The sequence below is a fragment of the Trichomycterus rosablanca genome, chromosome 17 (genome assembly GCF_030014385.1).
Source record: "Trichomycterus rosablanca isolate fTriRos1 chromosome 17, fTriRos1.hap1, whole genome shotgun sequence".
NCBI classification, from domain to species: domain Eukaryota; kingdom Metazoa; phylum Chordata; class Actinopteri; order Siluriformes; family Trichomycteridae; genus Trichomycterus; species Trichomycterus rosablanca.
Window position 1 is genome coordinate 27,692,842 of NC_086004.1, and position 118,262 is coordinate 27,811,103.

At 39.8% G+C, this 118,262-nt stretch overlaps 8 protein-coding genes across 13 annotated transcripts; 5 read left to right on the forward strand and 3 right to left on the reverse strand.

Annotated features, from left to right (window-relative positions):
- Positions 1 to 504: 504 nt before the first annotated feature.
- tomm20b (translocase of outer mitochondrial membrane 20b) lies at positions 505 to 5,184 on the forward strand. Its single transcript, XM_063012702.1, has 5 exons — positions 505 to 742; positions 3,422 to 3,468; positions 3,902 to 3,983; positions 4,159 to 4,301; positions 4,463 to 5,184. The coding sequence occupies exons 1-5, from the start codon at positions 619 to 621 to the stop codon at positions 4,505 to 4,507; spliced, it is 441 nt and encodes a 146-aa protein (XP_062868772.1). The 5' UTR covers positions 505 to 618; the 3' UTR covers positions 4,508 to 5,184.
- Positions 5,185 to 5,775: 591 nt separating this feature from the next.
- Positions 5,776 to 9,918, reverse strand: rbm34 (RNA binding motif protein 34). The gene is made up of 11 exons (XM_063012701.1): positions 9,710 to 9,918; positions 8,782 to 8,944; positions 8,559 to 8,677; positions 8,269 to 8,479; positions 7,745 to 7,804; positions 7,624 to 7,667; positions 7,440 to 7,523; positions 7,078 to 7,141; positions 6,957 to 6,999; positions 6,669 to 6,787; positions 5,776 to 6,198 (listed from the first exon to the last, which is right to left on the reverse strand). The coding sequence occupies exons 1-11, from the start codon at positions 9,733 to 9,735 to the stop codon at positions 5,842 to 5,844; spliced, it is 1,290 nt and encodes a 429-aa protein (XP_062868771.1). The 5' UTR covers positions 9,736 to 9,918; the 3' UTR covers positions 5,776 to 5,841.
- Positions 9,919 to 10,401: 483 nt separating this feature from the next.
- On the forward strand, positions 10,402 to 18,583 carry tbce (tubulin folding cofactor E). 2 transcript variants are annotated; one of them, XM_063013190.1, is made up of 17 exons: positions 10,402 to 10,479; positions 12,092 to 12,227; positions 12,314 to 12,398; positions 12,492 to 12,668; positions 13,520 to 13,605; positions 13,712 to 13,811; positions 13,980 to 14,082; positions 14,688 to 14,764; positions 14,871 to 14,963; positions 15,084 to 15,148; positions 15,783 to 15,847; positions 15,942 to 16,094; positions 16,668 to 16,821; positions 17,075 to 17,143; positions 17,249 to 17,308; positions 17,403 to 17,494; positions 18,231 to 18,583. In XM_063013190.1, the coding sequence occupies exons 2-17, from the start codon at positions 12,128 to 12,130 to the stop codon at positions 18,324 to 18,326; spliced, it is 1,575 nt and encodes a 524-aa protein (XP_062869260.1). In that variant the 5' UTR covers positions 10,402 to 10,479; positions 12,092 to 12,127; the 3' UTR covers positions 18,327 to 18,583. The 2 variants fall into 2 exon arrangements, with proteins under 2 accessions (XP_062869260.1, XP_062869261.1); XM_063013191.1 differs by lacking the exon at positions 10,402 to 10,479 and having other exon boundaries at positions 12,143 to 12,227; positions 12,503 to 12,668.
- A 2,100-nt stretch (positions 18,584 to 20,683) lies between these two features.
- Positions 20,684 to 50,868, reverse strand: nid1a (nidogen 1a). 2 transcript variants are annotated; one of them, XM_063012584.1, is made up of 20 exons: positions 50,584 to 50,868; positions 41,189 to 41,491; positions 40,173 to 40,399; positions 39,438 to 39,856; positions 38,024 to 38,161; positions 37,629 to 37,880; positions 35,956 to 36,156; positions 35,642 to 35,872; positions 34,975 to 35,112; positions 34,734 to 34,862; positions 34,434 to 34,577; positions 31,863 to 31,988; positions 28,813 to 29,049; positions 28,433 to 28,605; positions 27,177 to 27,303; positions 26,629 to 26,800; positions 24,363 to 24,520; positions 24,123 to 24,246; positions 23,314 to 23,426; positions 20,684 to 22,201 (listed from the first exon to the last, which is right to left on the reverse strand). In XM_063012584.1, exons 1-20 carry the CDS (start codon positions 50,797 to 50,799, stop codon positions 22,074 to 22,076), a joined length of 3,756 nt encoding a protein of 1,251 aa, XP_062868654.1. In that variant the 5' UTR covers positions 50,800 to 50,868; the 3' UTR covers positions 20,684 to 22,073. The 2 variants fall into 2 exon arrangements, with proteins under 2 accessions (XP_062868654.1, XP_062868655.1); XM_063012585.1 differs by lacking the exons at positions 20,684 to 22,201; positions 23,314 to 23,426; positions 24,123 to 24,246; ... (1 more) ...; positions 26,629 to 26,800; positions 27,177 to 27,303 and adding an exon at positions 27,310 to 28,345.
- Positions 50,869 to 54,279: 3,411 nt separating this feature from the next.
- Positions 54,280 to 63,655, forward strand: LOC134331815 (G protein-coupled receptor 137Ba-like). The gene is made up of 7 exons (XM_063013348.1): positions 54,280 to 54,900; positions 57,308 to 57,357; positions 59,322 to 59,544; positions 59,781 to 59,930; positions 60,042 to 60,170; positions 60,820 to 60,941; positions 61,361 to 63,655. Exons 1-7 carry the CDS (start codon positions 54,517 to 54,519, stop codon positions 61,467 to 61,469), a joined length of 1,167 nt encoding a protein of 388 aa, XP_062869418.1. The 5' UTR covers positions 54,280 to 54,516; the 3' UTR covers positions 61,470 to 63,655.
- A 465-nt stretch (positions 63,656 to 64,120) lies between these two features.
- ero1b (endoplasmic reticulum oxidoreductase 1 beta) lies at positions 64,121 to 84,266 on the reverse strand. Of its 2 annotated transcripts, none has more exons than XM_063013346.1 (16): positions 83,858 to 84,266; positions 79,160 to 79,279; positions 77,535 to 77,618; positions 76,434 to 76,475; positions 75,464 to 75,543; positions 74,698 to 74,771; positions 74,464 to 74,584; positions 73,381 to 73,427; positions 73,270 to 73,281; positions 73,040 to 73,066; positions 72,400 to 72,492; positions 71,485 to 71,731; positions 70,624 to 70,693; positions 69,342 to 69,428; positions 68,451 to 68,584; positions 64,121 to 67,919 (listed from the first exon to the last, which is right to left on the reverse strand). In XM_063013346.1, exons 1-16 carry the CDS (start codon positions 84,044 to 84,046, stop codon positions 67,859 to 67,861), a joined length of 1,488 nt encoding a protein of 495 aa, XP_062869416.1. In that variant the 5' UTR covers positions 84,047 to 84,266; the 3' UTR covers positions 64,121 to 67,858. The 2 variants fall into 2 exon arrangements, with proteins under 2 accessions (XP_062869416.1, XP_062869417.1); XM_063013347.1 differs by lacking the exon at positions 83,858 to 84,266 and adding an exon at positions 81,418 to 81,546.
- A 2,133-nt stretch (positions 84,267 to 86,399) lies between these two features.
- On the forward strand, positions 86,400 to 93,569 carry lrrc28 (leucine rich repeat containing 28). Of its 2 annotated transcripts, none has more exons than XM_063013055.1 (10): positions 86,400 to 86,471; positions 88,518 to 88,740; positions 88,821 to 88,861; positions 89,195 to 89,232; positions 89,327 to 89,464; positions 89,790 to 89,996; positions 90,217 to 90,319; positions 91,206 to 91,378; positions 91,650 to 91,809; positions 93,300 to 93,569. In XM_063013055.1, exons 2-10 carry the CDS (start codon positions 88,573 to 88,575, stop codon positions 93,367 to 93,369), a joined length of 1,098 nt encoding a protein of 365 aa, XP_062869125.1. In that variant the 5' UTR covers positions 86,400 to 86,471; positions 88,518 to 88,572; the 3' UTR covers positions 93,370 to 93,569. The 2 variants fall into 2 exon arrangements, with proteins under 2 accessions (XP_062869125.1, XP_062869124.1); XM_063013054.1 differs by lacking the exon at positions 86,400 to 86,471 and adding an exon at positions 87,638 to 87,738.
- A 7,713-nt stretch (positions 93,570 to 101,282) lies between these two features.
- LOC134331426 (myocyte-specific enhancer factor 2A-like) lies at positions 101,283 to 115,755 on the forward strand. 2 transcript variants are annotated; one of them, XM_063012835.1, is made up of 10 exons: positions 101,283 to 101,519; positions 102,952 to 103,116; positions 105,247 to 105,450; positions 109,448 to 109,585; positions 110,609 to 110,750; positions 111,238 to 111,285; positions 111,719 to 111,861; positions 113,368 to 113,485; positions 114,294 to 114,411; positions 115,409 to 115,755. In XM_063012835.1, the coding sequence occupies exons 2-10, from the start codon at positions 103,036 to 103,038 to the stop codon at positions 115,704 to 115,706; spliced, it is 1,290 nt and encodes a 429-aa protein (XP_062868905.1). In that variant the 5' UTR covers positions 101,283 to 101,519; positions 102,952 to 103,035; the 3' UTR covers positions 115,707 to 115,755. The 2 variants fall into 2 exon arrangements, with proteins under 2 accessions (XP_062868905.1, XP_062868906.1); XM_063012836.1 differs by having other exon boundaries at positions 110,612 to 110,750.
- Positions 115,756 to 118,262: the final 2,507 nt, after the last annotated feature.

The window sequence follows — 118,262 nt, forward strand, 5'->3', positions numbered from 1 at the left end:
AGACAGACAGACAGACAGACAGACAGACAGACAGACACTTTATTTATCCTGAAGGAAATTATTGGTCTCCAGTAGTTTAACAAGCAAAAGAAGAGAAACTAATACAAATACAAATTAAGTAAGTAAATAAGGTAAATAAGGTGCATTTATACAGCATATGGTAAGCAGCAGAAAAACAGTATGTGTAAACAATGTATACAGATATATAAGAATAAATATAGAAATAAGTATATTGTTATAGTTATAAATATATACAATGTATATATAAGAATATGACTATAGACTGTATATCAGATATACTGTAGAATATATCAGACATAGGTATGGATGAGTATAAAATGTATAAAAGGTACAAATGTAATAATGATTCTTTACTGTGTATATTACTGCTATAACAATATAATTTTTGTCACGCACTTTCACACACGTTGTGCAGCAGCTACGTTTAACGAACAGGCAGTACTCTGGACAGCTAGTGAGGTCATATGGAGCGCCTGCTGCACTGGGTCCTTCCTCTCTCCTCGCCTGGCTGAGGGTCATGTTCAGAGCCGCATAGCCGCGCTGAATCCTCACACACAGCTTCATTTGATCCGGATCCATTCTAATTTATTTCCAGACATGATGGGCGGTAGGACGAGTGCCATTGCGGCCGGGCTCGGAGCAGCTGTTTTCGTAGGTTACTGCATTTATTTCGACAGGAAACGAAGGAGCGACCCAAATTTCAAGAACAAGCTAAGAGAGCGTGAGTGCTGTGGGCTGTAATACAAATTACTGTGATGGGTACACGTAGTGCACTAGATCCAGTGCGGAAAGCGTTTCTTTATACCCTACGTAGTGCACTTGTGTACGGGAGATGGAGGATTTTTGAGATTCGGCCATGTTTCTACAAAACAGAGTCCGTAAACGTTATGAGCTAATACTGTTAATGCCAAATGGCATCACATTACCTGTTATATAATTACATTTTATTTTCTAAAATTAATGTACATAATTGAAAGAGAATCTGTAAGTAATAAAGAGCCGAAATAACCCGCTTTAACAAGCTAGCTAGTCTTTGTTTTTCCACCCATGGTTCATTTGTCAGGTAGATTAGGTACCCACCATACATGTGCAGTGTTTATTATTATTATTATTATTATTATCATAATTAATTTGATTATTAACTTAGATTATTATTAGTCAGTCCAATCTTTGCTATTTATCAGAGGAAAGGAACATCCGAAGTAACACTTATTATTTAGGAATGTGACCTCACACCCTGGTTGACCTCCATCCAGCCTAGGGCTGGGCGGTATGACCCAAAATCTGTATCACGGTATTTTGACGGTTTCACGGTATATTTCACGGTATATTTTTGTATGACTGGGACTTATTCTACTCTCATAAGTACATAGAATATAATTAATATAATTTTTACCATGTGTATAAGGAAGGGTTAGTAGGGCTGCAACTAACGATTATTTTAGTAGTTGACTAATCTGACGATTATTTTTTTTCGATTAGTCGACTAGTCAACGGTTATTTATGTCATACCCTCCATCTCTGCCTTAACATAACAAAACTCTGTTATTTAAGTTCCAATATCAAATTAAAATAATGACCCATGAAACATGAATATGAAACTTAAGCTTGATAGTTTAATTAAATATATTTGAAACATTAATACACAATCACAATAAAAAAATTCAATGAAATAAGAAAGCTTTGGACAGCATTAGAAACTATTATGTTTCAGAAGTTATCACTCTGGAAGTCAGAAACATTTATAACATGTGGTTGAGAAACATGTGAATGCTGTCTGTGAGGACCTCAGCCATCTGATGGGTGCATGAACCTCTTCTCTTCTCATCCACACTCCATTGCTTAGTGCTATTAATAGAAAGAGCAAAAGAGAAAGCTGTATTAATTATCACAAACTGAAGGCTGTGTATCATAGTTTATTACAAATAGTTTACTGGCTATGCCAACTAAATCATAACAGGTTAAATATCTTAACTGAATTATCTGCTGAGCTAACTAGCTATCATTAAGTGGAGGAGGCTTATTATTTAGAATGAATGCTCTCATTAACGAGAGCAAAAAATATGGCGAACTCTTAGATAGTTTTCCGACAAGTACTCTAGCATTAACAAACATTAACTACGTTGGTTAAAGCACAAAGCGGTGTAAAAACTTACCTGAATAACGCTGGTCATCACAGCTGCAAGGCGTTTCACCGGAGTGCTGACGTGAAACCACAACTCTGCTCTGTAGTTTCTGCGTTCAGCTCGTTTCTTTGGGTTATTTTGGCTGAAATGCTCCTGAAATACTCCTGAAAGTTTTGGTCTCTCTATCTTTGCCTCTCTGTGTTCATAAACTCCTCGCTGTGCCATGGAAGCGATGCTGCGCCCCCTGCAGTCCCTTTAGTGCGTTGCAATAATAACGACGCGTCGACAATGAAATTCCACGTCGACAAATTTTTATAGTCGACGTTATCGATTATGTCGACGTTATCGATTATGTCGACTAATCGTTGCAGCCCTAGTTTTGAGTACTATAAGCTTTGCTTGGTCCCACAAAATGGCACAATATATGATGGAATTGGTACGTGTGAAACATGTGAAACAGTTGCAATAACCCTCTAACATCACAGCCGTGCATCTAAATGTGTGTTTAATTGAACAGACTATATGAGGTTGGCACCAGTACAGATCATCAGTGAACTTTAAAACACTTACATTACATGATCTGCCTAATACTTTATCATTGTCAGCAGATAATGTAAACATTTGTTTAATAACAGATCAAGAGATTAATATTTTTTTCTGGGTGTATTCTTTTTTTTTTTTAATGCCAGGATGCTCCCTAGACAATGTGGTACTGGTAGGACTGGACTTCTTGATGTAATAATTACTTAACTAAACAGATGTAATATAAACTTAATAGTTTAAACATAAAACAAACCAGTTTCGACCATATTCGATATTTTCCATGGGTAATCTGCACTAATTTGCAGTTGTTGTTTAATTATTTAATTTAAAAAATGTTATTTGGTCCAGCTCTAGTTCTACACTCAAGTCTCTCTAGATTTTAGTAGAAGGAAAACAAAACAAGAGGCTTTTGAATAGAAGATTTTTATTTTTCTTGCGTATTGTACGTTGTGTTACAGAATAAACAGTAAGTTTTGTGGTGCTTTCTACTGTGCTACTGACGATAGAACACCATTCTGTCAAATGAAGTTAAATGACTTTTTGTGATGACTATGAAAATGTAAATATATATTTTAGGGTATAACTGAGGTTAATCACTGTGTATGTAATCATTTAGATGTAGGACTGTAGTGTATGTCATGGATGCTTTTATAATGGACGTTCAGGGGCTATTAAAACAATTTTTAAATAGACAACATTCATGCTGAATTAACAAAGATTGTTTCTTGCAGGAAGGAGGAAGCAGAAGGTGTCACAGGAAAAAGCTGGCTTATCAAGAGTAAGGACTGACTAGTAGAGCTTTTTATAAATGTGTTTATATTTATTTTTTAATGTATGCATTTGCCCCCTTTTCTCCTGATCTATGTATCCAGTTACCAGTTGTATCTGTTCTACTGCTGCAGACCTTAGTTGTGAATGAGAAGGGTCGTATCTAACACACCCCCACACAGTTGCAGCAGCAGTTAGGAAGCCCTTTGGCTGCCCTTCCTCAGACACAGCCAGTCATGTCTGTATAGATGCGTGGCTGGCCAATAGCAAACCCAAGATTCGAACTCGAGAGTTTAAGTTCTCAGCAGTGTTGGTGTAGCACGTTTTAAGGCTGCAACACCTGAGCACCTCTAGTTAAAGAGCTTCTAAAATCTGACTCAGTGTAATGGATAATAGAACATTTGATTAAACATCAGCTCTAAAGTGTGTGTGTTTCTCAATAGCTACCAGACTTAAAGGATGCAGAAGCTGTGCAGAAATTTTTCCTGGAAGAGATTCAGCTGGGAGAAGAGCTGTTGGCACAGGGTACGAGACTCTTTGATTTGTCTGTGCACACCTCTTATTAATGTAAATTGAAATAATAATATAAAATAGAGTTTATAAAAGGTTGGTGCGCAGTTCAGACACTGCAAGCTCTCTGTCTGTCTTTTGTTCAGTCTCTTTATTAGTTCTATGTTTAAAATCCTCTGTCGTCATTCAGGAGATTATGAGAAAGGTGTGGACCACCTGACCAATGCCATAGCGGTGTGTGGTCAGCCTCAGCAGCTCCTCCAGGTTCTGCAGCAGACGCTGCCTCCACCCGTCTTCCAGATGCTCCTCACTAAACTGCCCACCATCAGTCAGGTGAGAAAATTATTCCATTTCTGATTTTTCCTAATTTTTTTTATGAGCAGGTCGACAACAATCCAGTAAAAGTGGAGAGCTGAGCAGCGTATATCAACTATATCAATCTGACACGCTGAATTAAATGTCATAAATGTTTTTTTTTTGTTTTTTTTTTGCAGCGCATCGTCAGTGCACAGAGCATGAGTGATGACGACATCGAATAAGAAGAGTTCCTTTCAAACACGTCGATTCTACTCGGTGGAAATGTCTCCTGTCTGGTTCACCCCTCGATCGTTAAATGACCTCCTGTTTTCCATCTACTGTGTACAAAGACTTCCCAAACCCATAGAAACATTTTATAATAATTAAAAAAATAATTTGCCTTTAGGCCAGATGATGTTAGTTGTTCTGTGTTTGGTAATGTTGAACTATCTGATGATGTTGATGATGATGAGGTTTGTGCTGTTAGACGACTCGGCAGTTGCTGTGTGTAAATGAACGAGATACAGAAACATGATCAGGACTCTTTATTTCTCTCACTAATATGCAACAAAGTGCTGCACACCCACAACTCGTCCTGAACCCTCACAACTCCTCCTGCATCGCAGACTGAACGTTTACATCGTCCAGCTTACTTCAGATTGAGTGATTTTTAGTAAGACTGTGTTTGTAGGTTTTCTCTTACGTTCCAGAGGATCTTTGTGTGTTGCTTATTATTCTAAAAATAAAATAGTGGCCCGGCTTGATCACATGCAGCTTTGCAGGGTAAACAGAAGAAAAAGGATGAATTTGCTGGATTAAATGTTTTAAATTAAACTAAATGCCTCCCTCATCACAACCTGTAAGGTAAAGCTGCACACATGATTTTTATCCATTTAAATAAATTGACTGACCCACTAAACTGGACTTTCTCTGATGATGTTACGGCTGCAAATGTTAGACTACACTGCATGGTCTTCACCCGCCCGAAAATACAAACTTTGTACCAAAAAAAGTTGGAACAGTGGATGAAGTTTGAACAAAGACAGCACTTATTGTTCAGTTTTTATTAAAAATGGGTCAAAATTTCCCAAACATTAACTATTAATTAATTGTACTTTTGTACATTTAAGCTCATTTGTGTTTTGAATGCTGCAACAATCCAAAAATTAGAGATGGGCGTAAGTCTTTCATACAGATGAACTTCCAAAAATCTAAGTCTTTTATACAGACTTATAGAGGCAACAGACTTAAGTTTAATTTCATTTTAATCAACCACTTTTTTTTTTTTTTGCCAGGGTCACAGAGGATCCAGTCTGATCTAAAAACACTGGGTGCTGGCTAAAATACCCAGTCTATCACAGGGCTTTGGGTATCCTTCCCCTTAGATACAGCCAAACATGTCAATAAGTGTCAGTAAACAGTGACAATTTCTAATCTTACGGGGCAATTTTAATCTGAAGACTTTTGTAACAGCAATACAAACACTTTCAAAAGAACAACACAGTGTAGATAAACTCACAAAAGTCTTTTATTCCAAATAAAAGCTAGAAGAAACATTCAGGTACCAAGAACACGATTAAATATGAACCGTTTTGCTCTTCCTGGGTTTGAATTTCTTTTTCAGTCCTTTGCTCTTCTTGGAATTGGGATCGCTCATCTTCCCTTTAAAGTCGCTGGAAGTTTTGTTGCCCACACCAGGACGCTTTTGAAACGACTTCCCCGTCGATTTGCTCCCTTCAGCAGCTCTGAAGTTTCCAGATTTTGGTCCTCTCCTGTTCCCTGCGTCTCTCCCACCTCGGCCTTGACCTCCTCTCCCTGCTGAACGTCTGTCGTCCTTCACTTTCTCCTTCTTCACCGAGCGTTTCACTCTGATCTTCCTACCGAGCAGCTCCGAGTTGTTTAGTTTCAGCGCCAACATCACCGCATCCGTGCTCTGAAAGAGAAACGTGCATTTACTAAATAGACACAACGTTTACAAAATAGATAGTAATTACATGCGGCTTGCACACCCTTGCTTTTCTTTTGCATTTCCCCCCAATTTTCCTCACAATGTGGTCGTTTCCAATTACTTGATTGCATTATGCTTGCTCTCTACTAATGAGCCGTGACTAACACATGCCCCTCCGACACGTGTGCAGTAGTTGACTGCATTTTTTTCACCTGCACGAGGCGAGTTCATATGCGGATCAGCTTTGTGTACGAGAAGAAACACCCTGATCAAAGCATTATCCTTTGTCTCTGTGCAGCGCCATCAATCAGCCAGCCCCCCCCCCCCCTCCCTTAGTTTTAACTATTATTTATTAATACAACGTTTTATATAATATATACTGTTTCCTAAATTGAAAATTCCACATATGAATTGCATCGTTCTGTTCTACCATTAAGATAATATAAACTACTCACCTCAAAAAGAACATAACCGAAGCCCTTTCCCACTCCGGTGTTTCGGTCCCTCACTAATCGCACAGCCTCAACATTTCCACACTCCTCAAAGTGCTGGCGGAACTGCAGCTCCGTCACATCTGTGGAGTTTAATCCTATATAGTTAGTACCTCATAATATAAGTAATCATGCAGATGTGAAGATGTGTTAAAGTTTATAATACTTACTTTGTTGGACCTCACCAACTCAATGCAACAATAATCACGGCTATTCCAAAGATCAAGAAAGGCTAACGTATGAAACACTCACCGTATGAAAGGTTGCCGATGAACACAGACCTCTTGTGGTCATGCTAGAAGTTGAGAAATAAAAGAAAATATAACAGATGATAAATGCCAGACAGGTTCCACATTACTGTGCTGATACTCACTGAGCCGTGCTGTGAAACTCGATCCACTCTGATGATAACATCTTTCTGAATTTCCATCCTGTTCCTGCAATAAAAATGTTATTTTTGTAAAACCTGTAAATCTGAATAAGTTGGTTTTGTATTAAAGTCTTGATTTCTTAACATTCTATTAAGTCTGCAGTCTAACAACCTTTTAAATGAATAGCTTTACCCCCCATGCTGTACTTTACATCCTAATCTAAAAATACCTCAAATACCCTCCAACACCTGTGCAGTAACCTTCACAGTGGGGTTCACGTACTGATCTCCATTATCCTCCCGTCTCTGTGCAGCATAACTGCAGCAGTATTATGATACAGACGTGACGGACAGAGTTTGTTTACCTTTGCAGGGCGTTCTTTGCTCCTTCCTGGTCGTTAAACACCACATAAGCATTAATGCTGGGCTTCTTGGGATCAATCTGGCGTCTAGAAAGAGATGTTAATGGAATCAGATGACAAATACAGATGTGACAGAAATGAAACCAAGTTGAGAGAACACAAAATCAAAATGAATGAGATCACAGACCGAATGGTGGCGAGTCTGCGGGACATCGTTGGATCTTCTCGTAGCTGCAGGAAACAAAAATGTACAATCAAGAGAAGGACGATTTCAATCTGGATTATAGCTGAACTGATATAGAACTTACAACTGAGCGGAATCGCACCGACTCAATCTCTCCCAAATCCTTGAAAATCTTCTTCAGATCCTGTCAATCAGACAACATCAAATTAGACAGAGATATATCAGCTATATAAAATAAAAAATCTTAGAGATTTAGATTTAAACTGTGCAAATGTTCTTTTGCATAACTGAATGAATGCAACATGTATTTTTCTTGTCCAAAAGGCAAAACATGTATTTCTTTGTTTATGAGTTTGTATCACTGCATCATAAATATACATTCATCACATCTAATATTTGCTTATATGCCCCTTTGCTCTTTTTGTTAGACAGGAGTGGGTTTTAGAATCCCTGTAATCCCCTTGATTTCAGCACAATTTATAAAATACTTTAGCTAAAACCTTGCCCAGACTTCTAATCTTGTTAAAAATCATGATTTGTGAGATTTTGTTAGTTACATCACCCTTGTAGTTCCAGAAAAAACACCACAAGTGCATTAACAAAAATGAAAAATCACATCAACTTGTCCTAAGCTTTAAACTTACACACCTTCTTTTTGCAACTGACAGGTAAGTTTCCAACAAACACGGTTCTTTTCAGTTTAATTCTCTCTTCTGCTTTGTTCCAGGTGGTCTTTTGTCTTTTTGCAGCTCGCTCCTCTTCAAGCAAATCCTCGTCGTCAGTCTTCAGAGCTTTGCGCTTGACTTTCTTTTTACTTTTTTGGACATCTTCATCATCTGCATTTTGTAAAGCTCCTTCTCTGTAAATTAAAAAAACAATTGAATTATGTAATAATGAACAATCTACATTATTACTTGAATATATAAAATATTAGAAACCTGTCCTCCAGCTTCTTTTCAGCTAATGATTTTTCTTTTTTAGACTTTATGTCTTTAAGGCTTCCTCCACTGCTCAGCACACCTGATGTCTCTTTTTTGCAGCTGGTCTTCTGTTCAACCTGTAGATACATTTTTGTGTATTACTAGCAAACAACTACTTTCCTGAATCTCCTGATCTCAGAAACACATTTTTACTGAATAATAATCAGTTCTGCAGACTTACTTTTGGTGCAGGAACAAAGGCAGCTTTGCTGTATGGGGATGTAAGTGAGAACAGGGAGGACAGAGCACTGTTTGCTGTTGAGGTCTGACTAGAACACAGGCTGTCCGACACCAGACCGACAACATAATCTTTTGGCTGTACAGCCTCAGGATTTGGCGCATCACTGAGGAAGAAAGAAAGGACAGTGAGAAATCTATTTAAAACTCATAAGTAGGTGCAGAACTGTGCAGTTATTGTATTTCTATGCCAAACGTTAAATTTAATCAACTCACAATTATTGACACCCATTCCAGATAAACCATTCCTTCTTTTATTGACTAAATAATCAGAATACTTTGCCCAAAATAAATGCTCACACAGTTTGAGTTTGTTAGTTTTCTGTATGTATGACAACATCTGCTGGGTCAAACATATTGTTCATTTTTAATCTGATGGTGTAGAAAGTTTAATAATGCCATGTAATGTCTTCCGAATTATTCATTAGTGATTATAATTGACTACAGCTTGTGATTTCTGTGCCAGTTTGACTAAACCTCAGGCATAACAAAGGAACAGTGTAGGAAGCTGTTTTTAGAAAGAAAGCAGACCATAGAATTTCAATCAGGATCAGTAATGTGACTTGGAGCCATCAGAGGTTCTGCCTAATTAGAAAAGCCAAAAATCACGTAGGAGGTTTAAATGTAGTTTGAACTACATGTCACAATTTTACAAGCTGTGTGCAGGCAATTATTCTTTATTCTACATCTGAAACATTTATCTCACTATTAATATACAATCAGAGTATTCATTACTTGAGACATTTGGATACTATAACAGGTTTGGCTTCGGGTAATGGACATTTGTCCTGCATTATAAGCTAAAAAAGCCGCACAGCTTTAAAAAAACACATTTCCCATCATGTATACATTACATATAAAATAATCACAACCTGTTAGCTGTGTGCTTCTTCTTCATGATTGCTTTGATCCAGTCGGTAACCGAGTTAAATTAATTAACTTTACCTACTTGCTCAACTTTTACACACGTATGTTAAGACGTCAATATATTTATAGACTTATTTAATTTGAAATTACAGCTAATTACATAAAAAAACAAATGTTGTGCACTAGTGCTCTACCAAAACACGTTATATGTGCTTCATGATCATGAGTGCATTGACTATTCCTTCCGGAAAACAACGAGATAAATCTGACGTTCCTAGCCCCTTTTCAGATTATTTAAGATTTTTGATTAGGAATTTTCTCGCAAAATTATTTTATTTAAGGATGTGTTGGTTGACTAAAATTATTTCAGAATTTAAAGTTCACACGTTTATTCACATATTTAGAAATGTATACTGGTGTTATAGTTCCTTGGCCGGACTGTTTAGCGGACCAGCTGTGTGTCCTAATCCACAAAATATTCACTACGTAGTGCCCTACGCAAGAAAGTTTAGAATTTGTCTAAGTAATTTTCGTAAGCCTAAGCAAAACATTCAGTTTATTATTAAAATTCTGTAATTTAGGCAAAATAAATGTGACACTTATTGTGAAAAATTTGACAACACTGGGCATCTTTCGACACTTTATCTTTGTAGTCTACAAAGGAAGCAGCGTTTGATTTGGGACACAGCGCAGGATTCACTATTCATGCTCCTAGCAGTACTACTGACAGAACAGACGTAAATACAGACTTCCATGCAGTATAGATTTCTCCCAGGTATACATTTATGTTATTTATATGTATTTCTGTGTAACACAACTTTATATAAACCTTGTTTGCAGCGGTTTATGTCAGTTTGATGAAGAAAAATATGTTAAAGCAGTTAAAATAAGCTAACGGAGCTGGCTAACTAGCCTCCCATCCAACTAACTGCTTGTAATGTTTATGTAATTCATGACAGTGTTGGAATTGTAACGATTTCTTCAGCTTTTCTTCATGTTTCTGTCACTAAATGATTGGAACACACGTATTTGTCTATGCAAAGCATATATTCATTTCATTTTTGAAAAAATGACAGCAGTTTTATCATTTAACTCTGTGCCATTGCCCTGTAATTCATTATTAGTGATCATGTTTGACTACAGCTGGTGACTTGACTGGTAAATGGAACAGTGGTCTCTTTCCAAGGTCAGAAACAAACCCCAAACAAAACTAAAATGTCTGAATTGATGGGCGCAATCCAGGCACCACAAAACAACCCTGTCATGATTTATTTATTTATTAGGATTTCAACGTCATGTTTTACACACTTAATGACAGGTCAGGTAGCTGCTTACACAGGATTCATCAGTTCACATCACATGCAGGTCTTTGGACTGTGGGAGGAAACCGGAGCTCCTGGAGGAAACCCACGCAGAACCTTCTTGCTGTGAGGCGACAGTGCTACCCACTGAGTCACTGTGCTGCCCCAAACCTGCCATTAATGAAAGCATGTTGGAACATGAGTGACACTGTCCAAAGTCAAGCAAGCTTTACACTACCACAAGTTTCAAAGCTGCAGAGCTAAAAAGAAGTAGATCTAAAATAGGAACTGTAAAACTTGACTGCTGTCACATGAACAGAGAGACTTTAAAAATACTCCTCTATTCATGAGGTTACAATTTGGATTTTGGCATGTCGTCAAACTGGCCATAAATTTATGGGCACAGAGAAATCACCAGGAGCAGTCAGTCGTACCAACTAATGTAGCATTAGGACACACATTCCACAAAGTTAAATGATGTTAGAACTTTTATACACCATTTATACAATTAATACCTTTAAGTTGTTATTCTTATCATTGTTGTTGTTTTCTGACAGAGCAGTTTATGACTTTATTCAGAAAACACATCAAATGTATAACCTTGCTTCATGAAGTTGGGTCAGAGCATGCAAAACCTAGTTAGATAAATAATTATTTATCTTCAGTAATTGCATTCATTTCTCCGACTGTACTTTAAGTAATTATGGTCAAATAGTTATTTTATGTTTTATTATGTTCCATTCAAATGTAAAATGTTTCTATATTTTTTATTTTCCTTGCACAATTGTTCCTGAGCATCACAACACACGGTTAATGTACTCCTGCTGCTGACATTTGTACAAATGATTTGAAACTTGAACTTGATAATATTAACAACTGTGCATTACAATTTAATGTTATATTTTTTAAATGGTTAGTTGCAGAGATTGTGTTTAGCATATAACTGTACAGTGTTTGTCTCTGGTCAAATCATGAGTTTTACTTTCAGATGTTGTAGATTTTAATTGAATTGTAGTAGAGTTATGTGTGTATTATTTATTAAATATACTAACCTCTGTATTAAACTGACTACATGTCACTGTTTAGTGTGAGATGAGGATCCAGCAGTAGGAGCAGCGCTTAATGGATCAGCAGGTTTCTGAAGACGATCTGGGTCGACGGGTATCCTGTGATGGAGAAGTGGGCACGGTGCGATACGTAGGTCCGGTTCCTCCCACAGCAGGTGTGTGTCCAGGGTCCAGCTCTGTGAATGGTTTAAACAGCAGGTGTAATGTTTTGTTTAGGATCCTTACTTTTATATAATTGAAGGTTTGTGGCTTGGTGTTGAGTGGGACAATCCAGAAAGAGGCAAACATGATGGAAGCCATGAAGAAGTCCGCTATTTCACCAGCAGGTAATGATCACGACAGGAACAGTCGTCTCTCATCATGGCCCGTTTTATTGATGATGTGTTGTGTAAACTTTGTGTGTGTTTCTGTCTCCTGAGACACCCAACAGGTGGATCGTTTGTGCGACCGAAAAAAGCCAGTTTTGGTGTGGATTACCTGACCGCAGTGAAACAGCGCTATGAGATGGAGCTGGATCAAGCGATTGGGGAGGAAGTCACCATTTCTACCAAAACTGTGAAGATGGTTGGGTTTGAATCCATTTTAAAAAAGCAGAGGTGATTCTGAAAGTCACATGACTCATTATACATTATAACGACTCGTATATTTAATACAATACAGACCAGTGCAGGACAAAGATTCTGCATCAATTACTAAACAAATAAGTGTTCACAACAACAATCATTTACAGTCCAGGCTGTATATAATATGTATGAAATATTTAAGTTCATGAGATCTGAAGAGGGGGTTGTAGATGTGTCCCACCACTGTTTCACAAAGCCTAAACTGCTTTTATTTAACTTTATTATAAAATCGTGGCATTGTCAGTAAAAAAAAATGTCATGATGACTACTGAGCTTTGAAACCGTGATTGTGTTTTGGATTGGACTGCTTATATACCAGACCTGGGCGGCACTGTCGCCTCACAGCAAGAAGGCCCTGGGTTTGATACCCTTGTTTGTTGAGTTTGCATGTTCTCCCCATGTCTGTGTGGGTTTCCTCCGGGGACGTGCAAGTGAGGTGAACTGGAGATAGAAAATTGTCCATGACTGTGTTTGAGATTATAAACTTGAATTGATGAATCTTGTGCAACCAGTAATTATCTGTCCTGTCATGAATGTAACCAAAGTGTGTAAAACATGACGCTAAAATCCTAATAAATTAATAAATAATAAATAAATAAATATACCAGACCTTAACCCAGTGAAGATGCTGTGACCTTAAAAGGATGTTCATTCAGCAAATCGCAAAATGTTTTAAATGTATTTTGTTTATAAAATTTAATGTGGTGCTGATACAGATTAAGTCTTTAATGTCCGGTCTCTGACATCTCAAACGGTTATTCTTCAAGATGTTCTGTTAATCCCCTTCCAGTGTTATATTGTTGAATGTGCTGCTGTTTTTGCAGAATGGAGAATCTTACAGAGATCGTCCTGATGAATTGTGAAGTGTCCAGTCCCGGTCCTGAAAATGAAATCAGAAAATACACACCCAGTATCCTTTTAGCCTAGAATAAACGTAAAACTGAACTGTTCTCTGTTTGTTGTTTGTATTACGTTTGTATTACAGAGAGTCGAGTGTTTCTTTAACAGTTTTTTAGATGCTGTTTCTTTAGATCTGTCAGGAAATCTTCTGAGCTCCTGGGAGGTCGTTGCTGCTATTACAGAGCAGCTAGATTATCTGCAAGTACTCGGCCTTAGGTACGAATTTATTTGGCCATCTATTCATCATACACATTTACTCATCAATCTATCCATCCATCAAGCATCTATATATAATTTATCTGTTTGCACTTTATTCTAGATTTTTTTGTTTATAGAATCAAGCAAAACTAAACTTCCTGGATTTATTTTCTTTTTCCACACCAGTAATAATCGACTGCAGATCAGCCCAAACGTGTCAAACCTCAGTCATGTCTTCTCTCGACTAAGGGTCCTTACACTTAACAGCTGTGCTATCAACTGGTCTCAGGTACTGGACAACACACACTCACACATTTTATCCCTTTATACACACTCTCATGTAACGGGGACAAATCAGATCTTTCAGATTCCACTTTATTTTAGGTAAATTTTATGAACTGTGATGAAAGCATAAACTACAGCAAAACTCTTACATTAGGGACCGTGGTAGGAATCCTGGTTCTGCCATGCAACCATTGTAGAGCCCTTGAGCAAGGCCATTAACTCTCTCGAATTCAAGGGCAATGTACAATAGCTGCCCCTGTGCTCTGACCTCAGCGTCTAAAGATGCTGGGATACGTGGAAAAAGAATTTATTTGTACTGTACATGTGTATATGTATATATGACAGATATGTATATATGACAAATAATAATAAGCTGTTCCAGCTTTGCTAAATTATCCTTATCTATAACTAGGATGCAGAAGACATTATCTAATCCTTCTGTAGAGCACAGCGAGTGGGAAGCCAGTTGGGTTATGGCTTGGAAAATGTTAATATCTTGCTTGGTTGCTGAAATGTATTTAGTAATAAAACATCAGTGTCCTTGTTTGCAAAAATGGCTTCCTAGTAAACAGGAATCGTGATCCATAGTGCTTCTTTTTTCATTGTCAGGTGCTCCAGTGCGCCTCCATGTGGCCACAATTAGAAGAGCTTTATCTTAACAACAACGATATAACGGAATTGCAAAGGTAACGAATTAACGTGATTAATCAAGGAATTAAGTCAAGTGTTGCTAAAGTCAGATTTATATACATACGTTTAGGTGTAATGATTATGTCATTGTTTCATTTTCAGGCCAGTCGATGTGCTACAAGGTTTAAAAGTTCTTAATCTATCCAACAACAGTTTAATCCAGGAAAGTTTACTAGAAATATCACATCTGTCCAGGTATTATATACTTATATTTTTAACTAATCTAAGACTGTAACATATATATATATTAGCAATTAGTACAGTGACATGATGGCTGATGTTTTATGATTATTATTATTTGGTCTGAAATTGCAGGTTGGAGACACTTATTCTTTCAAGCACTGGAATATCTGTGATTTACTTCACTGACACAGTACCAGGTAACAGAGAGCCTAAAACCATTTAACTGTTTTCTTTTCAATTATAAAATAATAATAGTAATAATAATTAGGCAAATATGATCTGGATTTATCAAAACTCCACAACTCTACATAAAAATAATGCTGTAGTTCTACTGGCCAATAGATTGCAGGTTTCTACTACATACAAATTTATTAATTTAATTAAATGTGTCCCTACAAAACTGTATAAGGTGCAGTAAAAAAAAAGAAGCAGTGCCAACCTGACCAGGCGCCTATCAGACACAATTTGCTGGGCCTGAGGAAGAGAAGATCCACTAGGGTTTCTCTATATTGCTGCCTGGTCTTTCAAAATCCACTGCTGGCTGGTGTAAAGAAGTGGCCAATGACTTCACACGTGTCGTAGGAGTGCGTGTGCTAGTCTGCAGCCCTCCTTGGTTGGTGTGTGGGTGTTGCAAGAGGCTGAGGAGTTGTTGTGGGGAGTATGTTGGCTAAAAATGATCATTGATCATTAATGTAGTCTGGAAAATGAGCACTGCCTAAATAAAAAAATATATGAGATGGTACAAAGTGCTTCTTGGCTTTAAATAAATAATGTTTGTGTTAAATTTCCTGTAGAGTTTGCGTTAAATAATGCATATTTATAATTAACAAGGTGCCAAGACATCAGCGTTCCCTGCACTGAAGATTCTTTTACTAGATGACAATAAAGTTGCTCAGGTAAGAACTATAAAATGATGTATTACACCAAACGTGATCCATCCAACACTCTGTAATAATAATCGAACATGATGTTTCGCTCATTCTTCATCAGTGGGATGTAATTAACGAGCTGGATAAGCTGAGGAGTTTGGTGCAGTTGTCCTGTAAGAGAAATCCTGTGCTGGACTTGGAGAAGAACCATGAGACGACTCGGCAGCAGTTGATCGCACGCATCAGCCAGCTGGAGATCCTCGACAGGAGTCAGGTGTGCTCGATACATCAGTGATAGCCTAAATAACTAATATGTTAATGATTTCATGAATAATTGCATTTGATGTCAGTATATGTGGACATTAAGTGGAGCTGCTCTCAACACTTGTGACGATAACAGCCTCCACTCTTCTGGGAAGGCTTTTGATGATATGTCTGTCTGCAGGAATTTGTGCTTATCAGTTTAAAAAGCATTTGTAAAGTCATGCACTGATGTTGGATTAAAAAGGCCTGACTGACGATCAACCGACCAGTTCATCGCAATGGTGTCCAGTGTGGTTGAGGTCAGGGCTCTGGGACCTGTTAGGAATGTATGTTGGTAAATGGCTGAGCACAGGGTCAGCCATTGTATGAAGCCCCTGGAGCAGAGAGGTTTAAAGACCTTGCTCAAAGGGCCCAACGGTGGATGCATGGCAGAGCTGGGATTTGAACTCTCAACCTTTTAACTGATAGCCCAAAGCTCTCTGTACTAGGCTACCACTCTCCCTAATGGACACAGTACATTTTAATATTATCTGCTTCCATTATTTGATAGAGATAACATGACAGTTCGTGTGCCCTCTTTCAGGTCCTGCCGGAAGAGAGGAGAGGTGCTGAGCTGGATTACTGCAAGAAATTTGGACGTGCTTGGCTTCAGGCTGGGGGCCACGGTGACCCGCACCAGAACCGACCCAGTGCAGAGTTCATAGCCCAGCATCCCCGCTACCTTACACTAATACAGAGTGAGTCTGCACATAATCCACTTCCAGGTTCACTTCAGGCTGCACTCGAACCTGAAGCACTTCAGTTCACTTTAGGCCAGTTGTACCATAGCTGTGAATGTAATGGACTAGTAATCTAAAGGTCACTGGTTCAAGCCCAACCACTGCCTGCCAGGTTGTCACTGTTGGGCCCTTGAGCAAGGCCCTTAACCCTTGATTGCTTAGACTGTAAGTTGCTTTGGGATTTTTGTCAATGATTTGTTTGTTTGTGTAGAGTACGGCGCACCAGAGGAAGATGAGCTCAAGGAGGAGAAACCGTTCGCTCTTAAGGATCAACTGCTGAGTGAGTTCCCTCCTCAGCTTGTAAACTTAGTAATCCAAGTTATTGCTAAAGTGTCTCTCAAATAAAAGTAAAACCACTTAATTATTTTTCTTGCTGTTTATTCAGCAATTACATTCAAGTGTCCTGAGGATGCAGACAGGAAACCCTTACAGAAGAAGCTTCCAGGTAAACACCATTACACTCAGTGGTTTTTTTTATTAAGTTAAGTCCATCAGGAATAAATTGTAAGTGATTATTTCTCTGCTGTTGCTTTATACAGGCTCTATGATCATTCAGAAAGTAAAGGGGCTGCTGTATAGATTATTGAAGTTACCAGGTGCAGAACTTCGTCTCACCTACACCAGCTCAAAGGTAACGGGTTTAATAAGGAGAGTTCATCCTGTCTCCTGTGATCAGCATGTACTGCACAATACTGTCCATCAGTTTAAAGCAACATTAAACCCCAAGTGCGCTCAGGTGGCGTATCAGACTATTACAGTAGATAATTACCGCTGAGATTCAAACCTGGAGACCCGGCGTCTATACAGAGACATGACTGGCCATGTCTGGGTGGGGTGGCTGAGGTCCCGCAATGGCTTGGCTTCCTGTCTAGGGTGTATTCCTACATTCTGCCCAGTATTTTCAGGGAAACCTGACCCACTGTGACCCTGGCCAGGATCCAGCTGTGGAATTAATGTTAAGTTTAGCAAATACATAAAAATTGTGCACTGAAATATACAAACGTTGTGCTGTAATTAGATAAATAGATAAATTCCTCTACGTATTATCCCCCCCTTTTCCCCCCAGAGATAGCCAGTCAGTCTGTGTGGAAGCCTGACTGGCTGATAGCACAGCTGAGATTCAAACCTAGATAATTTTCATCATATTATATAATAATTATGTAAGTTATTATTTATATATACTGTATATATGCAACCTCTGGTTATTTTACATTCTCTGAATTGTACCTTTGATATTCAGAAACCAATACATCTTTGATCAATAAATGGATCACTGTTTACATTTTGCTACTCATAACTGTTTCAGAGCTTTACTTTCCTTGATTGTAGTTTGTGTGTGTTTGTTTATTTGTTCTGTCATGAAATAGATGGAGGGTAAAGAGATCGAGATCGATAACGACCTGAAGCCTCTGCAGTTCTTTTCGATAGAGGATGGAGACACAGTTCTGGTGCGCTGGTCCTGAGGACACTGCTGATGGACACTAATAGACTCGGCTGAAGCTAGTCACTTTTTAAGCAACACTCATTTAGAACTCTGTACAATCTGTTTGCTTTTTTCCTCTCTCACACCAACTAGAATTTACTGCAGAATTTACAGAGCGAATGGAGGATCCGGTTCACATGGGCGTTCTGGTCTTGGTGTCATTGTATCACGTCATGCTAATAAAGAATGATGTGGGGACAATAAAACATTATAAATTGATAAACATTTATAAATTGACATCAGATTAGGTGTTTTTTCTTGCTAAAACGGAATGTTTTTGTACCATTTGTCACCAGATGGCGCTGTATAACCGAGGTGAAACGTTTAACTAAGGGAGTTTGATCAATGTTAACTTTGCAATCAAACGTTAATGCTAATCAGTTAGCAGCATGCAAACGACAACGTGATAATGCTAATGCTAGACACATTTCACGTTCTTTTTATCCCTTTAAATGAAGCTGAATTGTATTTACTGAACTTAAATTAAAATAAGAGTTTTCTCTGTAGCTAAATTATAGTAATTTGCTCAATAAATGTTTGGTGTTCTTTGTTTTGCACTTGCCTTAAAAGGCTAATTTCAGTTTTTTTTGTAAACAAGTATAACAAATATCACCACACACTATTTACATTTCATTAGTTGAATAATTAGGTAGTTTAATTAGGTAAAGTGTATTTACAGATATAAGCTCAAATGTAGGTCTAACTTTCTGGTTACTGAATTTTCATTTTGTTCACTTTCTTTTGATGAAAAATGGTGTCTGTGATTCCTGCAAATTAATGTAATATATAAAGTTTATTACATTAATAAATGTACTTTTTATTCGCCCCAAAACTGTAGTGGGTTTTCTCATGCACATGATTAACTAATTAACACAAAATCATTTTCGTCGAACAATCAGTCGTCAAAGCATATTGATGATACATTCACCTCATGAATCATGACACACTGCTCTCCCCTACATGAAAGTAAATAAGCTGTTTTATAAGTGAACAGTATTGGCACTGGTATCAGTATTGGCGATACGGGCCCTGCATTTACTTGGGATCGGATCGATTAAACATTTTTGCAGTATCGCACACTACTGCAGACCGATGTGAGCTTTAATCCTCCTGATGGTGCATAGAGCACATTCTGTTATATACACACACGTCACATGTCTTTGGATTTTTGACTTTTTAAATAAATATAATTATTTGTTGCTGCCATAAAGCAAGTTTTGCCTAATTTAACAATTCCTCAGATGTGTATGAAAAAAGCCCAACACATTATCTTGTCTGTATCAAGCTGTGGGAGAACTCAAATCCATGATTTATCAACCAAACAGCAAGTTATTAATCTCACTCCCTCTCTGAGTCATTTCCCTAAAGCTTTATATAATATCAGTAAGCAATGCCAATAAAATATAAGATCTATAGGGGACATTTTACGATAGTTTCTTTTTTAACAGCTGGATGTTGTTCTCCCCGTGTCCGCATGGGTTTCCTCCGGGTGCTCCGGTTTCCTCCCACAGTCCAAAGACATGCAAGTGAGGTGAATTGGAGATACTAAACTGTCCATGACTGTGTTCGATATAACCTTGTGAACTGATGAACCTTGTGTAATGAGTAACTACTGTTCCTGTCATGAATGTAACCAAAGTGTAAAACATGACGTTAAAATCCTAATAAACAAGCATAACAGCTGGATGTGGTTTGAGCAGAGTGCAGTATATATTCATCATGTATTTACAGAAAGATTTTGGGAGAGGTAGAGATTACCTGTACCTCCAGTACAACTCCAGAAACCTTAGAAGAAACTTTTCACAGTAATCATGTCTTGATTGCTGCATTTTGTGTGAAGGTACACTGCATATATTTGTGTGTTTTTTTTTGCCATATCATTACTTTAAAAGCAAGTGATAGCATATAGGCGACACAAATCTAGTGTAAACAATAAAAAATGATTCACTGCCTTCTTGTTGGCCTTCTATCTTTGTAAGCTAAGTACCTTTCCCCGTGTTGAACCTCTCTAGAGTAAACTCCCTCCAATCGGATGTGGATTTTCATATCTGTTAACGTAAGCTGAAACATATGGCGAGGGCCGAGTTATATTTCTTAGATGTAGAAACCATCGAGGACATGCAGCTGTGAATTACACGCTGTTTCTCAACACATCAGCACAGAAGGGAGGACTGTTCATCGTTCGACAGCTGCTAGTCGTCAAACGTACCCCCACCACCACCGGCACAAATTTCCGCCTGGTTCTCACGATATTAAAGATCTCGTCACAACCACTGACCTTAGATCTGCCAATCTGATCAGTATGACAACATTAAATAAATGCAATCTAGACAGAGCTTAGGAAATGTTTTTATTAAACAGCTGTAGAGAAGTGGACATGACCCAGTGTTTCCTGCCCCAGCTGAATACACAACACGTACATGTAACTTTTTAAAGCACATAAACGTAGAGTGTATGAAGCATCTACATTCAACACACTCCCCAGCACGGCGCGGCCAGATTAGATCATAAATAGATGTAAACTTTAAAAGTAGTTGTTTATCCAAAATTTTAATTCACTCAGTTTTTCTTTACCCTAAATGTCAATAAGCCAAGACATGTTTGGTGTTTGGAGTTCGTTTAGAGATCGTTTTTAGGAATTATACCCACCTAGTCTCACAAAATTCCACCTTGCTCAGACCTGCAAGATTTATGACCTGCCAAGTATTGCTAGATTCTGTCCTAACCACTTTCACAACATTTTATCCTGCCCACTCCCACATAGTTAAATTTTTGCAAACTTTCCAAAATTCCATCTCATCCACTCCGCGTATCTTCCAGCCTGCCCTCTTTTTCGCGAAATTGGCTTACCCAGGCCCACAAGATTATGTCCTGCTTACAAGATCTTGCAAGACCTCAGTCTCCTATTACTGCAAGATTGATTTTATTTATTTTACAATACAAGTGGCTCTTTTGGAACAGGGTTAAAAAACAGCATAATGACCAATAAAAAACCTTAACGCAATAACAATATCTAACAGTATCCAATAACAAAACACTTCCTCCGACCTCCTGACACAAACACAGCAAAAAAGCAAAGCTCTGGCATTTACTTTTTACATTTAAATGCAGACGAATGGATCTTTATTACCCACATTTTACATCAAGTTTTTGGACATGTACTGGTTAACAGAATCAAAATAATAATAATAATAATATAACCTGATATAATTATACTGACCTCAGTTTCACAATAAATTTTTGGTTCAAGCCCCACCAATGTCAAATTGCCACTGTTGGGCCCCTAAACATCCTTCAACTGTATTTGGTAATGATTGTATTGCTTTGGATAAACTGCTCTAAATGCCATAAATGAATAAGTAATCATTAATCATTTAGTCTAGCTTAACTAGTTGCCCTTGAACAGTTTGAATAGCACCATGTAAACTCTTCCCTTTTATCTGCAGTCCATCAAAACTCATTTTCTTTCTTTGATCTTGAGATTTTCTCTCAGTATGAACAGAACTCTTATATAATCAGACACTGCATTACACCAGATCTGCAGCGTCCAGGGATGAAAACGATGACTGGGGTTTAGTGGTTGGTCTGGAATAAATCTTCTCTTTCTAATTACCATACATAGTGTTTATTGTCCATCATGAATCGTGTGGATTCAAATTCGTTTATGAACAGGCGTCTCTGTCCTGCTTCTTGACGACTCGCCTGCGTCTTCTTCATTATGACGTTCTCAGAGGTTACGATCCCTCTCGATACACGAGCCGTCGCTGGCGTCGGGGCAGCGGCAGGTGAAACCGTTTGGCCGCGGCAAACACAAGTGTGAGCATCCACCGTTATTGTTGGAGCAGTAGTTCACCTCTGCAGCAGAAAAGAAAAACACACAATATAAATGTGTTGTATGATTTACTCAAATATGATTATTATGTAATATTCTGATCTGTACATGTGTTAACGAACCAAAGCGTCACTACAACTAAATTATTAATTTGCTTAAAAAAGAGATAAATTAAGCTCGAAGCATCAGTTATAGACCAGTTTGCCAACACATTATTACCCTAATGAGTCATTTTACTTTCATTTTTGATTTAAAGCTCTGATTTGTAAAGAGTCAATAAAAACACTTCATATTTCCAACCAGTACAGATTATCTGATTGTTAGTATGATTATAATGAACTGTTATTTAATTAGGACTAGTAAGAGTTTCGACTGTCTTTATCTCTCTGGGGTGTTTTATTATTATTATAATATGCTAATTAAAATATATTTTTAATAAGTAGTAGCTAATAGACAGCATGATAAGAAATAAAGCAACACATTATATGTAGCCTAGATATTATAATTGTTTTTTTTTTTATTATAATCTTATATACTTCAAAATTGACACCTTAATGTGCAACTAAAGTTTGTAGCAAGTTAATAATTGGCAGCAGCCTCAAAGCACATGGCAATGTAAAGCCTGCTTGACTGTAAACAGTGTCAATCATGGTTCAGCGTCTGCTGTTGGTGGTTTTTGGATTACATCCGACTATTCAGACAAATCTCCTGTCAGCATAGGATGAAAAGGGACTTTTGGTGACTATAAATCAGCGATGGCGTAGTAGTTAAGGTACTGAACCTAGTGATCCAGCTACTACCAACAAAAACATCTGCTAAATGTTGTAATGTTTCTTCAAGACACTGGAATAAGACCACTGTATATATATATATACTTCCATATAAGGAATTAAATCACCATGCCACAAAAATAACTTACATTTCTACACCACCTATTCATCCAAGTTGCTGTCGGTATCTTTTGACCCAGCAAACAACAAAATAAAAAATGGAAGTACTGTGTACTTATGTTCTGTTTTTTTCTAAATAAGTGGCAAACACGCCACAGTGGTGCTCACATTCACAGACAAATAGTCATACAGCAGCTACAATCCTGGCATTATGGTTTTGCTAATAAAAATGGAAAAAGCCAAACCTTGGGGGCATTGTGGGAGAGTGGTGGTGATGCCATACAGGCGTGATCTCTTCTGAGGCAGGAACTCTTCGGCCTCTTTCCCTGTCACATGGTCCACAGATACCACAGCTTCCCTAGAAAAGCAAAATTCACACGGCTCATTCAGTCGTGTCCATTTACAGTTTCTTTTCTGCACTGGAGTGAGTTCTAGGAACAGAATTCTAGCCAGGGAGTATACATATTACTAAATATATACAGTTTCTCATGGTACACGCAACTGAAAGCTTATTTATGATTTAAACAGATCATAAATTCACTGAGCTCTGGAGATACAGAAGATACTGATCTCTGGGGTTAAAGGTTAAACCAGGCAGCACATTCCAGCATGGACAAAAATACCAAAGATATGAACACAGATGTGAGAGCAAAGTACATAAATACTAATATACAATACAAAGACTCATGCAATGTTTCTACCAAGACTTTTAAATAATAAATAAGGAAATTTTTGGACTCTGGGAGGAAACCGGAGCCCCCGGGGGAAACCCACGCAAACCCGGAGAGAACATGCAAACACCACACAGAAAGGACCCCGACCCACTCACCTGGGGATCAAACCCAGGACCTTCTTGCTGTGAGGCGACAGTGCTACACCCTCATTTCTGAATCAGTATAAAACTAGTAGTAGTACCAGTATAAAACTCAATACCAATTAACATGTTGCTGTGATTAGGTGTACACTACTTATGAAACCAGTCCCATTTTGGGCCACACACTGAGATATTACAATTATTTTTATATTAAATATAAAAGTGCTTTTGTATCAATACCTTCTCCAGTCAGTGTAGTAGAGGTTTCTTCCGTACGAGACGATAGAAAAGGGGTAGTTTATTCCTTCCACCACCTTCTTTCTCAGACGAGTGTACGGGTCGATACACTCCACCTTACGTGAACCTGCAACACCCATTTAGAACCCAGCATGTTCATACAAAAGGAGACTTCTAGACTGAGTAAAAATAATCATCATTTCAACTACATCATCATAAAACATAATGCCCAGTGTGTCCAACCTGCATCTGCCCAGCACAGCTGCCTGGCACGAGGGTCATACGCTAATCCATTAGGAAGTTCCAGGCCATCCTTCACGAGTAAGGTCCTGTCTGTGCCGTCCATGTTGGACATTTCGATCTTGGGGCTGTTGCGGTTCCAGTCTGACCAGTACAGACGGCTGATACAGTGAAAAGATAATAAAAAAATAACAGATTATTAGATTTGATACTCTAAGCGAGATCATTTCACCTTTAAAATTTGCGATTATTTTGATTATTTTAGAGAGTATTTTGATCCTTGTTACAGCTCTTTAATCCTTTTTTGTCTTTCACTGTTGTTTAAAGTGATGTGCACGTACATTTAATTAGATTTTAGTAACACACCCCTGGACAGGACGCCAATTTAGACATAGCCAGTCATGTCTGTGTGTAGACACCCGGCCAGCCGATAGCACCGTTAAGGATTCAAACCCTGCATCCCAGCAGTAGTGGGCTAGTGTAATTTACCACTGCGCCACCTAAGCATCCCATAAATTCATTATTAATGGTAATTACATGTACATTTAGTAAGCCTTTATTCAAAGTGACCAAATACATTACAAGCAATTGAAAGGCCTGACAGTGGCAACTTGGCAGTGTGGCTTGAACCAGCAACAACAGTCTAGTATTTAAACCACTGAGCTACCACACACCTATTACTGGGAGCATGAGAGTAATGCAAACACAAAAGCATATGAATTACTGCATGTGAGATGTTTGTTAGTGTTTTTGGTAGGTAACCACAACAGTTACCTACTGTCACGCTTGGAGCCTCAGGGTGATCCTGTGCTCCAGTGTGCCACGCCCTTCTCTCCCCAGTCTCCAACCAGCCTCCCTCTCCTGATTGGTTAGCTGGGGCTAATTAGCCCCAGCTGCTACTATTTAGGAGAGGCTCAGGGAAAGGCTGGTTGGAGATTATTGAGTGTAACTCTGTCTGTTTGCTCCGTCATGATAACTCTGTCTGTTTGCTCCTAGTAACTCTGTCTGTTAGCTCCTGGTATCTCTGTCTGTTAGCTCCTGGTATCTCTGTCTGTTAGCTCCTGGTATCTCTGTCTGTTTGCCCCTGGTAACTCTGTTTTACCTTCCTCCTAGCTCCTGTCGGTCAGTTTAGTCTGTTTCGTCCGTTTAGTCTTTGTTCAGTCCTGTTTAGTCTTGTTAAGTCTGTTTAAACTGTTTAGTGTGTTTAGCAGTTGCCCCTTTGTTTGTTAGCTCAGTTTGTTAGCCTTTGTTTATTAGCTTAGTTCATGCACGTTTAGATTAGTCTGTTTAGCCACGTTAGTCTGTTTTACCCTGTTAGTCTGTTTAGCCCTGTTAGTCTGTTTAGCCCCGTCAGTCTGTTTAGTCCTGTTAGTCTGTTTAGCCCCGTCAGTCTGTTTAGCCCTGTTAGTCTGTTTAGCCCTGTTCAGTCTGTTTAGTCCTGTTCAGTCTGTTTAGTCCTGTCTAGTTCTTGTTTAGCTTAGGGTTTAGGTTTCCTGTGTGTTTAGTTTAGCTTTAGTTAGCTTAGCATAGGTTGTGTGTTTGGTTTTGTGTCCTGTCTTGTCTTTGTTATCATTAAAATATCGTTTCTATCACACATCTCTGCGTTTGTGTCCGCCCATCCTGTCCGTCTAGCCCACAAACCGTTACACCTACCAACAGTAATCTCTGTTCTTGTGCTTCTCAAGAATAACACACATGTGGTGTTTATACTATAACCAGATATTAACGTCTTGGAATTTAGCTGTTTGTTGAGACCAGTGGTGTTTATTAATATATGTAAATTCTCAGTGTCCAGTGTTTTAGAAACATTAGCAGGTCAGAATAAACACCAGATAAACACAACAGAAACCGAATACAATTATTACATGTTATATTGTTACTGTGACAATATCCAAGAAAGAACTACAAGCAGGAACTCACACAGCTTGTGACCGAGAGCGCTTATTAAAGTATCTTGCAGTTCTACACATTTCAAGCAAACACAAAGCTTAAACATAATGGATTTTAGATGTTGCTGCATGAACCTAAGTGCTGTGTATTCATCAACTAGGAAAGTAAAGTGTTCCCTGACTGTTAAGATTCATTGCTTTTATAAATTTTTCTTTGTATTATCAATATCAATTACTTACGATATCAATTTATTCACATTATTTTACCATCCAACATTATATCTATAAAATACTTTAGCTTTGATGATGATGAAGCCCCGGGCTCTGGTTACTTTTAAACCCCTTTTTACCACCCTGTGTGTTTCGAGTGCAGTACATACCCGTTCACGGGGTCAGCGATGATGGCTCTCGGGTTTACAAGATCAGTATCGAAGAGAACACGCCGATGCTTTCCGTCCAACCTGGACACCTCAATGTGATCTGAAACTGAGTCGGTCCAGTACATGTTGCGGGACAGGTGGTCAATCGCTAATCCTTCAGGACTTCCCAAATCTGTAAAATAAGATTTCAGTTTATTTGTCTACATGCTGTTACATAAAGACAATAAAGGCAAGGCACATGAACGTCACTGCAGTTTTTACATTTCAGTTATTTCTGAAAGACGTTTTCTGTGATTGAATTATTACAAGTTTGTTATAAATACACCTAATACTTTTACTTATATATGCGTATATACCTTTTAGTTTAAACCAGCAGATAACAATGAGCACAATGAGCATTATATAATAATATAATTAGATTTTTTCTTCTATTTGAAGATCATAGTGTTGTTTAACATATGTGTGACTTTATGCATCTCGTTGGCTACCTGATGATCACGGCTCAGGTAAAACACGGCTTTAAAGCTCTGAGCTGAATAATTAAGTACCTTTAGTGATGATGGCGGTGGGATCTCCTCCCTGAATGCTGGCTCTGCTGATGGAAGGCTGTGTGATATCAGTCCAGTACACCATCTTGTCCACACAGTCGTACGCCACGGCGATTACCACTTTATCCTGCACGACACAGCAGCAATGCAATGTTCATTTCTCGGTATAGTCCACGGGTAAATAAACATTTAAACCCTTTACAGTGAAGTTTCACACTGTACAACATACATGAAAAAATGCTGCACAGCTTGTGGTGTTGACTAGCTACAGCTGTCCAATATATGTAAAATACAGGTACCTTGAAGTTTTTCATTGTTTTGTATGTTAAGTTTTCGTTTCTGTACTATTATTTTTACTTTGTACTGTATTTTTACTTTGGGGCATCATCCATCCTTCCATGCATCCATCTGAAGGTGGCTGTAGATCATTTTGAGGTTAATATTGTTTAACTTGAATCTGTATATAAATAGACATGGAATATATTAAATAACACTTTTTTCTTCTTGCTGAACAACAAAATGTGTAAAGATTCACACATGTAATTTTTCATAAAGAAGCTGCTTTATGCTTCTGGTTGCACTTTGTAAAAGAAGGAGCCAAGGAACTCAGACAAGTCCGTAGAACCAGAATCTTACAAAATCTACCCCCATGTTTACAGTTGGTAAGTACAGATTGGTAAGTAAACATGTGAGAAATGACATACAGCACGCTGTATTTAACCCATTTATAATGTAGTTTATTCTGAATAGAGAACAGTACAAATAAATGGTTTAATGTGACTTGAATTGGTAAAACTGCAAACCACAACACGAGATTCCTGTCACACTCTGTTCATCATAACTGCTGCGTTTCATCAACAGAACTGCATCGTCGAGATGGAAATTACAGGTTTATTTTAAGCTTCGGGTAACTCGTGGGTAGCACTGTCGCCTCATAGTGAGAAGGTGCTGGGTTTGATTCCCAGGTGAAGCAATCCGGGTCCTTTCTGTGTGGAGTTTGCATGTTGTCTACATTGATCTCCTTCGGGAGTCACGCTAGTCTCTGTGTTAATCTTCCCATCTGCACCTCAACCCACCTGTCTGACCTTCCAACCTTCAAACACAGTTAACCGTGCCCGTCGGACAGCCAGAGGAGGTTTACTGATGGTTCTGGGATTATATCCGACCATCTGCATGTATATTTAACCCATCAGATGTTAATTATTCTATCATAAACAATACAGAAATGATTAAAATGCCATGACTGGATAACTCACAGGTAGGTGCAGCATGGTCTTAGCCTCCTCCTTCTTCATGTTGTTGCCATCAAACGGGATGTGCTCAATTTTGCCGTTTTGAGCAAACAGCAGACTTGCTCCTGGAGCCAGTGGACTAACATCAGGCCTGGGGGTTGGACCAACAGGGTGGATAATCGCGTTATGGTCCAAACCTGGAGGCGACAGCAAATGAATGAATATGCAGACAAAAGGAACACTGAACTTGGTTGGCTCTTACTTCTAGGTCACAGCTAGAACTGTGTGTGTATTAAAATCCTGAACCTGGACTTGTTTGACAGTAATAACAATGCAACATTCTACAGAAGTATAATGACAGAACAAAATTCCTGCAGTAGGTGTGTTTATGCGTCTGCACTTACACATCGGCTGGCTGCCATCTCCAACTCGGGTTCCGGGGATCTCCCGGCCGTTACGGTCCACGCACCAGCACTGCCTGATGCTTTCGTGGCACTGCGTGGGCGTGTAGTCTCCGTTAGGGTCACACTGGGGCACGTACTGACCTACAGCCGGGCGTGGACGGAAAATGCCAAATCCTCCAGATGAAGAGGCTGCTAGTGCTGACTCTCGTTCCTGTTCACACTGCGTCTTCTCGTGCTCTGAAACACAAACACACACATGAGTGCATTAAAAACTCTGGGTTTTCTGAGTGGGTAACCTACTACTGAATCTACCTAAAGTCCTTTATATCACCAGTTCTTGCTCTGTGAGCTAACAACGCTTACAAGCCTACTTTCTGAACACCTGACCACAGTCTATTGATTGGACAATTCAGAAGGCACTGTATGGCCAAATATATGTGGACACCCGACACCTGCAGCTATAACAGCCCTGAGATTTTAGAGTGAGTCTGTGGGAAGGTCCATTTAGTCAAAAGAGACAAAGACAAAAAGGCCTGGAATCCATTAAAAATGTGAATCGTCATTGCACTGCTCAACAGTCCAGTGGTGGAGTGCTATACACCACTCCATCAGACGACTGGCATTGTGATTGGTGATGTAAGGCTTGCACACAGCTGCTCGGCCATGGAAACCCAGATTCTAAAGCTCCTGGTGCACTGTTTTTTAACTTATGTTGATGCCTCTTGATGCCAGTTATTGAGTCTGCAGAGAGTTGATGACTTTTACTAAGCGCTCAGCCACCCGCTCTGTAACTTTATGTGTATTGAGTTGCTGTGGTTCTTAAACGCTTCTACTTTTGAATAATACCACTTACAATTGATTATTTACATTTTCAGCATGTAGCAGATGCCAAAACCTGGCATTGGAGGGGCTTGAACCAGAAACCTTTGGATTACAAGTTCAGTATTTTAACCATTAGGCTACAACTGATCAAGAACTGACTTGCAAAGTTGGCATCGTATTACAGAACCACGCTCGAACGAGACATTCTTTCACAAATGTTTGTGAAGGCAGACTGCATGAGTGCTTGATTTAATACACGTGGCAATGAGACCAAACAAAACACCTGAATTAATTAAGATGAAGAGGTGTGTCCTAATACTTTTAGCCATATACTTTAGCTTGATATAACTTGAACCAGTTTGATGCTTCTCATAGCTATTATGCCAGGTGTGCCACCCCAGGCTTTCTGTGGTTCACTACATACCAGTCACAACACAATCATCCGCTTGGCCCAATCAAACCTCGGTTATAAAGGCAAGATCACACACATCCACCTCATTATCATTTACAGGGATGAGATCTGTTCAGGTTTCACAGCCAGTGCTGAGGAGGAGGCTGCACTGAAATGAACCGTCTACATAACAGCCAAAAAAACTACATCAGGGACCTGGCATGCACAGAAAGACAAATGCTTTCTGCATGAGGTGTTAAAAAGTTCAAAACCTCAGACTAAAGAGGTAATTATCCAGGCGTCATGTGAAAATACCAGCGCTGGCCTCTAAAAAAAAACAAATCCTGAAGCAAACAAGTTCTGCATTTATTCTCCCAGGCACAGACGTTATGTCGTACCCGAGGTTATATTTCTATCATATTATATCCCATGTTGCACTTATATTCACAACAACGCCTTAAACACAGATGTTGGTTAAAAAACAGCGTGTTACAGTGTGTAATATATTTATTTATTAGGATTTTAACGTCATGTTTTACACACTTTGGTTACATTCATGACAGGACAGGTAGTTACTGCTTACACAAGATTCATCAGTCATGGACAATTTAGTGTCTCTAATTCACCTCACTGCGAGGAAACCAGAGCTACCTAAGGAAACCCACACAGACACGGGGAGAACATTCAAACACCACACAAAAGACCCAGGACCTTCTTGCTGTGAGGCGACAGTGCTATCCACCGAGACCTCAGCCCCACTGAACAGCTTTGGAACATTCACAGAGGATTTCTTGACAAACACCAGTGCCCAGTAATTCAAATGCTTTTTGACTGAAAGGGCACAAATTCCCACAGATTCCCAAAAAGATCACACAGACATCCCTCTGCACTGGTTTAACCTGGTAAACCCAGAATGTGGAAAAAAGACACAAACATTGAACATTTACACAGATTTCGTGTAAAAATGTTGAAGGAGAAGAAATAAAAATCCTGAAAACAGAAACAAACACAGACATCTCTGGAAAAGGAGGTGTTTACACACAAACCCACAAATCCAGCACCATCCTCATTCACACGCCGTCCTCAATCAGAACAGAAAACAGTACGCCCTTCAGCTGCTTTTCCTTCCAGTGTTTTTATAATTAGGACAGGAAGTGGATGAGTTCCGGTTCCCTACGTGCAGCACTCTATATAGGAGCAGCTCTGATGATTTACGGATGTTGGGGGGGGGGGGGGGGGGGGAGAGTTGATGGTATCTCAGTTTATGATTACTCTGTAACTGTAAGAACGAGGGTTGGGGTAAGTTTAACCTTAGGAAGTTCCTGTTTGGGTTTGATTTAATTTAAGTGATAGCGATGTTGATAATGATGTTAAAAAAACACTTTCCTGAATACGCCCTTTTAAGGAAAGGTCATAACTGGGGGGATGAGGGCTGTCAGTGGGGGTGGATTAAATCTAAATTTTGTCTAAAACATACATGAGCTGGAGAGACTTTCTGACAAATACAAAACTGCTGAAACCCTGTACAGAGACCAAAGAACAAAGTACTTTTTTCTTCTTTTCGATTGGTTTTACAGAGTAGAGCCTTGATGCTTGTTTTCCTTGAGTCCTCAGGGTTCATTCAAGATGAGGTTTAAGGGTCAAAGTGGAGATAAATCAGCAAACTACTTCCAGAGGAACATTATATCGCATCGGTGTGCAAACCCGTTACATGAGTAAAAGCTAACGCTAACTATTTTCTCCACCTGGAATAACACTTTATGATTCATTACACCAGACTAGGAACCAATGCAGACAGCGTTTGGTGGTAAGAAACTACTGGTAAGCGAGTACCTACCTGATTCAGATTTGCAGCTCAAGCCGTCACCGTAAAAGCCCGGCAGGCACTGACAGGTGAACGAGCCCGGTGAGTTGTAACACACAGCGTTTCTGTGGCACTGAGTGGTCTGACACTCATCAATATCTTTAAAAAACAGAGAGAGAAAATAAATAAAATGAAATGTTCACATTCACAGTGACGACCAGCTGCCCCGTCCAAAAACTATAGTAATATTATACATTTATTATATTATTATTGCTATATGTTTTGATTATTAAGATAACATTTTTGTTTTACTATGTGAGTGTTTTCTGAAAATATTTAATCTATTAATTAGTATATTTTAGTATATCTTTTATTATTTTATTTATATTAATTATTTTGGCTTTATGGAAGAGGTCGTTGTCTTGTCCATGGGGCGCTCAGGTGGTGCAGCGGTCTATTGCGCAAGCCCACCACTGTTGAGATGTTGTGCTTTTGAGTTGCTGTGCTATTGACCTCGCCAGGCAGCCAACACACAAAATGAGCTGTTTCTGAGGGAAGATGTTAAATGGGTTCCTCGTTGCTGCTGCAAATGTGACCTCTGCTGGCTGATCGAGGTGCCTGCATGAGGGGTAGTTGATTCACAAAGTTGAATTGCGTGTCTCTGTACACAATATGGCTCTCCATTAGAATCGTCATTGAAAGCACCATTCAATGGAGGCACCTTTTCACGCAGCCATTGGTACTGGACATCAAAGCAATGGAAGAAGGTCAACTGGACCAAATCCTGTTTTCTCCAAAAGTATGTGGACAGCCGGGTATTGTGTGCATTGTTTACCAACAGAAGAGATGGCACCATAATGCAATGTAGAAAGCCTCAGAGCAGACCGAAGTTAAAGGACTTGCATTCTGGTACCAGATACTACAGGACTCCTTAAATCACATATTGTGAGGACCATGTTTTGGCAGGTCAAAGCTGTTTTGACAGCATATTTGGCGGGTGTTTCTAATATTTTGGCTTATTGGTGTATTTGTGGGTGAGTAAAAAACGTCCTGTGTTACAGTAGCCTTGCAGATTTGCTGTGGTAAAATATTGGGTCAGAAAAGAACATTTACATGTGTAAAAGATATTTGTTAACAGCAAGAAGGCCCTGGGTTTGATTCCCCAGCTGGGTGACCAGGTTCCTTTCTGTGTGGGTTTCCTGCAGTCAGGTTAATTGGAAATTGGAGTGTGTGTGTGTGTTTGCCCAGTGATGGACTGTTGACCAGTCCAGGGTGTATCCGGCCTTTCACTCACTGAATCAGACCAACTGTGACACTGACCAGGATAAAGCAGTGGTAAAACACACAATGAATGAATGAATGAATGAAATGCAATTTAGAAACTTATGAGTGAATGAACATTGGCGCAATGGGTAAACAGCAAGAAGGACCTGGGTTCGATTCTTTGGACGAACAGCCAGGTTCCTTTCTGTGTGGAGTTTGCATGTTCTCCCCGTGTCCATGTGGGTGTACGAAGCATTACTGTTATTTCACTTTAACAATATACAGTTCATGCAGGACAATCAGAGCACATCTGTTAAAACACTCCAGCGCTCGTGTTACGTTCCCATGTGTGTTCTGTTGTGTTTGTGTTTGTACCTCACTATCCAGAAACCATAAACCACATTCAGACCAGGAACAGGAATTTAAATTGAGCTTCATCCAAAAGTAATATGAAAGAATCAATCAGGAGTGCAGAGATGTGGAGGATGAGCTGTGCCATATGTGATAACTGAGTCCAGCTGTGAAGCCTGGGGTGGGAGCATTTCCTGTCCCAGAGGAGTGCTGGTGCATACCAGACAGAGCTCAGTGTGTAACCGTACTCACACAGAGATCAGCGAGAGGCCAGAGAGCCGTGATCACCACTACTGAACCACACATACAGAATAACACTGCAGTACTGAAACCTATTTACATTCTGTTTACTAGATGTGTTAAGAACTAACTGCTTTATCCTGGTCAGGGTCACAGTGGGTAGGATCACAACAAGATAGGAATACGGCCTGGACTGAGCACCAGTACATTACAGATAGACACACAGACAGATAGATGGACAGACGACACACAGACAGAGAGACAAAGCAACAGGTAGGATAGATAGATAGATAGATAGATAGATAGATAGATAGATAGATAGATAGATAGATAGATAGATAGATAGATAGATAGACTGAGACAGACAGACAGACAGACAGACAGACAGATAGATAGATAAAGATACAAACAGACAGATGGGATAAACAGACAGACAGACAGACAGACAGACAGACAGATAGATAAAGATACAAACAGACAGACTAACGGGATAAACAGACAGACAGACAAAGAGGTAGACAGACAGACAGACAGATAGAAATACAAACAGACAGACAGACAGATGGGATAAACAGACAGACAGATAACTAGATATACAGACAGACAGACAGACAGACAGACAGACAGAGAGAGAGAGAGAGAGAGAGAGAGAGAGAGAGAGAGAGAGAGAGAGAAAACTACTTACACTTACTGTTGGTCAAAATGTTATAATGTTATTATTACTTTTAAAGGTGAATACGTAATACCTACCCTGGCACACTCTGCCATCTCCTACAAAGCCTGGCAGGCAAGAGCAGACGTACGAGGAGCCTCCGGTGTAACTGCATCGTGCCCGTTCAGGAACATCACAGTCATGAGAGCCGGTCCGACAGTGGTCGATATCATGATGAACTTCTATCACAGAAAACACAGACGTGCTGTTGAGACGAGACTAAACAAACTCCTTCCTTTGTAGATTTCACATTTCCTGTAGTTGTTTACAAAATTAAATAAAGTACTTACACACTAACATAAACACACACACACACACACACACACACACACACTTACGGACGCAGGTTTTCCCATCAGCACCGAACTGGAACCCGGCCATGCACTCACAGCGGAACGTCCCGGGCTGGTTGTTACAGACGGCGTAAGAGCCACAAACGTCTGGCGTCTCCGCACACTCGTCAATATCTGCGTTAGGATGAGAATAATATTATATTATTTATTATTTTCTGTATATATATTCACATTCACTCTGCACTGATATATTTATGTACATGGTATGTTTAAAAGCAGCGCATACCGTAGCATGTGCGTCCGTCTCCTGCAAATCCAGCAGCGCACTGGCATGTAAACTGGTTTCCCTGGCCTGGACGACAGATCGCATTGTTGTCACACCCATGTCGGCCAGTAAAGCAGGGGTTCTGCTGCGGGGGGCCGCCTGAAACAATCAAATGAATGCATTTGCAAACTCAAAAGCCATAAAATGTCCTTACTTTAGTAGCCCAACATGAGATTTACACTCTTTCCTCTTTAAATTATTTTCATATTAGCTTTATAAAATATTAATGCTCTTGGCTTTTGGTTTCATAATCCTGACAAGCTCACGGCCAGGCGTCCACATACTTTTGGCCATGTTTCAGGCTTGGCAGAAAGCGTTGCACAGATGTTAGTCCTCTTTAGCTGTAAACTCCAGCTGAGTGAGGCCTGCTTACATAACCTGCCCCCCACGTACATGAGTTACGCCATCGACCTCCTATCAACCCCCATCCACAACAATTCAGACCTACGCAAAATCTCACACACACACATAATATAGTGCGTAGGCAAACACACACACGGGCACAGGTAAGTGGGTCAACTTCATGTAATGCGGACGGCTTTCAGAATGAGATGTCTAACAAGCTCATGGTCCCGATGTCCACATACTTTCGATCATATAAAATATAACAGTTTTCCAAATTACTTACTGACAGGGCCGATTTTGTTGGTCATGGCATAGCGGATGAGCTGATTGGCCGAGTCGTACATGACAAACACCTGATCCACGCTGAGCTGCTGGCTGGGTGGCACCAAGCGCACATTCTCATCATGAGGGCAGCTCTGGAACGAGATGGTCTGCCTCCAAATGTAGGTCATGGTCCTCACAGTACTGTCAGGGAGGCTCACGGTGTATTCCCGCGTGGACGAGGATGTGATCACTGACATGAAACAGATCCTTTAGTTCCAACATCTGGCACTGCGCTGAGATTATTACAGCACAGATGTTAAAAATCAGACTCACAGTTGCTCGCGTACTGGTAGATCTCTTCGTACGGGTCGATCTGGATGCTGGCACCGGGCGGTACCTCCGGGATCCTGCCCTCCAGCCGTGTGCTCACCACTAGGTGGTCGTGCTCATCGATCCCTTTGAACTCCTGAGTGATGGTGAGCTTCTCACCGCCCGGCTGAAAGGTCACCTCGGCCTGGCGAGTGAAAACCCCTCCTGCGGACAGAGACGACACAGAACATCAAAGCTGGTAGAGATGAAGGCATGACCTCCAACATGTGCTTTAGGTTTTAGGACAACAGGTTTGGGAGGATGAGCAGAGGCAGCTGGAAGTCATTTAAACGGACTGTTTTAAATTTTGAGAAATGAACTCATGCGTGTCCGTCTCTGTGATCTCTATAGCACTGAGGAACGACACAAATCAAACGCAGAAGCTTTACATTTATTCTGTCATTTTTAGCCCAGCTTGTCCTGAGGAACTTGTAAGATTTTGGCTTAGAAGCTGGTAGGAAAGAAGTCTTGCTTGGCTGGGGTCCAAATTCAGTTTAATTTTTATTTTATTTATGCATCTCCTTCATTTCATCTTTCAATTTAGCGTAGCCAATTAGTCTTCCACGGCTTGGGACCCCTATCACACCCAAAGACAGTTTATTTTCCCGTCCACTTACCCCTTCTTATTCGCCCGTATTTCAGTGGATTGGCACGTGGGACTGGTCTTGCACATGGAGAGTCACGCACTGACCTCCATGCTCCTCCACTTCTGTACAGGCGCCTCAGGCTGCTAATCAGGTTCCTTACACAGCGTCAAAAACCTCACCCCATTTATAGTCCGGTCTTTTCCCACCCAGCAGACTTTAAAGGCCAATTTTGTCTGCTGCAGGCACTGCCCATTTTGCCTGCTAGGGGGCACCCTACTGACCTGTAGCAGCGCTCAGATTTGAACTCGGAGAGTTCTGAATCTCAGTGCTGGGGTGCTAGCAAAAACGGGGCCACCTACGCCAGTTTACATTTACATTTTCGGCATTTAGCAGAAGCTTTTATCCGAAGCGACTTACAGTACTGTGACAGTATGTTATCTAAGCAATTGAGGGTTAAGGGCCTTGCAACAGTGGCAACCTGTCAGTGGTGGGGCTTGAACCAGCAACCGTTAGGTTACTAGTGCAGTACCTTAACAACTAGGCTACAACTGTCCTCATCCCTTAAGTTTACATTTTAAAGCCAATCTCTGTATTAAACCTGATAGCGGAGCTCAAATAAACAGCCGTGATTAAAACGGACTTCATTTCAAACCAAGCATTACCATACTATACCAACATAAGAGGCAGATTACTGAATTATGCCATGCCAGTAATGGCCACCTGAGGGGGATGGAGGTGCAGATTACTGACAGAGTTTGTTCCTTTAATCAGCAGTCTCTGCGCCTCATTAACGGTTAATTTGCTCCAGGTGGAGGAGTGTCCTAAGAATCACGGCCTCTTTACCAGATTATTGCTGGCTTCTCAGTTTTAACCTGTTGTTTTTGCACTCTTTATGGCCACAATCATGGGTGTTGTCATGTTCAAACCACCCTGGACGGGCGAGCCGAGACCTGGCAGAGTCAGTCAATGTAGTGGAGTGGTGTCACAACGACAAGACAAACATTAAAAACTACTTAAAACTATGTCTAATGTACATAGTTTTTCTCTTACCAATGAGTCTGAAGCCATTCTGGTATTCTGGCTGTTCCAGGGCAAAGGCCCACCCGATGACCCCACCGAGTGAGGACAGGGGCTGCAGGGAGTGCCCAAGAGTAGATGGGATGCTGCTGATAGCAACATACGCTCGACCATCATTGACCACCACATACGAGTGCAGGTCGTTATTAGAAAACTCCACAGGAGAAGCCGAGCCGCCCACGTAGATTCTGCCGTTTACTTTTCCGTTCATCCTCTGTGGTTTACCTGCAGGTAGAGAAACGGAGCTGTGAAAGTTGCACCAATACTGATGGAAACATATTTAATTTAAAAAAATGAACAAAAATGAACTTATTCTTATTCTGTGAATAACTTATTCTGTGAATATTCTTTTGTCTAGATGTGCTTACCTTCAGCAACACAGTCCTTCCCACTGCCATAAAAGCCAGGCTTACAGTGGCAGCAGTACCCTGTTGCATAATCGCGGCAGTCCGCCGAACTGGGACACTTGTGTGCGCTGGTGGAGCATTTCTCATAGTAGGAAAACACTGCAAAACAACAAAAACACCATTCATTTTCAAAATATGCCTTCTAAATAACACTTACGGGCATTTACTATCATGGTGTGCACATAATATCATCTTTAAATGAGCAAAATTACAAATTTGGTCTGTTTGCCATAACTACTTGGTGCACAAACACTAGTGGTATAGACACTGGTGCAGAGTATGGAGCAGAGTCAATCCACCACTTACTGCATAATAATAAAAAACTTTGCATCTAAAAATGAATACAGTTGAAAGGAAGGTACTAATCTAATGCACATTTTGCACAATAGCTGCAATTATACAGCACAATTAGCTATGACATACCATAAGACTTAATCAGCATGATCTTGAATTATAGTTTAATGATGTCACGGAAAGAGCCTGACTTCTTCATGGTGCTCATCAAAAACTCTTTAAACGTTTTCATAGCATGTATGTGGATATTAGTTTGCTTTATTATAGGAATATCATTTAGAAAGCGTGCTTGCACCATAGGGTGCACAGGATTGTTTAAAATCACTACATCTTTGGTGGCTAAAAGTAATTCTTGGACCTAATGATTTCCACCAGCTGGATGATCCTACGATTATAGATCCTTTACCTCAGCATTATTTTACACCGACCAGGCATAACATTATGAGCACAGTGAATAACACTGATTATCTCTTCATCACGGCACCTGTTAGTGGGGGGGATATATTAGCCAGCAAGTGAACATTTTATCCTCAAAGTTGATGATAGGAGCAGAAAAAATGGGCGAGCGTGAGGATCTGAGCGAGTGTGATGACTGGGTCAGAGCATCTCCAAAAATGCAGCTCTTGTGGGGTGTTCCCGGTCTGCAGTGGTCAGTATCTATCAAAAGTGGTCCAAGGAGGGAACAGTGGTAAACCGGCGACAGGGTCATGGGCGGCCAAGGCTCATTGATGCACGTGAGGAGCGAAGGCTGACCCGTGTGGTCTGATCCAACAGACGAGCTACTGTAGCTCAAACTGCTGAAGAAGTTAATGCTGGTTCTGATAGAAAGGGGCAGCAAAAGGGGGACCAAGACAATATTAGAAAGGTGGTCATATTGTTATGCCTGATCGGTGTATTATGTACTGAAAAGATCCTTTAACCTTCTCCAAGCATGAATATGTGCTGATGTGAACAATATGCTAACAGACTAATCAGACCAGGTTACTTTTCTCCAGTCTGAGCACTACTGGTTCTCTTTAGAACATGTACAGTGATAATATCATTTATATTGTGATATATTCATATTATTATAGTTATTTACCATTAACGTTTATATCTTCATCCTGTTCATCGATGACCACCACCTGTGGGTTGTGCGGCCGGGGCCCGCGTGGATACGGATGATTCTGTTGAGGCTCAGTATCCAGCGATGCACTTTGCTTGTAAGTTGTCTGATACTCGTCCTGGATGACTTGCACGTTTTCCTCTATCGGTACGGATTCTGGTAAAATTTCTTCGGCTGATGTGATGTCCTCTGGTGTGTTTTCTGATTCTGGTGTTTCAGGCTCAGATTTCGGATACTCGGGGGCCTCCTTCCTGGGCGCTGGGGTCTCATAGACGTCCTGGTGGCTCCCGCTATACTCTGTAGTTAAAGTGGTGACACGACCAGGTATAATGTCGGATAAGACAGAGGAGCCAATCTTGTACACCCACACGCCAGCCGTGCCCGAGTTTGTTAGTCTGAGGAAAAGAAGAATGATATTAATTCCTCAGTAAATGAAATGTTCATCCAAGTCATTTCAAAGCCATTTTTGCAACTTTTTTTGGGCAGCTGATGGCTGAAGATTTTTATTTTAGGTTGAGGAAACCTTTAACACCAAAACTGATGAGTAAAATATTGTTGATTTAACAACATATTTAAAATTATTTAAGCAAAATGAAATTGAGTTTTGAAATGAAGGCTTTTAATTCTAATAAAAATCTATAGAATGCAGAACAATTATTTATACCCTATAAAAGTGTTTATTTATACCCTAATAAATAAGTTTACACTTACACTGGGAGATTTCGGATCGAGTCCTTTTCCTCAGAGGGAATTCGATGATACTCGCCCTGTGAGTTACTAAACCAGCCCTGAATTTCACCTTTGCTAAAGCCAGCTTCAACCAGCTGATCCTCGCCGTTTACAGGAGTGGAAAAGTAGTGCATGTCGTCTTTAGGGTAGAGCAGGATGGCGTAGGTGCTCAGTGCTGTGGATGCCAAGACGAGCTGGAATGTGTTTCTCTGCAAGACACGGTTAAACAATTTAATGAGGTTGTTCTCTTGAACTTTAAGAGTTCTTTAAAAGAATACTAAAATAATTTAGGCATTTGGATATAATGAAAAACTGTGAGCACCCCAGTGACCCCCTAAAACACGCCAACTCCGATACCTCTGACGCAAAACTAAACAAGCAAAACTGTGCTAAACTCCAAGTAATTATCATAATTTCTTTCAACATTTTCCCGACTTTGCCCACTTCACACCTTAAGAATCAGAATCTTTATTTATTCGCTGTACAAGGAACGATCATTTGTCCTACTGTTGCTGTACATTGTCTATCCTCAATAAAAATAAGTTCCAAACCCAATTTGATGCCACCAATGTAGGTATGATGATAGACATCAGGAGAAAATCACTGGTGAGACGAAAAACTGCGGCTTTGTGCAGTAATTTTGTTAAACTCTGCACATAAGGACGTGTGTAAAGTAATATCTTGATCAAAATGATTTGCATTTTTTGCTTTGTGGCTCAATATTAAGGTTGGACTTGACTGACCCTCTTATGATAACTGATGTTGACATGATGAGCTTCAAGATGCTGCCTGAATTTCTATTATTTCATTAAGTCAAAGTTCTGGGCATGTGTTTAAGTAAATGTTCCACATAAGCACCATGTTTACAATTTTATGCTGTATTTTTATTTAATAAACTGACTTTTGACTCTCGGTTATCAGCTAAACAAATTTAGTCAAACGTGCACCCCAGGTCATTCGTTCTGTCATCAATATGTCTTTAATGTGGTGGAACGTACCCTTTTATAAGCCCCGTCACCTCTCTCTGGAGCTCCCGTCGCTGCCACGTTCTCCCACGTTACTATGAGGGCATTAACAGGCTGGATCGTGTCCTCGTCTGGGAAAGCCTGGCTGACACGCCTGCTTATTTGCTGCAAAACATCTGGATCGGTGTCCTGCCTGAAATAGACCTTCCCAACCCCATCGCTGGTGTCTAGGTTCCCCAGAAAGGCTGCAATGGTGCCAAAGCTGGCGGGCATCTTCCCCAAATATTCGGACTGAGGTTTGGGTTCAGCCACTGAAACGAAGCCATTGGTGCCGACCTGAAGGAAAGAGAGCAGGACAAATATTTAGAGCAGTGTGGTGCAAATGAGCCTGATTTCAAATAGGTAATAATTGACTTTTGTTTGGGGTTTTATGTGGTTTTAGTTAGTTTAGATATGCTTTTGCCTGTCCATTCTTTTTTTTTTTTTTAATAGTTCAGCTTTTCCACAGCTTTTTTGTCATGCCCAATTCCCCAATTATAACTTATTTATAACCCCAATTGAGGGTTAAGGGCTTTGCTCAAACAGTAACAAACTGACAGTGGTGGGGCTTGAACCAGCGACCTTTCGATTATTAGTCCAGTATCTTTTACCGCTAGGCTACAACTGCCCACCGCTGCATCCCTGCAAAGAGAGTTTCAGACGATCACAGCCTTACACATGTGGTGCCACTGTTTCTCCCACCAGAGGCATAGACTTTCAGAGAGCCATATTGTGTATGGAAAGTCACACCCTGCTGTCTGTGAATCATCCATCTCTTATGCAGACGCCTCAACCAGACCTTCCGGCTAGGTCGATAGTACTCTGTGAGTTATAGTGACCTCTGCCTGCTGCACAACATCGATGCTGTCCAAGGAGCCTCGCAAGCTAGAATACGACCTTAGCCTTAGCATCTACGTAGGACCACACCACTATCTTCCTGCTACTCGAGCACAAAAGATGTCTCTGTTGAGATATAAATCACGTCAACGAGCGTATTCCTGACGCTTCATAAACAGCAGAGTTGCAGCTGTATGTGATCTCATAGCAAACAGTTGCGACAGGCCTGTAAATGGTACTTTTCCGCATTTCCTGTTTACCTCAGTACTACATACTGTGTGTACATCGCATGTTAAGTGCTGCTTTCCAAACATGTGGCCCGGAGGCTCTGTTTACAATGGCATTTTACAAAATAATGACAGTATTTGAAGGCAGAAGTACGGCAGAAGTAAGTTTAGATTCTTCTTTTGAAATGTAAAGTAAAACAGAAATATTCCAGTACATTACAAACACATAACAATCCTAATGAAGCACAGTAACCACATGCACATACTTTATTACAACTCATCTGTATAATTAAATCCCACCTCATTCCTTATTTATACATGTTATTATTTATGCAATTATTTGTATTTTAATTGCACAAGTAAGTTTATACTCTCTGTTTGGAATCTCGATAAATCAGTACTTTAATTAACTTTAATCCTCTTAATTCCTGCTGAATACACACTAAAGCTCTGAAGTGATCGTGATTAAAGCCTGCAGAACTAACACACCGCTGCAGGGACACAACAGACCTCGTTTATCTCACGTTTTCTCTATAAACCAGCTCAGCTCAGGCTAATGACGCGCGTGAACGATGAAAACAGCTGATGAAAGATGAGCACACAACTATTTCACTTAAAAGCTGCCTATAGAATACGAGTCAGCGGGCGGAAATGTGATACAGACGTGCTTTGTTCGGTTTTACTGAAGCAAATGACAAGACAGTGACTCTTAATAAAGTCTTAACACACTCTGTAGATGTTCAGGAGGGAAACAGTCCTCACAGTTCGTTAAGCAGAACTAATCTGAGCCACCTTAAGCACACGGTGCTCGTTGTAGCTTTTATATGTGCGAAGCAAAGCAACATAAACATCAACAAACTGTAATTAAAAATAAGTTGTGATGTATGTGAAATGTGGTGTGATAGTGTGTGTTGTGCTGGTATGAGTGGATCAGACACAGCAGTGCTGCTGGAGTTTTTAAATACGGTGTCCACTCACTGTCCACTCTATTAGACACTCCTACCTAGTTGGTCCACCTTGTAGATGTAAAGTCAGGGACGAACTACAAAGTGCCTCTATATGGTAAGTGGAGCTGATAAAATGGACAGTGAGTGTAGAAACAAAGAGGTGGTTTTAATGATACACATATAATGTACACCGACCAGGCATAACATTATGACCACTGACAAAGGAAGTGAAAAACACTGATTATCTTTACATTACGGCACCTGTTAGTGGGTGGGATATATAAGGCAGCAAGTGAACATTTTATTCTCAAAGTTGATGTTAGAAGCAGGAAAAATGGGCGAGGATTTGAGCGAGTTTGACAAGGACCAAACTGTGATGTCTAGACGACTGGGTCAGAGCATCTCCAAAACTGCAGCTCTTGTGGGGTGTGTCCCGGTCTGCAGTGGTCAGTATCTACCAAAAGTGGTCTAAGGAAGGAACAGTGGTAAACCAGCGACAGGGTCATGGGCGGCCAAGGCTCATTGATGCATGTGACGCATTGATGCATGTGGAGCGAAGGCTGACCCGTGTGGTCCTATCCAACAAACGAGCTACTGTAGCTCGGATTGCTGAAAAGGTTAAAGAAGGAGGACCAACACAATATTAGGAAGGTGGTCATAATGTTACAATCAATATAATACAATAGTATAATAGTACACATAATAATATACAATAAAAATATTCATTCTTTATCCAATTGCTGAATGTTGAATTGGTTGGTAACAGAATGAGTGTGATTTGCACAGACACCCTAAGATTTTGTCATACAACTTCCTAGAACAGTGGAAACTATTATAGAATAAAGTGGGTGGGGGTTAGCTTTACCCGTCAGAGGCGCGGCTGCTAGTCTGCAGCCCCCCTGGTCCAGAGTGGGGGTGGTGCAAGCAGCAGAAGGACTATGGGGAGTTGGATATTACAAAACTGGGAGAAAAGGAGGAAATGCAAAAAAAAGAAAAAGAGTAGAGAGGAAAAGGAGACGGAGCACATCCTTCAGACGGGTTGTGCAGCTGCACTATTTTCCGGACAGGGAACAAATTCATCACTTACTCACTCATGTTTTTGTAGGGTGGGAGAAAAGATGTCTAAGCACATTTTCTATCAGCTTACGGTGACAGTTTGGGTCATTTTTCCAACACTGTCAAGTGGCAATGTTTCATGTACTTTTAAAAGGGTGTGGTCAAACTACCCCGATTTAAACTGGCACAAAGAATTCACATTAGCCTTTTTAGCTTTGCCATTACTGACCCTCACATTGGGTGGAATTCAACCCTGACCCACCTAATCGAACCCCCACTGGCAATGGCCTGAGGGGGAGGTGGACCTGTGAACCTGCTGGGCTTTAAGGAAGGGCAGGAGATACCAAAGCCAGCTGGAAGGGTCGGGGGCAAAGGTACTCTCTAAAACAATGTGACCTCGACCTGAGTAACGAGAGACTTTCAGCACCAAGGAACGTTTCTGCCATGTAAAGTGTCAAGAATAGAAGTCAATGATTCGATCCTTTATGCAGTAATGATGAAACTTGATTGGGTTTAAGTGGCCTCTTAACATGGGCTAAACAATGAACAGCCTTGTAATGTCACCGAGCACACTTTAAAAAGAAAGGAATTAGCATGTAAGGCAGGACGAGAAATGGCTTAAGAGGGACGGAAGTGAATCGTGTTTGTCAGTCTGGAGACAAATATAGGACCTGAGATTAGGCCGAGCAAATCTCACAGCCCTCACTGTTCCACATCTACTTAAAATATCATAAAGAGTACTGGTCTGTGTTCATGAGTTTGTTATAGTGCTGTCACAGATTTTCCACTTAACCTGGACATTACCAGTCTTTATTTTATGCTGGACTGAGGGTTAATGGATTATGGAACTGGTCATGTACAAGTGCCCACTGAACAATTCATGTTTGTTGCTTTTAGTTTATGTGTGTGTACTGGTCCTGTATCAGGCTTGGTCCTGATACAGGACCAGTACACACACATAAACTAAAAGCAACAAACATGAATTGTTCAGTGGGCCTGATACAGGACCAGTACACACACATGGCACAAAATGCAAGATTACTAATTTCATACAAAAAAATGCATTACATTAAGAAGAAAATGGCAAAGATTTTTAGGAATTTACTAAACCAAAAAAAGAACATATTTTGATATTAAAAATCTTAATCACTTTATAGCTTACCAAACAAATCAACTGTGGATACTGTAGTGCAGTGGTCCCCAACCACCGGGCCGCACAGAAAGAATAAATAATAAGAGATCGCTACAAGAGCAATTCAATTTCCAAAACTCTTCGGGTGTTATTGTCTCCTATCACCACTAGGTGGGAGCAGCGTCTCATTGCAGCAAAAAAATCTCAGGATTCACACTGATTTTCCATTCTATATTTATTCTATTTTAAATCCTCCCGCCTCCGCCAGTCCGTGAAGTTATATCTTATATGAAACCAGTTTGTGCTGCAAAAAAGGCTGGGGACCAGACCATTGAAGAACAGGGTGAAAGAAGGTTAAAAAAGTTTTTAGAGAAACAGATGGACTACAGTCAGTAACTGTAGAACTACAAAGTGCACCTATATGGTAAGTGGAGCTGATAAAATGGACAGTGAGTGTAGAAACAAGGAGGTGGTTTTAATGTTATGGCTGATCGGTGTATATTCAGTCAGAAATCTAATTCTAAAAAAAGCACAGATCTCACTTTCAAGTCTCTGTGACTTAAATCTTCATTGTTTATCTTTATGATGTCCTTGCTTCAAAACTGCTTGACTGATGCAGATTTAAATTGCAAAGTAATGCACTATGCAGTGTGTCGGTATAGTATAGACACTATTTCAAAAGCAGCCTGGTGTGAGACTTTGGTGTCACTTCACACATGAACAGTTGCAGCAATCTGACTGAAATCTGACAAATGAGTTACACTTTCCAAACAACATAATTAAATGGAAAACCCAGCCGGCTTCTCAGAGTTTTGGTCACAATCTAATTTCAGTTATTACACCATGCTCCAGGAATCCAGTCCTGATCTGATCATTAGTGTACAGCCTGTTTAAACACACTCGCATTTCTTGGAAAGCTGCATGTTAATACGTTCAGTGTGGATCCTTGTGTTTTGGTAATTTATGTGGACGCTCTAACATCTACAGAGAAAATCTGTAATTGATTAATAAAGTTTAAGTTCATGTATCATGTACATGTGTGTTAAAAATGTGTACAATGCAGAGCAACATGCAGGACTTATGAAAGATGATACTCAGGGGTTTGTATCAACAAAGTGGGTAAGACAAGGCCAGACAGCGAGCACGAAGACTCAACAACCCGTCACCCACAAAGATCAGATGAGATGTTCCCGAAATCAGCTTAATTTATTCATAAGCATGTCACACACAAGCTTAAAGCAACATTTAAATTCATTGCAGTTCTTAAACATTCACAAGAACAGAGAGAATCTGTAAGTTTGTACCAGCGTGAGAGTGTTTAAATGATTATGTAAATCCACTCAGACATGATTAGCACTCGGCTGTCAGTAAGCCTGATCAAATAATATGTCAGGGTGCGAAGAGTCAGGCTGTGCTGTAGTTTTTCATTAGCATGAATAGGGATTTCCCACGCATGGTTCAACAATAGAGCAGACGAAGGCTTGAACAATAGCAAAATCACACCAGAGAATGGAAGGTAATTAAGAGCCGGTTGGTGTGAGAAACGTTCATGTGTTCACTACAGGAGTAAACAGACCAGGAGTCTCAGCATTGTGGTTAAATAATTACTAATTATTTACAGTTTTTGTTGGACTAAAGCAACAGATTTTCATCTAGGCTGGAAGATAATGGATAAAAGTAGTATTCTATAGTACAGAACTCTATAATGTAGAATATTTTAGTATGGTAAAGTATATAATTACTAATATTTTCAAGTCACTTCTGACTTCTGCTGACCATTTGGACAGTGTTTCTCCAGAACATCCTGTCTTCTGTTTTAGCTTGCTCATTTTCCTCTAAGTGTATCCATCCATCTTATTGCTGGCCTTCCTCTTCCTCCTTTACCTTCAATTCTACCAAGCCTACCTGTCTTTTCCAATAAACTGGTTAATCTCATAAAGTGTTCAAAATTTGGTCTGGTTATCTGAGAGGTTTGGTTTGATTTGGTCATTTAATCCATTTGTTTGCCTTGCTTTCCCGTCCAAGCTACTCTCCACCAAAGTTCAAACACATCATCTTCTTCCTGTCCTGCTCTTTTACCGTCCAGCTTTCACATCCATAACAAACCACAGAGAGGACAGAACCACAGTCTGGACAATTCTGAGCTTTGTTTGTAGAGACAAATCTTTTCCACTTCCTTCATTCTTGTTCTGCCAAGTACAAGTCTGTGTCATATTTCCTGACTGCTGGATGCTTTGCTGTTTAACTTTGGTCCGAGTAAGTAACAGCTGTGCCTTACAGTATTCTACAGTACAGTATAATATAGTTTAGTACATTATAGTTTATTATGGGATATAATTTCTCATTATTTATAAATAAAATTCAATAATTTCACATGATCATGTACAACATCTATTTTAAAGGGAGAAATGATTTCCTGTACAAGCCTTTATTCCTTTAAATTGATAAATCAGTTTAATTAAAAATGAAGTACATCATTTTGGTGCATTTTAGCACAAAAACCACCCTGAAAACACCTTAATTTAATTTTAATTTAAAAAGACCACACTTTACACTAAATGGGAGGAAAAAGGGTATTTTTAAACCATCTAATGGGGAAGGTGTATAAAAATGTTTGTTAGTAGATTTTATACATGATCAGAGTTTAATCATCAAAAGATAGATGTTATTTAAGCATTACAATACTCAGATAATATTAAGAACGACATTTGTTTCATATATGCAAATAATTAAATGCTAACTAATACATTTATACTTGTAAATCTTAAAAAGCAACTTGTTTCTGATCAAATATTTTCGACTTCACACAGTAAATCAAGCACAGTTCTGTCCAAATAAATAAATATAACAAACAGTGACAAATTATTTTTCTTATTTTTATTAACAACTTAAGTTAAATGGTGTGATTTAGAAATAAAGATGTTAGCTAAGCTACTTTGCATAAATTAATTTCACTGTAAAAGTCACACAGTTTTTTTTTTAATATGTAAGTGAATCAGATTAGAAAATCTAATAATTTATTTAGCAAAGATTATTAAGCTTGCATCCTCAGCATCTAACACTGTCATTTTACTATCACAAATAGAAAGTTTATGATCAAGTGCACCTTTGGTTTTTTAGATTCCAGATCACTAACAGTTCCAGCATTATCGGGGCTCAAACTAAACTAGGATGAACACGTCACTGTTGCACCAGTGCAAAAGCTGAACACCCCACACAAACTGTAGGACATGATATAACACATGAGGAAGAGAAATCCCGTAAAAAAGTCAAACCCCATAAAATCACTGGAGTACAAAACAAACCACATGGACTGTGTTGAAATCGATCCACACAGTGACTAACCACAGTCTGGATCAAACTGGACCTGAGAGTAAATATTTAGATCTGAACGACCTTTACGGAGAATCATTTCCATATAAAGGAAAAACATAAGAAAAACACATGGCTTCAGTTAATTGTGTTTAATGTAGCCAAATAAACTGGCAACGTTTTGTACAGGGCATTTATTCCTCAAAGCCCCAGCATTATACAGGCTTGAGTGGTATGTAGGGTAGGATATCTAATCTACCAACATCTGGAGTGCAGAGGTACTGCAATACTGTACAGAACCACAAAGCAGATGTTTGTTTAAACAACGTCCGTGTGAAAGGAATGAGAAACAGCTGATTTATGAGCCTTGTTGTGTTAATACACATAAAAATGTAGTAACATGTAAATTTTTTACAGCTACATGAATCATTAGCCAGCTAAAAATGTGAAAGTGCACCAGGTCAAAGTTTAGAGTACGTTTGTTTAGACCTAGATATGAACTCTGACTACAAATCTTTGTGCTCATCAAGTACTCAATACTTAATAATTTTACTTTACTTTACTTAATGCTGAAAAACACATCCGTCCAGCTATACACAATCCGGCTGACTTTACAAGGTTTATGGTCAGATGAAACAAAGATTGAGATTTTTAGGCCATAGTGACCAAATGTACAGTATGTTTGGAGCAAAAGAGATACAGCATGTCTATGTAATCAGGAACAAACTTCAGACAAGCTTTAGGATTCCAGTTTGGAGCAGTTTGGCTTTATGTGTGTGCAACAGCCTTTAAACCCATGCCAGTGTAAAGCTCGACTGACTGTGGACAGTGTCACCCATGTTCCAGCAGCCTGTAATTTACACCAGGGCCTTTTTCTTCTAGCATGAAGTGACGGTTTGGTTTTCCTTTCCAACGCTGGAAAATAAACCAGTATTTCACTACATTTATCCTATTTGTTTCAATTTCACCCTTTTTCCAATCCAGTCCTGTTCAGTTTCACTATTGCAACTTCCTCCAGTGCTGCAGATCGAGGAGTGCCCCAGACTATCACACAGCTGCAGCTGCTTGTTTTTCACTTGCCACAAATGAGGTATATATGACAAGCAGCCACCGCTATCCTTAAATCCACCGGCCGTTGTGCAAGCGCCCCAACCAGCCAGCAGAGGCCACAACCGCAGCAGCAATGAGGAACCCATTAAACCCCTCTCTCCCTCCCTCAGGCATGGCCAAAAAAGATCACACAGCTGAGATCCAAACTCGAGAGCTCATTGTCATGCCAAGTCAAGTTGGATACCATCATAAAACTTTCAACCATAAAATTAATACAACTTTTATTATGTTTATTCTATGTGAACTTTTACATGTTCTCTGTGTTTTCCTGAAGTACTCTTTTCTTTCTACCTCTCAACACATGAAGGAAGGTTTATTGGCTGATGTAAATCACCCCTAGGTGTGAGAAAGTCAGTTCTTGAGTATGTGTCGCCTTGTGATGGACTGGTCTCTAGAGTGGATCCACCTCCCACTGCATTGCTTATAAATGTGTTTTTAGTAATAATTCTGATGATAAAATAATAGTCAAACCAATGTTCTCTATTTAAATAAATTATTAATAAATGATATATTATATAATAAATTAATATAAATTAATTAAAATGAACTAAATATTTAAGCTGGATAATAAGGGTTTCTGCTTTAAATGAAGTAAACAAACTATTTTTTAATCAATTTCAAATCTGATTATTAATCCAGCATCTGATCGTGCTTAATTTCCAGTCAAAAATCGTGATCTCGATTAAATACGATTAATCGTGCAGCTCTGTGGAAGTTGAAACTTTCACTTTACAGACAAACACGCTGTAAACTATAAAAATTACTCACGTAAACTTTCTCAAACTCGTCATCGAAGAAGATCAGAGCTCGGTCCAGTATCACCACTTTGTTCTCATCAGTACCGGACCTGAGGATCTGATCACCAGCCTGACCTCCATACAGGAACAGTTCAGAGCGACTCAGTCCGCTCACACACACCGCGACACAGACCAGTGTGAGTCCGATACACACCGCACCACCACACCGAGCCATCACCGAAAACATTCGAACCCAACAGCACGAATGCACACACACATGCGCTCACACCGCGTCTCCACATGCACTGCAGCCCGACCACCCTCTCACTGTAACCTCACACACACTACACAGCGGGCTGGGGGGAGGAGATAGTGGGCGGGGGGGTCAGGGATGCGCCCCACAGCACCCTGGAACAATACTGAATTACTGCTGCTTTGCTCCAGGCCAGCAGCTTTAGGACAGTTGTTTAAAGTAGTTTAATGGGTAAGGCAGTTGTAGCCTAGTAATTAAGGTACTGGACTAGTAATCAAAAGGTTGCTGGTTCAAGCCCAACCACTGCCAGGATGCCACTGTTGGGCCCTTGAGCAAGGCCCTTCACCTTCAATTGCTTAGACAATATACTGTCACAACTACTGTAAAAAGACACGCTGCAACCAGAGCTGGATTCTGAGTACATCGTATCGAATCCAGCTCTGCTTCACCGGTTCGAGGCTGAGTGGCTGTATGAGCAACGATTGGCCAGTTGCTCAGTTGGGGGGTGGGACAAAGAACCGGATGTGGGTCTCTCTCTGTCAGAATGCGATTACGACCTCTGCCGGCTGATTAGAGGCGCCTGCACAGAGATGAGGAAGTGTGCCCTTAGGGCGTGTCTCCCCGCATGCAACGCTAGGTGGCACAACACTCATTAATGTGTGGGTGACAAAGATGCATCCGGCTGCTGCTCATGTTTCAGAGGGGATATGGGTTAGCTATCTCCTCGGTCAGGGCAAGGTTCGGCATAGACAGAGAGGAAGCACGATGCAAATTGCACAATTGGATGCGCTAAAGGGGGAGAAAAAGGGGAAAAAATTAAAATAAATAAATAAATAAATTTGGGTCAGTAGTTTAAGGCCAAAATATTTAAGCCAAGCAGCTATCGTAGCCTACTGGGTAGAGCTTTGGGCTATAAACGGAAAGGTTGAGAGTTTGAATCCCAGCTCTGCCATGCAGCCATTGTTGGGCCCTTGAGCAAGGAAGGCCCTTAACCCTCTCTGCTCTTGGGGCACCGTACAATGACTGACCCTGTGCTCTGACTGCAGCTTACAAGCAAGCAGGGATACGTGAAGAAAGAATTTCGTTGTACTTTATGTCTGTATATGTGTATATGACAAATAAAAGCGTTCTATTCTATTCCTATCATGTGATTATATGCTAAATAAAGAGGTGATTTTGTAATGGAGGAGCTCCACTGCCCTGTAACTTGGCCCCTCAACCCATATTAAACATCTTTGGGATGAATAGTAATGATGACTACAAGGCAAAAAGAGTGTGTTGGGGGTGGGGAGTTGACTCACCAAGCACATGGTCAGGTGTACACATACTTTTGGCCAGTGTAAATAACACACAGACCCACAAGCATTACAGAGGAAGTCTAGTAAGCTCTGTGCAGCTCTTCAAATGCAGATAAAATGTACAAGCAAGGTCAGGAGAAAAACACAAACAAATCCAATGTTATGAAAAAAACAAGTCTGCCAAAACGTAGAAGCTGCTGAAACACACGTCTATAATCAAGCAAGATTGTCATAAGTTTAGTAGTTTTGCTTGGCCAGACGTATTTCTAAAGAGCCTGGAAAATCTGGAGAATAATGTGAGAGATTGTGAAATTAAAATATCAGAACTGTGTTCTGATTGGGACGTGGTGTAGACTCTGTTTTTGAAGTGTTTTTATTAAACAGGGTACCTGTCCTGTTTACCCCCACAGAGAAAGACACAGCATGTATTTGAGAAACATATACATAGTTCTTTTTCAAAGAATGTTTGGTCTATTAATGGCCGGGTACCTGCAGGCCATGCCGCCCTTCCTTTTCTTTGTTGCTTTTGAAGAAACGTAAAGAATTATTGCATCTACCAGCTATACAGTGAGGGATGATGAAAGGTGATGTTAGATATCCAAATCAGAGAGTGGAGGTATAGAAATTCGGGCTGGGTGGGCTGTTTAAGGGATGTGTTTAGAGACACAACATACCACCTACCTCAAACATAGCCAATAAGCCAAGACATTACACCAAGTTAGGACCAAACTACGTTATTATTCATTCTTTTATATTTAGTAACCATTTTTTTTGGTGGGAGTAGAGGTAGCCAGGTTTCTATCCCTGTACTTTCTGTATCCCTGAAAACACTAGGAATACATCCTGGTCTCACTCTTACTAAATAATTCACTCACAACCAGAAGTCATTTAAAATAGCCAGTCCATGTGTTTGTTTGAAAAACCTAAAAGTTGTGCTGAGACCCAAATTACTTGGCAGGATTTTGTATTTTGTGACAATTGTTCTATTATGTAAAGCAAAATTCTAGTCAAAACAATCTCTTCAAGTGCCAGATTAATAATGTGGGAAATGGTTGGGGGTCTAATAAAATTTTTTTTTCTGTTTTATTTATGCATTTTGTCCCATTTTCTCCCCAATTTAGCATAAATTGGGGGGATCCCCGATTGCAGTCGAGGTGGGTATATTGCTGCTCACGCCTCCTCTGACTTGTGTGCAGCCCTTAGCGGAACCCTTTTTCACCAATGCATTCTCCACAGGCGCCTCTTTATCTGCTAATCAGTGTCCTTACACAGCGTTTGAAGACCCCACCCACATAGTTCGGTCATCCTGCCCTGCAGGCACTGCTAATTATGCTCGCTAGATGGTGTCGAGACTAACCGGTGGCAATGTGGAGTTGAGGAAGGGGGAAGGAGTTCAGAATCTCTGCGCCGGTGTGCTAGCGGAATATCCCTCTGCGCCACCTGGGCACCTTGGGGGTCCAATATTTTTGTCACAGCTCTGTTGTCTCATTTTTTACAGAACAACTAGGCTAAATAAGACCCAGCAGGTCTGACTTTAATATCTTCTTGTGAAGAAGTAAACATAATAAAATAGTTAGTAATGTTGCATAATATAGTTTATTGTATAGAATCTTTATATTACATATTAAGTTGAACTTCCATGTTTTTGGAAAAATTTACTTTTAAATATTGAAATACTGGGCCCTATTGGGTGGCACAGTGCAGAGATTAGTACAGAATTTGATACCACTGGCCATGAAAATATGGCATGCCACAAGGCTCTGTTCTAAACCAATTCTTAGTTGCCTGGCTGTGATTATTAACAGTACAACAGTACAGGCCTCTGGATTTCTGGATTTGACTTGTGCTATGTTATCCATGCTTCTCAGGTAGGTGCAACATCTCCATCTGATGGTTGCACACTGTCAGTACAACATATGACGCCTCCCAGCAGAATCAGCATCTGGTGATGTGGAAAACGAGCTGTGACACCATCCATCCATCCCTAGAGAAATACAACCATAGCAGCAGGGTGTGATATGAATTTGCTTTATCTTGCCATCAATTCCTGCTACCCTTTACCACCTCCCCCCTCTCTCCCTCTCTCTTCCTTTTCTGTCTGTACAGCTTGGCCAATAAGAGCTCTATTTCAGGATCACATGTTCCTGGTCCTCTTTACACTGCTGCAGGAAGCCATGCTTGTTCCTTTTTACATCTCCTCCTCCTCCCTGCCTCATCCTCTCTCTTTCGTTCTGTTCCTGTCTTTCTCGTTGACGTTCCTTGGACAGGTACATCAACATGGACATGAAAATGAATGACTGGAGCCAGAATGACAGATCAGCCTCTTCGGTAAAGCCAGACCTTAACCTGTAAAGACAGACAGGCTGAGACAAAGTGAGACAGACAGGGTTGGAGAGACAGTGAGTACAGGAAGATGGAGGAGAGGAGGGAGGATGTTTCGGGGGCTTCAGGGGCCAACGCATCCCTCTCGCCGGCAACCCTGAGTCCAGCCGTGCCTCCTTATGTGAAGCTGGGCTTAACGGTGGCCTACACAGCCTTCTACTCTCTGCTGTTTGCTTTTGTTTATGCTCAGCTCTGGCTGGTTCTGCGTTACAGGCACAAGCGTTTTAGCTATAAGACGGCGTTCCTGTTCCTGTGCTTGCTCTGGGCGGCTCTACGTGCTCTTCTTTTCTCTTTCTACTTCAGGGACTGTGTGACGGCCAATGCTCTCGGCCCCTTCGCCTTCTGGCTGCTCTACTGCTTCCCAGTGTGCCTCCAGTTCTTCACGCTCAGCCTGATGAACCTCTACTGTGCACAGGTGAGAGGATTTAGGACAGGAAATAAGATAAAGACCCTTTATCTTAGCTCAGAGATGCCAGGGTTAGCGGTAACTCCATGATTGAACCACTGAATTATAGGGCAATCAAATATTGTCAATCAGTCAGGTATTTCTACAAAACTAATTCCAAAAAAGTTGGGACAGTATGTAAAATGCAAATAACAAAAGGAACCAGTGATTTTACAGGCATTTAAATGGATATAATGCAAAATGAAGAGGTATTTATTATTTTCTTTTAATTTAAAGAATCCAGTGAAATGTTTGCGCATAAAGGAAAACCAATACTGAATGTCTGTGACCGATATCTCAGACGGCACTTTATTAAAAACAGACAAGCCTTTGTAATTGGCATATCTACAGGGGTTTGGGAATAAGTAGGAAAACCCTTCTCAGTAAACACTCAGTTCTTCACTGCAACTACAAATGTTAGCTAAACCTCTATTACTCAAAGAGCAACAACATCCAGAAATATGCCAGTTTTCTTGGGCTGAAGCTCATCTCAGAGGAACTGATTGATAAGTCAACCTTTCATTCTGGTCTTGAAAATAATAGACGTCGTTTTCTCTGGGCCAAGGAAAAAGAACCGACATGATTGTAAGCAACACAAAAATCAGTCTGTTACGGTATGTGTTAGTCCCAACAGTTTTGGTACCTTGCACATCTAGGTGATGACTTTTTGTGGGCATCCCTGCTTATTTCAGAAAGACAGTTCCAAGCCATGTTCTTCACGTGTTACAACAAGTGCTAGACTGGCTTGCCTGCAGTCCAGACCTGTTTACTGGTAAAAACACATGGCACATTATGAAAAGTCAATAAATGAAAACAAGGACTGTTAAACAGATGAATGTTATGTCAAACAAGGATGGGGAAATGATCCACTTTCACATCTACAACAACTGGTATAAAGAAAATGTTGTTAAAAGGAAAGGTAATGAAACAGAGTTTCTGGACATGCTGCAGCCATAAGTTTAGAACGAGCACAAATGCGCACAAAAAAACAACTTAATTAAGTAAAATATTAAATATATTGCCTTTGTACAGTTAAACAACGACAAAACAATGCAAATCAGTGCTGTGTGTTCTAAATCTATGAGGCTAATGTTGCTACTAAGTAAAGGAAACTTTTACTAGTTTAGCATCATGAAAAAGTCACCAAACTCAGGTTCAAACTGTTCAAATAGACCTTTTACATAAATTCTGGGGCGGCACGGCGGCTAAGTGGGTAGCACTGTCGCCTCACAGCAAGAAGGTCCTGGGTTCGATCCCCAGGTGGGATGGTCTGGGTTCTTTCTGTGTGGAGTTTGCATGTTCTCCCCGTGTCTGCGTGGGTTTCCTCCAGGTGCTCCAGTTTCCTCCCACAGTCCAAAGACGTGCAAGTGAGGTGAATTGGAGATACTAAATTGTCCATGACTGTGTTTGATATAACCTTGTGTACTGATGAATCTTGTGTAATGAGTAACTACCGTTCCTGTCATTAATGTAACCAAAGTGTAAAACATGCCGTTAAAATCCTAATAAACAAACAAACATAAATTCTGACACTCTATAAGAGCAAACATCTTTTAAAAATGCAGGTCCAGATGAACTTGAGTGTGCAATCTTTTCAGGTAATAATGACTAGTAATAAGATGAATTAATTAAAATAATCATAAGCGACTTGGCTTGAACAGGATGAAGTCGAGCTTCTTGTATAGACTCTCCAGTCACCAGACAATCCATAACTGAACCTTGATGTTACGCAGATCTTCAGCTCCTTTATCCCTCAAAGAAGTGGAAGATTTTCTTCTCCAGAACAGTTAAATCCCACCACAAAAGGACTGCAGCTTTTCTGTAGCTGTTCTGTGAGTGAAAGGGGATAACAGATCCAGTCTTTTGGATTATTCAGTAGATTAGTACGTGCTGTTCTGTGTGTGACCCAGATTTCGGATGGAAGCTGCATTATATATTGATGCTGGGAATAATACTGAAGTACAGATTTGGCTACAGCGCTGCACAATCACATCAGACTTCCAGGTCGTCCAGATTTTTAGTTCTTCATGTTAATCCTTACAGATAATGACAGGAGGAAGAAGGATTAAGTCATGCTTAATAATTAGCTTGTTAATCAGGTGTGCTGGGAATAATGCGGATGAGCCTCCAGGATTAACGTTAATAAACCTGTGTCCTACAGTAGGTCAGCATTATACTTCATCAAACCCATAATCAAACCCATGATTTGTCAATCGTAGATAATCTTCTTAAAAAAACTCTTCAGCAACTAAACAGACTTTGTGCACCTGCCTGCCGTCTGTATGCAGAAAATCCCAAACAAATATTTGGATCTGGAGACCTTTGTATAAGCATTTTTTCTGCATCTGACATCTTTTCTTCTTTCTGTGTTTAACAGGTTTTCTTCAAGGCCAAATCCAAGTATTCACCTCATCTTCTTAAATACAAGTAAGTGCTTTTTAAAAATGTCCCTCTGGATATTTTTGCATCTGTAAATTCAATCAAATAGCAGATCCTTTGAGGTGGCAATTTTGTCCAGTTCCTGCACTTCTCTGGAAATTATATAATTATCTGAAGCATGCAGCTCTGTCATAAATTATCCTGAGGAAAGATCACAGTTGCAGACAAAGAATTAAGATAGAAATAGGATAAATAAATGTACAAACATTCTAAATAAAAGCAGGAAGAAGTGGCTTTGTTATGAACCACAAATAAAAGTCGTCAATTCAGTCGCATTATTATCACCACAAATAATAAAAGACAAAGTTTTAAAACATCTCACTTGCTACTATTCTTAGTTTTACTGTTCCATGCTATTGGCCAGAACAGGTCAAAACCATATCCTGACTGCTGACAGGTCAGTCTAGCACCTGCTCCCTTGAAATATGCAGCCGTGCTGTTGTACTGTAACTGTTCCACTGTGGATAAGATTAACCCACAGATAATTCATTTTAATCCTCAACAAGGGGCTCGGTGGGTAGCACTGCCGCCTCACAGCAAGAAGGTCCTGGGTTCAATAACCAGGTGGAGGGGTCCGGGTCCTTTCTGTGTGAAGTTTGCATGTTCACCCCGTGTGTGCTCCGGTTTCCTCCCACAGTACAAAGACACAAAAGTGAGGTGAATTGGAGACACTAAATTGTCCATGTCTGTGTTTGACATTAAACTTGTGAACTGATGAATCTTGTGTAACCAGTAACTACCGTTTTTGTCATGAATGTAACCCAAGTGTGTAAAACATGATGTTAAAATCCTAATAAATTAATAAATAATCCTCAACAAAACCACAAAATTGGATGTTTTACCTTTTTAACAGAATCATGTCAGCTACTGTTTTACATCAGCTTTCTGCAGCTACATTCTTCTAACACATCCACAACGTGGCTCGATAGTGTCATGTTGAAATGAGAAATGAGAATCAGATATGTGAATATCACTCAGCTGCAATGTTTCCCTCACAAATGTACAGTCACAGATGTACAATGTTACAGTCACTGATACACCCCCATAACAAATCCAGAGAGACTTTGGATTTCACAGTTTATGCTGGTAACTGAGCTATTTATATATATCAATCTATTTTAGGTGAGCTTCCACAGTGCTTCATTTGTTTTATCCTGTATTGTGGATGCGGTTTTTAATGCAGTTCTGACTGAGAGTTTTTGGCCTTTATCTTTATACACACAGATTTTACTGGATTATCTGAATCTATCAAGGTTATGCACAGTAGAGGATGAAATACTGTGTTGAGGAATGTTTTTTAATTATTGGATTTTTTAATATTGCATTTTTGGATGCCTTTTTTATACCCAAGCATGACTGCATCACCAAAAACACTCACTCACTCAATTTCTTAACCGCTTATCCAATTAGGGTCACGGGGGGTGCTGGAGCCTATCCCAGCTTTTCAATGGGCGCAAGGCACACAGTAACACCAGTCCATCGCAGGGCAGACACACACACACACATACACACACCAATTTACCCATAGGGTAATTCGTGTCTCCAGTTAATCTGACTGCATGTTTTTGGACTGTGGGAGGAAACCGGAGCTCCCGGAGGAAACCCACGCAGACACTTGGAGAACATGCAAACTCCTCACAGAAAGGACCCGGACCGCCCCGCCTGGGGATCGAACCCAGGACCTTCTTGCTTTGTGCTACCCACAGAGCCACCGTGCCGCCCTCATCAAAAACATTAAATGAAAAATGTGCATTATGTACTATTTTATTTAAACATAAGATTGTTTGGGGGGTTTTATTTGCTTTCTGGAACTTTCTGAAATTGAATTTAGAGCTCACTGAGCCTCAGGTTGGTTTGCATGGCCACTGTGAAGCTCATGCTGTATAGTTCTCGTGTGAACTGTTTCTTTAACTAAGTGGTGATAGCTTATAATTCTATCTTCTTTCTCTCAGGTTTCCTCTGTACCTGCTGTTCGTAGGCGCCAGTCTTCTCTTCCTCCTGGTTAATCTGGCTTGTGCTTTGCTGGTTAAGATGACAGACGCTCAGGTGAAGACCATCGTCCTGGTCCGCGTCACCATTAACGACTCTCTTTTCGTGCTCTGCGCCATCTCTCTCTCCGTCTGCCTCTATAAGGTGGCTAAGATGTCCCTGGCCAGCATCTACCTGGAGTCCAAGGTAACTAACATGTCTCAGGAGAGGTGGTTAATTACAATCACAACAAACCACAACAATAAACTAATGATGGCATTGTAGGATTTATAGCTGACTATTTTTAGAAACACTTGGGGCTTGTTTATTGGGTACACAAAGGGGTAGGGGTGAAGGAAGATGAAATTAGGTATACAGCAAGCTTATAGCCATATCATATGAACTAATGTGTGTTTTCCTGTCTACCATCTCACTGATTACAGGGGACGTCAGTATGTCAGGTGACCCTGATTGGTATAATGGTGATCCTCCTGTATACATCACGAGCCTGCTACAACCTTGTCGTTCTGGCTCTGAGTGACATCAAAACCATTAATTCGTTTGATTACGACTGGTACAATGTCTCAGACCAGGTAAAGCTTAATCTCGTATCACTTTATATACACAGACTTGCAAAGATACGTGAAAAGATACAGAAAAACAATACATTTAGCTTTATGACCTTTATATCTGTGATCCTGCAGGCAGACCTGAGGTCCAATCTGGGTGATGCTGGGTATGTGGTGTTTGGGGTGATTCTGTTTGTTTGGGAGCTTTTGCCCACCTCGCTGGTGGTCTTCTTCTTCAGGGTTCGCAAGCCAGCACAGGACAGGGTGTGTTTTACTCAGTTTTACACTATAAAAGAAACCAAACCGACCGCTCAGTGGAATACATTTATTTTAGGAAAGTAAAAAATGTATGTTTAATAAAACTATTTATACGATAATCGGCACTTAGTACTTTGTGCAACCTCTATTTATTATGAGATTATGATTCAGAATGAAGGAATTTGAGAGTGTGAACACATTTTTATGTACTAAATAAATAAATACTAAAAATAAATAAATAAAAAGCCAGTGTCCAGTGTGGATACACTTGTAGGGCCCACTCGTTAGGGTGCAGCTTGCCCATTTAGGGTTTTTTGGCCAGGATAGCAACTTATTCCCAGCAACCATCTGAAGACGAAACTAGTGCTGTCAGTCATCTGATGTCAGTGCTTCTCTGCCATTCATTAGTGGCAAGGCAGGTGGGGCACCATACTGTAGTGCGCACCCTTCTACCAAGCTTTACCACTAACGTGCGCCTCTCCGGTGGGTGAAAAATGAATTGCTTTAGTTATAGAAGTAAAAAAATCTCGTAATGCCACGTCCCCCTGGACAGGCCCCACAGGTTGAAAACCCCTGATCTAAACTAATGTTTGTATTAATCCTGTTTATTTTATACTGCCCACCCTTACACCCCTGTCTCCTTATGCTTGTCCAGACTGCATCTGCAATACCGAGTCACGTCTTCTCCACCAAGCGCTACTTCTTCGACAATCCCAGACGGTATGATAGTGACGATGATCTGGCGTGGGGTTCATATCCGCAGAATTCCTCCACAAGGTAAGAAAACCACATCCAGATCATGTGACATATTGTTTAACCATACATTTAGTAGTGAAGTAATTACACATTAATTCAGTACAATATTGTACTATTTGATTTTGTCTTTGTTTAGGCACCTTGAGGAGTCTTACAAACCCTTAATAACTCAGACTGGTCTTTTCCTTCATTCCCATCCTCCTTTAAGCTAAAATTCCTCATAAGTTTCTCCAGTAATTGCATCTCATCATAGATTATGTCTTATCATGCGAGACGTGTGTTATTTCTTTAGAACCGAGTTGATGCAGATCTCTGAGAGAGATGTTATACCTACTGTTTACATTTCTCAAAGCTGGAAAATTGTTTTAATGGTTTTTTTTTTTTTCATGGTACTATTTCATAACCGAGGATTCTAACAGGAACCTGCTGCTGTCTGTCAGTTTATCCTCAGACTGCCACGACTGGGGGAGCCGAAGCAGCAGCTTCCTCATCCACCTGGGAGGAGAGAATCCGCGATCGTCTCCGGCGACACAGAGTCTGAACCACTAGCGCTGCAGCACTGAACCCGGCTTTGTGTGAATGAAGCTGACCGATGCACTGCACTTTACCAACGTTAGCACCCGCGTATACAGTTCGTCTCCTGTACTGCACACTAACACATCACAGCCTGACAGTCAGTCGAGTACGTCAAACAACAGGTTACTGTGGTAATAACTGCTAAATGCTTCAATAGAGAACGTGGTCATCATATCTAGATAATGCATGAGTGCCATGGTAATCTTTGCTAGGTGATGCATCAGTTGCCATAGTAATCTCTGCTGAGCAAAGCATTAGTTTCCATGGTAATGGTGCATGAGTTTACAAGATGATCACTACTAACTGATGTATTTGTAACCATGGTAATCTCTGCTAGATGAGGCACTAGTTGCCATGGTAATTTCTGATAGGTGGTAAATTAGTTATCAGTAACCATGGTAATCTCTGCTAGATGATGCGTTAGTTGCCATGGTAATTACTGCTAGGTGGTAAATTAGTTATCAGTAACCATGGTAATCTCTGCTAGATGAGGCATTTGTTGCCATGGTAATTTCTACTAGGTGGTGAGTGAATTAGTTATCAGTCACCCTGGTAATCTCCGCTGGATTATCCATTTGTTGCCATGGTAATTTTTGCTAGTTGAGGCATTGGTTACCATGGTAATTTCTGCTATGTTGTGAATTAGTTATCAGTAACCATGGTAATCTCAATTAGATGATGTATTGGTTGCCATGGTAATTTCTGCTAGTCACCATGGTAATCTCTGCTAGATGATGCGTTCGTTGCCATGGTAATCTCTGAAAGGGTAAGCATTAATGCACTAATTGCCATGGCAACCACTACTGAGTTAATACCTTGGGATGAGTTAGCTGATGTAACTGATGCACATGTTACCATAGTAATAACCACTGGATAATGTGCAGGTTATCAATGCTAGGCAATGCACAAGTTCCCGTGGTAGAGTTGCTATGGTAATGACAACAGGGCAAAACGCTAGTTACCATGGTATTCAATCCAGAAATGCATTATCCATCAAATTAATCACTATAAACACACACGTTACCATGGAAGTTAATGCTGCACACCAGAAGTCACCACTGTTTTCAGTGCTAGGCGATGCAGGAGTTACCATGGTAACCATGTCTGACTGACAGGGCTGGGGTTGCACTGCGCCCTCACACTGTAACTAATGTATAAAGGTTCACAAATCAATGTTTAACAGTTACACACATAACAAAACATGTAATCAGTAGCGTGGTTTATTTAGCACTTCAGTTCTGTTGCTCTGCAAAACTGATCACACGTACAGACTGTATTATATCTACACAGTAACACACACCATAACAAAATAATAAAAAAATAACCCTCCTCACTGGAGGACCTGAACCCCCGCTGAGCACTTGTAACTAAGCACTTGTAACTTTATGTACAATCCACTTTATTACGATCATATCAAAATAAAAGTGAAAATACCCAGATAGCAGATGATTCCCGACCAAATAATGCTGAGATTGGAACAAATAACAGTTACGCAAACTCAAGATGGCAGTAAACAACGTCCGAGCAGCAAGTATTCCTCTGACACGGTGGTTTTCTTTATTAAAACCATGCAGAAAGTGGACTGGCTGCTCTAAATTGTCCCTAATTGTGAGTAAGTGAATGTGTAAACGTGTGTTGCCATTATACTGGAGCCCTGAATGAATGTACACTCACTATATGACCAAAAGTATGTGGACACCTGACCATGCACTCATTGGACATCCTAATTCAAAGCATTAAGCATTAGCCCGTGTTGAGAGAGCCTTTTCTAAACTGTGGCCATAAAGTTAAATCATTTTATTTATTTATTTTATATGAAAGAGTTTATATACTGGTTAGTAGTGGGTGTGGCTGAAACACTTAAACTCAATAATCAGGATGTCTACATACTTTTGGCTGTGTATAACGTATCAGTAAGTCATTTTTGATGAGTTTATGGTTTGGGGATTAGCATCACTATCTGGGTATCGACAGTAACATAAGCTAATATGTACAGCATCAACGTGTTTCTAGCTCTGAACGTTTGTGTTGACTAGTTATTTATTCTTATTAAACACAGCGCTTTGTTCCTTGTTCAGTATTTTATGCTTTTTATGCTTTTTAGTGAGAAGAAACTAGTTTAGAGTTGGATGAGAGTATTTTGTTGAACACGATTGCAAATGGTCAGTAATAAAGACTGAATATTTTGATGTTTTAAACTACAGACGTTGTGCTAAGAATTATTGTTTCATCTTTTTTTTCTATTATATTTTATGCATTCCCCACTTACAGTCGAGGTGGGTATTTTGCAGACAGACAAATATATAGACAGATAGATAATTAGACAGACAGATAGATAGATGGATAGATAGACAGACAGATAGACAAATAGATAGACAGACAAAGACAGATAGATAATTAGACAGATAGACAGATAGATACAGACAGTTAGACAGACAGATAGAAGACGACAGACAGATAGACAGACAGTTAGATAGATAGACAGACAGTTAGACAGACAGATAGAAAGATGGATAGACAGACAGATAAATAGACAGATAGATCGATAGATAGATAGACAGGTAGATATAAGACAGACAGATAGACAGATTGATTGATAGAAGACAGACAGATAGACAAATAGATAGACAGACAGATACTTTATTGACCCCGAATGAGACCTGCAATGACACCTAAAACAATCAGTTCATAAATAAAATCCATGCAGTGTGTCTGGCTCGGCTTAAAACATTCAATGATCCAAAACCATTCAGTGTCACAAATATGTAATAACAGAGGCAAATAGACGGGGACAGATACTTTTTACAGCACTGTACGTTCCTGTATTATTGTTTGTGCCTAGTCAAGAAATGTCTGTGCTTTTCAGGAGTCACAAGAACCTTAAACACAAAAATCAGTCGCATGGAAGTGACACCAGGTTTTTATTGACTAACAGATTTATTCATCTGTTCAAATAAATAGATTTAACAAGTGAACACAACAAAGGAGCGGTTACACTGTACAACGACAGCAAATACAGATCTGACCAAATAAAAAAATTCTTCTATCTTTACAATCAGTTAAAGGTCTAGAAGTAAAATTTGCATATTAGTGACTCAGATTATTTCGTGGCATTAGCTTTCAGAAACGTTCCTCAGAGCTGCACTAATTACAGGTTTTCCTACTTCACTGTTCCTAAAATTTCACCTTTTGCTCCTGTGAGGATGATTTTTGCAGGACCAAAAGCCTGGTGAAGAACCATCCGTTCAGGTGAGAAAAAGCATCAGGGGTGAGAAAAAAACCCCCAAATTAGATCACTAACACACACCAGAGTATAAAATATATCCCCATGACCTTTGAAAATACTCCTTTGTGATTGGCTGAAGGTGCAAATAAAAACTTATTTTTATACAATCAGGTTGGAATGCAGGTATTAATATAATCAGACGAGGCCGATATTAAAGCTTTGCTGCTTCTTAATTCACTGACGGATGCAAAGAGTACAATTTTGGCCCAATGTTTGAGTTACCATGGTAATCGCAATTAGGTAATACCAGTTACCATAGTAAAACTGCACGGTGATGCATTGATTACCATGGTAATTATGATGCAGTTATTACATAGAATCTACATAAGATCTTACAGTACTCACAACAGTAAGCTGTGCACCAGTTACACTCATTATCTTGGTAGTCAATTTTTAGTTGCTATGGTAATCACTGCAATTGATGCTTTAGCTGGCATGGTAACCACTCCATCATGATCATCACTGCAAGGCAATGACAATTAATTCCAGACTACATATTGTACACAATGGTAATCACTGTGAAGTGATGCATTACCATAGCAACACCATCACTGCTCTGCGCTTTACGGGTTTCTTCATGTTTATGCTTATTTTATTTTATAATATAATATATTTTTATAGAAGACAGGAAAAATGTAGCATGTAGGCTGTAGCAATAGCTAGTGAAAGGAGTTGTACAGCTCATCTCTAAGCTCCTTTACAAACCGGATGTGGAAAGACAGTTAAGGCAGATGAGTAGAAAATGCAGGACATTTCAAGGCATGCAATACTCATCACAATAAACACACACACACACACACACACACACACACACACACACACACACACACACACACAGCTCATACTGATTGCAATCTTCACCATTACAGTTGGTACATTGTTGTCTCCCGTTGAGATCCTGCTCGTAAGGACCAGTGTAACATAAACCTAGTAAATGAAACTACTGACACCCTTTAGGAAAATTAATAAAGATGAACAAATAAATAATGAATGTTCTACGCTAATAATCCAGCCTAAATTCATTATGATTGTGAGTAATACTATAATCTTATAGTGCACAATGTTGGATGTTTTTTTTGCAAAGCACAGAAGGCCAACAGTGATACATTACCAGAAACTGTTATAAATCTGTCTGTGATGATGCCAAGGCGCCAGACATCACCAGTTATATCTCACCTGCACCCACCTAGGAAATATCAGATTGGTTATGACTTGTAAAGGAGTACATAGGAATGATTTAGCAGCGCTGAATTGAAGGTAAAGGTACCTACCAAAATACTTCCTTATATATATATATATATATATATATATATATATATATATACACTTTTGTTTATGCATTTTCTCCTGACCTTTAGCGTATCCAATTACCCTACTGCATTATGCTTCCTCTCTACTGATGCCGATCCCCGCCCTAATTAAGGAGAGCGGGACTGACACACACCCCCTCCGTCACGAATGCAGTAGCCGACTGCATCTTTTCACCTGCATGACATGAGCTCATTAATGATCAGCTTTGTGTACGGAGACACACACCCTGATCAACGCATTATTCCTCGACTCTGTGCAGACGCCATCAATCAGCCAGCAGAGGTCGTAATTGCATCAGTTATGAGGTCCCTATCCGGCTCCCTCCCTGTATAAACAACAGCTAATCGTTGTTCATGTAGACGCCCAGCCCAGCCGGATGGCAGAACCAAGTTTCGAACCGGCGAGTTTCAAATGTCAGCTCTGGTGTGCTAGTGTGTTTTACCACTGCACTGTGTTTATCACCTGCTTATGTGTGATGATAAACCCTGAAACTAACTTCAACCGTTTCCTTTATGTCTATAGGATAGAAAATGTAAATAAAAGATAAATAAAATATAATGAAACCTCACACCACCCTCCAAAACAGTACTTTTAAATTGTTTACATTTTAAATGGTTTTATGCCTATAATAAGGAAAAAAAACAGTACACATTTCAAATACTAAACACATGAAGGTGTAAAGGTCATTTTCTAGTCATGGCCAGTAAACGTGTTGCTTGTTCTGTTGCTGTAACATCACAATGTTCATTTTCTCAGCAGGTTTTAATTCTATAGTCCTATTAAGCAACGTGTGAATGATTCATGCTGCTCCTTTAGCTGTCTGATATAATGAAATATTAAAGATGCAGTATGTACATGTTTGTGTGTAAGTTAATTTATTTTTTATGTGCCTGTTAAAAATGGTTAAGAATAAGAATGAGCTAGTTAGTTGTTTATGATGGCACGGTGGATCCTGGGAGATGAGTTTTGAGTAAATGTGAAACTGATGGACCATAAAGTCATAAGCTGGAGTTTCTTTGGCTTTCAGCAATGATTTATAAATTATAATGGATGTAAATAACATGTACAACAATAACAATGTACAGATTGTTTGCGCCTTGATTAATGTCACACATTGATCATTTGCTGACCATGTGTTGACTTGCAGCTACGTGCAAAACATATATTTTATACAATAACACTTGACTGGAAGTTTTTCAATTTCTTACAAAGTACATACTGCACCTTTAATATCTTTATCATTGTAAAACTTAGAGGTTGCTGGATTACATCCCTTGATTGAGCAGCATTGGTCACTGAACGAACATTCACACACTTTCCCAGACACAAATACACAACAGGCAGCTCATACACACACACACACACTCACACACACACACACACACACACACACACACACACACACACACACACACACACACACACACACACACACCAGTAATACAAATGAAACCATAAACCCAGCAAAACACATTAGCAAATAATTCTTAAACCAAAATCTTTTGAAAAGACCAGATCAGTGTGAAGTTGAGTCTGCTCGGCATCCTGTCTCGTATTCCTATGTGGTAAGAAGCTGAAACTAGCTGAGCTATGAGCTGCCGGGTGGTTGTTGCAGTCAGCAGGGAAGCAGAGCAGAATTAGAGAGCTCAGTTGGTGGTGGTGGGGGGATAATTCAGTTCTGAGGTCCCTGATGCAGGTCTTACTCTGAAGATAGGACTATTGCTGTGTCCTCTGTGCTGGCACCACCTGGTGGCCTGGGTGTGTGTTACCTCTGGTCCTTCAGAAGCGTGCGGAAGTTATGAAGCTCTTTTATACTGGTGGAGAGTCTGTCAGGGGAGGAAATACATAAAGTAATAAATAAAAAAACAAACATGAACCAAGGAAAAATTCAGTTCTGCTCTATTAAAAGCACAGCTGTAGCTCTTAAGGCTGATCTTGCTCTCAAATCCTGGCTGTACCACAGGTCTTGGTCTCGTTTGTGTCAGCCTTGGCTTGATCCCACATTTTTCTAATGGTACCATAATTTTAGACTAATATTTCATGTGCCGTACGTGAAATAATGGCGTCCTAGCCCACTACCACTGGGTTGTAGGTTTCAAATCCCCAGCGGTGCTATCAACTGGTCTTGCATCCACATACAGACATAATTGGCTATTCCCAAGGGATGAGGAGGGTGACTGCATTATGCCCAATGATTCCAGGGACACTACCTACTAAAACACTTTTTAATCCTTTTTTTATTCCTGTCTGTAGTACCAGGTTACTTTTTCTTATCTAGTGTAATGACAAATCATTCTTAAAGGAGATGAATTACTAAAAAGGAGATGAATTTAGGTACTAAAAACCTTAAAACTCACCTTCCAAAGGCATTGAGCAGAGCTACAATCTCCTGGCGTGTAAGCTGGAAGCCTTTAGAAGGACTGTTTTCTGGAAGATTCTTGATCTCTTTTTCAGAGAAGAGGATCCGGAGGGCGGTACCCAGACCCTGTGTCTGAGAGGAAGAGAGAAAGATCCTGTTACGCAAATCCAGCGTACATGTACACTAAAAAAAACTGATTTAATAACAAAAACACTGACTTTATAAGGAGGACTAATAGCATTCCAGAAGAATATATCAATATAAGAACATTTAAATAAATTCTTAGACAAATGCATTAATAATTCCTTATATAACTTCTTAAAGAAACAAAAGTTTTGAATTAAAAATGTGAATGTAAAACCACTACCGCATTATGCTTACATTTCAGAATGTCTCACAAAAGTTGCGTTCGGGTGGCGAAACAATCTAACTGCTGAGTGTTCTAAGTCGCAAGTTTGAATATCAGCCACCGACCTCTGGTTGGAGTCCACACAAACACAATTGGCTGTGATTGAGGGAGGGAAGGTGGGATGGCGCCTCTTCCAGCTGCCGCTGCAATAAGCAATTATGGGGGGGATCGTCACATGGAGCCTAGTGTGGCTCTCTGTACAAGCTATGGCTCTGTGTGGAACCCAACTCTGGCAGATTGGACACGTGTCAGAAGGGGCGTGTGGTGATTCGGCTCTCCTTCATCAGATCAGTGGTTGTGCAAGCAGCAGTGGATGTATAATCGGAAATCAGAAAAGACTTAAAAACAGCCCCTTAACAATAAACCTAAATTTTAGCTTCGCTTTAAAGCACTTCCGCTGAAGCTTGTCGCAGCGACTTGGCACAATTTAACAACTAAGAGAGCTCTATGCAGACTGACAAAAACTTGGCACACATGTACCTGTAACTTCCCCCACAGTCGGCACTTACTGCACCCCACACAGTCCATGATGCGCGAGATGTTCTTAAAATGCAGCCGAAATTCCTCCTGAGGACGCAGGAATAGACAGAAATTATATTTAGTGAACAAAACAGCACAATCACAATCTAAAGCAGTGCTAAAAAACCCAGTCCTGCAGGAATAAATACATTCTTACATTCTAAACTAGTGACGAAAAACAAATCCACATGGACAAAAGCGTTTTTTGTTTGTTTTCCTCCTGTTTGTATTATTACAATTAAAATGCACTCAGTTTCCCTGATCATGTGATCTCTACCGGTTCCATGGCACCCAGGCTGGCACACGCCTCCTCCGACATGCATGACGACAACGACTTGCATCGATGCACTGGTAAGTGGCGCATATGTGCTTCTTTTTATGTATTCTTTCATCACTTTAGTTTCCCCTGACATTACTTAAATGGTCTTGGTGCTGTTCTGCTCTGTGCTAGATATCACAGAAGGGGCCACAACCACTGTTGCATGCCCGCAATCACGCACAATGCATAAACCTGAGCTGCCCCTAAGCAGTAAAATTAATGAACTGTGCTGGACTCCTGCTCTCCTGACCAGTCCTGCCCTGATCCGATGTAGAAAAGCAGATCATATTTACATAGCCTCTCTAAACAAATGTAGGAAAATCAGCTTACAGATACAGACGGTACAGCAGCGTTTACGCCGTGTTTGCCAAACCTGCCAACGTTTTTACTCGTTTCATTTTAAAGCAATCTAATCATCGAACAATCAATATTTAAACACAAACACAGGCGCCATATTAAAGCAGACAGTTAAATTTAAACGAGCAATGCCTTTCGATAATCATAATGCAAAGCTGTAGTATGTACGTTTTAATAACAGACTGAAAACGAGCTCTAGGTTTCTGGTGTGTGGATGGTGGTCGAATCCTACATAGTTTCCTACTCCCAACATTCTTGCACTAAATGTAATGTCCTTTACACCTCAAGAAGTGCACTCTGTCGCTCCAGAGTTTAGGGATTCTGTTCTTACAGTTATAAATATTGCATTGAAACTACAGACAAAGTCATGGGTTTGGATCCATACTTGTTAGAAAATATCCTCAGGATTTGATGTAAGTTTATGTATAGTGGGGTTCAGTGGATTTTTTTCTGGATTTTCTTCCTGGATGTCCAAATCTAGTCATTCCTAATTGGTCAGAATTGGTACAACGGTTTGTACATATTATAATAAAAAAAATAAAGAGCATTTGATAGGCATTTACTCACCTTTAACCTTTTGGCTTCAATTTTGTTGCCAGCAAACATCGAGCTCTCGTCAAAGTGCATCGGAAAAGCTCTGCAACCAGACACACAGAAAAACCAAAATAGAATTAAATATGACCAACTGGCACATTCATATTTTACTTGCTTTAAATTTCACCACAGCTGGTATTAAAACAATTGTGTTTTTTTTTAACTGCAGCATCGAGCAATTCATTTTCAGAACATTTTCATCATCTGTGTAAATTGTACAGTAATTAAAATTTTCGCAGAATGCCGGATCTTGTTGCTGTCCTCATGTCTCCCCCCAAATTGAACAGATTTATCGTATTGTCTAAAATGCTACCTGGACAGCCTCCTTTCGAAACCAAAAATGCAGTAGATCAGTGAACCAGCACACACAGATCGTAGTAGATTTTATATCTGACTGTCCACATGCAGTGGGCAGTGGTAGCTCAGTGATTATTGTTTGTTTGTTTATTAGGATTGTAACGTCATGTTCTACACGTTGGTTACATTCATGACAGGAATGGTAGTTATTCATCACACAAGATTCATCAGTTCACAAGGTTATATTGAACACAGTCCTGGACAATTTAGTGTCTCCAATTCACCTCACTTGCACATCTTTGGACTGTGGGAGGAAACCGGAGCTCCCGGAGAAAACCCACACAGACACGGGGAAGAACGTGCAAACTCCACACAGAAAGGACCCGGACCGCCCCACCTGGGGATCGAACCCAGGACCTTCTTGCCGTGAGGCGACAGTGCTACCCACTTAGCCACCGTGCCGCCCAGCTCAGTGATTAAGGTACTGGACTAGTGATCAGACAGTCACACCTCTACATGTCTGTAGAACATGCTTACTTGGTCTCGTTGAAAATCTGCAGCAGAAGCTCTTTGGTCTCCGAGTCCTCCTGGATGTTCCCCGTGTACAGGTTGACGAATGCACGCTCGAAATAGGGGGCCACTTTGGACAGCGCTCTGAGCTCGATCAGGTACAGGAAGTAGAGATTCTTCAGCCTCCGTGTTCCCTCGCCTTTAGTCTCGGCTGAGTCGAAGCGCAGACGGAACTCCTGCACGTTGGGCCCCCAAATCGGCTTTCCCCAGACCTCTGCACAAACAATAACGACATTAGCCAAAGAGAATGAAAAGCAAATAATAAAAGCCAACAAGAGTTGGTAGTACAAAATATATAGATTTTTAATAGCATTAAAAATAATGACATACACTTATTATAAACATCTCTGCAAACTATAACCTTTAATTTGTTCAATTAAAATGGCTTAAAACACTAAATCTTACCAAAAGCATTTCGTGCACTACACATTTCAGAACATACTATGTCCTAGGTAGGACGTGGTTTGATATCCTTAATATCTTAATTATTTATAGGTGTTTTAAAAAGAGCCATCCCCCTCTCAGACATAGCCAGCCAGGTCTGTGTAGATTCCCGTATGGACAATAGCCGACATTAGTAGGCTAGTGTAATAAACTGCTGGACCACCCAAGTGCCTAGCATTTAAAATGTAATGTTATTATAATTGTTATTAGTAATGTTTTCCAGTAATTTAAGAGAGACAATACTCAGGACTCTACTTGTATTGAAACTGAATACTGAGTATGTCATATAATATGGGGATTTAATGAGGGAAGGCATAATTACTGTGTAATGTATGTGACATTCTGTGATTCTGTACTTCATAATGAAGCTATAAGGTGAAAGTCACGAGTCTCAGGTTACAGAATGCTGCATTTCTTTACCGACGTTTTAACACTCACCATCCAGTAGATATTCAGCACACAGGTGGATGTTAATGCTGCTGTGAAGGCCAGAAATGAGCCTGTAAAAGACTCTCTTCTCCAGACACAGACCTACGACACAGACCAGTGTTTACACACAAGTACGCTACTGTAAAATAGCAAGAAAACATTTAGACAATATTCAAATACAATCCAGCTGAACATAAACACAGAAATATTTCAGACCCCTGTACGTACACATACATACAAACCCAATTTCCAGAAATGTTGGGACATTTTGTAAAACACAATAAAAAACCCTGCCATGGTCAATTTATCATCTCACTTACACAAAACCGGAGCTTCCAGAGGAATCCCACGCAGACACGGGGAGAACATGCAAATTCCACACACAAAAGACCCGTACTGTTTAAAAAACTGTGTGTGTTTACCCCTGTGTTGCATCACCTTTCCTATTAATGAGACTTTTTATTGGTTTGGGGAGTGACGACACTAATTGTTGCAGTTTTGCAAGTAAAATTTTTCTCCATCCCTGACTGATTTCAGCTGCTCAACACTCTCTCTCTGTGTGTGTGTGTGTGTGTGTGTGTGTGTGTGTTCAGCTGGATTGTATTTGTCTGTTGATATGTACTGATAAGAATGAGAAAGACCAGGTTACCTTCCAGCCAGTTGTAAAAGCCTTCACCTGTAAGTTATCACACACACACACACACACACACACACACACACACACACACACACACACACACACACACACACACAAACACAACATTTCAGCTTAGCATCGATCACTGGCCACTTTATTAGGAACACATACTCTGTTCCCGGCGCAGAATTTACAGTGACACAGAGTGTCTTTGTTTTATAGATGAAGAGACTAAAACTCACCATCATCGTCACCTAGAAGGGAAGAGGAAACAGAGATGTAAATAATAAACCGTCAGTACAATCATGCTGTTGTTTTCCTTGAACAGTGAGTGAAGTAAAGAGGAAACTCACCTCGACTTGGGGCCAACGGGTTGAGTGGTCGATACACTGACCTCGGCCTAAAACAAACAAGCAACACTTACAGTAAATCAAAGAGTGGGCATAAAGGGATCATCCTAAACCTGGTATCACAGTTAAACTGGGTTGTTTAAATGCTAGACTGAGAATACATTTGGTCACTCTGCGGGTCCAGAAGATTTATTTATTTATTTATTAGGGTTTTACCGTCATGTTTTACACTTTGGTTACATTCATGACAGGAACGGTAGTTACTCATTACACAAGATTCATCAGTTCAAGTTAAATATCAAACACAGTCATGGACAATTTTGTATCTCCAGTTCACCTCACTTGCACGTCTTTGGACTGTGTGAGAAAACCAGAGCTCCCAGAGGAAACCCCCACAGACACGGGGAGAACATGCAAACTTCACAAAGAAAGGACCTGGACCACATCATCTGGGAATCAAACCCAGGACCCAAGTGCTGAAAACACTGTTATTACTTAACTAGCCTTTTTTGAATAAAATAACTCTGGGTCTTCAACTGTTCTGTTCAGGCTTTTTAGAACCTTGGTGCTGTTTAGGGAACGGGCCCGTGTTGGCACCAGTTTTTATCAAAACCAAGGATGCATCATTAATGGAGTAACAAAGAAAACAAAGTAAACAGAAGTAACAAGCTGGTGGAGCGCATCAATTATCTGCGAGAACCTGTGCTGTTATTACAGATGATTCGAAAAGCAAACATGGATCAACTATTGGTGAGAAGAAAATGTTCTCCTTGCTTTGTAACATGATACGCCCATTATTATTATTATTACTATTCTTTGGTTCCAGCTGGGAATGATCGTTTTCCATCCAGAACCTATTTATTTTTTGGTGAAAGTGTGCCGAACGGTTCAAAATTAGGTTCACAAAGTGAAACTGAACCTGTTCCATGATGGTCAAAAATGACTTCACAATAAGCTCTCGTCTTCACAATTCACTTTAGAAATGTGCATCATGGTTTACAGGACTGTGTGGAAGCCCAGTTTTATTTGAATCAAAGCTTTATTATTGGAATCACAACGACTTTACCTGCAGCTCAGGTTACTCACTTGAAGCAGTTTTCCTCGTAGATACTGTTCCATACCCTCCATGCAGAAGAACCTTTATATCCGGTGTAGCGTTCAGGATTAAGACGCAGATCCACGTACTCGGCCTCAGGAGACGTCTCGTCTGTAAAATGACATGAAACAAAAATAAAAGAACACTTAGATCCTTGTAAATACACTTCAATGTAATCATAATCAATAACATGTAATAGCAAGACTGATCTGTTTGAACCTTACCATCCAGACCACAGAAATGATCCTGAGCATCGTCGTGATGAGCCCAGTCCTCGAACGCCTCTTTACTCTGATTACTGCAGCCAGCAAAGAAGGAAGAAAGTTTACGGGTGAGATTGTATCGGAAATCCATCACAGGGCCTCTGCCACCCCCCTCCCCACCTTCCAGGACATAGCCAATCATATATGTATGCAGATGCCTGACCAGCCCATAGCACCTCTAAGGATATGAACCCTTGATCCCAGCGGTAGTCGACTTGAGTAATTTGGCATTGGGTGTGAACTTCAACAAATACCAGAATAAAATAAAAAAATAAATGAACCTATGTGTCAGAATGTGGAACAGTTTACTTCAAGAGCACAGCTATTCTAGAGGAATAATAGTGGTACTTTCGGCCATTGTAAAACCACCTACTCTTAAGCCCTCTGGATATACACACAGCGTTCATCGGGTGTGAACATTAACTAATACGTAATAGAACTTGAAGCCTTGCATCTTCACGGGATGTTTCTGGTTTACATTCAAGTATTAAGGTAGCTGTGCTGTGTGTTGTAGCTTTAATTTGAGTGTAATTTAATCACGGGCGTGAAATGTGGCACTTTGTGTTATTTTTGAAAAACGAGGTACATGAAATTAAGCACATTTTATCATGAATTTAGCAGGGCCTTAGTAATAACAAATTGCAGGAGCAATTACTTTTTCACACCAGTGTTTCACTGACTAGACGTACAGAATGGGCACGGTTTGGTGCATGGTGTTAATTCGTACCTCAGTGTGCTGTTAATGGCACCGAGCTCATTAGCCTGTTCACACTCCATGTCTGTGACAGAGTTAGCTGCGAGGGAATACTGCAGAGAAAAAAACAAACAATAGTCAGAATGGGGAACGTTTCCATCAAAAGCACAGAAAGTCACAGACAGGAACCTTATAATAAAACTACTCCGGTCATTACAAAACCACCGAGTGGTCAGAATTTACACATCGATTTATCTAAACTCAACACAAATGACCTCGAGTGCTATCACACAAGCAGATGTTTGAGCGCTCTGGGTACACACACACTACTGGAAAAGAGTGCAGCGTGCTGACGCAACCCTACAGAACAAGTGCACCTACACTCAGTGTTCAGCACCATTACACAAACCTTTAAACAAACAAAACACACTTAACGCCCCAGCCGAGGCATGACGTCTAATCACCCACCGACTGCACTCGTGTCTTTTACACCCAGGTTATACAATAAAATCTATATTTTCCATGCACTATATGGCCAAAAGTATTTGGACACCTGACCATTTCAAAAACAAATGGTAAAAATAAAGTGACGTATATGTGATCTCTTCAGCTATAATAACAGCCACAACACTCTTTTCAAAAGACTTTGAGGTATGTCTGTGGAAATTTCTAGCCAGCCACTTAAAGGAGCATTTGTATGGCTAGGCACTGTTTAGTGGGGCTGAGGTCAAGGCTCTGTGCAGGCCACTTTAAACCAAGCTTGTACAGTAATGCTGAAACAGAAAGGGCCTCCCCTAAAGTTGGAAGCATATCATTCCCTTTATACTGTATAATTGATTTATTACAGCTGTTAGCAACTGCGTTCAATAATTAGAACAGGTGTCCCAATAACTTTGTCCATATAGTGTATATAATTGTAATATGTATAGACGTGAATAACAGAGAACAACCACTGAATAAATGAAAAAACACCATGTCCTGTGAGTAGTGTGTTCATTCTTACCTTATTATGGTTTCCTGATTTAATTCCCACTGGGATCTTGCTCTGTATGAAGAAACACAGGGTTAGTAAAAAAAAAAAAAAATATATAAAAAAAACCTATTTGCGGTGAGTCCGGTTCCCTGGACAGCGCGCACGATTCTTTAAATAATTCTTTAAATAATGCCTAATTAAAGCTGCTTACTATTATTTCCGATATTTTCATTTAATTAATCAGGTCCCAAAGCTATGATAGCAAGCATCAAATACAAGTGTGGGATCAGTATGGTTATAAGGGTGCACAATGCTTTCTTACAAGAGCAACAAAATGATCATCAGAATGACTGGAGCTGTGATTGTTCATCAGACCAGCAGGGGGTTCTCAGAGGGCAGGTGGTAAACAGGCAGTCAACCTTCACTGATGTCTGCATGGGTTTCAGTTGGGTAATCCGGTTTTCTTTACCACCCCAAAAATTAGAAATACAGCAAATTTGCTCATTTAAATTGCCCCCCAGGTTTTGTGAGTGAGTGAGTAAAGTGCCGCCCTGTCTTAGGCGCGTTTCTTCCGTCTAGCCAGGGTGCCAGACAGAATGCAACCCTGAGCAGGATAAAGCAGTCAGTAAAAAAAGGAATGAATGAAAACTATATGGCCAAAAGTGTTTGCACACCTGACCATGAGCTTGTTGGACAGCTTATTTCAAAAACAAATGCTATAAAAATAGAGTGACGTCTATGTGATCTCTTCAGCTTGAACAACAGCCACTCCTCTGAGAAGGCTTTGAAGTATGTCTGTGGGACTATTCAGCCAAAAGAGCTTTTGTATAGCTGGGCACTAATGTCAAAAGTCAAGAAAACCTCAACTGATGTTCCAGAACAGTTCCAGAACTGTACAGTGGTGCTAAGGTCAGGGCTCTGTGCAGGACACTGGAGTTTCTTTAAACCGAGATTTTCTTCATGTCTTTATAGAGCTTGCTTTGCACTGGGACAGTCTGTCGTTGCAAATTTGGAAGCATATAAATTTCTTTATAAAACTGATTTTTTTTTTTTTTTACATACTCTTGTCCATATAATGTATATGAGACAAGATTTTGTAAGATTTTGAATAAAAAGCTGTTAAACTCTGACCTCTGGGCAGGGCTCCACATGGCAGTCCTTGATGGAACAGTGGCCGTCATCAGGCCAGAACGGGCACGGGCGCATTAGGTTCACCTAGAGAGAGAATCAGTGAGGAATGAGAAAAGACCATTTATAAATGGGATACAGGCGAGTCACAAGGTCTGTAACTGTGCACCTAAAAACGTTTATCTGTATGGTAGGTGTAGTTTATAGTATAATTGTACTAGATAGGTGTACCTAATACGAGTAGATGATAAATTAGTGCAAGTATTAATGTTGCGACCTGAGGGCACTCGGGTGGCGCAGCAGTATGGGGAGAACATGCAAACTCCACACAGAAAGGACCCAAACTGGTTTACCTGGGAATTAAACCCAGGACCTTCTCCACCAAGACATATCAATCCTGTCTGACTTGTCAAAATGTCATTTCAGACAAACAAGGACAGTCTGTGTTTTAAAAGCAGAGTCAGATCTGAAATGAGTCGCACTTTCATAACGGAAATCAATAAATACGTCAACATGAATTAAGCCAATCAGGAGTCTGATCTGTTTCTAATATTTTACAGAACAAGCCACTTCCTCTAGAGCAGTTTCCATAACTGGGGTTTAGAGCAGCAACAAACAAAAAAAACCCACTGCATGCCACGTTGCCACATAAGAGCCACTTAAACCTGTTCCTCTGAGTGTAAATTAGATGAATCATTTAGCAGTGGGACTAACTGGTGCAGAACCTGGTGTGAGTTTAAGAGAGCTTAAGATCCTACACAAAGCTGATGTGTTTAAAGGATGTAAGAATGCTGTGTGTTGCTCTGAGAGGCCTAAATTTGCTGCTGAATTTTGTGGTCAAAAGTATTTAGACACCTGACCATTAGTTTGTTGGATAGCTCATTGAAAATCCCAAGGAATTCAAATCTAGTTGACCCCACCCGCTCCTCCCTTAAGCCGTGTTTGTGCCAATTGTGTTAAAAGTGCCTGTTAGGTCAGGAACTGTCACAGGACAAAAATGCCTCTTTCTAAATCAACATTCCAATTCAACCCAAAGGAGTTCAGTGAGGTTGAGGTCGAAGCTCTGTGCAGGCCACCAAATTCTGTAAACCATGCCTTCTGTGCACATGCTGGAACAGGAAAGAGCCACAAAATGTAATTGATTTAATATCATGCTAACTCCTGTCCACCAATGAAAGCACCTACATTGGGAACGCTGGCATTGAAACCGAACATTGTAGCCATAAAAGACGACAGAATGGTCCGACAAATCCTGTTTTCTCTAAGATCATGCTGATGGCTGGACACGTGCATTATTTACCAATCAGAAGAGGCACCAGGATGCACCTTAGGGCGATTGAGCATGCAGCATACAAAACTGAAGGACCTGCTGGGAATGACCTGGTACCAGACATCACAAGACTCTTTCAGGTGTTGTTTTTAACGTTACAGCTGATTAGTGATATGTGCTTTGCATTGATGACACAATGTGACCTTTTCTAGAACCCTCAAAATGAAAAAATTTATAATTATGTAATTCAAGGAAATCAGAAAACTTAAATGCAGTGCAGTAGGGGAGGAATTAAAAATAAAGATCTCATCAGTTATAAAAGTATTAAAGCAAGAAATAGAGAGACAACAATACATACCCTGTAGTACCTAAAGAAGTCTCTCTCAATGATTTTCTGTACAAGGGGAAAAATCTTGAAGTTGTTGAACACATCGATGCTCTCAACGTCACAAAAGCAGTCGTCCAGGACACCTGTTAACTGCAGAAAACAGAAAATATTTAAAAAAATTAAATATAACTATAAAACAGAGTGTCACTTCATTTTCATCAACCGCTTTATCCTTGTCAGGTTCGTGAATATCCATCCCAGGGGTTCGGCCATCCCCCAACTCCAAAATAGCCAATCATGTCTGTGTAGGCAGCTGATCGTGGTCTATTACACTAACCCACAACCACCGAGGTCCTGGTTTGAACCTCAGCACTGGTGAGCGTAACAGACCACTGTGCCACCTGAGCACCGGACCAGAGTGTTATAACATTTTAATAAAGGGCTGGTTACTATTTACCAAAACGATATTTTGTTTTGATTATTAATTAATTCCAGCACTCAAGCAACTGCAAAAACAACGATTTTAATTAAATGTTGCGTTTTTAAAACATTTATAATACACACAATGTAGCTTATACTTTATTTAATTTTATTTTCATGTTATTACTGCTGGTCAGTGTTACAGTAGATCTAGTTTCCACAGACAACACACCAACCCATAGTATTTATGTTTCTCTAATATTTAAAAGTATTTGTTTAAGCAATGCCCTTGGGTGCTGAGTCAAATGTCAAATATAATTAAAAGATAAATTAACACTGAACTCTGCACTGGTTCTTGCTACTGGTTATGTTCCTCTGATAACAAGCACCAAAACTTTTTACCAGCATATATGCATGTAGATGTTCATTTTGTTTATACATGTTGGCGTAAAACATGAATACACAGTATAACACAGATGATGACATTACAAAGTAAATCTTTCAAAGATGTTATACTTCAAATTGTAGCTGTGTCTCAAATCTCCTTTAATTTAACATCAAGTCTGTGCTTAAAAACCTTAATAAATGCGTCTTCATGGATGTGAACTGGCCTACAGACGAAATTCAGTGACAATGATTTAGGATAAATAAAACAAATGTTTAACCAGAAACTTTCAAATCTCCTTTCTGATCCCAGCTGCCTGATGCATTATGAATGAACAGCTGCTTCGTGTGAGTGCACAGTAATAAGATACTAAAGCTAAATAATTAACCTCTATCCAATCAACACAACAGGTATGAAAATGAATTCACTTTCTGTCTAATCCACATGACGAGACGTTCCAGGTAAACAAATAAACAAAACAAAACACAAAATGAAGCCCAATATTTACACTTACTGTGGTTTCCCTACCATATGGTGACAAGTGTAGAGCAGGTGAGGTAAGATTTTCCATAAATGGAAAAACAAAAGTGGTAAAAGGAATTTAAATTGTCATTTTCCTGCTGTGTGAGATTTATTTACAATATTTACACAGCAGATGTGGTGCATTTGTTTATTAGAAACTCTGATTTAGTTCATGCTCTTGATTTCAGACAAGCAGCACAGTGTAGAGTCAGTGTGTGAGCCAAATTCTAAACCGTACAGCCTCATTTCATAGTGTATCATAGATACATTAATATTGTTAGAAGGTTTATAAATTGTTATATCACACAGTCCTGAAAACAGGATTTAAAACCAATTAGAACCAATAAGAAGAGAGTTAATCAGTTCAACTGCCAAGTACTCCAAGGGAATTGACACCAAACTTACTATCCTTAACAAATGAAACTTAACAGCAAAATGTATATACTAATAAACAGAAATAAACAAGGATAACGGTAGAAATTATAAGCTTTTGTGTCACAACTCAAAGGCATAAAAAACCAGCAAATATATTCGTATTTATGCAAATCGTATTAACAGCATAACATCATATCAGTATTTGGCTGTAAAGCAAATAAGCACATTTGTGTTGGTCATTGAGTATTTTAGTCTCCAATAAAATCTGCTGATTATAAATGCATTACATATATATATATATATATATATATATATATATATATATATATATATAAAACACTACTTATACACTCATCAAACTTACTGAATCTTAACTAAAAAATATGAATAAAAATGAAACTTTTCTAAATAACACTAATTATACACTAATCAAACTTACAAAAACTTAACTAAAAATTAGAAACAAACAAAAACTAATATAAATGTTAAGACTGATAACAACAATAAGAATAACTGATATAAGTTATAGTATTAAATACTTAACATGGCACATATGCTCATGTCATTATTAGATTATTCCTCTTACACTGTGTGTGAGCTGGCAATCTGTCAAAAATACATGAAAGCAGGCAGCAACGAAGCTGGTTGTCCATATGATCCCCCTCCAGTCCACCATCCTGTGTTTTTTACTTTAAATTCTTCTTGTTTTACTCCTGGTTGTGCAGCAGCTGATTCTGCTCTGATGGAACCGCGGCATTTATATAAACACACTGTCGCTTTAAGAGCATGCACCGCGTGTACCAGTGGAGCATTAAGCCACGCCTCCAAACACAACACGTCATAGAGGCAGCGGCAGCCATCGTTGTAGTTTACAGTGTCATTCTCGTACTGCAAAGTGAGTCATTGTAGAACTACAAATACCTAATGCCTTTGCGGGGGGCAACTCCGCTGAGCCAATCAGAAAAGACCACGCTGGGTAAACGCAGCCAGTTCTTCACATGGTCACAAGTGTACCTAAATTTGACATCTTTATGATGGACTTTACCTCACTATTACAGCACGTTAAAATAGAATGATTAAATTATTACTGCAAACAAATAAACGAATTCACAAACGTAATTTCCTTGTCATCCTAATTCCTATTTATTCTGTACTGTGTTTATTAATGTATTAATTATTATCAAACTTAAACGTAGCTTCATTGGCACGACAAAATATGGACATTCGTATTGCCAAATCTTGGTAACATATATAGGCATTATAATAAAAATAACGTAAAATAAAAAACAACAATAATGATAAATAGTAATAAAAAATACACAATATATATAAAAGTGACAGATATACGTATAAGAATGTAAAAACAGTGCAAATGGTAATAAGATTACATCAAATCACTTTAAAAGTATTTAAATTTGGTCTATAATTCATTGATTTACCACAATGAATGTGATATTTGGATAATATTAAGAGAAGATTGACAACATAAATCCCGTCTGAATTCAATCTATCACTTTAAATGATCCCAGATACAATAAATTCAACTTTTAATTTAAAATTATGGTTAATTTTCCTATCTAATATTAAAATTATTTAAGTCAAGTGGCGACACTCCCATAGGGAACCGTTGGAAAGGGGGCGGGACATATTTTCTGTGCAGCTTCCGGGTTGTGGAGCTCTGTATAGTTCCAAACATCCCATAGAGCTCCATTCATTTTTACTACTTATCAAGCATTTTTAGCTGTTTGTTGCTTTGTTTTAAAAAAATAATGAATTTAATGTCATTAATATACTTAATACTGTTATTGTTTAGCATTTGCTCAGCACTAAATGTTACATGTTTATCTTAATTAATAGGTATAACTGAATTTAGCTTAGTCAGCTAAGCTAAATTATTGACACGAGTCTTTTCACCTAAAATTGATTAATTAAAAGTTGATTAATCAAGAGTCTTGTTACAGAAATGATAATAAAACATCAGAGCCATAATAAATCATGCTACTTTTACTTTCATACTTAAGTACATTTGAAGGTAAGTTTAGTTTAGTACTTTAGTGGAGGTATTTTTACTTTTACTGGAGTAATATTTTACCTTGGATATCTCTACTTCAACTCAGCTACATGGTTTGTGTACCTTGTCCACCACATACATTAGACAAAATGAACTAGTGCATATTAATTATGAATTAATTCATGTATTACATGTAGGAATAAATTATTACTTACTCATGAAATAGATGAATGAATGCTATGTCATGTACCTGCACTATAATGTTAAAGGTGCGGTAGTGTGTTTATGAACCTGTTCATTTAGTGCAGGTAAACCTTATGAATCCAGCCACATGGCTTAGTGTTTAACCAAAATGATTATTATTATGAATCCTCAGGAAAGTGAAGGGAGATTAGTTTATGTAAAAAACAAAACATAAAAAACTGTTTAAACTACTTAATGATATCGCATGATGTAATGTATGCTAATATAATGTACTGTGTGTTAACAAGAACGACCTATTAAGTCATTATAAACATCAATCTTCCACTTCATATACCAAATTGACATTAAAGCAGATGCAGTAAATGTAAAGGCAGGTGAAAATACCCAGAAATTGTACAAATGTTTATTATTTACTGTTTAATATTTCATTTACTGCTGCCTGTCCCATATGAGAACATGACAGTGCTGGGTTTGTTTGGAACTATCGGAGGGTTACATGAACCACGTGACCGCGTGGCGGCGAGATCAAGGAGTGTCGCAACTCTCTCTATCTACGGCTCTGGTCCATCCAAAAGACTAAATTATGTTAAATGTTTATTTATTTAAGTGTCAACCTCAACCAATCAGCAAAGCCCGTGGTGATGACGTCAGAGGGGCAAAGTGAGAATGGAATGTGCGAGAATGATAAAATACAGTGTAAACAACATTAACCTTTATTAAGTAGATAAATATAAATATGTAGTTATATAGAGTGAATTAAATTAATGTATAATTGTAATTACAGTGTAATTGTGTTACGTATTGTACTCACATGACAGAAGCAGTTCTGGTCTGGACTGTCCGGAGCTCCTGAACTGACCCGCCTGTGTTGTTGTTGTTGTTGTTGTGTTTTACCCTTAAAGTTGTTGTTGTTGGTGTGAAACCATCCGTTTACCAACAGTAATGAACCCAACAGAAGCAGCAACAGCAGCAGGACCTCCCGCAGTGTGTGTGTTAGCATCTCTAATACCTACACTACACACACACACTATTAAACCTGGATTATTAAAGATCTACAACGATTAATATCACATGTGCGACATAAACACGGCTGCATAAAGCACAAACAGTCTCTGGTTATTTGAATCTGAATAAAAAATCTAAAATTATTGTAAAACTGAAACGAAGATGAAAGTAAACGACGATTCGGTTTCCGCAATGCTCCGTGTCCTTCACTACGGAAAGCGAGAAGGCAAGTTAACGATAAACCGCGTTATAAAAATACATCCGATCAGCTGATGGCTGGAGCGTTTATTTCATTTTATTTTATTTATGGCTACGTTTTTTAAGTGTTTAAGTTGTGAATAGGCTAGTACTAACTGTATAACTATATCACTATACTGAAGACTGAATGTAACAGAATTGTTTTTTTTTTTTTTTTTAATTACTATTTACAGTATTTCGTTTTCAAAGTTACATATTACAAATTACAAACAAACAAACATCAGTTGGGTGATTCAGAAATAAATAATATATATATATATATATAATAAACATACAAACATAAAAATAAATACATAAATACATTAAATAATATTAGTCAGTTGCACTTACAATTTTTTCGAGAAGTAGGAAAGTCTTGGCAGCTTTTTTATGTAACAGGATTGTGGCACATGTACATGTACAACCATCTACAGTATGTATGTGGGTGAGCACATGTGTGTGTGTATATATCTGTGTGCCACAGACAGGCACATCCGCACCTTCTATACATCGATCTGCACATTTTCCTATATTTTCTTACATTTTCTTATATTTGCACTGTGGTTCACTTTATAATTCACTTTATAATTTACTAATAATTTACTTATATTTTACAGATGTTACTTACAATCTATACCAGCCTTACAATGTTAACCGAGATAACACCTTCATATGTACCCTCAGGTCCTGGTGTAGTGTGTTGTCTGAGTGTTGTTGTGATTATACAGATACTTGTTTGTATAATGTGAATCTCTGTAGTGTGTACTATTACTTTTGACTTTTGATTTATGTAACTTGCTACTTAATTTCCTTCGGGATTAATAAAGTATTGATCTATCTATCTATCTATCTATCTATCTATCTATCTATCTATCTATCTATCTATCTATCTATCTATCTATCTATCTATCTATCTATCTATCTATCTATCTATCTATCTATCTATCTATCTATCTATCTATCTATCTATCTATCTATCTATCTCTCTGGGTAGCACTGTCACCTCACAGCAAGAAGGTCCTGGGTTCGATTCCCAGATGGAGTGGTCCGGGTCCTTTCTGTGTGGTGTTTGCATATTCTCCCCGTGTCTGTGTGGGTTTCCTCCGGGAGCTCCGGTTTCCTGCCACAGTACAAAGACGTGCAAGTGAGGTGAATTGGAGATGCAAAATTGTCCATGACTTTGTTTGATAATAACACTTGAACCGATGAATCTTGTGTAACCACCTAACTAACTAACTACCTGTCCTGTAGTTGTTGAATGTAACCAAAGTGTGTAAAACTTGTCGTTAAAATCCTAATAAATAAATCAATAAGCATTATGTATAAAGAATGATGTGTAGAAGTTTGTCAGAACGCAGTTTGTTGGTTATGTTGGCACCAACCAAAGGGACACAGAACTGAAACTTTTCTCCACATGTTGATATGAAACAGACATGATGTTTATAAGAGGTAGTTACTGGTTACACAAGATTCATCAGTTCAAGTTTTAATGTCAAACACAGTCAGTCATGGACAATTTTGTATCTCCAATTCACCTCACTTGCATGTCTTTGGACTGTGGGAGGAAACCCACACAGACACAGCGAGCACATGAAACTCCACACAGAAAGACCCAGACCGCTGCACCTGGGAATAGAACCCAAGACCTTCTTGCTGTGAGGTGACAGTGCTACCCACAGAGTCACCGTGCCGGCCGACTAACCTAAATATAACAGATATAAGACATTATAAATGGTGACCACCGGTCAGAAATTTTAATAGTAAATTTAAATTTTGTTAGTTTTTCTTTGGTTTTTAGTCAAAATCTATAAAATACTTCAAAAGTGAAACTCCAAATGCTTTTAGATTTGGGAACTACAGAACACTATTTCCACACAGAAATGGAGATGGGAGCATCACGATATGAAACAGCTTCTTACAAACAATATTGAGGCAAACACAGATTCAAAGGACACACAAATGGACATCTCATCAGCTAAAAACTAACTTATGTTTACCGCAGGCTGTAAGAATCAGCGATCTATAAACCATCCGTTACTATGAGTGATTAACCCAGGTGATTTGTAAATCATATAATCTGTTAGACCAATTGTGTATGCTCATTCCTGTGACGTATGCTGGTCGGTGTCAAACAAGCAGAAAAACAAACCTGCAGGAATGCCTGTCATATATAGCGGGGAGATGTGAGTCACACTTCATTTAACATTATATACACAAACGTGTTTTAAAACCCTGTTTTAAAAAATTGTTTTTAACATAGAACGGTTGTTGCCGAAGCAGTTTTAAAGTATTCAACCAAAGTGAGCTATTTTTGGTTAGAGCTGTTCTTTTCCCCCCTACCTGTTTCCCGCAGTGTCCGGCTGCTGTGTTATCATTGGCTAAAATTGCCGACTCATGGTTATGATTGGTTAGAATGTTTGTGACTATTTGGTATTAGCCAGTCCTGACACAGTGGGTGGGATTTGCCGCAATACAGGTAGTAAAAAAAACAAAGCTAACAAGCTATTGCATAATTTAACTTTTTTATTTATTAACAACAACAGCAACGAATATTTAGCAAAGCGTTTTAGTCAGAAATTTGTTTTATTTTTATGCTACTTGTATGTAGCGCGGAGTTTAATTGCAAACCACTATCGAGTAGCTAACGTTCATAGTTGGATAAAAACAGACCCTGTGACGTCACGTGACCATGGCACATAGATAGGTATCTAAATTATTATTATTATCTTGTTATATATTATATTATTATTAGTATCTTGTTTCTGGACTTACTGATTGCTAATATTAATATCAATACGTGCCAGTGTAATTAATAAAACCTCCAGGCTGTTAAATATATAAACATTTTACGTGATAACAGTGACGTTACAAATACAGAATAACAGGTCTTAAATATATAATATGCTGTTATAGTAATAATTTCATTACATATCTGGGATATTTTTTGTTTACTTAATTTTAGGTTGCAAAACACATTTATCATATTCTTAATTAAATACAATTCATTTAGTCTGTGCTTAAAACTAATGATTAATTTTCCTTATGTGTCCAGATGTCTTTCATCAAAAAACCTTAGGCCTGAGGCTAAAAGAATTCAGAGATTTGTCTCTCTATCCAGTTTTATTTATTTTTATTTTTTGTTGACATTTTTGTTTTATTTTTATACTTTAACAAGTCACATTCTTGAACAAGTTTCTCTAAAATGCTTAATTTAGTATAAAAAATGGCTATAAAATCTAAATGAAAAGATACACAATATTCATATTTGAACTGTCTTATACTGTTTTACACTGTTTTGGATTGGTGCACAAGAAAAGTTCTTAAAGAAATTGCAGAGATGTGATTGTGACAGAGAGGCTGCGCCGATACATATGTTTGAAATCACACCAAAATTGTGTAGTATGTAGTCCAGAGGGACATCACTCTGTTGATTTGACTGGGTGTAAGTAGGTGAGTATGTTTGCTCTATTGGCTTTTGCATTGAAAACTGATCAGTGTTTAATGTTGACTTGACTAAGATGCATTTTTACGTTATCATAAAAATAAGGATGAATTATTTTACGTTTGTTTATTGTTGTGTTTTGTTTTAAACTACCTTCTAATGTTCTTTACCCCTCAGGAACAATTTATAAAAATTGATTATTGGAGAAACATGAATATATAGATTTTGTTTATTTGGAAAGGAACAATCTGAGTTATCATCACTGTCAAATTTGTCATTTAAATTTTATACAATGACATTATAACTCATATTTCTAATGTAAGTAAAATAATAGTTTTAACTTCGCAAGTTTGTAGAATCAAATAGGTTGAAAATGTGAGAGAAAATTGCACTTAGGTTTCTTTAGAGGGCGAAAACCAGCACAAACAAACACAAATTTGATTATATGTTGAACATCACATTGCATGGCAGTTTTAATTCCTCGTATTGTCCCAAATGGTGATTTTGATCAAACATGTGGATGATGTGTGAGATGGTTTCAGCTCAACATCCTCACATTCATAACACTAGAATTGCTGATATTTACTAAGACCAACAACTACGAGAAAGAACGACATAAGCTAAATGCATATTGTACTTAATATAGTAGATTTACCCACACTAATGATAACATCATCTTATGACCCACTATATTCATGCGTTAATGCAAAAGCAATTCACAGCTTATTGCTTGTGTGTGGATTTGCCATTTTGTTTACACAATTTATTGTGCTAATAATTATTTTAGGGAAGGATCCAGATAAAAGTAAAGGAGGAAACATCCCGTCTCCCTCTCTGTGAGCATGGCTTCGGAGCTCCACGACACCATCTTCACTGCTAAACAAGAGCGCCACAAAAATCTGTTTCTTAACTACAGGAACCTGAACATCTTTCCTGTGGAGCTTTTAAAAGATGAAGGTCTGCAGTTCCTGGAGAGGCTTTACATGAAAAGGAACTCCCTCACAACTCTGGTAAGGATGCTTGGAACACATGTGAAACCTGTTTAGGTCCTAAGATATAAATTCTGATGGTGATGTTTTTTTTTTTTCAGCCTGAAAATCTAGCACAGAAACTTCCCAACCTGCTAGAGTTGTGAGTATTTTGTCGGATGGCTTTGTTGCAATGACTGTTTTTAGGCATAGACAATGTCTAAGAATATTTTTAGTTCCTGAAGGTTAAAACTCTGATCTGTAATGTTACTAATCACCAGCAGATGTCACTGAAGAAACAACACAACATAAATACTAGTGACTTGAGGTTTAATGTTACAGGCATTATTATAATTTTGATGAGATATTATTAATGTCAGCTCAGTCTCTAAAAAGGTCTCCTGGTTTATATATGCACTATTGTGTCAGGAAACGTTAACAATGGTTTAAAACAGTATTCAGATAAAGTCTTAAATCTTACTGTCCCCCAATATAGGTACCTGCACTCAAACAACATTGCCATCATTCCACAAGGTAATTTTACTCAAATCGATCATGAGTGGGTGCTTTGTTTATATTCTACATAATTCTTTAAACTTGGTACATTTTCTCTACTTATTTTGTACAGCTATTGGCAACCTGGTAAAACTGCAGTCACTAGATCTGAGCGATAATGCCCTGCAGGTAATCTGCCCCGAGATTGGTCGCCTGCGCTCCCTACGTCATCTGCGCCTGGCCAACAACCAGCTGAAATTCCTTCCTCAAGGTCTGTGATCGTTATTAAAGGTTAGGTTAAATAAATAAACTTATTTGTAGCTCTTTATTACTAAGTTAATCTGTTCCTGAGTCTTTCTGAAAAACAAGTACTGAACGTTTACATTTTTGGCATTTAGCTGACGCTTTTATCCAAAGTGACTTACAGTATTTTGACAGTATGCTGTCTAAGCAATTGAGGGTTAAGGGCCTTGTTCAAGGGCCCAACAGTGACAACCTGCCAGTGATGGGGCTTGAACCAGTGACCTTTTGATTACTAGTCCAGTACCTTAACCGCTAGGCTAAAACAGCCTCTTAATTTTTTTTATTCTAATCAGAGTTGGGTGATTTGAAGGAGCTGGAGATCCTGGACGTATCCATGAATCTGCTTCGGACGCTCCCAGAGCGCTTACACAAGTGTGCGTCCCTGCAGTGTCTGACCGCCGACCGCAACCTGCTGCACTGCCTCCCGCGCCAGCTGTGCCAGCTGCCCGAGCTCAACGAACTGTCACTGGCTGCTAACTGCCTCAGGTCACTCCCTCTGGGTGAGAACCACTCACGCATCTGTCGGAACAAAGGCTTTTTAATATGTTGCTGTGTTTGAGTTGGCAAAACTGTGGGATTGTGGGAAATCATGAGCCTTAGGGTATTTTTTTATGATGATTATGTTTATGGTACGTTTGCTCTCACAAAGGCTTTCCTAGAGTTTTTACAAACATTTATGAATCTGCTGAACTACTTAGTGACTGTGGCTCTTTCTGGCAGATCTGGGCCGCTCCATGGAACTGCAGTTTGTTTTTGTGGACAACAACGTTCACCTCAAGGGTCTGCCGTCCTACCTGTATAACAAAGTGATCGGCTGCAGTGGGTGAGTAGCCTGAGCAATTAGAGGTACGACAGCGCACCATAAAGAGGAAATCAGAAATAATTACACCCTTAACAATATTAAATACTCCTCCAAAAATCCCTGAAAAACAAGTTATACATTGTTAAAAACAACACAAACAAGTAGGTTTAGGATTACTTCAAATCATGGCCGTATTGACAATATATATTCAGATATGCTTAAAATTCCCCCTAATATACTAATATAAAAATGATTAATAAACATGATTCACTCAGTAGCTTTGCATAATGTTAGGATTGGTCATTGTTCCTATCAGCTGCTGATATGGCAGAAATGTTTTAGAATGGCAGGAACAACCACCCCCCCCTCCCCTCCCTACACAATGTTCAATGCATGGTAACGGCGTAGTGTGTAATGATCAAAGTGTATATACAGTAACAACATGTAAAAAGTGTATATTTATAAGCACACACCTACATTAATAGTGAAACAGTATAATAACACCACATTAAAGGTATATATGTAGGTATAAATATTTGTCTATTATGATAACCCACCACCCCTGAGACCCAGGTTCAAATCTTAGCAGTGCTATCGCTCGGCTGGGCACCTACACAGACATTATTGGCCGTTTCTGATAGGGATGGGGGGTGGCCAAAGCCCTGTAATGAATTGGTGCCCTGTCCAGTGTAATGTCCTGTGAGACTAGACATGCCTAAAGCGGTTAAAGCGGTTGATGAACATAAAAAAGAGAAAAATATATGAATTAGTTCATAATTAAAGCAGCTACTGAACTGTTGTAGATGAATATTTTGATGTTTTATGTCGGTTTTGTTATTGCTGCCTTCAGTTAGTTTGATGATGAAGACGTGAGTCACCTAATTGGTGTGTGTGTGTGTGTGTGTAGGTGTGGTGTTTCTCAGCAGGTCTCTGATGTAACATTATCTGTGACGGCTGGAGATCTGAGCGTACCTCTGCCCGCTGAAGTGAAAGCTATGGGTACAGAAGGGGAGCGGGTGTTAACGTTAGAGGAGATGGCGATGAGAACACTTCATGTAGCGTTCAGCAGGAACAGAAAGGGTGAGAATCACGTCCACCTGCTCCTACAGTACAGTATAGTATTATTAATTTAGGGGAGCTCAGTGACTCTGTCAATGATGACCCGGTCAATGAACTTAGTCATCATACAGTATAAATCAGGGGTGCCCAATACGTCGATCGTAGGCAAGACTACTGCAAAGACGACTGTTTTGTTTATACGTGGAAGAAGCTACGAAAGTCTGGGCACCCCTGCATTTTTTACTTTGTAAATGCAAATAAAACCCTCATTTTATTTTATTTTCTTTGCCAGACTCGGCTTTCTTGCCAACATTCCTGCTGCCCAACAGTTTATCTGAGCTGTTACACTGCCCGCTGGGTCACTGTCATCGCTGCAGTCAGCCCATGTTCACTATTGTCTATCCCAAACTCTTCCCCCTCAAAGAGACGCCGCTGGCCGGAGTGCACAGGAGGTACTGCTTTTACCCATTTGTTACCCATTTGCAAGTCTTCATGTATACACCGATCAGCCATAACATTAAAACCACCTCCTTGTTTCTACACTCACTGTCGATTTTATCAGCTCCACTTACCATATAGAAGCACTTTGTAGTTCTACAATTACTGACTGTAGTCCATCTGTTTCTCTGCATGCTTTGTTATCCCCCTTTCATGCTGTTCTTCAATGGTCAGGACCCCCACAGGACCACCACAGCGCAGGTATTATTTAGGTGGTGGATCATTCTCAGCACTGCAGTGACACTGACATGGTGGTGGTGTGTTAGTGTGTGTTGTGCTGGTATGAGTGGATAAGACACAGCAGCGCTGCTGGAGTTTTTAAACACCTCACTGTCCCTGCTGGACTGAGAATAGTCCACCAACCAAAAATATCCAGCCAACAGCGCCCCGTGGGCAGCATCCTGTGACCGAAGATGACCGACTCAAACAGCAGCAATAGATGAGCGATCGTCTCTGACTTTACATCTACAAGGTGGACCAACTAGGTAGGAGTGTCTAATAGAGTGGACAGTGAGTGGACACGGTATTTAAAAACTCCATCAGAGCTGCTGTGTCTGATCCACTCATACCAGCACAGCACACACTAACACACCACCACCATGTCAGTGTCACTGCAGTGCTGAGAATGATCCACCACCTAAATAATACCTGCTCTGTGGTGGTCCTGTGGGGGTCCTGACCATTGTAGAACAGGGTGAAAGCAGGTTAAAAGTGTATGTAGAGAAACAGATGGACTACAGTCAGTAATTGTAGAACTACAAAGTGCTTCTATATGGTAAGTGGAGCTGATAAAATGGACAAGGAGGTGGTTTTAATGTTAAGGCTGATCGGTGTATGTACTTACTAACTCATCTGGATTTGGGCAGTTTATCCCATTCTTCATGGTAGATCCTGTTAAGCAAACCATCAGATTGAATGGCGAGCGTCTGGGAACTGCCATCCTTTGATGGGGTTTGAGTCTGTGCTTTAGCTGGGCTACTCAAAGACGTTCAGAGACGTGCACAAAGACACTACAGTGTTGTAGTTTGGTTTTAGATTTTGTACTCAGCCATAACTCTGACATTTACACACTTGCAGGCTTTTTCACACCCACTCGGTGCTCCTGATTCCCCCAGCGATCGTACGTGTTGGTAACTGATGAGCTGTCCGTCCCGGGCTCCACTCACTCCGCCGTCTGTCTCAACCCATTAGTAACAGGACACCAGCATTTCGGTATCAACATCTCCCATCCTAAGCCGTCCTAACACAATCAGGGAGGCTAATTGGCTGATCTCAGATCCTCTGCGTGCATTACGAGATCTAATCGGTCCAGCGGTTATGTCTGGAGCCGTCCACAGCTGCTGGGTAGCTCGGTAGTGGTCAGCAAGGGTTTGTGTATGAATGCTGGGAAAAACTGAAATGTAAAGGTAAAGATTTTGACAGATTTTTTTTTTCCTCTCAACAGGACGACTGTGAGTTTCATGGCGTACTGCTGCTCCAGTCAGTGTTTGCAGATGTTTAACCTGCAGAGCTGATATCACCAGTTACCCGTTACCCAGAATCATCCTCCATGGTGCTCATCTGAACACTCAACTCAAACATCTTGGACCCTCTGTGCACCCCTAAGGCACTTATCTAACATTTTAAGCACTCGTTTAGATCATCTGCTGGCATTAATCAGGATGGGCACTTGTTCTCACAGTGTTTTATTAAATGATGAGTGAGAATGCTTTTACGTCTGACTGATCTAAAATAAGTGTGTGTTTTTTCTGTGGTGCTGATGATTCCTCCAGTGTGGTTTAAAGGATTGGTTAACCTTTCTGTAAACAAAGCGACGACGCCGTAGTGACATGACGTGGCTGTAAAGCTCAACCACTATATAAAATTAATTTTTTTGTGCAAAAGTTTGCACACCCCTGATGAAATACCCTGGTTAGATTTCCTGTGTGAAATAGGCTGTATAGTGTTTTGCACAGTTTATATTTATTTGATTAATTTTACGTATTTGTTTTTTGTTTGTTTTTTTTTATGGTGGGGGGGCAAAACGCACTTCATGTTGTTTTTTTCTGTTATGTGATACATAACTGTGTATCAATATCTGCAGAAAATCAGAAAACATGGAATTTAACCGTGTGTGTGTGTGTGAGAGAGAGAAATACACCAAATTGGAAAGAGTGGGAGAGTGTAAATTTAGCTAAATTAAGAATAAGTGAGTGTGTGTGTGTGAGTGTAAGTTAAATTCAGATAAGTGTGCGTAAGAGTGTGAGAGTGAAAGTGTGAATTGAAATAAAAAAGGGTGCATAAGAGTGTATACGTGAGAGTGTGTGACAGAATGACTGTGTGAATTGAATTCGATTGAATAAAAAGTGAGCGTGAGAGTGTGTGTATATGAGAGTGTGTTTGGAAGTGTATGTGAGAGAATGACAGTGTGAATTAAGTTGAATTAAACAGAAAGTGTGTGTAAGAGCGTATGAGAGAGTGTGTGTATGCAAGACTGTCTGTGAGTGTATGAGTGAGAGAATGACAGTGTGAATTGAATTAAAGAAGGGTCCATAAGATTGTGTATGTGAGAGTTGGTGTATGCGAGAGCAGGTGTAAGATAGAGTGTGTGACTGTGTGAGAGAGAAAGAGTGTGTGAGAGAGAAAGACACGGTGTAAATTGAATTACATAAAAAGTGTGCATAAGAGTGTGTATGTGAGAGCAGGTGTAAGAGTGTATGAGTGTGTGAGAGAATGACAGTGTGAATTCAACTGAATTAAATAAAAAGTGTGTGTGTGTATGTAAGAGTGTGTGAGAAAGACAAGGTGTGAATTGAATTAAATAAAAAGTGTATGTGAGTGTGTGTATGCGTGTGTGTGACAGTGTGTGTGAGAATGACTAAATTGAACTGAAAAAGTGTGTGTAAGAGTGTGTGAGAGAAAGACTAAGTGTGAATTGAATTACATAAAAAGTGCATAAGAGGGTGTATGTGAGAGTTGGTGTATGTGCGTGTGTGTATGTGTGAGAGAATGACTGAATTAAACTAAAAAAGTGTGTGAGAGAGAGAGCAAGACAAGGTGTGAATTGAATTATGATAAAAAGTGAGTGTGTGTGAGAGAGAGAGGGAATGTGTGTGTGTGTGTGTGGGGGGGTAGGTTGATGGGAGGAGGCTCTCTCACTATGAACTGGCTGCGTTTACATGATTAGTCTCCACTGAGAAGTGAAGGAGTGATGAAGATGCAGGACGTGTTTCACTCCCAGCACTGATTCACTGGAGCTGATTCATCATGGAACAGGGTGAGTGAACCACAGCGGAGAGAAGCTGCAACTCTTCTGTTTCATGAGACGATGTGGCATTATAGTACTGCATCCAGATTTCTTTATTCGGATTTACCTTGCACAGGGTTCTGTTTGTGTGGTTCCACTTAGACATGTAAGAGGTTCTTATTGGTTCTTGGCTGGTTCAGAGACGTCTGCATTTTTCTGAAAAGGTTCTTCTGAGGGGGTAAACTGAATAAATCTACCTGGTGGTAAATAGAACCCTAAACTTTGGTCTTAGAAGTGTTTGTGTTGATCTGTAGTTCTGTTTAGTTTGTTTATTAGGATTTCAACGTCATGTTTTACACTTTGGTTACATTCATGACAGGAACGGTAGTTACTCATTACACAAGATTCATCAGTTCACAAGGTTATATCAAACACAGTCCTGGACAATTTAGAATCTCCAATTCACCTCACTTGCACGTCTTTCGACTGTGGTAGGAAACCGGAGCACCCGGAGGAAACCCACACGGACACGGGGAGAACATGCAAACTCCTCACAGAAAGGACCCGGACCTGGGTATCGAACCCAGGACCTTCTTGCCGTGAGGCGACGGTGCTACCCACTAAGCCACCGTGCCGCCCTGTTCTGTTGAGTTTATTTATTTCATTTATTTCTTAGAATTAGGAATCATGGCTGGAGCTGTGTTAGTTGTGATATTAACAGTCCAGTCTGCATAGCTGTATATACATTTTATTATTTTTTAATTGGGGCAGTACATTGGCACAGTGTGTAGTGCTGTTGTCACACAGTAAGAAGGGTCTGGGTTTGATTCCCCGGCCTTTCTGTGTGGAGCTTGCATGTTCTACCTGTGTCTGACTTTCCTCATGTCCAAAGACGAGAAGACAGGTTAACTTTAGCTACTAACTTGCCCTAAGTGTGTGTGTGTGTGTGTGTGTGTGTGTTTGCCTGTGATGGACTGGCGACCTGTCCGGGGTGTTTCCTGCCTTTCGTCCAATGAATCAGGAAACACCGTGACCCTGACCAGGATAAAGCAATGGTTAAACTTACAATGAATAGAATAAAATATATTCTATTTAATGAGTGTTTGACCTCCGTCCATTTTACATTAGAAATTAGTGCTACCAGGGGGTCAATTTTTACCCTGTAGAATTTGGAGCTGATGTCTAGTGGTTATACTAATATTATTTATGTTGACGGTGAACCCGACCCCCTCCCCCCCTTTGCCAAAACTTCACCGAAACAAAATGTATTGTATTGTTTTACCTGAAAGCTTGGTGTCTGTACCTGCTGCAGCAACTTTTTTGTTTATATTTCTTCCTCCTAAAATGTGTCATTCATCTGCATCAGTTTTATTAGATGCATAACTGGGTTATTGTTGGAAAGCCCAAACCTTCAGCTCATCTGTTATTTTGCTTCTTTAGTGTAACTGGAGTTAATTTGAGGGAATTTTTTTTGCTTTTGCATCGTCTGACACATATTTCACCTCGACCAGAGACAGATCCTTGCAAAGAGCTTTAAAACGTACAAATGTGTGAATTCCTCTGTCTTTCACGCCGGCCCCCTGACCAGACAGCAGGGGTCACTGTTTCAGCAGCAGGGAGGTAAATGCATATCCTCCTTCTAGCTCTTAAACACGACAGTTGTACCTGTTAGGTGCCTGACCAGGCCCGCAGCAGTGCTGAGATCATCTGCGTTCTGTTTATTTAGTCTTATTTTCAATGTCCTTAAATTGACTTTGACACTTCAAATAAAATGTCTTATTAACAACAGTAAATGTATGAGTCAGTACTCCCGAACAGGGACTTTAACCCTGGACCTTAAGCTTGATTGTTTAATGATCTACAGATCTTGATGTCCAATGAAAATCTAAAATATTAATTTTTTATGTAATTTGATTTTGTTTTCTCATTTTTAACATCTTTGCCTTCTGGCTGTTCCTGTTAGATATTGCCACAGCCCACAGCGGATAATTTGTCTCCATCGTGCCCTGTCCTGAACATCCTTCTCTGTCACACCTACTGTACATGCCCACCCTCCCCACCACATCCATAAACCTGATATAACTCATAACTCATCCGTTCTCTGTACATGCCCAAACCATCCCAGGCTATCTCAATCTAACTTCCCTAATTGTGTCTCCAGAACATTTCACCTGAGCCTTCCCTCTAAAGAACTGATATTTAATATAATTTAACACTTGCTCTTCTACAGCTGCAAAAATCACAATGCTTAATCCATGGTCTGCTGATTCTAGCACTGATACTGCGGCCAGGATGCTTAGTATCTGAGTCCAGGTCTTTATTATCATGTGTAACGTAATAATGCAGCTATATTTGGCTCCAGCAGAAATAAAAATAGTAACACGGCTTTAAGAGTCTTTTTAGAGTCTGTGTTTTGAAAGTGTTGAATGTTGAGTGCATGATGTGGTTACTTCTGATGCTCTCTGAGGTTAACAGTCATTAGTTTATTATGTTGGGTGTGTAACTCGTGCAGTTGCCTCCAGATTTAAAAAGCGTGTACAGTTTGATTGGGGTCAGTGTTACCCCTTCTAACAGTTTAATGCATTATAGTACAAATGCCAAATCATAAGAAAGCACTATCTATTATTCTACACACTTCAGGTTCACCTCTACGAGAATGCTCCTATTAAACACACACACACACATAGTTCCATCTTGGCATTCTGATTTTAAAATGTTTTAACCATGCAATATATCTGTTAACAGCCAATTTACCTCCAGACCTGCATCACTCGACTAACCTCCAGTTGCTTAGTAACAGTAACAGCATCATCTGCTATATAAACTGAGTAATAGAGCTTGCTTGACCTGCAGCATGTACTTCGGTCAGCCTCTGAAGACGAACGTGACTTCAGTAGGGAAAATCCCTGATCCTTTTCTTAATAACATAACTGTTTATGTAGAAACTGCTGGACCTTGATTGGAAGGGTGTAAGGGTTCTACAAGGTGGCTGGTATTAAGCCTGACGGTGTTGAATTATCAAATTGACTTACCAATTAAATTTGGTTCACTGGTTAATTGAGTAACAAAAGGTTATTATGAACATTTTTCTTCTGTTTAATGTCATGATTTGGTTAATAATCTGAATTCATTCAGTCTGACAAATATGCAATAACTATAAAGGTGGCAAATACTTTTTCACTCCACTGGATTACACATATACGTTTTTACATGTTCTAACAACAACTCTTACACTCAAACTTCTTCTGTTATTACACAAATCTCTGCATGCTTTAGGACCAACCTGTTTAGCCAAACTTCTGCACCCTTCTTGTCCTGCCCTAACACTTGGGTCCTCTGAGACATGCTGTTTATCTGCCCCAAAATTTACTTTGGTCACTGTTGGGGGCAGCGTCATGGCCCCTAAGGTATTAAACACATCACCCCAATGTATTCTTCTACCTCACTTTTCTACTTCTACTTTCATTTTTCTACTCACTGAACGTCTTTTTCTTCTACCCTGACTTTGTAAAGCGACATTGGGTATGAGAAAGGAGCTATATAGATTAAATTTTATTAAAATTATAATAATTATTATTCATTTTATTTTCATAAACCGCAAGGCAGGAATAACCTGGACTGGGCATCAGTCCATTGCAGGGCTTCCCCCAATACTGTTTTAAAGCAATCCTGTTTAGAGGTTAAGGTACTGTACTAGTGATCAGAAGGTTGCTGGTTCAAGCCTCAACACTGCTAAGTTGGGCCCCTGAGCAAGGCCTGTAACCTGAATAGCTTGCTTTGTATTCAGTAACACATGTAAGTTGTTTTGGATATTTAGAGGGCAGTTAAAGAACGTTAGTAGTGATCAGAAGGTTCAAGCCCCACCACTGCCAAGTTGCCACTCTTGGGCCTTAGAGCAAGGCCATTAACCCTTAATTGCTCACTATTATAAGTGGTTTTAAATAAAAGCATCTGCTATATGCTGTAAATGTAAAATGTTGTGAGAACATGCTGACCTGAATTCACCATTAAAACCATCAACATTCACCATTAAAACCCAACCAGTCAAACGCTGCCTCTCTGTGACACTCTGCACTCTACTGTTCTCTTTTAGTGATCTGACACCAGCTAGAAAAATGAAAGAGATTTAAAAGAGAGCAGTTTATTGCCCGTAAATGTGTTTTCTTGTTTTGGCTAAATGACACTGGTCACTTTATAATAAATGGTGAATGACTTTCAACACTCGTCAATCTGACAGACATCCTGGCATTTACTTCTCAAATGTAATTAAACTTGAAGGGCTGAGAATCTGCAGCAAGTTTTACTGTTGCTTCTGTGATCTGTAGCTTCCCAACCGAACAAAAAAGTCAGTCAGTCTTGAATAGAACCGGATTGTTCCACGAGCACCGACCTGGTCAAGGTTTTTAGGTTTGACATGCGTGTATGAAAACCTTGAAATATTTTAAAGCCACTGACTGTCCGGCGTCTGACAAGCGCTCTGCATGCTTGATGTTAATTAGGTTCACCACAAGTCTAAAACTACACTCAGTAAACACAGAAATCAAAGTTGTCTCCAAATATGAGTTCCTCAGGCTGCTTTCCTGCAGTCACATGAAGCTGCCTTTTGTGGATTGGAAATAGAAACTCGTGTGCTTGCCAAATCAAGCTGTGGATTAGATCTGGAAGGAAACCTGAGTGGGCTTTACAGCGCTTACTGTTAAGATCCAGAGCTGGCAGAAAAACCCTAGAGATCACGGCCTGGCACCGTGCCCCGGCACAACTTAAAAAAAAAATGCTTTACACTTTATTACACCGGCCGACCCGTTCTTCAAATAATATGCAGAGTATAAAATAGGTAAAATAACGCTGAGCAGCTTCAAGATATTAAAACAAACATAAAAATAATACAGCAGTGAAGAGAAAATGATCTGTTTAGATTTTTGATAAAAAAAACTTGAAATCCAATCAAATTAAAGTTTATTTGTCACATACAGGTTATACATGGTATAACTAGCACTGAAACGCTTTTTTATAACCGCCTGCTCACATTATTACTAATGAACAAAAAATATATAGAAAAATGTAAGTAGAGATAGAGAGGTGCAATATATCGTTTGTTGCGTATGGGGCTGCATAACCGCAGACCAGTCAGGGTGCCTATGCTGACCCCTGTCCACACCCGAAAGCGCCAACAATGGGCACGTGAGCATCGGAACTGGACCTCGGATGGAAGAAGGTGGCCTGGTCTGATAAATCAGGTTTTCTTTTACATCACGTGGATGGCCGGGTGCGTGTGTGTCACTTACCTGGAGAACACGCGGCACCAGGATGCACTATGGGAAGAAGGCAAGCTGTCTGAATCTTGGTGTATGTTAATTTTTTTTTATTTTAGACAATACCAAATTTGTTTAGCTGAAAATACCAGTTTTAACTGAAAAGTGAGAATCTGTAAAGCTGCTGCATTCAGATATTGATCAGATATGTGTCACTGACATTACTTTGTGAGTCGTGCTGGTTTTATCAGTGTTTCCCTGTCTGTTTAATCCTAAAATCTGCTTTAGCTCTCCAAAACGAGACAGAGGAACAGTAAGAGGCCATCAGGGGACGTTGGGTGGAAAAGTAATCGTGAGAGCAGTGTCGTAGTGACATGTACAGGGCAGACTGACTCTGTTCAGAAGGAAAATGCTTTTGTTCTAGCAATAAAACGTTTTACTGTAACAGTTTAGTACTTTAGTGGTGCTTTATTATGCTGAACTGATGAGATATGCAGACGTTCTGTGTTTAATCTTTGAAGTGTGTGAATATGGATGGGATTTATAATCTTAACTTTTCTTGCCTTTTTAATGCAGCTCAGGTTTATTACTATCATATTTATTACTATAATACTGACAGTGGATGCTGCACTGCAACAAGCCATGACACTCATGCCCTAATGCCCTAACAAAAGTCAACTTCTGACCACAACTGTATGTTTTGTTATGACCAGACACACTTTTTAATAACATGGCATCTGTTTCCCTGGTAACAGGGAGGATAAAAATAAAGCCGTGCCAGCCGACGAGACAGAAGGCGTCGTTGCTCACTTTTCCATGCTAAGACGTGATCGTCTCTCGCGGTTCACATCAGAAATGAACAACACTTGCTCAGCGGCAAGTGTTAATACTTCCAAACATAACCCAGCTCCTTCGTCTGACATTTTCAATTATAATCAGAGCGCCGTGCTCGTCCTGCTGACTCTCAGAACAGAAACGACCGTGGAACAATAGAGCGTCTGCACAACCCGCTGTGTGGGATGGTGGTGATTTTTAGTTGGGGTTGAACTGGATAAGTGGAAAATGACACATTACATTGTCGGCGCTCTTGGCTTGAGCGGCCGATTATGCAAGCACTGCTCTTTGTTGGACGAACTTGCTATTCTTATTGAAGAGCGCCATTGTACATCATTGTTCTGGTTTCACGGTGCGTAGGAGGTTTAGAAACCATAAACTTTTCTTCTTTTCTTCTTTCTGCTTTCGTAAGAAGTTCAGTTTGTTGTCTGAACTCATTTATAAATAGGCCTGACTTAAACGTAATGGTCAGTAACGTTTTCCTCACATTCTAGTAGCTGACAGTGAAACTTACCAGTTCATCCTGCGATTGTTCTTTTTTGACTAAATTTTGTTTGCAGGGAAAAAACTACGTTCGCATGTTTACTGTAGGATTTCTGAACAAAATGCAAAGTCAAAAACACCAACTAAGATGATTAATTTGGCAGTCTGGAGAGTTCTGTAATATTATTTCACTTGGCCTGGCCTTAAAAATTTAAAAATTATGATTGACTGGTAACTGGAAGCTGGTAACTTCTCTGGGCCCGTATGAATATAGCTAGTTTGACTGCACACATGTTCATGGAACAGTGGTCACTTTGCCAAGACTGTAAAAACCCAAAACTATTATCTTATCCTGATAGGAATTTATCCTGATAGTCATATTTAATCCCAGAACCATTAAGCCCCTGGAACGTGAGTAATGATGTCCAAGAGTTATGCAAGAGAATAAAGTCAAAATTCTTTAAGAATAAATTATATTTTGACTTTATTCTCGAAATAATTTTGACTTTATTTATTTATTTATACGGTGACCCTAATCTGCTGTCGTACTACCCCACCCGAGCACCCCTAAAAAGTTTAGAATTTCAAAATAAAATGATGGGGTTTTTTTAAATCCTGACCATCAATAATCAAGTATGAATATTTAAATTCAGCCTTTCAGACTTTTTTTTGGAAACCCCACATATAATTATGAAAGAACTCTAAAGCAAGCGGTAAAAAGACACGCTGCAACCAGAGCTGGATTCTGAGTACATCGTATCGAATCCAGCTCTGCTTCACCGGTTCGAGGCTGAGTGGCTGTATGGGCAACGATTGGCTGGTTGCTCAGTTGGGGGGCGGGACAAAGAACCGGATGAGGGTCTCTCTCTGTCAGAATGCAATTACGACCTCTGCCGGCTGATTAGAGGCGCCTGCACAGAGATGAGGAAGAGTGCTCTTAGGGTGTGTCTCTCCGCATGCAACGCTAGGTGGCACAACACTCATCAATGTGTGGGTGGCAAAGATGCATCTGGCTGCTGCCCATGTTTCGGAGGGGATTTGGGTTAGCTATCTCCTCGGTCAGGGCAGGGTTCGGCATATACAGAGAGGAAGCACGATGCAAATTGAACAATTGGATGAGTCTTTTTCGCTGCCCTGTGCTCTATAAGCACACAAAATTGAAACGGAATTCAATAAATCTTTAAATTAAGGTGATTTTACCTTTTAAAAATGCTGAATTGATTTCAGAATGCATGCGTGTGTAGACCGAGAATCTACAGAATGAACGTCTGTGATAATCAAACATTTTTTCTCTTTCTCAGGAAGCGATGAGAGTCAAAGTTCGTGATGGTTCACTAGCAGAACATTTCAGGAAGCAGATCCCACAGATTTGAGCTCTCTCTTGGATGCTAGAGGAAAAAAAGTTGGTGAGAATGGGACGTAAGAAGATCCAGATTACTCGCATTATTGATGAGAGGAACAGACAGGTGAGCTACACGACCGGACCCTTGAGTTACGTTTATATTCAAATCATTTAGCAGATGCTTTTTAAGATGAGGTTTAAGATCCATGCAGAAGTGCCCAAAGGTGGCAGCTTGACAGCGGTGGGGTTTGAGCCAGCAGCCTTCTGATTACTCAACTATCTTCTTAAATGCAAAACTCAGGAAACACCTTGGACAGGTCACTAGTCCATCACAGGGCAAACACAAACACATATAAACACTCTCACACTTACACCTGACTGCATGTCTTTAGACTTGTGGGAAGAAACCAGAGCACCAGGAGGAAACCCACTTGTATACAGGGAGAACATGCCAACTCCACACAAAAGGGACCCTGGCTGCCAGACCCAGGAATCAAACCCAGCGCTACCCACTCTGAGCTTATGAGATTCTCATTTCCCCCATTAAAAATAAATAAACTCTAAAATTCAAATTATTATTATAAATATAAAAATACTTCCAAGCACTGCACCACACGCCACATTAAACTACTTTACTGAGCCCTCTTTTCTGCTGCCCAGTTGATGAGTGGCACTGGAAGAAGCTTCACCCAAATACACACTACCCCTCTTGTCCCGGGTCTCACTGGACCTGCTGTCCCTGTGCTGTGGTCAGTGTAATTAGAGGACCGCACGGCTCCATATCTCTCATTAGCTGACAGAGTCTTTGTGGGAAGCATATAGCTTCTTTCTCTAACCCCCAATGACCATCAATCAAAGCGAAGCCGCAGAGCAGGTCTGGAATTCACCCAGTCTGCCTCGTGCTATAAATATAAACCCTCGCCAGCACAACAAACCCTACATTGTCTGGAAGAGCTTTTTTTAATTTTATTAAGTGATTTATATATACGGGGCCAGTTATTAATATAAAGAACTTCTCATACACTTTTTAACTAGATTTTAATCTAGTGGATCTGCTGCATGTCACTCACCACAGCAAATGTGAACATGTTTACCTGAAAAAATTTGAAAAGCATGTTGTTAAAGCAGTCAATAAATATTCCACACATCAATCTGCCTACAACTCCATTCGTCCTATCATCCACCCACCTGCCAACCCATCCATTCATCCATCCATCCCTCCATCCATCCACAAACCTTTTTATTAATCCAGCTACCTATTCATCTATCTATTTATTCATTCATCCATTCATCCATCCACCAGTCCGTCAATCCATCATCCAGCCATGCATCCATCCATCCATCCATCCACAAACCTATTTATTTATCCATTTACCTATTCATCCATCTATTTATTCACTCATCCATTTATCTACCAGTCCACCAATCTATTTACCCATCCATCCAACCTTCCATCCATCCATCCATCAGTTTATCCACCTATCCACTCAGCCACTTTACCATCCATCCATCCATCCACAAACCTATTTAGTCATCCATCTATTTATTCATCATCCCTCTCATCCATTTATCTATCAGTCCACCAATCTATATATCCATCCACCAATCCAATTCATCCATTAGCTCAACCACCTATCCACTCAGCCACTTTTACTCATGCATTCACCAATCCATAGATTCATCCATCCATCTACAAACCTATTTATTCATGATAATCTACTTGTCCACCAATCTATTTACCCATCCACCAATCCATCCATCCATCTGTTCATCCATCCGTTCAGTGTTGCTAAAGTGTTATGAATTGCTGAGAACAGGAATTAAAAACAAGCTTAACTGCAGCATGGAGGAAAATTACAGGAGGGGAAAAATGCTTTCCACTCAAACATTAGTAAAGAAATGACTTGTACCTGAATTTCACAGTGAATTTAACGCTTCAGGCCGGTACAGATGGTCACGTACATGCAGCGCTGGAGTGGTGGCAGGTTTAGCGTTCCTCCAGAAGGGTGATAATTGGCAGGGAATGTGACGAGATCTGGCAACACTGACAGCAACGTTCGGTTACTGTAGAGCAGAAGTTCGGAATATGTATAAAAAACATTTTTTTTCTGTAACAGATCACACACACACACACACACACAACTGGAATATTAAAACACATATTTGTTTACAGTGTGGAGCTGTGCATCACCCTCTCACAATTCTAATTCTTGAGAAATGCAGTGAAACAGAATTTGTTTGTGTTCTGCTCTAGGTGACCTTCACCAAAAGGAAGTTTGGACTGATGAAGAAGGCGTACGAGCTGAGCGTTCTGTGCGACTGTGAGATCGCCCTCATCATCTTCAACAGCTCCAATAAGCTCTTCCAGTATGCGAGCACGGACATGGACAAGGTCCTGCTGAAATACACCGAGTACAACGAGCCCCACGAGAGCAGGACCAACTGTGACATTGTTGAGGTGAGAACAGTCACTGAGCAACCAGGTTAGATTCTTACAGCTCCACCTGTGGTAAAGATTTCACCCTAAAAAAAATTACACATAGAAAAGAAATGCATTCCAGGATTGGGGCTGCTCTCAAACACGCAGCACTTTAGCAAAACCTTAAGAAGCATAAGAGGCATCATATTTTTTTAAATAACGTTCTAATAGATCGGGAACTGAAAACTCCAGTTATAGTTGCAAAGTTTTGCTTGATAGAACACATTGTATATTGTGCTTCATAATTTACAATGGAAGACAGGCCAGTCTAGCCACTTCACTCTCCTATAAGTAAGCTACACTCTTGCAACGTGCAGAAGGCATCTTCTTGCTAAAATAAACGTCCCTGATCAAGACATAACATAGATGGCAGTGTAGGTTGCTCCAAAATGTATCTGTACACCTCAGAATTAATGGAGCCTTTATAGGTGTGCAAGTTACCCATGCCCAGGCTTTTAAACTTTAGGTTGATATCAACCAGGATGGTCCCTTTCTCTTTGTCCTGAAGAACACGACTTCTATTATATCTAAAAGCAATTACAAAAATGGACTCCGGAGTTTCAGGATGTTGATATATGGATGACGTCTTGCATTTTTAGATGCAGTGACACACAATGTATACTGACAAGGGTTTATATATACAGTGTATCACAAAAGTGAGTACACCCCTCACATTTCTGCAGATATTTAAGTATATCTTTTCATGGGACAACACTGACAAAATGACACTTTGACACAATGAAAAGTAGTCTGTGTGCAGCTTATATAACAGTGTAAATTTATTCTTCCCTCAAAATAACTCAATATACAGCCATTAATGTCTAAACCACCGGCAACAAAAGTGAGTACACCCCTTAGTGAAAGTTCCTGAAGTGTCAATATTTTGTGTGGCCACCATTATTTCCCAGAACTGCCTTAACTCTCCTGGGCATGGAGTTTACCAGAGCTTCACAGGTTGCCACTGGAATGCTTTTCCACTCCTCCATGACGACATCACGGAGCTGGCGGATATTCGAGACTTTGCGCTCCTCCACCTTCCGCTTGAGGATGCCCCAAAGATGTTCTATTGGGTTTAGGTCTGGAAACATGCTTGGCCAGTCCATCACCTTTACCCTCAGCCTCTTCAATAAAGCAGTGGTCGTCTTAGAGGTGTGTTTGGGGTCATTATCATGCTGGAACACTGCCCTGCGACCCAGTTTCCGGAGGGAGGGGATCATGCTCTGCTTCAGTATTTCACAGTACATATTGGAGTTCATGTGTCCCTCAATGAAATGTAACTCCCCAACACCTGCTGCACTCATGCAGCCCCAGACCATGGCATTCCCACCACCATGCTTGACTGTAGGCATGACACACTTATCTTTATACTCCTCACCTGATTGCCGCCACACATGCTTGAGACCATCTGAACCAAACAAATTAATCTTGGTCTCATCAGACCATAGGACATGGTTCCAGTAATCCATGTCCTTTGTTGACATGTCTTCAGCAAACTGTTTGCGGGCTTTCTTGTGTAGAGACTTCAGAAGAGGCTTCCTTCTGGGGTGACAGCCATGCAGACCAATTTGATGTAGTGTGCGGCGTATGGTCTGAGCACTGACAGGCTGACCCCCCACCTTTTCAATCTCTGCAGCAATGCTGACAGCACTCCTGCGCCTATCTTTCAAAGACAGCAGTTGGATGTGACGCTGAGCACGTGCACTCAGCTTCTTTGGACGACCAACGCGAGGTCTGTTCTGAGTGGACCCTGCTCTTTTAAAACGCTGGATGATCTTGGCCACTGTGCTGCAGCTCAGTTTCAGGGTGTTGGCAATCTGCTTGTAGCCTTGGCCATCTTCATGTAGTGCAACAATTCGTCTTTTAAGATCCTCAGAGAGTTCTTTGCCATGAGGTGCCATGTTGGAACTTTCAGTGACCAGTATGAGAGAGTGTGAGAGCTGTACTACTAAATTGAACACACCTGCTCCCTATGCACACCTGAGACCTAGTAACACTAACAAATCACATTACATTTTGGAGGGAAAATGACAAGCAGTGCTCAATTTGGACATTTAGGGGTGTAGTCTCTTAGGGGTGTACTCACTTTTGTTGCCGGTGGTTTAGACATTAATGGCTGTATATTGAGTTATTTTAAGGGAAGAATAAATTTACACTGTTATATAAGCTGCACACAGACTACTTTTCATTGTGTCAAAGTGTCATTTTGTCAGTGTTGTCCCATGAAAAGATATACTTAAATATCTGCAGAAATGTGAGGGGTGTACTCACTTTTGTGATACACTGTATATTCATAACAGGAACGTGTTGGTTTTTAAAGCAGTGCTCGCAGTTGGCTTTTGGATTTGTCCTTTTCACACACAGATTTCTCTGTATTCTCTTAAAATAGATAGATCACTTTATTAATCCCAGAGGGAAAGTCAAGTAATCTTTTATACTTTATTTTTTTATATACTTTATCAAGTACACTTTTATACTTCATACATTTACATTTTCTGCATTTAGCAGACACTCTTATCCAGAGCGACTTACAGAAGTGCTTCATATACAATAGTAGTTAGTAGTTTCATATACAATACAATATCTTTTAATAATATTGTGAATTGTAGATGGAAAAATCTCTATATTCACTGATAATATGTTTAGAAAACTTGTTTTTAAACTATGGGGCTCTTGGTTTACTCTTTGTTTTTGTTTTTTTGTTTTTTTGCCAAATGACAAACCATCATCCATCCTTGGGCTTAACCCATTAAGCGATAGCTTCATATGTTTACATTTCCAAAACAGGTATTTTTGCTGACTTCACAAACCTTCCAGTTCCATATTCAAACTGTCTAATCATAAGGGGATTCAAATAGTAATTATTATTTGTGCTATTTCGGATCAAAGAAGAGACATAATTAAGTTTATACATGCTAAAGTTCAGATTAGCACTGCGGTTGTTTAGCATGTTGTTTAAAAAGACAAGACTTGGCAGAATGGCGCCCCCTTGTGGATCCTGCTCTGCTGCTGTCTATAGTAAGTTTAGCAAACTTTAGCCTAGCTACATGCTAAAAAGTCATAACAGCTTAACAATCAGTATTTTTATAGTGCAATGGAAACACAAAACATTTGTCAGTCATCTTTTTTCATCCTTTTATTTCACTCAGTGTGGGCAGGTGTGCTGGGTCTAGGCTGGAAAATTCTCCTCTTTATGTTTACACTGTTTTACAGCATTAAATGCCAGCAATTGAGCTAAACCAGCTATGTATTGTGATAACATGAAGGTGCATAAAAACTGGGTGACGAGACAAGAAACTGTAGGTCCATCAGTGTTTGCTTACATAATTTAATAATGCAGCATAATGGGTGCTGTCTGTGCCACCTAAACAGCCTTAAACTCTGCATAATAGTGGTTAAAAGACACAGAATATAAACATTAATTTAACCTGTCAGTAGTAACATTTAGAAGGCTAGACAGTGGTGACTGGGAATGTTTTTGTTGATGCTGTATTGTGCAAACACTCAATTTGTCACTCAGTTTGTCCAAGATGCTTTCAGTAATTATAAATCACTCCATCATGCTAACATTGTATTCTTGGTTTGCTGTTGACACCCTGATATCCTGGCCTGCAGCCTTTATCAAACAGAAAAAGGGAGGATAGTAGCCGGGGTTACATAAAGTTCTAGGGGGAAGTGGATATATTCAAATTAAGAGTGGAAAACAGAAATCTTTAAGCACCAAACTTGATTAACTATTAATAAAACTGTATTAATTATCAAGTGGTGCCACAGTAAAGTATGCTAGTTCACTGCAGCTGGGATCTGGGGATCCAGGGTCCAAATCTCAGCTGTGCTATCGGCCTGTGCTTTTAGTGCTGGTCCCAAGCCCAGATAGAAATAAGAGGGACCAGATCCACTGTGGTGACCTGGAAATATACTGGAGCAGCTGAGTAAATACTAACTGTGTAAATATTATTAAACACTGTTTTTTTTCCAGGCCTTGAACAAGAAGGAGCATCGAAGCTCAGAAAGTCCAGAACAGGACAAGTCTCTATACGTCCTCGCTTCACACACAGAGGAGAAATACCAGAAGATCAATGAAGAGTTTGATATCATGATGCGCAATCATAAGCTTGTGAGTTCTGCTAACAGACATAATGTTATGACAATTGTATTTTTACATTAGAAACCATTAAAATACTCATATGATGTGCATTATATTGTGTAATTATTTAAATACACCAAATCACTTTTCCATGCTCCATATTCTATACAGTTAGGGTCAAAGGTGTAGTTACACTTATTAATGGCATTCAGTAAATGACAGTCTTAGGATTTCAGTGATTTTGGGTGTTTTTGACAACTTGTTATCATACAATCAAACCATCATTAATAATTTATGTGGGTTAAAAAATACTGGATTAAAAGCATAAATACAATAACAAATACAAATACAAACTTCATTTGGTGGGGTAGGAAATGCAATAATAATTCTAATTTTTTGTTAGTGATTATACCTGCAACTGGTGAATTTTTTATGTCCAAATAAATAGGACTAGATAAGTTCGCTTAATAAAAAGTATGAAAAACAGCAGCATTCTAATGTTGTAAATTGAACAACAGCTATCGAAATTTATTGCACAGGCCAATTCACAAGTCATCATTTACAAGCAAGTTCAGAAATAAAGACTAGAAACACAATCTAAAAACCCCACAGAAAGCAGGAACATAATGTGACTTTTTTCTTACCAACACTGAGAGGAGACTATTGATCCATGTACTATGTACTGTTTAATAGGTTCAGTTGAACTAGCCCTTTCTACACTTAAATGTGTATAGTCTACACTACAGTATACATCGATAGTCAATCACGACACCAACAACTAAATAATTATGTATGTTTTTACCAAGCAGATTTAAAAATAATCACAATGAACTTAATGAACTTAAATGTATTTATGTTTTCTGGACCAACAGGTATTTTGGCTAATTCATGAAAAAAGGTCTGTCATGAAATACATCTTATTAAACAAATCATTAATCACATACTGTAAGAGTTTAATGTTCCTCTGGTTTTCCTTTTACTACATTCCTCAATTCACCACATTCATTCCTGTTATATGGTTTGAATGCTGACTAGTCATTTTTTTCATCTCAGCAGAATTTCATGATGCCCGTCTCTGACTCCAGTGTCCAGTCCTACAGTAGTCCTGGATCTCTGGGTGAAGCTGGCATGCTGTCTCCATCGTCCAGTTCCCTGCAGAGACCTTCCAACACACGATTCACGGATCTGTTTAAAGGTAATTTAATGTACACAGACTCGCGTGTAGTATTACTGATGGCAGCGTAACACACTTATTCATTCCCTTTAAACGTGTGTAGCTCTTATATTTATAATCAAGGTCCAAAGGCCAATACTTTTTCTTTTACTATCACCCTGACAGTGTTGCCTTATACATACATACATACATAAGATCCAAAGATAAACTAATAATGAGGATGAATTTATTAGTTGGAACACTTACTCAAAAAATAATAATGCTGAAATGCTATACATGAGCTTTTGCATAGCTTTGCTTATGTACTGTGATCTGTGAGGATTTAAATGTCAGTTTTATCCCTAATATCTTATCGAACATATAAAAAAACCTCAAATCGTACCTTATATTTAATAGAACCAGTAAATACTTGTTAGTCTGAAAGTCATCACCACAAAGCAAAAGCTGGATAATTGTTTCCTTTTAATTGTAAGGAATTATTATTTATTCTTGTTTTGTTCTGTATCAGGTGGTACTTCAGACCTCAGCCTTAATGGCGTACACACCACACCAATAGGTGAGTCCTTCCAAAAAAACTGCATTTAAATTTACACTAAATTATTTGCTGGCACTTTTATTTCACAAAAAATACAATTCAGTTACCAAGTAAACACTGATAAAGTTGCTAGAATTGGTATAACGGGAAAACAGTTAAGACAGTAATGCACTTATCCAAAATGTAGACATGTGACATGAATATTTTGTGAATGTTTAATGGTCAATGTTTGCTTTTTCAATGTTACCCTGCATCTCCAAGCTCCATCTCCATGTAACACAGTCATTATTATCTATAGATACAGCAAAAAGAATCAGTGGTAGCAAGTAAAAGCTCACTAACAGGAATATCAGGACTTTACAGTTCACCATCGGCGTGTTAAATAAGCATGTGTTGTGCTGGAATTCAGCTCTATTGTTCTGCCTGATTAGTTTTTTTTTCTCTGCCCTATAAGTGAATGGCTACGGTGAGAACAGCATGGAAAGAGGCGTGTCAGCCAACTCTCCAGGGCCCCATGTGGGAAACCTCGTACCTGTCGAACACAAGCCAGAGTTACGGGTGCTCGTTCCGCCTGCCTGTAAAATCTCTGCGGCTCTGGTAATAAAATGCTTCTAATGAATAATTATTTTGTATATATGATTTACACCAATCAGCCATAACATTAAAACCGCCTCCTTGTTTCTACACACACTGTCTATTTTATCAGCTTCACTTACCATATAGAAGCACTTTGTAGTTCTACAATTACTGACTGTAGTCCATCTGTTTCTCGGCATGCTTTGTTAGCCCCCTTTCACCCTGTTCTTCAATGGTCAGGACCCCCATAGGACCACCACAGAGCAGGTATTATTTAGGTGGTGGATCATTCTCAGCACTGCAGTGACACTGACATGGTGGTGGTGTGTTAGTGTGTGTTGTGCTGGTATGAGTGGATAAGACACTGTAGTTTTTAAACACCTCACTGTCACTGCTGGACTGAGAGTAGTCCACCAACCTAAAATATCCATCCAACAGCGCCCCATGGGCAGCGTCCTGTGACCACTGATGAAGGTCTAGAAGATGACTGACTCAAACAGCAGCAATAGATGAGCGATCGTCTCTGACTTTACATCTACAAGGTGGACCAACCAGGTAGGAGTGTCTAATAGAGTGGACAGTGAGTGGACACTGTATTTAAAAACTCCAGCAGCGCTGCTGTGTCTGATCCACTCATACCAGCACAACACACACTAACACACCACCACCATGTCAGTGTCACTGCATTGCTAAGAATGATCCACCATCTAAATAATACCTGCTGTGTAGTGGTCCTGTGGGGGTCCTGACCATTGAAGAACAGGGTGAAAGCAGGTTAAAAAAACATGTAGGGAAACAGATAGACTACAGTCAGTAATTGTAGAACTACAAAGTGCTTCTATATGGTAAGTGGAGCTGATAAAATGGACAGTGAGTGTAGAAACAAGGAGGTGGTTTTAATGTTATGGCTGATCAGTGCATACATGTGACGTGACAGAATTAGGTGTCTACTGTTAGAAAGTTGTTCTGATGCATTAAGTGATGAGTACTGCACCACCAGGTGGCGCCAGATATTCATACAATCTAAACGCTAAAAACCAGCACTTTATTATATAGTATTTTAGTTGTGAAGGTGAAATGGTGCTGTCGTTGATTTTATTTATAAGGGGTTTTGAGGTGATGTTTTACACACTTTGGTTATATTTATGACAGGACAGGTAGTTACCAGTTACTCCCGTAGGAAACCCACACAGACACGGGGAGAACATGCAAACTCCACACAGAAAAGATCCAGACCTTCTTGCTGTGATGTGACAGTGCTACCAACCAAGCCACTGTGCCACCCACTCACATTTTGCAGGAGTTAATAGAGGAGCGATAGTACTCGGGACCAATCACACTAGAGCTTTGTAGTTTAATGTAGATTGGTGTATTGTGAAGTGGCCACTACTAATGTGCATTATTGGTAGGACTGTGAGAGTTCAGATCTCCAGACATGACCGAGAGACTGTTTTTAGGTTTCAAAGAAATGTTCTACTTCAGTAACTCATACACCAGGACGCTTACTTGTTCTTTGTACATTTTCAGAGGCTCAACAGCCCGTCATCCAGGCAGTCATTGAGCGTGCCGGCGGTGACGATGGCGACACCCAGTCTGCACCAGCAGGGCCTGACGTACCCTGCCACAGCATCCGCATACAACTTAGGTGTGTGTATTTTAATACCCTTTATTAAGCCCTATAATGCAGATACAACAAGAGGAAACAAGTATCCAACCACTTTTGCTTTTATTTGACATCAATCCAGTCAAAACAACCACTTTAACTGTGCACAAATTATGTCTTAATAAGTACAAACTAATTTATTAAGCCAACAAGTATTCAGACACCACAAATTAATAACATTAGTACCACTTTTAGCATATTTTTTTTAGCATATTTGGGACAGTGGTAGACTAGTGGGTAGAGCTTTGGGCTATCAACCAGGAGACTGGCGGTTCAAATCCAGGCTCTGCTATGCAGCCACTGTTGGGTCCTTGAGCAAGGACCTTAACCCTGTCTGCTTCAGGGGCGCCGTACGATGGCTGTCGCTGCGCTCTGACCCCAGCTTCCAAACAAGCTGGGATATGCCAAGAAAGAATGTCATTGTACTGTACAACTGTATACGTATAGATGACAAATAAAGGATATCTATCTATCTATATACAGCTTCAGCGTCTGTGGTAAATTATTATCAGCTTTTTGCAGCACTGTGGTTTTATGTCCCTTATTTCTCATGGAAAACTGTCTTTAACTCTCCAAGGTTATGAGGAAGGGTCTTTGTAATGGCCTTACAATTGTAAAGTCCTCCATATGTACTCAGTGGGTTAAAAGGAGATTGACAAGGCCATGCAAGTACCTTTACCTTAAAAAGAAAAAAAGAAGTATTAAGTTATTTTGGGTCATTTTCTTGATGAAGTTTGAGCTGAAGATATCCAGTCCTGAAGTTGTTGCTTTACTTTGATTTATATTGCAGGTTACAGCCTGAACGGTTCAGATCTCAGTAACCTGCATGGATTCAGTGTCTCACAGAGCCCCGGTCTGGCTTCAGGGTCACAATGGCAACACACCCAGTCTGCAATCACCTCTCAGGGGTGAGTGAGTTTCATCCACCCAACCATTCATCAGTATTTCTACAGATTCATGTCTAGTCATCAATTCATCCATTCATCCACAAAAACAGCAATACATGTGTAATGAAGTGACCCACAGCGACATGGGTTCTGTGGATCTGGGTTTGAACCTCGTCTCTGGTCACTTTTTGGGGTAATACGAGCTTCTGTCATTCAGACAGAACCAACTGTGTCTGTAGAATGACCAACCAGCCAGGTTGCATTGCTGAAACCCAAGTTCAATAAAATGCAGCACCAGTCAAGCACCTTCTGTAGACAGTTTTGGACATTCTAAGTTTACTTTGGATACTCGGGATTTTTGTCATCCTTTAAAAACAGGAAGAATGTTGATTGGCTGATCTTAATAGCACAAATATTTATATATATTGTTTTATTAGCATCAGTCAGTACTTGAGCCTTTGGTGGATCCTTTTTTATACCAAGTAATGAGACCCTCACCGGTTACGAATCCAGGGCTTATTGTGGAATGTTTTAAAGAAGTAATACTTGGATATTCTGTAAAAATTTCACTATTATTTTGCTCCTGTCCCATATTTCTGACTGTGTTTTAGGCAATAAGTCAAAATGTGTTTATATTTACAAAATAAAGCATCATAAAAAGGTTGTAAAGCTTTAAAAATGGTGGTTGTAAAGCTTCTTTGAGCATAGGAAAGGTGATATATGAATAAAAATTATGATAATGATAATTAAGATGATGAGGATGATGAAAATACCATCAAGTTGGTTATTTGTACTTTTGTCTGTTAAAGATTCAAGAAAGAATTTTCGCATCCATCCATTACTGATCTAATGATTACATATGGTCGTCCACACAACTGTCAGTCTTTTAATTATTAATTATTAATGTTTCTATCTGTTTGTTTAAATTTTTTTTATCTGTTTGTTAAAAATTTTTTTTTACATTAAACCACATTAATCACAGTAAATGTTGTTTATGTTTTCTTTTTTTCTTCTTCAGAGTCTCTCTTGCATTGTCTCAGATCTCTGATCCTTCAAGATTTTCTCTCATCACGGATATAAAAGCCGAGCCCGTTTCTCCACCCATGTCCTTCCTCTCCGCTCCTCCCTCCTCGTCCCTTCATTCTCCCGCTGAGAGCTTGGCCTCCTCCTGCAGCTCGTATGAGGGTAGCGAGCGCGAGGAACAGCACCAAGATGCCCATCTTCCTGTGCCCACTCCGGGGCTGGGCGGTGACCCGTTAGAAGGCATCGGAGGGCCTTCGCTCAAACGGCTGCGCACCGAAAGCTGGGTGACATAGCGCCTCGGAGGAATGAGAAGTTTGAGGAAAATAAACAAGGAGTCGATGATTTTGTCAGTATTTATTACAGATAACAGTGTTATTGTCCTCTATGTGGTGTATGTAGAGGAGCAGGCAGGAACAAGGACAGACGCGTCTGCTGGAGAGAAGCTTTCTGAGGAGGATGTACTGGGAGAACGACTGACTGTGTCACACAAGACAAAAGCGTTGTCGAAATTATGTAAGATGTACAATGTAGGATAGCTAAAAAAGTGCTGCTGTGTCTACTGATGGTCGTATCTCACTTCTTTTATTTAGTCTTTTAAACAGCTTGATAAAATGGCACCCCAAGTCTGGAAGTCGCCCTAGGTGGCTGCCTATGCTTAGAAAGAAAACATTTGCAGATATATGTGTGGTTCTCATGACATTCTAAAAGCATGACATTATAAAATATATTCAGGTATAAATAAATCTACAATCAAAATGACAAAAAACAACAATGAATGGAGGCAGCTGGGAAAATCTGACCAATCAGCACAGGGAGGCCTTCTGAGCAGCCTGCATGCACGCGTGTTGGAATCATTTAGATGCGTCCAAGCCCATCATCCTTCCCCCAACGTCCTTTTACTGTCAAACTATGAATCTTTTTCTATAACAACCACATTAATCACAGTAATCTTAAATATTTCATCCATCCAGATCTTCTCTTATTATGGATGTAAAAGAGCCTTTAAAGTATTTTGAAGATGGTTGAAAGGAGATGCTGAATTTGTTTGGTTGTTTTTGAGTTTAACAGAGAAGAGTCTGATTCTGGGATGCTCAGGAAGCGCAGCTGTCTAACATGCAAGCTCACCACTGGCTGAGAGGAGAGGTGGGATTGGGTTTCTTCTCACTGCCACTGCAACAGTGACTCCTGCTGTCTGGTCGAAGCGCCAGCACTTTTGTCGGGATAGGGGGGAGTCTTGTCTGCAGCCCTCCTTATGCCAAGTTCACACTACACGACTTTCCAAGTCGTCAGGTCGCTGTACAGTTCACACCACACAACTTGTAATCGGGAGTCTTTCAAGTCGGTGTGGCTTTCACACTACACGACTGATCGGCGATAGGGGGTTTCACACTACACCATCTATCACCAACTGGAATCGCAGGCGAGCCTCTCTGGTCTCCCAAACTATGTTTTGTCACGAAAACAAACGCAAGAAGTGACGAGGGGTTTAATGATACATGTCCAAAAATGCACGTCAACAAGTAGCGAGCGATCAAAGTTTGTGTGCTGATGTGCAGCATAAAAAATAAATGAATCTGAGTGGATTTGGCTACGTGAACAGCACGGATTGTTCTGTAGTGAGTTGGAGGTTAATAAATATTTTTTGCAATGCAACATTGGTGTTTTGTAGAGAACGATAAGGTCAGAAATACTGTAAAACTTGTGTGCTGATGTATTCTGATATAAATTATATTATGCCCCTGTTCCACCTTTTTACACTCCTCCCCTGCGTTTCCACTCACACCATATCTTGCGTTTTTATTGGCTGTTCGACATAGCACTCATTTCCAGTTGTGCAACTCGGATCCAGATATTTCACAAGCTAGAAATCTCTCTTCGGTTGCCGAGCGAACGCCGAGTTGCTCCCGAGCCGGCAAATCTAGCGCCGACCGGTCGGCGAGTGAAAATCAGGGCGAAAATCGTGTAGTGTGAACTAGGCATTAGCCAAGGAATTGTAATAGGGAACTGAAAATGACCAAATTGGGAGAAAAAGGGAGAGACAGTGCACAAAAAACCATGAATATATAAAATACATCAATGTTTTCCTTAATTTGTTGTTTTAAACCTTATTTAAAATATTTCCATCAGATCATCCACTGTTTTAATTTGTGTTTTTAACCTCTTTACATTTTAGACCTCAAAACTTATGGAACTAAACATACACTTTACGACCAAAAATAATGAAACAGTCTCTAATTTTTAAGTTCAGGAATTTCAGCCAGAAGTGTTTAATATCAGTGATATAAAATTGATCATATGCTTTTACCTTTGTGGCAACAGTTTAGGGAAGGCCCTTTCTGTATCAGCTTGACTGTGCACTCGTACACAAAGCAGTTTCTATAAGGAGATGGTTTAAATAGTTTGGGGTAAAAAAAACCTCAACCCCGCTCGTCACTACTGGGATGAATTGGAATTATAACACCAAGCCAGGCCTTCATGTCCAACATCAGTGCTCGACCTTAAACAAAAGTAGAGGTTTTTATAGCCATGAATGGGATGCCAACTTCATATTATTATCCAAGGTTTTGGAATGGGTTCATGCTCGGGTGTCCACATAGTTTTGGCCATTAGTGTATGTGTATGTATGTGTAATTCAACTGTTTGTGTAGATAATGTAAATACTGTAGCCTTGATATAGCTGAATATAAAGCCATGTACAGAAATCCAAATTGTTTTAATGATTTTTCTTGTTCTGCTTTGTTGACAGATTATTTTTGTGTATTAGTTCCAGGCTGGCAGTGCCCGCTGTTCTGTCGCTCAAAAAGTACCAAATATTGACTTTATGGCTTGTGTTGATACCGCATGTAGGA

What these genes read in the sequence shown, in the direction of transcription:
- LOC134331815 (XM_063013348.1), top strand. Translation starts at nt 54,517, where the DNA reads ATGGAGGAGAGGAGGGAGGATGTTTCGGGGGCTTCAGGGGCCAACGCA. An exon ending in TGAACCTCTACTGTGCACAG is followed by an intron (nt 54,901 to 57,307) that starts GTGAGAGGATTT and finishes TGTGTTTAACAG; the next exon opens with GTTTTCTTCAAGGCCAAATC. An exon ending in GGTACAATGTCTCAGACCAG is followed by an intron (nt 59,931 to 60,041) that starts GTAAAGCTTAAT and finishes GTGATCCTGCAG; the next exon opens with GCAGACCTGAGGTCCAATCT.
- tbce (XM_063013190.1), top strand. Translation starts at nt 12,128, where the DNA reads ATGGATCAGCAGGTTTCTGAAGACGATCTGGGTCGACGGGTATCCTGT. An exon ending in GTCCGCTATTTCACCAGCAG is followed by an intron (nt 12,399 to 12,491) that starts GTAATGATCACG and finishes CTGTCTCCTGAG; the next exon opens with ACACCCAACAGGTGGATCGT. An exon ending in ATGACAATAAAGTTGCTCAG is followed by an intron (nt 15,848 to 15,941) that starts GTAAGAACTATA and finishes ATTCTTCATCAG; the next exon opens with TGGGATGTAATTAACGAGCT.
- tomm20b (XM_063012702.1), top strand. Translation starts at nt 619, where the DNA reads ATGATGGGCGGTAGGACGAGTGCCATTGCGGCCGGGCTCGGAGCAGCT. An exon ending in CAAGAACAAGCTAAGAGAGC is followed by an intron (nt 743 to 3,421) that starts GTGAGTGCTGTG and finishes TGTTTCTTGCAG; the next exon opens with GAAGGAGGAAGCAGAAGGTG. An exon ending in AAAAAGCTGGCTTATCAAGA is followed by an intron (nt 3,469 to 3,901) that starts GTAAGGACTGAC and finishes GTTTCTCAATAG; the next exon opens with CTACCAGACTTAAAGGATGC.
- nid1a (XM_063012584.1), bottom strand. Translation starts at nt 50,799, where the DNA reads ATGTTTTCGGTGATGGCTCGGTGTGGTGGTGCGGTGTGTATCGGACTC. An exon ending in AGACGGACGCACATGCTACG is followed by an intron (nt 34,863 to 34,974) that starts GTATGCGCTGCT and finishes ATCCTAACGCAG; the next exon opens with ATATTGACGAGTGTGCGGAG. An exon ending in GCTGTGCTGGGCAGATGCAG is followed by an intron (nt 24,247 to 24,362) that starts GTTGGACACACT and finishes TGGGTGTTGCAG; the next exon opens with GTTCACGTAAGGTGGAGTGT.
- LOC134331426 (XM_063012835.1), top strand. Translation starts at nt 103,036, where the DNA reads ATGCTAGAGGAAAAAAAGTTGGTGAGAATGGGACGTAAGAAGATCCAG. An exon ending in ATTCACGGATCTGTTTAAAG is followed by an intron (nt 110,751 to 111,237) that starts GTAATTTAATGT and finishes GTTCTGTATCAG; the next exon opens with GTGGTACTTCAGACCTCAGC. An exon ending in GTAAAATCTCTGCGGCTCTG is followed by an intron (nt 111,862 to 113,367) that starts GTAATAAAATGC and finishes GTACATTTTCAG; the next exon opens with AGGCTCAACAGCCCGTCATC.
- rbm34 (XM_063012701.1), bottom strand. Translation starts at nt 9,735, where the DNA reads ATGAAGAAGAAGCACACAGCTAACAG. An exon ending in AAGAAGCACACAGCTAACAG is followed by an intron (nt 8,945 to 9,709) that starts GTTGTGATTATT and finishes TTTCTTCCTCAG; the next exon opens with TGATGCGCCAAATCCTGAGG. An exon ending in GAGTTTCACAGCACGGCTCA is followed by an intron (nt 7,000 to 7,077) that starts GTGAGTATCAGC and finishes CTCAACTTCTAG; the next exon opens with CATGACCACAAGAGGTCTGT.
- lrrc28 (XM_063013055.1), top strand. Translation starts at nt 88,573, where the DNA reads ATGGCTTCGGAGCTCCACGACACCATCTTCACTGCTAAACAAGAGCGC. An exon ending in CATTGCCATCATTCCACAAG is followed by an intron (nt 89,233 to 89,326) that starts GTAATTTTACTC and finishes TATTTTGTACAG; the next exon opens with CTATTGGCAACCTGGTAAAA. An exon ending in CCTCAGGTCACTCCCTCTGG is followed by an intron (nt 89,997 to 90,216) that starts GTGAGAACCACT and finishes TCTTTCTGGCAG; the next exon opens with ATCTGGGCCGCTCCATGGAA.
- ero1b (XM_063013346.1), bottom strand. Translation starts at nt 84,046, where the DNA reads ATGCTAACACACACACTGCGGGAGGTCCTGCTGCTGTTGCTGCTTCTG. An exon ending in AATCAGGAAACCATAATAAG is followed by an intron (nt 75,544 to 76,433) that starts GTAAGAATGAAC and finishes TTTTCTCTGCAG; the next exon opens with TATTCCCTCGCAGCTAACTC. An exon ending in GCCATTAACAGCACACTGAG is followed by an intron (nt 74,772 to 75,463) that starts GTACGAATTAAC and finishes TGCTGGCTGCAG; the next exon opens with TAATCAGAGTAAAGAGGCGT.